General features: G+C 45.3%; 2 protein-coding genes across 2 annotated transcripts; one reads left to right on the top strand and one right to left on the bottom strand.

Annotated features, from left to right (window-relative positions):
• Positions 1-55,248: 55,248 nt before the first annotated feature.
• Positions 55,249-66,229, bottom strand: FKBP14 (FKBP prolyl isomerase 14). Its single transcript, XM_040433566.1, has 4 exons — positions 65,957-66,229; positions 59,687-59,838; positions 55,885-56,012; positions 55,249-55,797 (listed from the first exon to the last, which is right to left on the bottom strand). The coding sequence occupies exons 1-4, from the start codon at positions 66,148-66,150 to the stop codon at positions 55,639-55,641; spliced, it is 633 nt and encodes a 210-aa protein (XP_040289500.1). The 5' UTR covers positions 66,151-66,229; the 3' UTR covers positions 55,249-55,638.
• Positions 66,230-66,380: 151 nt separating this feature from the next.
• On the top strand, positions 66,381-127,927 carry PLEKHA8 (pleckstrin homology domain containing A8). The gene is made up of 14 exons (XM_040433565.1): positions 66,381-66,672; positions 87,704-87,820; positions 91,997-92,152; positions 96,668-96,792; positions 98,315-98,473; positions 102,405-102,445; positions 103,353-103,513; positions 108,220-108,418; positions 109,214-109,299; positions 111,102-111,160; positions 111,847-111,977; positions 120,442-120,512; positions 125,122-125,183; positions 127,102-127,927. The coding sequence occupies exons 1-14, from the start codon at positions 66,522-66,524 to the stop codon at positions 127,297-127,299; spliced, it is 1,716 nt and encodes a 571-aa protein (XP_040289499.1). The 5' UTR covers positions 66,381-66,521; the 3' UTR covers positions 127,300-127,927.
• The last annotated feature ends 16,252 nt before the right edge of the window (positions 127,928-144,179 follow it).

Below are 144,179 nucleotides of genomic sequence, written 5' to 3'. Positions count from 1 at the left end.
TCCTATTTTTTTCACGGACAACGGTTCATGGACCCATTCAAGTCAATGGGTCTGTGAAAAATCACGGATGCACACAAGATTGTCATCCGCGTCAGTGATCCGTGTCCGTTTTTTTCTATCATTTCAAAGGCAAACTTCACTTAGATTTTTTTTCATTTTTCATGTCCGTGGATCCTCCAAAAATCAAGGAAGACCCACGGAAGAAAAAACGCACACGGATCACGGAACAACGGAAACCGTTTTTGCGGACCGCTAAAAAAAACGTCCGTGTGCATGAGGCCTAAGGGAAAGATCCGCACCTGGTTTTGGCTCAAAATCACTGATAGAAAAAACTGACCAACATTTTTAAAGGGAATCTGTCACTAGCAATTTACCTTTTTTTTTTTTTTTTCATGAATCCATGTTTAACAGAGTACCTTTTTTCCATCTGTCTTGTTCTTTTGATTGTCTGTCTTGTCATTTCTTCAAAAAATCGATTCTTATGATATGTAAAGGACGCTGTAAGGAGCCCAGGCGCAGTGCCTGCGTGGGATTTGGGATGCCGGCGAGAGGAAGATCGGGGTGTTTGCCGCAGAGCGCGGCGCTGAGGAGGGGGGGTGTTGAGCACTTAGCCGCGCCTCTGGGAGGCGATTTAGATGAACTTGGAGGCGTTATTAGTTTTCAAATTTAGCCGGGCACGGCACTTCAGAGGGGCGTTCCTGGGCACCGTGGAGAAAGAAGAACGCCCCTCTGGGCTCCTTACAGCGTCATTTACATATCATAAGAATCGATTTTTTGAAGAAATGACAAGACTGACAATGAAAAGAATAAGACAGATGGAAAAAAGGTACTCTGTTAAACATGGATTCATGAAAAAAAAAATTGGGTAAATTGCTAGTGACAGATTCCCTTTAAAGTGGCAAATGCAATGTGACGCGATGTAAGGAAAATTTACTCTCTTCCCTAACGGTGTGTCCCTTAACACATGATTTCAGTGGCCAGCTTGAATTAAGCCTTACCGGTACCGGGAGAATGAAGAAGATAGACCACATGAACACATGTCTATTTCCAATCCATTCTGGTTTATTCACTGCATGCCAACACTTAATATAGGGGAGGATTGACCTCCCATTACATCCAATCATATGTTAGCATTAGTCTTATCGTATGGCCTGAATACACATGAGCTCTGCACTTACAGAAATAGATGTTTCATAGTAGCGACAGTTAATCATTCAGGTATAAACATGAGAATGACCTTGTGAAGTAAGGCTGGTTAAACAAATGTATGTATGCATTTTCTAATCTGGTCTCAATACTACAGAGGGAGAAAGGCACAAATGGAAATCTTAGAATAGTGCACTGGCCTGATGCAATCGTAATACACGTTGCTGTGTAAAACAAAATGGAGTTACTTATACGCCATCAATCCCCTCTTTAGAACCTTATATTTATCTTAAACTATATGGTTCTTTCTCTGCTCTTCCTTTGTTTGCTTGTAAGCCTTTAGGTATTCCATATACCCTTCAGGAGTATAATCCTCAGGCTTTGTTGGGGTTGTGTTTGCCTCTTCTACCTCTACCGGAGTATAGAGGAATGTTGAGTGTACCCCTCTTTCGGACACATTTTTACATACGGCCAGAAGGGAGGGCACACACTGTAGACAACAGCAGAGACCCACTATTGCAGCGATCACGGCAAATGCCACTCCTACAACATATCTTATTTGACCAAAGTCAGGTATCCAGCCAAAAAGCCAGTCCCACCAACCTTGGTCAACATCTTGTTTTATATGTTTAATCATGTCTTCTAATTGGCCTATTTTATCTTTTATACCACGGGAGTGATCTGATAAATTGAAACAACACATCCCTGCGAACGTTGAGCATCCTACACCATGTTGGAGCAATAAATAGTCAATAGTTGCCCTATTCTGCAAGATAGCCTTTCTATATGATTGTATATCCAGAAGCATATCTTGCAGAATTGCACTAGTGACATTTATCTGTTTTACCATAAAACAGGCAAGTTTTGATATTGTCCTGTGGTTATATATGGCCAACCCTGGTACTCCTATCAAAGATACCCCTAAACTCATATATTCTGATCTAGAGAGGAGATTCACATTATAATCACAATTTTCCGGTAACTGTAGGGAAGTGTCTCTCGTGTGTCGTGTCTGCATTGCTGGGAATAGTGGTATCATTGCTAATGTCAGCCTGGCTATTGTACAGGGTCCCTCTGTAATATTGGCCGGTATGTATGTGTGACTAGTATTTCCACAGGCCAATACCCATCCTGCTGGTAGAGGTACATCTTTGTCTAGGGATGGTACTGTTTTAGTAATATTACATTGCATATTTTTTCCTGATACTATCTTTTTACAACTATCTATATCTCTATCACAAATATTTGGCTTAGTCTTATTCTGCATTTTTGCTTGTATGCAGGGAGGCAATAGTGTCTCATCACAGGTGAAGTTATAACATATTTCTGCTGCTGTGACAAGACCTGTAATTATTTCTATCATATTACTCTGCAGAGTCTCATATGTAGGACAGTCATAACAAGCATGATAAGGATTTACATATCCATATTTAACATCATGATCCTCCAAATCAGTGTCATTCCATTGGGAACGTAGGAGCCCCGTCCATACAGCTACTGGGGTGGGGACTGCTACCAGACATGTCTCCAAAATGTTAGATGCCGATAAAGTGGTTCGGAGACAAAAGTCAGTTAAGTTCAGAGTTTTGGCCAGGTACAGCCATAAGTTCTCCTTTGTCTTCCACAGATTGTCTTCCCCTCTGCATTCTGTTTTCAGGTATATCTGTCTGTCCCACAGCCATGGGACAGTAAGTAGGAGACACAAAATTGCAATTATTAAGGCACTGCATCTCAGCCATCTCGAGGAATTTCCCAACTGCGTCATCTCGTTGAGGGTCAAGGCTGTCTGCCTCCGTTAGTACCTCTGGGCCTCGTTGGAGGTCAGGGCTGTCTGCCCCCGTTAGTACCTCTCTTTTCTTCACCAACTTAATCCTTGTGGCTTGGATCCACGTGGGCGATTGTTCAGTGAGGACCGCTGTTCTGGTGATCACGACTACCTCGGTGGGTTGTCCGTAGGTGAAACTTCCTGGTTCCTTTCCCTTCTTTAAGATCTTGATCATCACCTGGTTGCCTATCCGGAATGGACGGGTTGATTCCTGTGAAAGAGAAGGAGACTTACAAGCCACTTTTTCTTCAGTTTTACTGAGGACTTTGATCAGATTAGTACTTCTCTCTGATCAGGTCCAAGTCCCCTTCCTGCACCACCAGGGGGCGTCTTGCCCATGGTGTGGGGAAAGGCCTACCCATGAGTATCTCAATGCTGTTTATGTCCTACTCTGTGGAATGTCCTACTCTGTGGAAATGTGCTACTTAAGATGGAAGCACTGTGTTGGGGAATGCATAACTTCCCCTCTTCGCAGACTAATCCTATCTCAGGATTTTTCTGCAATACTGGATAACACCAGTCCTGCTGTTCCTGTTCAGTGACATACCACTGAAGATCAGTAAGTATTTGTAGCATCTCAGGGGTTGGAGATGCCAAACATGGCATCTCCCAATGGTTATACAAACCTGTGAGGTTGCTTTTGGCAACTCATTTCGCCATCTTAACTGCCAGCGCATTGCCCTGTGAGACATGTTCCTTACCATCTGCTGCCGTAAATCCTCTCCTCTGCCAGATCATACCATGGTCCCACACTACCCCATGTGTGTACCTACTCTCAGTATGAATGGTGACAGGTCTATCAGCATGTAGAATACATGTCCTAGTGAGTGCAATAAGCTCAGCTGCCTGCTGTGTTGAGTGCGGATGTCCTTGAGTAGGCCTACAACATCATGAGTGGTGTGCAAAATGGTGTAATGTCGCATTGTGAAAGAATTTGCCGACTCTACCATCATAGCACAGGCTGCAAGAGAACGCAGACATGCCGGCATCCCCTGGACAGAGGTGGGCATTACCTTTGAGAAAAACACACAAGGACGCAACTTGCCTCCGTTTTCTTGTGTCAGTACACCCGCCATGGTTTTACAATTTTGGCGTGCAAACATGTGGAAGGGCATATTATAGTCAGGGAGGCCCAGCCCTGGACTCGACATGAGCGAACATTTCAGATAATCAAATGCATTGTACATTTCAGAAGACCATTTAATCAAATCTGGATTTCCATCCAGAGTGGCTTGCCTCAAAACATTGTCAATAGTGGGAGCAACCAGTAATCCATTGTCTACCGTTTATCATACCAAGGAAAGATAACATTTCTTTCTTGGTGTGCGGGGCGACCAAACCCGCAATAGACTGGACTCTTTCTGCGCTGATTCTCCGTTCACCTTTTGTGAGGACAAAGCCCAAGTATTCAACCTGCATTTTACACCATTGCATTTGCTTAAGTGTCACTTTGTGACCACATCCTGACAACCATTATAACAGTGATAAACCATCCTGAATGCTGGCCTCCGCTGACATGCTACACAGTAATAAATCATCAACATATTGCAGCAGCACAGAACCTTGGGGGGATGTACCATGACTCTAACATCGCTCGGAGGACTATGCTGTACACTACAGGTGAATCAGCATATCCCTGGGGCATCTCTGCACCAGGTCAGTTGGCGTCTGTCAAAGGAAAAAGCAAAAAGTAGTCTGGTTATCTTATCAACTGGGATAGAAAAGAAAGCATTTTTCAGATCTATCACACTGAACCAAACAGCGTCTGCTGGAATGGCAGATAATAATTAAGTGACATCAGGTACAACAGGGGCTATAGGCACAATGATGTTGTTGATGGCCCTTAAATCCTGTACAAAGCGGGCAGCACCATCTGCCTTTGTCACTGGATTCACGGGCGTGCTGTAGGGTGAAATCACCTCTTCCAGGATTCCCTTTTGTAGGAATTCTTCTATCATTGGCCTAAGCCCATCAAGTTTCTCTTTTAACAGCAGGTATTGTTTCTGGAACACTGAGATGACACCTGGTTTCACAGTAGCTGTGTAAAGTGTGCAATCTATGAATCCTGTGTCATATTCATTTGAGGACCATAATGCAGGGTTAATGTTATTCTGGGTGGTCCTGTATGTTCGCAAGAATCAGTGGCACTGGTGTAGAGACTGGAATGAGACCTGAGTGTACTCTTATGTCCTGATTCTTTGATACCTGCAAGTTAAGCCTAATGAACAAATCTCTCCCTAATAGGCTGACTGGGCAATCTAGTATAATGCTAAATACATGACATGATGTATTCCCTGTCCATGGTTTCTACTGGTAAGGAATCTGTTCTGTATGTCCTTGTCAGTACCCCATTTATTCCCATAGAGGGCTCACATTTCCTTCCTGACACTCTGAGTCACCTAAGTCCACCCCTTTTGGTGGACGCTTTGGTCTGTCTTCTGTTCTGCCATTAGTATCTTAGCTGTCCATACGAGCAGAGCTCTGATGTTAAGCACAACACTGAACATGTAACTGCAAACATTGAAACAAACAGATCTGACAATACAGACATGAACACACAAAGGGCCCATAAAAACTTTTCATTGAAATAAAAATGTACAGCTTGATCAATGCTGTTGGTACCAATAAAAAACCCAAAAACTTCCAATAAAATAAAATAAAATTCTTAATGCGCATATTTAAAAACAAATACCGTATTCAATACGCATTCATATACATTTTTGTGTACTCATCTTCACAAACCAGCTCATAACCACGCCCTTATACATAAAATATGAATTACACACACAGCTCTGCTACGTACATATAACTCAGAGCCACACCCATTCACATTCCACTGAATCATGTATCTTTCACCCAATCACACAATCTCTTTGTTACATCCCAAAACTTGCAGCACAGACAAACACAGCAATTGCTGATGGTCTGTCGCTGTAAAACAATATACATGTTAATCATACAGTCATTTTGTTAAAATTAACAAATCATCTTATATGCCATGTCGTTTTTTTTTTTTTTTTTTTTTTTTTTTAGTGTTACACACATCGCCACTTATTGTATATAACTAACACTTCCCCCATTTCCTCTGCCTTGCGTCTCCTATTTCAGGAGTGTTGAAACAGGGGAAGTAAAGCAATACATCAAGACGTTCAGCTGTACCACATGTTCCTCAAACTTTTACTCACATCTGAATAAGAACTTATTGGGTGCAACCTTAGATTGTTACGAGTGGACACTTCCAATTAGCATCATCACTGCAGGCACATTTTAAACCATCGGAACATACAATTGGGAAAGATACAATCAATACTGGAGCCCTGTCTGGAATATGTTATAGATAACACAGGTTAGTATCTTCACATTGCTGCTTATGCAATACCAATTAGCAGCCCCCCTCCCCCCTCAACCCCCATATGAAATTCCTGAGCAGAGGAGGGGGGTGAGATGGGAGGGGGCTCTCTCTGAAAACACATCTCAAACAGGACAGGAAGAAGTTTTTTTTTTTTTTTTGTAGTACTACAAGTGACATTTTGGAATGTGGTGGGGGGGAGGGATGCCTCATGGCAACCTTTGTTCTCTATAGGATTCAAAATCCTCCATCTTGAAATAAGAAATGCTGCTCATTTCATTTCTCTAACTTCAAGTTCTCTCAGTCACTTCCATATACACTTTTTCACCATAACTCAGCTTGCACCAGGCTATTATTATCCTTTAACAACTTCTCTCTTCAACTATCAATACACTTATGCATTAACTGTCCATCTTTTAGTGCTGTAATCTCTAATTCCAGGGACTATAAATCGTCACTATTTAAACACACACAGATCATTAGGGCAACAAAACTTAACCAGTTCATTTCTGAACGTTTAACACAAGCCCTTTCTAATTGCAAACACTGAGACACTTTTTCCCTTGCCATGAATTAACTTCCTGACTCTGCTGTGTCTTCTCACTCACAATAGCCCCCCTTCACAATCACGGGAGTTCTGATGTAACTGATTTTCATCCCTGTTGCCAGCCGGGCATAACATTCTGTTTCACATTTTATTCTACTTGTACTGCGTGTAGTATAACTAGTATGCGGTGTGCCAATATTTAGACCGCGCTCCATTATGTTTCCAAATGTTGGCATGGGGGGTCGGTATTTTTCTTCTAGTTTTAATGGTATAACCACTGTTACAGCATCTTCCTCAATCTGAGTCAGAACTGGATACAGAGGTGCCGTGGGGGTGGATTTATTATAGGGTGGAGGGGGTTTCTGACTTCTCTTCTTTGTACCTACCTCCTGTTCTATTTCATGTAGAGACCTATCATTTTTGGGACTTTTTAGATTCTTATTCTTCTTGCTATTACCTGCATCATACCAGTGGGGGGCTATTTCCAGCCATTGTTCTGCACTCCTGGACATGTAATCCATGTCCCAGGAAGGATCCGCATCGAAATGCGGCCAGGCTGTTTTATCACCTAGACATAGTCCTTTGACCATATCCATATGATAAATACTATTATCACCGTCCCTGCGGAATGGATCTGCAGCATCCATTACCTCAGTCCAGCCTGCTAGATTATCTACCCACGGGTTGATCAGGTAATAGTTTGTTGGACTAACACGGGCTACATAGATTTTGCAAGTCTCTCCTGGTTCTGGTTTAGGGAATTTAGTTTTAGACCCTTGTCCTCCCATGTTAGTATTTATAGTTCAAAGAATAAGTGAGACAATCACTGTCAGGACTGGCTGTACTGCACTGAAATAGCGCCGACAAGACCTGTCAACTGATCAGCTGATTCGTATCTTAATGTCTCTCTATACTCTTTGGACCCCTATCGACTATTGTTGTTTCGGACCGCCACTTGCGTTCAAATTTTCCGGGTCAACAGATCGCTCTTAGCTGAAAAACTGGGGCGTCTTGCAGTCCTCCACAACACAAACAATTTTACACATTAACAGTAGTTAACCCAAAATACATCAATTTGATAATAACAGTGGGATATGACCGTACACTTACCAACCGATCAGCATCTCACACAGACAGATAATCTTATTACTTCTAAAATACTTATACTATATATACATAAGAGTTAATTCAAGCTTGTATCCTTCTGTTCCCTGAACAGATATCCTTATATAGTGCACTATCTCTTAACGATACGGACTCAAATGAGCCTCTTACAATCAACATTTTATAACGATATGGACTCAATGATATGAGCCGCTTACAATCAACATTTGCGTGTCTCCCAGACATCGCAGTCCACTGAAATCATAAATAGATGGTTCGACTTACTTGAATGGGATTTTGGTCATTGCTCCCAGGTCCAAGGCGGACAAGATGTCTTTCACGGTAGACCTGAAGAGTTGACCCTCCCAATCCCGGACTGAGTCCCCAGATCTGTAAGGAAAATTTACTCTCTTCCCTAACGGTGTGTCCCTTAACACATGATTTCAGTGGCCAGCTTGAATTAAGCCTTACCGGTACCGGGAGAATGAAGAAGATAGACCACATGAACACATGTCTATTTCCAATCCATTCTGGTTTATTCACTGCGTGCCAACACTTAATATAGGGGAGGATTGACCTCCCATTACATCCAATCATATGTTAGCATTAGTCTTATCGTATGGCCTGAATACACATGAGCTCTGCACTTACAGAAATAGATGTTTCATAGTAGCGACAGTTAATCATTCAGGTATAAACATGAGAATGACCTTGTGAAGTAAGGCTGGTTAAACAAATGTATGTATGCATTTTCTAATCTGGTCTCAATACTACAGAGGGAGAAAGGCACAAATGGAAATCTTAGAATAGTGCACTGGCCTGATGCAATCGTAATACACGTTGCTGTGTAAAACAAAATGGAGTTACTTATACGCCATCACGCGAGGTCTACCTGATCTTGCGTGTCCATGCTGTGCTCTCACTGCACTCTCTCTCACTGAGTTCATTTCATTGGTGCAGAAAATCTGGCTGAATCTGCGCTGAAATCGCCTCACATTGTATTCAATGGGAGGCCAAGCGGCAGTTCATGCAGCCGAGGGTTATTGCCCCCACAAAGCCGTACCCGGAGCCTGCTAGTGGTTTAGCTCCATTCAGTGGCAGAAAACACAGCGCAGCGGTTCCTGACGTGGGATACACAGAGGATTTTGGAGCTGACAAAACCTACCTTTAAAGGGATTGTGTCATTTTAGCAAGTGACATTTGTCATGTAGAGAACGTTAATACAAGGCACTTACTAATGTATTGTGATTGTCCATATTGCCTTCTTTGCTGGCTGGATTCATTTTTTTATCACATTATACACTGCTAGTTTCTATGGTTACGAGCACCCTGCAATCCATCAGTGGTGGCCGTGCTTGCACACTGTAGAAAAAAACACCGGCATCTCTGGTGGCTGGTACAGTGGGAGCTTATATAGGCTGGTGCTTTTTTCTATAGAGTGCAAGCACAGCCAACGCTGATGGATTGCAGGGTGGTCGTAGCCATGGAAACGAGCAGTGTATAATGTGATCCAGTCAAAGGAAGCAATATGGATAATACCAATACACTAGTAAGTGCCTCGTATTAACGTTCTCTACATAATAAATGCTATTTCCTGAACTGAGACAAACCCTTTAAGTCCCTATTACACCTGAAGATAATTGTTCAGATCATCGCTAACAAGTGTTCATATGAATGCTCATTAGCGATGATCTGGCAGTGTAATACTGCCGCCAATTACCCGATGAGCGAGCAAATGCTTGTTCATCGGGGAATCAGAATCTTTTAGGAGGTTTAAAAATCCTTGTTTGTGGGCAGCAGATTGTGCCGTGTAATCACGATCTGCTGCCGACAAACAGTGATTCAGTATGGAGTCGAGCGATAGCATTAGCGAGATTGCTGCATGAAATAGCCACTGTCTCCTCTTCCTTAGGACCCTTAGCCTGTCAGCAAAGCTACTTTAAGGGTTCATGCACACAAACGTATTTTCTTTCCGTGTCCATTCCACACTCTCAGGAACTCCTCCCCATTCCCCATTCGGCCCATGTGCTTTTAATTAGCAGGAGTCTGCATAAGGTTTAAATTCCTTCCTCTTCCTGAGAGTGTGTGATAGGGTGAGTTCAACACCTGTTCACATGGCACGGCGGCCATTTTTGCTTTGGTGCTGTCCTGATGGGTTGGTGGGGCCCAGTGCCAAGGTGGCTTTGCCAGACAGCGGGGGCGCTGTTTGGCTACTGGGTCCTGCTGCCTGCTGGGGCGGTGCTGTGGCGTTGGTGGTCGCCGTGCAGTGCTGCGCCAAATTTAGGTTAGGGTCCCATTCAAAAAGGCAACCTTGTCGTGGTGAGTGGGCCTATGCTTTTTGATCAAATTGTATGCTAATGCCTCATGTACAGTATTTAGCATAGAGGTAGGTATACGATATATTGCGCTGAGAAGCGATGTTAATTATGCTGAGAAGCAGTTAGATAAAAGCATAGTATTGAGGATGTGCGATCCAGTTCTTTTTCTTATATTTTACATGAAGTATATATATATATATATATATATATATATATATATATATATATATATATATATGCAGGAAAAATGGATCTTTCACACAATGAACCGAAAGTGTTGCTCTTTCACCGTCCAAAAAGTTGAGAGGTATGCTGACATGTGAATTAGGCTTAAAGGGGTTGTCTCACTTCAGCAAGTGGCATTTCTTATGTAGAGAAAGTTAATACAAGGCACTTACTAATGTAGTGTGATTCACCATATTACCTCCTTTGCTGGCTAGATTAATTTTTTCATTACATTATACACTGCTAGTTTCCATGGTTACGACCACCCTACAATCCATCAGTGGTGGTGGTCGTGCTTGCACACTATAGGAAAAAGCACTAGGCTATGTTAGGTCTCACGGTCCCAACCACCAAATAGGTCAGCACTTTTTCCTATAGTGTGCAAGCACGGCCACCACTGATGGATTTCAGGGTGGTCATAACCATGGAAAAGAGCAGTGTATAATGTGAAATGTGGAAATATGATTCCAGCCAAACAAAGCAATATGGATAATAACAATAAATTAGTAAGCGGTTTGTACTAACTTCCTCTACATAATAAATGCAATTTGCTGAAGTGAGACAACCCCTTTAAGATGACTGTGATCAGCCCGGGAGATACAGAGAAAAAAGTATACTATTAGACTCTGCCATAGGTGCTATTACACTTCTGCACATGGCTGACCTTTGTTAGGCCTCCTACTCCTATAGCAACCCAGTGGCACCACACAATTTTGTTGCAACGTGCTGACATAGGAAGCCCCTTTCCTCTCTTAAACTCCTTAGATGCTACGGTTGCTATTGGTTGCAGCATCCAAGGCATTAAACAGCCAGGCCTGGAGCCTGGTTTTCAGTCAAAACTGGCCTCCCACAGCGACCACACAGGAACAACTTCTGCTATTATGTCAATTGGCTAGAACTCCATATTTCCCATGACGTAATAGAATGTCACAGGGTGAGAAGGGGTTAACCAAGTTATGGTAAGGTCTAGTTCACACCTGTGTTGTGTTTTTTGTCATATGAGAAGGTAACCAGTACATTGCTGCCACCTAGTGGAGGTGTGAAATACATTTTAGTTACAAAGGAAAAACTGCCCCATTTCCACACTGGAGAAATGCATCTACTGAAGCTACTAATTAGTGGAAGCTACACAAGGCTATTGAGCCTTTCAGTGCAATCTTTTCAGGGAATTAGGATGCCACCCGCTCTTTTAAACCTCCGCAAAGCTCATCTCCCTCACTGTTGAATTTAGCCATTCACTTTAATGACAGCCATGTGATAATACATTTCCTTTGAAACGGCTGCTGACCATGAAATTATCAATCAGGTTTTAGCAGATGGAGCATAAAACAGTCAGCTGATCCCTAACATGCTGACCCGTACAATCCGAAACGCTCTAAGCTCTATTAAGCCTCATTCACACGTCAGTGTTCCACGTATGTGCACTGTACATGTTCTCCACGGACAGCTCACGTCCCCATTCATTTTAATGTGTGTATTCAGACATCAGAGTTTTAGCACGGTTCGTGGGTCTGTGTTTTTTGCACGGATGCATGCTCTATTTTGTCCGTGTTCATGGAGCTATCATGCCCATTATAGTCTATGTATCCGTAAAAACCACGAATGCAACACAGATCCATCAGTGTTTCACGGATCATTAGGAAGAGATGCTTTGAAGATTATTTTTCAGCTGTGCAGTGTCAGTGAAACACGGATGACACACGGACAGCAAAATATGCACACACGGACCACACATGGATCCTTCACAGATATCTTCATGGAGGCATCACTGACCTGCTTTTCACAGATTTAATCTAGTGGGGTACCTCAGGGGGTCAGTATTGGGCCCTATTCTCTTCAATATATTTATTAATGATCTTGTAGAAGGCTTGCATAGTAAAGTATCAATTTTCGCAGATGACACTAAACTGTGTAAAGTAATTTACACTGAAGAGGACAGTATACTGCTACAGAGGGATCTGGATAGATTGGAGGCTTGAGCAGATAAGTGGCAGATAACACTGACAAATGTAAAGTTATGCACATGGGAAGGAATAATGCAAGTCACCCGTACATACTAAATGGTAAAACACTCGGTAACACTGACATGGAAAAGGATCTAGGAATTTTAATAAACAGCAAACTAAGCTGCAAAAACCAGTGTCAGGCAGCTGCTGCCAAGGCCAATAAGATAATGGGTTGCATCAGAAGGGGCATATATGCCCGTGATAAGAACATAGTCCTACCACTTTACAAATCGCTAGTCAGACCACACATGGAGTACTGTGTACAGTTCTGGGCTCCTGTAAACAAGGCAGACATAGCAGAGCTGGAGAAGGTTCAGAGGAGGGCAACTAAAGTAATAACTGGAATGGGGCAACTACAGTACCCTGAAAGATTATCAACATTAGGGTTATTCACTTTAGAAAAAAAGATGACTGAGAGAAGATCTAATAACTATGTATAAATATATTAGGGGTCAGTACAGAGATCTCTTCCATCATCTATTTATCCCCAGGACTGTGACTGTGACAAGGGGACATCCTCTGCCTCTGGAGGAAAGAAGGTTTGTACACAAACATAGAAGAGGATTCTTTACGGTAAGAGCAGTGAGACTATGGAACTCTCTGCCTGAGGAGGTGGTGATGGTGAGTACAATAAAAGAGTTCTAGAGGGGCCTGGATGTATTTCTGGAGTGTAATAATATTACAGGCTATAGCTACTAGAGAGGGGTCGTTGATCCAGGGAGTTATTCTGATTGCCTGATTGGAGTCGGGAAGGAATTTTTTATTCCCCTAAAGTGGGGAAAATTGGCTTCTACCTCACAGTTTTTTTTTTTTGCCTTCCTCTGGATCAACTTGCAGGATAACAGGCCGAACTGGATGGACAAATGTCTTTTTTCGGCCTTATGTACTATGTTACTATGTTACTATGTAAGCACGGATGTGTAAATGAGGCTTAAGGCACACTGTCAGTTTTTCATGGCCTTTTATCAACCATTTGTGCATCCATTTTTTGTCTGTCTGTCCGTTTTTAATGCCTGTTTTGCATCAGTTATTCACGGCCATTAAAAAATGGCTTTAAAAAATAAATAAAGATCCCAACCCCTGCAGTGCCCTCAGTGTACATAATACCCCCCAGCAGTAATAATGTCCTCCATAGTGGCCCCCGGCAGTAATAATGTCTCCCATAGTGGCCACCAGCAGTAATAATGTCCCCCATAGTGGCCCCCAGCAGTAATAATATCCCCCATAGTGCCCCCCCGGCAGTAATAATGTCTCCTATAGTGGCCATAAGCAGTACTAATGTTCCCCATGGTGGCCCATAATGTTCGCCATAGTGACCCCTGCAGTAATAATGCCCCATAGTGGCTCCCTGCTGTAATGTTTCATTTCAGCAAAAAAAATATATATACTCACCTCATCCTCTTGCTCCTCTATTGAATAGAAAGGACCTGCCGTGATGACATCACTGCACGCTCCCAGCGCGACAGATCCTCTTCAATCAAAGGAGGAGCGACTGTCTCTTTGTGTGCAAGTGGATGAGGTATCACAATATATGCAACGGGCGGCCGCTCCCCTGGTCCCTCTATGTCATGTCCCAGGTGTAGGAACGGGTGGTATAGGGTGGCCTAAAATGTCCCTTTATATGAGGTGTGAGTGTCACGGTGCTCCTAACTGGATACGGCTGGAGCCCAGGCGTTGGCTCTGAAGCAAACAAATAGGGGGAATAGTTGAGGGATAAAAGAATAACTTGAGTCCAGATCTTTAAATGCAGTTGAAAACTTTCATCAGACACAACCTTCCAACTTTGTCTTGGTCCCAGCAGGCTTTAACATTAAGACTCTGGCAGGCAAACTCATCACTGCTACATTTGTTACTCTCTGGCTTTACTGTACTGTCAGGCTGGCTGTATAACTTTTCTTCTTCTTTATGCTGCACAACACTTGGTAGTCTGACTCTACGTTTTGCCAGGAAACACTCCTCCTGGCTCCTGAAGCTTCAAGCTTTGGCCTCCATTTCCAGCAGAGCTGAGGGTGCTCTGGCTGACTTGGCTTGGGCACGTCCAGCAGAGATGTGCCCAGCACACCCTCCCTTGGCAGGGGGTAAGATGGAACTGACTCTCACTAATCCCCATCCTTCCTGCAGGAAGTAGGACTCATCCACTCCTCCTCAGCTCTGCCGTATTTGCTGCCACCTGCTGGTAAACCAGGCAAATTACAATTAAACACAACAATTGCAAACATTAGAAATGCACAGTGTAGTGGATCTGAAATAAATACACAAGATGACATGATATTAACACATTAGCGATAGTAGCGGGGTAAAGAAGTGGTAATGCCACTCTGGGGCGTTACATTCCCCCTTACTTAAAACCAAACCGCCCTCGGCTTGTTCTTAGGGTATGCTCTAAGGGTATCCAAGGAAAAGTTAAAGTGCTGCATGAAAATATAGACTATTACATACATATATAGACTGACATAGCAACAGCTACCACTAGGTTCCTGCCCTTATGAGTCGGGTGTCTATTCACAGTTTGGCCTCTCGGTAATAACCAGTGAACCAAAAAGACTGCACAAAGCGCTCAAATACGCCACGACCTGGCCTTAGTTGCATATAGCGTGTGGGGGTGTCATGTACTGTAATCCCTCCACAATGCTATTAGATGCCCGCAAATAGAAGGGTGGCTTCATCCTGTATTCCCTTCCAAGCACCAAGGTCTATAAAAAACTTTTTGCACGGTCACCTTGATGACTAAACAGGTAGCTAAACATTTTTCCTTAAGGCTGCGCACAATACCTTAAGACATCTAGACATACATATTCATCAGCAGCGGGGTTACCCTTGATGTTGTTAGACCTGCTTGTGACTTACCACTTGGTCCCCCTTGTGTAGCAATAATACAGTACCATGCCTAGGCTTTCTAAGCTAATGCAAGGTGACATAAGACCATTAGTATTAACGTCCTCAGAAGTCCATATGAGCAAAGAAGCAAGAATGCTAACTATCTAGCTAACGGTATAAAGTTCAAAGTCCATTCAAAAAGTGAATAGATCACATTGTTGTACCCATAAAAGAGTCCATACAATGGGCATAAGTGCTTGAACGTTGCAGAACCTGTAAAACGTTAATGCAAAAATAGAGCAAAAATATGACAGTAGAAACCACAAAGAGCTTAGGTAGACGTTTGAGTCCTTTCTTTGGGTGCTGGCTTCTAGCATTGCAAAGCTGGAACATACAGTATAGTGAAAAAAGTCATTTGTAATCCACATAAGGTAGTAGGTAATTCCCACAGTGGGTAGTTTTTCTCACAGCATGAGGTCTCCTACAGAGGAGCTAGGAATCTTCCTCCTGGGTCCCATGTTTGAGCAAGTCCTTCTTTAAGCTGAGTGACATCCTCATTGCTGTCACTGCTAGCTCTGGTGCTCTCTGCAGCTGTAACTCCAGCAGAAGCTTCATCTGCGATCTCCTGGTGGACTTATGTGGCAGAACTTAGAACTGCAGGATCATCCTCCTCTGGATGATCTTCTGTAAGCCTTGGCTTTTTCCTGGTAGGTGACATATTCTCTGGACAGCAGTAAAGGATAGACACTTGGTCTTTCATAGCCAGGAGCTTAATATTGGTGGTGGTTCCGAAGTGCATAAAGCAGTATCAGTGGACTCCTCCTTTTTCCCGGGCACATCAGGGCGGTGGTCACGTTTGGCGAGCTACGTTGGTGCTTTGACTATATTTGGAGGCTCAGGGGCAACAGGAGTAGCTACTGTGGCACTGATCACCTGTAGACTTTGCTGAGGCACTAGTGGTGCAGGGTTATCATCCTTATCGAGTTGAGTATTCATGGGGGTAGGAGTACAAATGACCGGCACCAGGACTTGATTCGGTGGCTGGGGCAGCCACTGTGGTGGATTTAATACAGGAGACGGTACTGCTGTCTCCCATCCTCCAAGGTATCCACACTGGATTAAATCTTCAGCAGGGTACACATTAGGTTGACAAAGTAACACGCCACTCAGACTTCCACCCATCTTAACCAGTGGTAGAGTGCAGAATTCTAGATGAATCAGTTTCTTCCCTCTCTAAGGCCGGACTTCGCAGTCAGACATAGCTCTTGGTACCCTGTACCAGACTAAAGGGGTCAGTGTCAGCTAAAATGCAATTTAAGTGCGCGTTGCTATGGGTAACGGTAGCAGAATTGGTGCGTGGCTCCTTTAAGAGTCGCTGCAACTGCTCAATTTTGGGGAGTATGATGCTCTGGCAGGCAAATTTTATCCCCTAACAGTTTTTACCCAGCAGTACTCACTCAGACCTCTGGACAATGCTTCTCAAGATCCAGGGAAGAAAAAACGGCATTTTCCCTTTTCCAAAATGGCCACCGCGTCTACTTCCTGTAGGGGGTACAGTTGGTTTCTCTCTCCTCCTGGGAACTTGTACTAAGCACTTTAGTTCCTTCTGCTGTAAATAGTTCCTCTGTGGAGGTGGGCTGTTTGGTTCCCTCCCCTTTGCTGGGTGGATGTCTTCCTCTCAACACAGGATGCCCAAATTCAAGATGGCCGATTAACCCCTGTTTTGTTAAAGTGCTGCAACTGATGCAGACCCACACTCTTCAGCAGTAAGTAGATGCTATAAAGTCTCTTGAGGGGGTTTTACAGATGGAGGAGGCCTTCCAGGCGCAAAAGTAGATCCTGTTTTGTGACGCCAAAATTGCAACGGGCAGCCGCGCCCCAGGGCCTTCTATGTCGCGTCCCAGGTGTAGGAATGGCCGAGCGGTATAGGGTGGCCTAAAATGTCCCTTTATATGAGGTGTGAGTGTCACGTTGCTCCTACCTGGATACGGCTGGACCCCAGGCGTTGGCTCCGAAGCAAACAAATAGGGGGAATAGTTGAGGGATCTTCCAACTTTGTCTTGGTCCCAGCAGGCTTTAGCATTAAGACTCTGGCAGGCAAACTCATCACTGCTACATTTGTTGCTCTCTGGCTCTGCTGTACTGACAGGCTGGCTGTATAAGTTTGCTTCTTCTTTATGCTGCACAACACTTGGTAGTCTGACTCTAAGTTTAGCCAGGAAACACTCCTTCTGTCTCCTGAGGCTTCAAGCTTTGGGCACCATGTCCAGCAGAGCTGAGGGGGTTTAGAATGGAATGAAAAGCTCCATTCTACCTAACTATAGCTCTGCCGTATTTGCTGCCACCTGCTGGTAAACCAGGTAAATTACATTTAAACACAACAGTTGCAAACATTAGAAATGCATGGTGTAGTGGACCTGAAATAAATACACAATCCAAAGCTGCAGTGTGGAACGGAGGCACGAAACCCCACGGAAGCACTAAGGAGTGCTTCCGTGGTGTTTCTGTCTGTGCATCCGCACTGCAAAAAAATAGAACGTTCTATTTTTTTGCGGTGCGGACTGATCACTGACCCATTCAAGTTGAATGGGTCTTGATCCATCATGGTCGCACAACGGCCATGTGCATGAGGCCTAAGGCTGAGTTCACATGTATTTTAAGCATCTGTTATGCACACGTTGCCTTCGTTTTAGCCATTTCTGTCTACGATACGTTATTTTAGACTGAAAAAAACTTTATGTGAACTTTTTTCCCTCGGATCTCAGACGGAAATGGCTAAAAAGGATGCAACATGTGCATAACTGAGCATAACGGATGATTAAAATACAGAAGAACGGAAAGCTAAACGGTGATGTGAACCTGGCCTGATAGGCACTCCAGCACTAAGATCCCGTTGGAGATTGCCACTACTTAAAAAAAAAAAAAAAGTGCCCTATGTTTAATTCAGGATTTCTGTCACCTTTATATACTGCCCTCATAAGGCAGCACAAATAGGTGACAAACCCCCTTTAATTTCTACCTCTCCATGACATAAAATGTAAAGATTATTTGGATTTCATTCACACTTGACATAAGTGCAGGAATTCATCAAGATTAGTATTTGAAAAGAAAAAGTGATCAGGAAGGTAATGTCCCCTTTAACTCTGATGTTGACATCACCATGGCAACTGCAGTAAACAGCTGTTGGTCGGCTTGAATCTAAAAATCATCAGTTGGCTCCTTGAGAGATGAAACAGATTTTATGGTTAGTGATGAATTTCGGAGACACCCGGAGGAGCTGCTTTTACGCCCACTGCTCACGGTGGGATTTCTGGGGTAAGATACTGAGATATATCTAACTGTTATATTCAGGTGCGGGATATCTCCGTATAAAACTAGTGTTTTTATTAAGCTACAATAAATACAATAAAACAAGAAAATATGTTAAGCGTTTTCCCTAAATTTGAATGGTTTATTATGTGTCTAGGGAAAATAGGACTTTTGGTCAGGTCTACAACACTTGTGGTGAAGTTACCTAAAGAAAGGAGAAGTATAAAGAATGGCAGACACTGCAGATGATTGCATTAGGTCCTTATTCACACAGTCAGTGTTTGGTCAGTGATTTCCATCAGTGATTTTGAGCCAAAACCAAGTGCGGGTCCAAAACACAGAACAGGTGCAGATCTTTCCCTTCTACCTTATGTCTGTGTAGGATCCACTGCTGGTTTTGTCTCACAATCACTGATGGAAATCAGTGACCAAACACTGACTGTGTGAATGAAGCCTTAAAATGTGAAAATTCTGGTATGAGTTAATTTGCATACTCCCCTCCAAGCCTTAGGGTGCCTGTACACAGGTGTAGGGTAAGGTGCCGAAAATCAGCACAAATTTCTGTACGGATTTCTGTACGCTTCTGCAACACAAACCGCGTGAGCAGAGCGGGCGCGATATCCGCCAGGTGCCTTCTGTTATAAACTGCAGTCACCTGGGACTAATGTAATCGTAATGACCAAGAATAAAAATCTGTTTTAATGCATAGGAAACGGTGTGAAAAAACAAACATTAAACTGTTGCAGAATTTTTTTTTTTTTATAATTCCACCCCATTTGAAATTTGTTTCCGCTTCCCATTCACATTGTATGCAACTATAAATGGCGCCATTAGAAAGTACATCTTGTCCCGCAAAAGACAAGCCCTGATATGGCTATGGGAATAAAAAAAATATATATGCTTGATTCTTTTATTACCCAAATTGCTGTTGCAGAGATATCTTAATGAAGATACTAATTAGGGTCTCAGTGCACGATTTGGGAATACTTTTTATACTTCTTTTTGAAACCCTGTAAGAATCTCCATTGGGCTGAGACTACATGTACATTTTTTATGTGACGACATCAACAAAATCACTGAAAATGACAGAATGTTGGAAATTAGTGAGTATCAGAAGTTGCAGTTGTCCAGTTCACTTAGCAAATGAAAGGTGAGGTGTGACAAGTTACGATGGACGTTGGGGTCACTCGTTGTTTGATACAATATTGAGACACGGGGTCCATCCTGATAGACAGTATGTGTTAAAGAGTCCGACAACTGCTGGAATATTTAGGTCATGTTTTCTTTTTAATTCAGACACAATCTTCAGTCTCTGCAGTCTTCTCAGAGAACCTTCTCACGGACCACAGGAGAAAACATCAACAGGCAGTACATATAATCTCAGTGTATAGTATATTTTTAAAGAGCATCTGTCAGCATGATCAACCCTATTAAACCAGGCATGTTGCCTGGTAGGGTTGATCATGCCATTAAAACGATACCTTAGTATCTTTGTATGTAGCAGCATTCCTTAAATATATTTTTTTTTTTTATTATGCAAGTTCGCTCTTTCAAGCAGAAGGGGATGGCCAGAAGCCTTGGAGCTCTGCTTTTGAAATGTCCATCTCCTCTCTGATTGACAGGGCCTGACATCTTACCCAGGATTTCCGTGTCTGTGCTGTGACTCAATTCTGGACACGTCAGTCCACCCTGAAGTGAAGGCGCCAGGTTCGGTGCCTTCACTTCCAGGTGTAGTCTTGCATCATTGGAGCATGCACTTTCTGGATCTGCACTGTTTGAGAAGTGGCAGCAGATCGATGTGCACAAGTGCCGAGTCACCGAGTCACAGTCCACGTCCCTGCCACAGCTCTGTTTACTCTGTTTTTATTGCAACATGTCCTAAACACATGGAATATTGGAAAATAGCTGCTGCCGTAAGTAATGTCACTGTCATGTGATATAGGGCTCATGTGTGCCGGCCTTGCCTCTGTTGCGGACCGCAAATTGCGGTCCACAATGCACGTACACCGTTCGTGTGGCCGCCGTCTGTGGACTCAGACCCATTCCGACAGTCCGCATGCACTGCTTTTTTGCTGTGTGGAGTCATGGACAGAAAACCCACAGAAGCACTCTGTAGTGCTTTCAGGAGATTCCAATCTGTGCCTCTGTTCCGCACCATATTTTCCGGGGTGGTGCCCGTATATTGCAGACCTGTTGTTTGCAGGCCACAATATGGGCATGCATGGCTGAGCAACGGCCGTGTGCATGAGCCCTTAATGTTACATTATGATGTAAAGTCATGATGCACCAGTGTGAAAACATTAGTGGCAGTGAACCTAGACAGAAATAGAGGTGAAATGATAAGTCTGTTACTTTTAAAGGCACCCAGAATTAGGAAAAAGGTATTCTTTTACCCCAGAAACAGCACTACTCTTGTGCATCGAGTCCTGTCTGGTATGGCAGCTTCATGTGACTAGGGCTAATTACCAGTACCAAAGACATTCCATGGGCAACATTGGCACGGTATCAAGAAAAAGGATCCTTTTTCCTAATACTATGCAGCCACTTTAAAGGGGTTTTCCGGGATTTAACTACTGATCACCTATACTCAAGATAGGTCATCAGTATATGATCCGTGGGGGTCCGACATCTAAGACCCCGCCAATCAGCATTGGTGCTCCTGTGAGTGCCATGTCCTTCTCTGTGCTTACCAAGTACAGCGCCATACATTGTATAGCAGCTGTACTTGGTATCGCGCTCAGCCCCATAGATGTGAATGTATATGTGTGTACATAGAGTAAGTGTAATCTATATTGTCTATATATAGGGTAAGTGTAGTCTATATAGTGGATGTATAGGTTAAGTGTAGTCTATATAGTATGTATATAGGTTAAGTGTAGTCTACATACTGTTAGTGTATTCTATATAGTGTGTATATAGTTATCACAGGTCTATAGTGTGTGTATATAATGTGTGTGTGTATAGGATAAGTATAATTTATATAGTGTCTGTATATAGGTAAGTATAGTGCAGGGGTCAGCAATCTTTGTCACTCCAGCTGTTGTGAAAGTACAATTCCCAGCATTCTCCATTCATTTCTTTGAGAGGTTTATGAAGAACAAAGCAAGTATGCATGCTGGGAGTTGTAGTTTCACAACAGCTGGAGTGCCGGAGATTGCCTACACCTGGTAAAATGTACAGTGGGGGAAATAATTATTTGACCCCTCACTGATTTTGTAAGTTTGTCCAATGACAAAGAAATGAAAAGTCTCAGAACAGTATCATTTCAATGGTAGGTTTATTGTAACAGTGGCAGATAGCACATCAAAAGGAAAATCGAAAAAATAACTTTAAATAAAAGATAGCAACTGATTTGCATTTCATTGAGTGAAATAAGTATTTGAACCCCTACCAACCATTAAGAGTTCTGGCTCCCACAGAGTGGTTAGACACTTCTACTCAATTAGTCACCCTCATTAAGGACACCTGTCTTAACTAGTCACCTGTATAAAAGACACCTGTCCACAGAATAAATCAATCAAGCAGACTCCAAACTCTCCAACATGGGAAAGACCAAAGAGCTGTCCAAGGATGTCAGAGACAAAATTGTAGACCTGCACAAGGCTGGAATGGGCTACAAAACCATTAGCAAGAAGCTGGGAGAGAAGGTGACAACTGTTGGTGCGATTGTTCGAAAATGGAAGGAGCACAAAATGACCATCAATCGACCTCGCTCTGGGGCTCCACGCAAGATCTCACCTCGTGGGGTGTCAATGGTTCTGAGAAAGGTGAAAAAGCATCCTAGAACTACACGGGAGGAGTTAGTTAATGACCTCAAATTAGCAGGGACCACAGTCACCAAGAAAACCATTGGAAACACATTACACCGCAATGGATTAAAATCCTGCAGGGCTCGCAAGGTCCCCCTGCTCAGGAAGGCACATGTGCAGGCCCGTCTGAAGTTTGCCAATGAACACCTGAATGATTCAGAGAGTGACTGGGAGAAGGTGCTGTGGTCTGATGAGACCAAAATAGAGCTCTTTGGCATTAACTCAACTCGCTGTGTTTGGAGGAAGAAAAATGCTGCCTATGACCCCCAAAACACCGTCCCCACCGTCAAGCATGGGGGTGGAAACATTTTGCTTTGGGGGTGTTTTTCTGCTAAGGGCACAGGACAACTTATTCGCATAAATGGGAAAATGGACGGAGCCATGTATCGTGAAATCCTGAGCGACAACCTCCTTCCCTCTGCCAGGAAACTGAAAATGGGTCGTGGATGGGTGTTCCAGCACGACAATGACCCAAAACATACAGCAAAGGCAACAAAGGAGTGGCTCAAGAAGAAGCACATTAAGGTCATGGAGTGGCCTAGTCAGTCTCCGGACCTTAATCCAATCGAAAACCTATGGAGGGAGCTCAAGCTCAGAGTTGCACAGAGACAGCCTCGAAACCTTAGGGATTTAGAGATGATCTGCAAAGAGGAGTGGACCAACATTCCTCCTAAAATGTGCGCAAACTTGGTCATCAATTACAAGAAACGTTTGACCTCTGTGCTTGCAAACAAGGGTTTTTCCACCAAGTATTAAGTCTTTTTTTGTTAGAGGGTTCAAATACTTATTTCACTCAATGAAATGCAAATCAGTTGCTATCTTTTATTTAAAGTTATTTTTTCGATTTTCCTTTTGATGTGCTATCTGCCACTGTTACAATAAACCTACCATTGAAATGATACTGTTCTGAGACTTTTCATTTCTTTGTCATTGGACAAACTTACAAAATCAGTGAGGGGTCAAATAATTATTTCCCCCACTGTATATATCATGTATATATAGGGTACTTGTAGTTTATGTAGTATGCATATACAGTAAGTGTACTCTATGTGTTGTGTTTATAGAATGTGTCATCTTTATAGTTAGTCTGTATATAGGGGAAGTGTAGTGTATATAGTGCATGTATAGGGCAAGTGTAATGTGTACAGTGTGTCTATAAGGTAAACACGCTGTATATAATGTGTGTATAGGATAAGTGTAATCTATAAAGTGTCTGTATATAGAGTAAGTGTAGTGTATATAGTGTATGTATAGGGTAAGTGTAGTCTATGTAGTGTGTATATATAGGGTAGTGTAGTAAATATAGTGTGTACATAGTATAAGTGTAATCTTCATAGCATCTGTATAAAGGGTAAGTGTAGTGTATATAGCAAGGATGCCAACCAGCGGCCCCCCCTGCTGTTGCATAACTACAAATCCCAGCATGCCTGGACAGCCTACAGCTGGACTTGGTCGAAGATGTAGTTATACAACAGCTGAAGGGACGCAGATTGGGCATTCCTGGTATACAGTGTATGTATAGGGTAAGTGTAGACTATGCAATGTGCATATAAGAAAAGTATTGTTTATATAGTGTGTATATATAGGGTAAGTACCTGTATAGTCTATAGAGTGTGTATATGCAGTAATTATCGTGTATATAGTATGTATATAGGGTAAGTGTTGTCTATATAGTATGTATATACCTATGGTAAAAGTAATCTACACAGTATGTATATAGGATAAGTGTAGTATATATAATGTCTGTATATAGGGTAAAGGGAAAATCTGTACCTGGGATTTTACTTTCCTTGAGTCCAGCACAGCATGGGTTAAGCTTGTCTTCATACCCTTGGCTAGGACCGCCCACCTAGATTAAAATAATTAATTAAATCATTAGTTAGACACTATAAAGCAGGTTTCCCATAATGCTCCACTGTGTTAAAAAAAAAAAATAGACTTTCATTCAATGCAAAATACCAAAATTTATTTAAGGGAGGGTATATTTGTGCTGCCTTCGGACTCAAGGAAAGTAAAATCCCAGGTACAGATTTTCCCTTTCCCATTTCGTCCTACGGCAGCACAGCATGGGATTTGTATAGATCATGAAGGGGGGGATTTTTCATCAAGAACTGCACTTAATACCCCAGTACCAAAGGCTGAGCTTCTAGCATTGATGTCCAACCGATAATGCTTCATGAAGGTTTGAGATGAGGACCAGGAGGCTGCATTGCAGATTTCTTCTATAGATACGTGCGCCTGTTCCGCCCAGGAGGTTGCGGCAAATCTTGTTGAATGTGCTTTAATTGGGAAAGGAGAAGGCACTTCTTCTAAGGAATAGGATTCTTTGATAGTGTCTTTTAGCCATCTAGCTAATGTATCTCTGGAAGGTTGTTGTCCTTTTCTTGGACCTCCGAACACAATTTTTTTTTCAGCTGTACGAAACTCTTTTATTCTCTGGAGATAGATCTCGATTGTCCTCGTTAGATCCAGAGTATGTAATAGACTCTGTTCTTCACCAACCGGGTCAGGAAAAAACACCAGGAGAAAAGCTTCTCTATTTCTGTTAGCAGCAGAAGGTACCTTAGGAGTAAAAGAAGGCATGGTGGATTTTTAAATAGGGGTATTTAGATAACAGGGCTTGAAGTTCCCCTACTCTTTTTGCGGAAGTGATGGCAACCAGAAACAATACTTTGTATGACAGCCATTTTAAATCAGCTTGCTGCAAAGGTTCAAATGGAGCAACTGTTAGTCTCTTCAAAACCTGAGAGAGGTCCCAAACTGGTGTAGGTTCTCTATGTGTAGGTTTCAACCTTCTTATTGCTTTGAAGAATCTGAAAATAAGCGGGTGATGGAGAAATTTGTTCTCAGTCATAACATTGATAGCAGTCATGTATGCTCTTAATGTGTTAGGTTTAAAACCCTTCTGAAAACCTTCCTGAAGAAATTGAAGAATGTATCCAACATCAATCTTCACATGATTTGCTTCAGCCATCCAAGCTGCAAACTTCTTACATATTCTAGAATACTTCTTATTAGTTGAAACCTTGCGAGAACACAACAAGGTATTAACGACAGGTTCGGAGAGGCCCATCTCCACTAACTTAGATCTCTCAACCTCCAGGCTGTCAGATGTAAATGGTTCAAGTTCTGGTGATAGAGACCATCTTGCAACAGTAGATATGGAACTAGGGGAAGCTTCCAGAATTCCCCCTTGGATAGCTGGAGTAACAGAGGGAACCACGACCTCCTTGGCCAGAATGGGGCTATTATTATTGTCTGAGGCTTCTCCATTACTATCTTCCTCAGGACTCTTAGGATGAGAGGTACTGGAGGAAAAATGTAGACAAATAGGCGTTTCCAGCTGAAGGAAAAAGCATCCACTATTGTGGGGTTATCCAGTCTGTTCAGAGAGCAGAATTTGGGGATTTTCTTGTTCCTTGCTGATGCCATCAAGTCCCAATCTGGACATCCCCATCTGGTCACAATCTGTTGAAATATGGTCTGGTTCAGTTCCCAATTTGCTGGATCGATTTTTCTCCAGCTTAAATGATCCGCTTGAATATTCAAGCAGCCTCTTATATGCATGGCTTTTAGCTCTAAGATATTCGCTTCTGCCCAACTGAAGATCTCTTTGCACAATTTCAGGAGAGAACTGTTCCTCGTTCCACCCTGTTTGTTGAGATAGAATACAGTTAGTTGCAAGATTGTCCGAACGAATCAGCACTGGTTTTTCTATTATATGTTTCTTGAACTGGAGAAGTGCAAGTTGTACTACTTTTAGCTCCTTGAAATTTGAAGACTTCTTTCTTTCTTCGGAGTTCACAGCCCCTGGATCCACTTGTCTTGAAGATGGGCTCTCCAGCCTCGACCAGACGCATCCGTAGTAATTACTACTGGGGGTAGATACTTGAAGGTCTTCCCCTTGGACAGATTTTTGGACTGTAACCACCACCTGAGGCTTTGAACTGTTGAAGGTCTTAGTCTTAATCTTGCTTCTAGATTGTGAAAACTGTGAAGCCAGACTTAGGTATGGATTCTTCCCCATGGAACTGCATCCGTTACTGCTGTTAGGTGTCCCAGGGTCTTCATCACTCTGCAGACTGTGGGAAAGCACAAAGATATCAGAATCTTTCTTTTTTTCTTCAGGGCTCTGATCTTTGGTGGGGGAAGAAACAGAGCCATAGATACTGTATTTATCTGCAGGCCCAGAAAAATCTTTGAGGTAGTAGGGATCACATCAGATTTTTCCCAGTTTATCAAAAACCCCAGTCTTTGAAGCGTTTCGATAGTTTCTCTGAGATGTAACTGTAGCAGGTCTTCTGATTGAGCTACCAGCAACCAGTTTTCGAGATATGGGAAGACTTGTATTCTCTGCAGACGGAGATGCACTGCAACCAGAACTGCTAAACTGCTACTTTGGTAAAAATTCTGGGAGCGGAACATAGGCCAAATGGTAGTGCTTTGAACTGGAAGTGTGATATCTTCCTGTTTCTTATGACTGCTATTCTTAGGAATTTTCTGGATTCTTCTCTTATAGGGATGAGCAGGTAGGCGTCTCTTAGATCCAGAGAGACCATGAACTGGTTTTCTCTGAGTACAGCTGTGATAGATCTTATTGTTTCCATCTTGAAATGGATTTTCTTCATGAATTGGTTTGGGTATCGAAGGTCTATGATAAGTCGATACTTTCCCCCTGGCTTGGGGACCTGAAATATCCTGGAATATACTCCGGTACTTCTTTGGTGCATAGGTACTGGTTCTAGTGCTCCTTTTTCTATGAATTCTTCTAGAAGATGAAAAATTTTGGGATCTTCTCTTTTGTTCAGAAGGAATCTGTCCCTTGGATATTGATCTAACTCCAATGTGTATCCTTCTTTTATGATATTTAGAGCCCAAGTGTCTGAAGTAATCCTTTGCCATTCTGAGTAGTGATGTGTCAGCCGACCTCCTACTTCTTGGCTTCTGGCGTCAGAATTCCTTTTTAGATGGTTTTCCATCCTCTGATTTCTTCTTTGATCTTTCTGAAGCCGTCCAGCATCTTCTATCAGCTCTGCTTCTGCTGAAGCGTCCTCTAGATACATATCCTCTGTAATTTTGTCCTCTGTAGGGACGGAAAAATTGTATCTTATCTCTTCACTTTAATTGAGGAAAGTTCAACGATTTTTCTTCATTACTGGATTCCAGGAGTTTATCTAGATGGGATCCAAATAATTTCCCAGGCTCAAAGGGAAGTGAGCATAGGTTATTCTTTGACGCTGAGTCTCCAGACCATAATTTGAGCCAGACAGATCTTCTGACGGAGTTGGAAAGCGCCATATTCTTGGCTACTAATCTTAAAGAATCCACAGAAAAATCACAGAGGAACTCTGCTGCCAGTTTCAATGTAGGCAACTGTTGGAGCAGTTCTTCTCTACACACACCATCTTCTATGTCTCTGCCCAGGTGACTAAGCCAGACCCTCAGAGCTCGGGCTACCGGAACTGAAGCCATTGCAGCTTTATTCATAAGGGACGGGTATGAATGTAACCTTTTTAGGAGACCATCCGCCTTCTTTTCCATTGGATCCTTGAGTAGTGAAGAATCATCACTTGGAAACATGGAACTTTTGGCTAGTCTGGCGACAGCAGGATCAACCCGAGCAGGATTTTCCCAACTTGTAGACTCAGAGGGATCTATTTTATATATAGACTTAAATCTGGATCCTAAGTTTATTTTCTCTACTGGCTGCTGCCATTCTTTACGCATAATAGTGTTGAGCACTGGATGGCTTGGAAATACAGATGCCCTTTTCTTGGGGAAGTAGAAAAGATTATCTTCCTCTTTATCAGCCGTCTCCTCTTTTTTTGATTCCATGATGTTTTTTACTTCTTTAATCAAGTGATTAGCATCACTCTTGTTGAACAAAAAATTATCTTCCAGGATAGGCAGATCGAACTCTGAATCTGAAGACACTTCCCCCTCAGATCTAGAAGACTCTTCAGAAGAGGATGGAGAGACATAATGTTTCTTTTTTGTTAAATGTTTTTTTCTTTTTGGCTTGTGACAGAAAAGCTTTAAACATTGTCATACATTTTTTGGTTTCTGCATCCGATATTTCTTCTGGATGCGAACAGCTTTCACATATATTAGATGACCAATTCAGTGGTAAGGGCTGAATACATGAAATACATAGAGCCTGCTTAGTCTTCTGTCTCTTATTAGATCTGGGTGGTGAGGACCTTAGAGAGTCCACATGTACAAAGATCCTCTACACATTCATCAGGTAATGGCTGTTCACAGGACTGACATAGCCTATGCCTGCCTTTGCGGGATCTTTTTCCCCCTTTTTCAGAGGAGAAGGACATCTGGGGTGAGCGAAAGGGAGCATATGAGAAAACACATATATAATAATATACATACAGAGGCTTTGCCTGACAAAGACAGGCTTATCTACCTTATTTTTGCTAGAGCTCGGCTGCCAGGCACAACAGGCACCGAGCTCTGCACTGAGCCGCTTTATATACTTAACTTAACACTGCATTAGGGCGTTCCACAGAACGACCGGAAGTTCGGGACCTTCACTTCCGGTCCTAGACGCGCGCCTCCTCTGCGATTAAACTCCGTCCAGGAGAGTGAATCACTCTCCGATTCAGCGCCACAGCGACTAAGAATGGCTGCCAGGGAACCACACATGGCAAACGTCGACTCTTTTGGACCATTAAACCTGGAAAAACCACGGTATATGTGGCCATATAGTTGGTGGGCTTCATCCTCAAGGAATGAGGACAATAAAAAAACACAGTGAAGCATTATGGGAAACCTGCTTTATAGTGTCTAACTAATCATTTAATTAATTATTTTTATCTAGGTGGGCGGTCCTAGCCAAGGGTATGAAGACAAGCTTAACCCATGCTGTGCTGCCGTAAGACGAAATGGGAAAGGTAGAGTATATAGTGTATGTATAGGGTAACTATAGTCTATGTAGTATGTGTATAGGGTAAGTGTAGTCTATATAGTGTGTGTGTATATGATAAGCAATGTATACAGTGTGTTTATAGGGTACGTGTAGTTTATATAGTGTATATGTAGTGTATATAGTGGTTGTATAGGGTGAGTGTATGTATAAGATAAGTGTAGTGTATGTATAGAGTAAGTGTAGTCTATTTAGTGTGTGTATAAAGGATACGTGTAATCTATATAGTGTCTGTATCTAGAGTAAGTGTAGTGTATATAGTGTATTTTTATGGTAAGTGCAGCGTATATAAGTGTAGTTTATGTAGTATGTTTCTAGGATTGTTTTGTCTATATAGTGTGTATATAAGATCAGTGTAGTCTTTATGTTGTGTATGTTCGAAAAGTGTAATTCTTATAGTTAATCTGTATGTGGGGTAAGTGTAGTGTATATAGTATGTATATACAGTGTAGCCTGTATAGTGTGTATATCGAAAAAATGTAATCAATATAGTGTTTATATATAATTTATGTGTAGTGTATATAGTGCGTGTATAGGGTATGTGTAGTGTACATAGTGAATGTATAAGGTACATATGTGTAACTATAGTGTATGTATAGGAAAAGTGTAGTCTATGCCGTTTGTGTATAGGATAAGTGTTGTCTTTATGTTGTGTATATAGGACAAGTATAATCTTTATAGTTAGTCTGTATATAGGGTAAGTGTATATAGTGTATGAATAAGGTGTAGTGTAATAGTGTGCATATAGGATAACCGTAGTGTATATAGCGTATGTGTGTATGATAAGTGTAATCTATATAGTGTCTGTATATAGGGTAAGTGTAGTGTATGCATATGGTATCTATAGTCTATGTAGTGTATATATAGGGTAAGTATTGTCTATAAAGTGTCTATATATGGTAAATCTAGTCTATACAGTATGTACATAGGGGAAGTGTAGTCAACATAGTGTGTGTATATAAGGTAAGTGTAGGCTACATAGTGTGTATGCAGGATAAGTGTAATCTTTATAGTGTCTGTACATAGGGTAAGTGTAGTGTATATATTGTATGTATATGGTAAGTGCAATGATTTCAGTGTATGTGTAGGGTACGTGTAGTCTATGTAGTGTGTATATAGGATTGGTGTAATCTATAATGTGTCTGTATACTGGATAAGGGTAGTGTATATAGTGTATGTATAGGGTATGTGTAGTTAATATAATGTGTACACAGGGTAAGTGTAGTGAATAAAGTCAATTCGCAATGTCTGCATATAAGGTAAGTGTAGTATATATAGCATTTATCTAGAATAAGCAATCTATATACATGCAGTGTCTGCATATAGGATAAATGTAGTGTATATAGTTTATATATAGGGTAAGTGTACTGTATATAGTATATGTATAGTGTAGTCTATGTAGTGTATATATAGAATAACTGTAGTCTTTAAGTTTTATATATAGGATAAGTGTAATCTTTATAGTAAGTCTGTATATTGGATATGTGTAGAGTATATAGTGTATGTATAGTATATATAGTGTTTTATAGGGTAAGTGTTGTGTCATTTATACAGTGCCTGTATATAGGCTAAGTGTAATGTATATATTGTATGTATATGGTATATGTAATCAATATAGTGTGTACATACGGTAAGTGTAGTAAATATAGTGTACATATATGATAATTATTCTACATAGTGTCTGTATATAGGGTAAGTATAGTGTATATATGCTGTATATGTAGGGTAAGTGTAATGTATATATTGTATGTATAGAATAAGTGTAATTTATATAGTTTCTGTGTATGGGGTAAGTTTAGTGTATATAGTGTATGCATATGATATGTCTCATGAATGCAGTGTGTATATACGGTAAGTGTAGTGTATTTAGTGTTTATATATAGGATAATTAATTTATATAGTGCCTGTATATAGGGTAAGTGTAGTATATATACTGTATGTATAGTGTGTATAGGGTAAGTGTAGTGTATATAGTGTATGTGTAAGGTAAGTGTAGTCTACATAGTGGGTACATAGGATAAGTATAATCTATATAGTGTGCTTATAGGATAAGTGTAATCTATTTAATGTCTGTCTATAAGGTAAGTGTAGTATATATAGTGTGTATAAAGGATAATCAATTTATATAGTGTCTGCATATAGGATAAACATAGTGTATATAGTTTATGTATAGGGTAGGTGTATTGTATATAGTATATTTATAGTGTAGTCTATGTAGTGTGTATATAGGATAAGTGTAGTCTTTATGTTTTGTATACAGGATAAGTGTAATCTTTATAATTAGGCTGTATGTAGTGTATGCATAGTGCTTTCATAGGGTAAGTGTTGCGTCATTTATATAGTGTCTGTATATAGGGTAAGTGTAGAGTATAATTTGTATGTATAGGATAAGTGTAATTTTTATAGTGTCTGTATATCTGGTAAGTGTAGTGTATATAGTGTATGTGTATGATATGTGTAGTTAATATAATGTTAGCATACGGTAAGTGTGGTGCATATAGTGTGTATATATGATAATTAAACTACATAGTGTCTGTATATATGGTAAGTGTATTGTATTTAGTGTATATATAGTGTATATAGTATGTGTATGGGGTAAGTGTAGTGTATATAGTGTATGTGTAGGTAAGTGTAGTCTACATAGTGTGTACATAGGTTAGGTGTACTCTATATAGTGTGCTTATAGGATACATCTAATCTATTTAATGTCTATATATAAGGTAAGTGTAGTATATATAGTGTGTATATAGGGGTAAGCAATTTATATAGAGTCTGCATATAGGATACATTTAGTGTATATAGTTTATGTATAGGGTAAGTGTATTGTATATAGTATATCTGCATAGTGTAGTCTATGTAGTATGTATATAGCATAAATGTAGTATTTATGTTTTTAATATATGATAAGTGTAATCTTTATAACTAGTCTGTATATTAGGTATGTGTAGAGTATATAGTGAATGTATAGTGTATATAGTGAATGTATAGTGTTTATAGTGTTTGTATAGAGTAAGTGTTGTTTAATTTATATATTATCTGTATATAGGGTATTTGTAGTGTGTGTGTATATATATATATATATATATATATATATATATATATATAATATGTGGGGTAAGTGTAATGTATATATTGTATGTATAGGATAAGTGTCATTTATATAGTTTCTGTATATGGCGTAAGTTTAGTGTATAAAGTGTATGTATATGATATGTGTAGTCATTATAGTGTTACATACGGTAAGTGTAGTGTATATAGTGTGTATATAGGATAATTAATCTATAAAGTGCCTGTATATAGGGTAAGTGTAGTATATATAGTGTATGTATAGTGTATATAGTGTGTGTATAGGGTAAGTGTAGTGTATATAGTTTATGTGTAAGGTAAGTGTAGGCCACATAGTGTGTACATAGGATAGGTGTAATCTATATAGTGTGCTTATAGGATAAGTGTAATCTATTTAATGTCTGTAAAAAAGGTAAGTATAGTGTATATAGTGTGTATATAGGATAAGCAATCTATATAGTGTCAGCATATAGGATAAATGTGGTGTATATAGTATATTTATAGTGTAGTCTATGTAGTGTATATATAGGTGTAATATTTATAGTTAGTCTGTATATTGAGTATGTGTAGAGTATATAGTGTAAATATAGTGTATGTAGTGTTTGTATAGGGAAAGTGTTGTCAATATTGTGTGTAAAGGGTATGTGTAAAGTATATAGTGTATGTATACGGCAAGTATAATGTATATAGTGTATATTCAGGGTACATGTACTCTTTGTAATGTGTATGTATAGAGTAAGAATAGTCTAGTGCATATTTACGGTAAGTGGAGTCTATATAGTACCGTATGTATATCAGGTAAGTGTAGTGTACATATACTGTGCATACACAGGGTAAGTGTAGTCTATATAGTGTATGTGAAAGGTAAGTGTAGTCTATGTATAGGGTAAATGTATGCAGTGTGTATATAGGATCAGTGTAATTTATATAGTTTCTGTATATAGGTTAAGTGTAGTGTATATAGTGTATGCTATCACTTTCTGTGTGATATCCATAAAATGTTACACAGTGATAGGAAAAAGTTCTGTTCTAAATTTTACATTTTAGAAAAATCAAAGCTTGGCTTCCGCCACATAATGCACCAAAAACAAAAAAGCTTTTCCTCTGCAGTGACTGACTATACAGACATTGCATGGTGTACCAGTTGCACTCAATATTGTTATAACATTACATGGGTTGAATTCTATTTCATATATTAAAATCACATCTGTTTTGTTAGCCCTTTTGCAGTGCTTAATTCCTCCTTGTTTAGGTGGGTCCCTACACTAACACGTTATACATATAACAGGACATATTGAATGTAACTGGTGTTCTCACTTGCAGTGTGCTTTTACATTATTTTATATACAGTAGTCAGCTGTTATAGAGAAACACCAATATACTGCTTATCAGTTTGGCTTTTCAAAATAATAGTGCAAATCAGTGTAAATGAATCATGTTATTAAAAAAATAAAAGAGTCTTAGTGTAGGGACCCATCTGAATGAGGTCGCCTTGACGTGGCAGATGGGCTCACACAATGTCATCAGATTGAGTGCTAAGAACCTCATAGTTTTAAAAGTATAGGTGACAAGATTCTTCTGAGAGTTTTTGAGCTTCCATATGTTAAGGAATGAATCAGTTGTCCCTCTTGAAGCATAGATACGTTCATAGAGATAGATGGCATCATTTATTTTATTAAGGCTACACCATGATTGTGAGCCCCATTAAGTAGATTGTGAGCCCCATTAAGTACAGTTGGATGCTAATGTCTGTAAAGAGCTGCGGTATATAGCAGCGCTATATAAGTGCATAAAATAAATAAATAAATTAGGTCTGGACACCTTGGGAGACTTTTTGAAGAGTATGGCCTCTTTCACACGAGCGTGACGGATTAGGTCCGGATGCGTTCAGGGTGTGTTGGGTGAAACTCGCACTATTTTGCAAGCAAGTTCAGTCAGTTTTGTCTGCGATTGCGTTCAGTTTTTTCCGCGCAGGTGCAATGCGTTTTGATGCGTTTTTCACGCGCGTCATAAAAAACTGAAGGTTTACAAACAACATCTCTTAGCAATCATCAGTGAAAAACGCATCGCACCCGCACTTGCTTGTGGATGCAATGCGTTTTTCACGCAGCCCCATTCGCGAAAAATGCAGAATATAGAACATGCTGCGATTTTCACGCAACTCAGAACTAATGCGTGAAAAACAACGCTCATGTACACAGACCCATTGAAATGAATGGGTCAGGATTCAGTGCGGGTGCTATGCGTTCACGTCACGCATTGCACCCGCGTGGAAAACTCGCTCGTGTGAAAGGGGCCTATGGGTTTCTACTGTAAAATACCAGAAATGCATTTTCATTCAGACATAAGGTGCAGCAATTAATGACTGTTGGGCTCCACGTTTACCCCTATCTTATATACAGGGTGGCCCATGAAAAAGTAGCCCACCTCCAGCGATAGTATGAGAAGATGAATCAGCAAGTGGATTGTTATTTTTTTAATTACCCACAAGTCACAAAAGTGTCACGACCATGGTTGTGGTCGTGACTCTTTGGTTCGCATGCTGTTGTCAGCGGTTTGTCTTATGTTGTCTTCCACAGGTGTGGGCTCTGTATCTTGCCTCACGTGTGGTTGCCGCTGGCAACATAAGGTTGTTGGCAGTGGAGCGACCTGAGCGGTTGCTAGGCGCTCGCTGTCACGGCATGCGGTTGCCTCTGGCAACGTGTTGTTTTAGTGTTCACTTTGTATGTTTGGGGAAAGGGAGTTTGATGTCTGTACACTTCCCCTTTAAGTGACACGTACCTGGTTTGGTGATGGAAGCAGGGGCTTACATAGAAATCATAAGGAAAAAAAAGGAATGGACACAGAAACAAAATGCATTCGTGTGCATGAGCCCTAATTGAGAAAAATGTATTTAGTGGATATTTTTGCTTTTTTTAAAAATATTTTTTTAAATTTTGTGTATTATTTATTATGTTTGCAATTTTCAAACAGAGCATCGTCAGGGTTAAAATGGTGTAATTGGCTCTAGCTCCAGTCCTGACAGTTAAAGCAGTGGTTTATACCAACAGCTGATGGTGCAGGTTGTTTGAGCCTTTGCCAACACAATGCTGTTCATGTAGATAGCAGAGCAGGAAGGAAAAAATAAAAGGTCTCAGGGGGGATCCAGACCATTTTTAAAATAGGATATTTCTAATAGGGCAATGAGAGGCAGGGAATGGATTGTCCCTCAGAACTTTTAAGCATAACAGGATGGTGGGTTGTATATCTATAGGGGGTGCTGGGTCTATGAGGGAAGGGTTGTATGTCTATGGCAGAGATGCTGTGTGTCTTGCACTTATAGTAAGCTATTACTACTAGTGCAAGCCACACAGACCTCCCCATATTCCTCCCTTCACATTGCAGGGCAGTCACTCACACAGATGCCGACTGCTGCACTTCCGTCTGCTGTTTGAATCCGTCCATACTCTCCAGTCTCTCCTGCAGGTCACTAGGATTTAGGACCTCGGCCAGGGGCTGCACGGAAGATGGATGGGCTAAGTGCTCTCTCTCACATTGCTCTCATTCCAAAGGCGCTGGATTGTAACACCTCACGCCGGCAGAGCACAGAGCAGAGGTCAGGTGTCAGCTGGCCAATAAGCAGCGCAGGCAGCACAGCATCTCCCTGATTATTGGCCAGCTGTACTTGACTTGTTCTGACAGACATGGGCCAATTCCATTCATCAGCAGAGGCAAGGAGTAGGGGAGGAATCAGGAGGGAAACACAGGACTGGGGCCGGTATTTATTTCTCTACTTACTGTTATGCAGCGTGTATGCATGTCAGAAAGGGGGCGGAGCCATACAGCCTGGCCGGGCCCCCTAACCTCACGGGCCCCATAGCCAGTGCGTGGTCTGCCTATATTGACGGTACGCCACTGGATGGAAGGGTTAAGCTCCTTTCCTAGTGTGTGTGTGGGTGTGGCCGCTTGGGTTATTTAGCTTCCTGCTGGATGGCAGAAGCTTGAGGGGTACTCCAGGCATGTTGCTGGAGTCATCCTCCTGGTATCCTGTTACCATCCTTCCAGTAAGGCCACCCTTCCGGTCATAAATCCTAATCCCTGATGTTAAGTTGATGTTGTTTTCCTTTCATGTTTAATGCAGCTAATGATCTGGGTTCCTGTGTGTGTATGTGTGTTTGCTGTGTCCATTTATGTATAGTGTGGACATCAGCTGTGAGCACGGGATCCAGTCAGCAAGGCTGTGGCAGGTAGGTGTGAACTAGTGTAGTTCTCCTGCCATATCCATAGGCTGTTCTTGTTCCTATCCCCTTGCAGCTTGGCCCCTTTAGACTCCTGTTTCTCCGCATCCAGGAGGAACGAGGTGTCTACCCAGTTCCTAGCTCAGGGATCTGCGGAGGGTTAGTAGGGATCCGAGGTTCCGGAGCATGAGCCCTCCTACCATCAAGGTCGGCTCATGCAGCTAGGAGTCAGGGTCAGATTAGGGATGCGATAGGAGGTGACCTGCTCCCTAATTCTGTCGTCCTGGCCGAGTAGCGACCGGACATCTTCAGAATATCGCACGGCTGAGGGTTTCCCCCATCCTCAGTCGTGACAAAAAGATGCTGAAAATGGTCCCTGTTCAGTGTCAGACTGGCGTGCCTAGGGCCCTTATTTCTTCTTTCGCCGAGATCCCGCGCCTGCGCAATGAGTCCGTCGGCCAGCGCATGCACACTGTGATGTCCATTCCTGGTACGGCATCACAGTAATTAATGCATTAATTACTGTGATGCCATACCAGGAATGGAGATCTCAGTACGCAGGCGTGGGATCTCGGCGAAAGAAGAAGTAAGAAGATGGGCGGGCAGAGGGAAAGGATGGGCGGGCAGAGGGAAAGACTGGGCGGGGGGAAGCAACGATAAGGCAGAGCTGCCTGGGCACCTACGAGGGTAACGCCGCCCATGGGCACTTGCAAGCCCTCATTTGCATATCCTACTAAGATGATTTTCGCCAGTTTTATAAGTCCACGATTGCTTATAAAGGTAACGTTTTTATCAACTGTAATGCTGCTAGAACGCTATGGAAAGGGTTAAAAAGGTGAAACTGTGATGACAGACTCCCTTTAAGCAACTCATTTAGTTGATAACTGTATCTGTTATTTACAGTCAGTAGTTTAGACAGCAGTCACACATGGACATTCCAAGTCCTAGATGAACCACCAAGTCCCCCAGCCAGCCTAAACAATATCCAAAGTGAAGGAAATGTTTCCTGCATATTCAAAAGGATAAGTTTATTGAAGTGATCGCAGTAGTGCCCCGGCCTCCTCACAGGTATCGCGCTCAGCCTCTTTCACTTCTATGGGGCTGAGCTGCTCCTAGGCCACTTGATCAATGAACGTGACGTCACATGGTCCAGAAAAATCACAGAGAAGGGCACAGGGCTCACAGGAGCCCCGGTGCCTTCTCAAACAGCTGGTCTCAGGTAGGGATCGACCGATTATCGGATTTACTGATATTATCGACCGATATTCAGGATTTTCAAAGTTATCGGTATCAGCATCTAACCTTGCCGATATGCCGATAACGAATCGCGAACATGGATCGCGCTGCTATCAACGCGATCAATGTTCCCTCAGCAGCACAGGGGAGAAGGAAGCAGTCCCTCCCCCCTGTGCTGCTGCAGCAACCAGTGAAAGGCAAGAGGGGAAGAGGAGGGGAGGGGCTGTGGCCAATGCGCCACCAATGATGTTATTAATTCAAATATAGGAGGCGGGTGAATCATATAGCTGCACCTGAGGGGTTAACTACTGTGGATCGCAGCTACCTCTCATAGAGAGAATTAATGGGCAAGTTATCTTCATTGGTGGCAGTGGCAGTTTCTGATCGGAGCCCCAGCAGTGTAATCCTGGGGCTCCGATCAGTTACCATGGCAGCCAGGACGCTACTGAAGCCCTGGCTGCCATAGTCAGCTCCCTGCTGCTGTGTGTATTATGCACAGGGCAGCAGGGAGAGTGTGAAGTCCTATTTACCCTAATAGAGCTCTATTAGGGTGAATAGGACAAGGGATCCAGGTTCTAGCTCCTAAGGGGGAAATTGTTATTAAATAAAAAAAAAAACACCAAAATATTACGTATAAATATTTAATCTTAGATATATAATGGCATCTCTTCATTTAACAACAGATTTGTGTAGGAATTTTTTTTTTTTTCAAGAATGAAAATGCACAGAATATTGGTATAAATTATCTGCTATCAGCCTGAAAGTTCACAGGTTATCGGCTCTAAAAAAATCTATATCGGTCGATCCCAGGTGTCAGACCCCCACCAATCAGATACTGATGACCTATCCACAGTCATATGATGTGACTGATATAAGCCGCTCCTCTTATAATGCTCCAGTACTGATATAACCCCCAGAGACATTACATCATATGTGACTGATAGCCGCTCCTTTGATAACGCTCCAGTACTGATATAACCTCCAGAGACATTACATCATATGTGACTGATATCAGCCGCTCCTCTTATAACGCTCCAACGCTGATACAACCTTCAGAGACATTTATATCATATGTGACTGATATCAGCTGCTTCTCTTATAACGCTCCAGCACTGATATAACCTCCAGAGACATTACATCACATGTGACCAATATCAGCCGCTTCTCTTATAACGCTCCAGTACTGATATAACCTCCAGAAACATTACATCACATGTGACTGATATCAGACACTCCTCTTATAACGCTCTAGTACTGATATAACCTCTAGAGACATTACATCCTATGTGACTTGTGACTTATATCGGCCAGTCCTCTTATAATGCTCCAGCACTGATATAACCTCCAGAGACATTACATCACATGTGACTGATATCAGCCGCTCCTCTTATAATGCTCCAGTACTGATATAACCTCCAGAGACATTACATCACATGTGACTGATATCAGCCGCTCCTCTTATAACGCTCTAGTACTGATATAACGTATTTTTCACCCTATAAGATGCACCGGCCCATAAGACGCACCTAGGTTTTTGAGGAGGAAAATAAGTTTAAAAAAATTATTTACCAAAAGGTGTGCTTTTGGTGGGTTTTGAACTAATGGTGGTCTGTGCATGACACTATTATGGGGGATCTGTGGATGACGCACTGTTATGGAGGGGATCTGTGGATGGCACTGTTATGGGGGATCTGTGGATGGCACTGTTATGGGGGGATCTGTGGATGGCACTGTTATGGGGGGGTGATCTGTGGATGGCACTGTTATGGAGGGGGATCTGTGGCGGGGCCGGTGCGGTCACTGTACTCCGGCCCCACCGCTCACTCACTTCCTTATTACTTAAATATTTTAGAATAATAGCTTTAATTGACGTTCTGATCCCCAGCCCCATCTGTACTACCGTACTGTCATGGATGGTGTTGCAGAAAACTGGAAGTTATAAATAAACATCCGACTGACTTGATCCCAAACTAAGGAACATATGGGTGAGCCCTATAAAACCCCTAGAGCTCTCCCTGACTGCTCTGCCCATGCAAAGATCTTTATGATAGAAAATTGAATGCCCTCTTACCTAGACTGTGTGACACCTGAAAACCCTATAATAGTGAGGGGACACGACCACCGGCTCCCTGCACTTAATACGGAGGGAGTCAGGGTCACCTAGAATCAAGCCAGAACGGAAACACAAATAAAGGAAAAGACTTATCTGAGGAACCAGCAGTTGCAGCATCTAGCAGTGAGCACAATCCAGGAAGTAGTATAAACCGCAAAGTGAGGCAGTATGGGAGGGGATATAAAGGGAGGCAATCAGTGTAAATAGATGACAGCTGGGAGAAGGAAAAGGGATGACAAAGTGAAACCAAAACAAAGAACCTCATGCAAGAGGTACAGAAGAACATCTGCTAGAGCTTCTCAGAGAGCTGGCGGTGACACGTACTTACTAAATGTCCTGTAGCAGGCAGAGCAGGGCGGGCGGCCGGAACTCACTGATGTCACATTATGTGCCTGCACCGCCTACTTTATGAATGAAGTAGGCCGCGCAGGCGTCAGTGAGTTACGGCCGGCCGCCCGCCCTGCCTGCTACAGGACATTTAGTAAGTACGGTAGTACAGATGGGGCTGGGGATCGGATCGTCAATTAAAGCTTTTATTATAAAATGTTTAAGCAATAAGGAAGTGAGTGAGCGGCGGGGCCGGAGTACAGTGACCGCACCGCCCCATTTGCATGACACCGGACCCTCCTCCCTCCCCCAGCTGATACATCGCAGTCTGCGGTACTTAGTTGTATAACCAGTGTTTCTGAGAACTGCTGTACATCTGTGTTGCAACCAACTTCTGGCACCTGTGAACAGGTATTCCAGCCCAGGACGATTGGACTACATTTCACAGTTCTTCTCTATTTCTTGGTTTTGCTTTAGAAACTGCATTTGTGATGTCACCCCACAAGTTTTCTATTGGATTAAGATCCGGGGATTGGGCTGACCACTCCATAACGTCAATCTCGTTGGTCTGGAACTAAGATATTGCACGTTTACTGGTGTGTTTGGGGTCGTTGTCTTGTTGGCACACCCATTTCAAGGGCATTTCCTCTTCAGCATAAGGCAGCATGACCTCTGCAAGTATTCTGATGCATTCAAACTGATCCTTGATCCCTGGTATGCGATAAATAGGACCAACACCGTAGTATGAGAAACATCCCCATATCATGATGCTTGCGCCACCATGCTTTACTGTCTTCACAGTGTACTGTGGCTTGAATTCAGTGTTTGGGGGTCGTCTGACAAACTGTCTCCGGCCGCTAGACTCAAAAAGAACAATCTTACTTTCATCAGTCCACAAAATTTTGCGCCATTTCTCTTTAGGCCAGTCAATGTGCTCTTTGGCAAATTGTAACGTCTTCAGCACGTCTTTTTTTCAACAGTGGGACTTTGCGGGGGCTTCTTGCAGATAGCTTGGCTTCACATAGGCGTCTTCTAATTGTTACAGTACTCACAGGTAACTTTAGACCTTCTTTGATCTTCCTGGAGCTGATTGTTGGCTAAGTCCTTGCCATTTTGGCTATTCTATTATCCATTCGAATGGTAGTTTTTCACTTTCTTCCACGTCTTTCAGGTTTTGGTTGCCATTTTAAAGCATTTGCAATCATTTTAGCTGAGCAGGCTATCATTCTCTGCATTTCTTTATAAGTTTTCCCCTCTCCAATCAACTTTTTAATCAAGGTACGCTGTTCTTCTGAACAATGTCTGGAACGATCCATTTTCCTCAGAATTTCAGAGAGAAATGCACTGTAACCAGCATGTACAACATTTGCTATTATTTTGAACATGCCCTTTTCAATAAGTGATTGAATTACAGAGAATCAGCAGCATGCATGTCATGACTGTTGGATTTCTATTACTCTACACTGCTAGTAAATTATTTGCCATGTAGAAATAACATTTCTTCCAAAAACTGTGATTGATCAGGTTAGTGATGTCTGACTGCTATTATTTTGCTATTATTTTGAACTCACAGTTGTGTGCAAGAGGCCTTAGGGAGAAACTATTGATAATGGATGTGATTTCTTCAAATGTCACGGGTTTCAACAAATCCAAAGTAGTCGAATGATCAATTGTAGGCAAGGCCAAGGAAGAGAGAAAGGCCTCAATAGCCCGCTCCATATTCTCATGCAGAAACTGGGGTCCTGAGTGATGTAGATTATACAAATCAGAATAAAAGGCCTGAAAAGCCTTAGCTATGTCAGGAGTTTTAGTCAGCTCATGGCTCTGAGCATTCCTGATAGAAGCAATATGGGTCAAAGAAAGCATAATATAGGTAGCATTTAGAGGATCTAAGGTTCAACTGGTCCTTGAGCAGCTCTCTAAGCAGTCTCAACCCCTTTGGACATCCTCTGCTCTGGACCTTTCATGGATGCGTTCCAAGGAAGCTATCGTGTTTAGTGTATCATCTATTCTTGCATCTGGAACCAAATCGCAATAAAGACCCCTCTGACATAGGCTTTATGAGCCTCCTATATGGTGGGAAAGCTAGTGTCTGTGGGTTTATGGACAGCAAAGAAAGTGTTCAGATGTGAGTTAACCTCTTGATGGTAGGCTTCTTTATCTAATAGAGATTCATGAAGTCTCCAATTCCAAGTTTTAGGCATAAGTGCATTTAGCTTGACAAGAACCCAGCAATGGGTGTGATCAGCTATGGTATTAGATCCTATATCAGACTTCTGCGTGGCTATCAATAAAAGCCTGAGAAAGCAAGAGGTAGTCCAGTCTCTGACAACTGTCACACAGGGGGGAATAAAATGTGTATTCTTTGGTTGATGGATAGGGAGATCTCCAAACATCTACCAGGCCCAAGTCCTGTAACTTAGTTTGCAAATTGCCAAGGGCTCTGTGCACATGTGATCCTCAAGTTGAAGAGTCCATACCAAGGATTTAGTAGTTTTGCACTGAATGGGACTGAGCAGTATGCAATGTAAGAGAATACATGTAGGGTGCAGAAGACAGAGCAAAAACATACTTCTTTTTTCCCATGTGATAACTGACTTCACATGCAGATTTAGAAATCCACAGCATGTCAATTATGTTGCAATTTTTGGTGTGGATTATACCCCTTTCAATGGAAGGGTGAGATCTCCACCAAAAACCGCCAACTTATAAGACAAGCGCCTGTTTGTGTCTGACCACTGGGGCCCCTAGATTACAATAACGAGTGCCCATGCTACCTAGTCTGACTGTAGCAGCGGGCATACTTGTTCTGCTGCTCCCTTTAGCTCCTTGGGGCTGCTGGAGATAGTGGAGTGCTTGTACTCTGCTATGAAAGGCAGACCCAGAGTTTAACCCTTAGGATACCAGAGATTTTTGCATTTTCATGTCTCTTCCCCATCTTCCTTGAGCTATAACTTTTTATTTTTCCATTCACACAGCTGTATGAGGACTTATTTTTTGCGGGACAAGTTGTACTTTCTAATACCACGTTGTAATATGGCATTCAATGTAGTGGGAAGCGGGAAAAATTTGATTTTTTGTACTCACCGTAAAATCCTTTTCTCGTAGTAGGCATTGGGGGACACAGCACCATGGTATATGTCCAACTACCACTAGGAGGCGACACTAGACATAAAAAGTGTTGGCTCCTCCCCGTTGGGCTATACCCTCTCCACAGACACTAGGCAGCTCAGGATGTACCAAAAGCAGTAGGAGAGAGAAGAAAGGCAAGGAACCAACAACTCCCGTACCGGGAAAGATCAAGAGACCAGCCCGGAGAAGCGGAAGTAAAACAACATAGGGTGGGATCTGTGTCCCCCAATGCCTACTACAAGAAAAGGATTTTACGGTGAGTACAAAAAATCTAATTTTGTCGTGCATGGCATTGGGGGACACAGCACCATGGGACGTCCCAAAGCAGTCCCCGAGGGTGGGAAGAACAACCATGCCACCTGTTGGGCATACAGGTGCGGGGAGAACCATGTGACCCAACAGGAGAAAAGCACGGAATAGGCGGGAAGCCTCATAACAAGGGAGAAACCCCAAGGAGGCCACAGTGAAGACTGCCAGCACCCCAGGACAAATGCCTGGGAGAAGGTCCCAAATGCAAGAAGAAGGCAAAGGGGAACACCCAGCTCAGCCGGAGGCTGGAGAGAAAGCAGGACAGCATCGCGTATTGGATCTACCTAACATCCCAATTGTCTCAGGCGAAAGCACAAATCACCCTGAGGTCAACCCCTGAAGGGCCAGGGGAGCAAGGGAACATGGAATCACTGAAGGCCAAACGAGAGAGGGAAGCCATAGCAAGGCTCACATGTGAGTGGAGCGGGTCTCCCCTCACCGCAAAGCAGGTGAAAAAGTTAAGCGCCCTATTGAAAGGAAATGATCCCAAAGGCGCTAAGGGAAACCGCCAACCCCTGGAAGGGGAGGGGGTTGTAAGTAAAAAACAGGAAAAGAGAAAAGATAAGACCTGCATCCCCAAACCAGGAGACGAGGAACGAGCCTCTGAAAACAAAATATCGCTGAGAAGCGCAAGACCGGAGAAACTCCGGCGAAACGAATTATCAGGGAAGAAGGGAACCAGATGCAAGCCCAGGAAATCTCAACAGGGGCACACTGGAGTGAGGGAAGCCATAGCAAGGCTCACATATGAAGGGAGCAGGACTCCCCCCACCGCGAAGCAGGTGATGAAGTTAAGCGTCCTATTGAAAAGTGAAAACCCCAAAGGCGCTAAGGGAAACTGCCAACCCTTGGAAAGGGAGGGGGTTGTAAGTAAAGGCCAGGAAAAAAGAAAAAAATAAGAGAAGACCTGCGTCCCAAAACCAGGAGACGAGGAACGAGCCCCTGAAAACAAAATATCGCTGAGAAGCGCTAGACCGGAGAAACTCCGGCCAAATGAAGTATCAGGGAAATGCAGGCCCAGGAAATCTCAGCAGGGACACACTGGACTGAGAGACATGGGAGGAGAAGGAGAGTACTCCCAACAGTCTAAGGAGGAAGGTTCTACAAACAGGAGGAAGTCCCTCCCGAAGGAGACCATAAAGGTGGAAATGCAAACCGTAGCACTAAACCACTTAACACCAGGTACCTAACGTGGGAGGATGGGAAGATAGACACGAATCCCAAGAGGTCCACAAGGCTATTGGAACCCGCAAGGGGAACAATCAAACCAGGCCCCTCCCAAACAACGATAATCCTACAGAATCTGTGTGGTCAAATGAACGGGGATAGGGACTCCAGAAAGGAGTACCCGCAATGGGCTCACAAGGAACCATGAACTGAACCACCAGAGGACAACAAAAACCAGAATATAAAAAAAAAAATGAAAATAACCACCATATGGGAAGGAATTGGCCATGGACAACTAGCCATTCAAAGAATAGTGGCTAGCAATCTGCATACATTGTCCCGGGGAGGGCAAATACAGCGGCTTGGGTTGTACCACTAAAACAACAGACACCCATATGCATAAGGAATGGCGAAGTCGCTATAAAATGACTACACGAAATATGGAAACCAGCTGCGACCGACATACAGAAGGCTCCCAGGGAGAGAGAGTACCAGACAGGCGCAGACAATAGCCTGGTCCTAGCGGACTGCCCTCTGTTAGATAGTACAACTAAGCAGAGAATATAAGGGAACACCTGGACCCAGAAGGAACTACGGAACCCTGTCCTATGTCAGAGCAATCAGCAGAAATTCACCTACCAGGCAGGTGTGTGGCGCTCAGTGGTTCTGTCCCTGACTCATCAGGGAGAACGTCCAGCGAGGATAATGTCGCTGACCCCAGAAGGATTCCGTGTGGCGGAGGACATCCAGTGATGACCAAAAACTGCTGCAGCGGCCGGTGCTCACCAAGCTACGTACCCCAACACAGAGAAGATCCAGTGGAGATCACTGTACTCCACCAGGAACGGTCCGCCCTGTAATAGAAAACAACGCGGGTACTCCTTTATAATATGGGGAACACGGAGTGCAGCCGAAAGTAGTATTTGATAGAGCTGGCAATAGCAACCCTAGCACAAAAACCAACAACCACCTGGCCATGGTGGAGCGTGGTTGTATGTGGACCACCCACCAGACCAGAACAGATCAGCCATATACTGGGTACCCAGAAGTAGCAATAGACCGACAAGGTGGAGGTGGGGGTTGGGCTGGCCCACCCCTGCCAGATATGGCTACCATGTTCATGCTGAACCAGGATGGCCGAAAAGGGAAGTAACCAACATCCGCAGCACAGATTAGAGCCCGGGGAAGCAAGCACCCAGTAGTACAGAAACTGTATGGGCCACAGATTGCACCATAGGGCCCAGCACGTGGGTACTAAAAATACACGCCTAAAACCGAGGTAAAGTGGCCGCATGTTGCACTCTAAGGAGGGTGGAAAAAAAGCCACAGCATCCAGGAATGCGACCGCATTTGGAGGGTACAGGTCCTCAACCTGCAAGGTAGAAATACGGCTGTGTAGTGCAGAGATACGACCAGAGAGGTGCAATAGGTACTACATCTGGAGATGGTAGAGGTACTAGGTCTAAGATTAGAGCGATGTGGCCGCATTGAGCACCCTAGGACCAGAGAAGTGCAACGGCTGCCACGTTAGCTATGGCACCTATATTTCGCTCAGGAAGGGAAAAATAGGGCTGCACGGTACCACAAGGAACGACAGGTGCACACCACAATTAAGTAAATGCAATGGCAACTGAAGGATGCCCACTATTTCACCTAAAAAGAGGGAAACAGGGCCGCATAGTACACTATAGAGCCTGACAGGTATAACGGCTGCAGCATCAGAGACGGTGCAGGAACTCTACCTAAGAAGGGAGTAAGATGGCTGTTTGGTGCACACTATGATGAGGTTGCAGTGGCAACGGCACTACAAAGTGGCCTCAATATCTCGTCCGGTAAATGAGAAATAGTGCCGCAAGGTACACCATAAGGCCAGACAGGCGCAACGGCAACAGCCCCTGGAGATAGAGAAGGTAAATAAAAATGAAGGGAACAAGGTGGCAGCCTGGTGCCCACTAGAACCAAACAGAGGCAATTGCACAGCAATTGAGAGTGGCCTCTATATCTCGCCGAGAAGGGAGAAATAGTGCCGCACGGAACACAATAGAGCCCGCCAGGGATATTGGATACAGCATCAGGAGATAGTGTAGGGACTCTACCCATGAAAAGAGCAAGGTGGCTGGAGACAGACAGGTGCAATTGCTACGGCAATTGAAGGCGGCCTGTATATCTCGCCCGATAGGGGGAAATAGTGCCGCATGGAACACCATAGCCAGTCAGCAGGAACTCTACCTATGAAAGTAACAAGGCAGCTGGAAACAGGCAGATGTAATCGCCACGGCATACAAGCCGGCCTGTATTCTCTGGTACAGGCACTACAAAAGAACCTTTAGAGGCCGAGAAGGGTTGCCAACCCTACAAGTGGCGTTTGCCTGAATTATCAGCTTGCCTAGAACATAGCCCCTGGATAGGGGAACCGGGAAGGTCTGTCGTGTACAGCCTACGAGGGCTACGTACCAGAGACACCGTGTAGGTGTCCCAGTTGCTAAGCACGGTGACGGCTGCCTTACCTCTGTGCAGGCAGGAGAGCGCCATCCGAAAGTCCACTAGAGGGGCACCAAACCTGGTAGGGTAGATACCACCATGCACGTTTGACTTGACCATGCAGAGGGATTCTGCATGGTGGAAGACCGCCTGATGCTCTGTTCCGAGGGAATCAGTGCAGAGGTGTCCCCAGATAGAAGGCTTCGTCACCAGCCTCAGGCCTGTCCTGGGGGACCCGAGGATGCCGAGGAGGGGTGGAAGCTAGTTGAGACCACCCGAGGTTGGTCCGTGGGCTACTCCTTGCGTGACCCTGTATCTGAGCGTGAGCGTGGCTCAGGAGACCGCAATTTGTAGGTAGCGCTCCAGCGACTCCGCCAGGGATTGGGCGAGTCAGGCAAGGTTCCCATGGTTCGACATGGAGGGAGCCCATTCAGGGGGGACCTACACACAAAAGAGTGGGAAGGGGGACAAGGCGACTACGTGGAAACCTCCGTAGACGACGGACGCACGTAAAATACGTGGCGATCCGATAGGGAGGCTGGGAGAGGAGGCCCCATAGAGCAGCAGGGCTGACCTATCTGACCCCGGATGCCACAGTTCCCAAGAGGTGCTGCAGCAGCTATATAGCAGGTGGCAGGGCTGCAGGAGAATGCAGCAATCGAGAGGGGAGAGAGGGAAAGGAGCCTGCCGAGCAATTCAGCCAGAGGCTGCCTACCGGACCCCAGGAGCTGTGCAGCGCACCCCAAGCAGGAGAACAGAAGATGGCGACCGGAGAGAACAGGAGCCGACAGCCGGAGGAAGAACCTCCCCTCTGAGAGAGAGCAGTGAACCTGGGGCTGGCTTGGCAGGCAGAAGAGGCCGCTCTCAGGCTTCCCCTACGGAGGGGAGGAGACGGAGTAAGCCCGGGAAGGGAGAAAGTGGGCGGGGAGTTGCGGCCTAGTAGGCCCGAAAAGCCGGGGACTAAATTAGTGGAGCGCGGCCGGGAGCGAACGGCCGCGATTGCGATAGTGCCCCAGAACTACCGCGACGAACGGGGGCCAGGTGGGGGGAGAGAACTGAAGAAGAGACCCCCGGGGAGAGAACTGAAGAAGAGACCCCCAGGGAGAGAGAAACTGAAGGCCAGGGGGCTTCTGGGGCCAGGATACAGCTGAGAGATAAAAGATTCTGCTGGGGCCTGAATCCACAACCTACTGTATCTCAGAGGCAAGGCACTATCAGAGGCAAGGAATTTACCCACACAGCAATGAGAGCTATATTAGGTATCCGGGAAGGGAGGAGAGGGGGGAACGCGCCCAGGCCTGGGAAGGAGGGTGGGATCCCTAATCTAACATACTCACCCTCAGACGTCTTCAGGCGCAGCAGTAACCAGCCCCTCGGCGGACTCAACACGGGAACCGTGGGACTGCCGGAATTCCACTGCGGAAGCAGATTTGGGGACTGGGTGGCTGCCAGGTACCTGAGTACACGCCCGCAGGGGGGGGGGGGGGGGGGGGGGCAACAACTAAAGTGGAACACGATGGAGCCACCCCTGCCGCAGGCCGGAACCTGCAGAGAAAAGAAAAAGTTATTGAAGAAAAAAATAAAAAAGTAGCAGGATGACCTGCACAAAAAGCAGGTCAGGTCTTCCTCCTACGGACACTAGAACAAGACTGAGCTGCCTAGTGTCTGTGGAGAGGGTATAGCCCAATGGGGAGGAGCCAACACTTTTTATGTCGCCTCCTAGTGGTAGTTGGACATAAACCATGGTGCGGTGTCCCCCAATGTCATGCACGAGAAAAAAAAAAATTCCAAATGGGGTAGAATTGAAAAAAAATTCAAAAAATTTATTGTATTCCTCCACCGTTTCATGGGTTTTGTTCTCATGGCGTTTCCTTCGTCAAAAAACTGACCTGTGCCTTCATTTTCTGGGTCAGTACGATTACAACGATAACACATCCGTTTTTATGTCTAGTGTAAAAATTAATCTAAACTCTGAAAAAATTCATTTTTTTACTTCACCATATTCTGACCCCCATAACTTTTTTTTATAGTTATATGTACTGAGCTGTGTGGGGGGGGGGGGCTCTTTTTTTGAGGGACAATCTGTAGTTTTTATTGACACCATTTTGTGTGTGACACTTTCTATTACATTTTTTTGGGGCAATTTTGCCATTTTGACCCTTTTTCCCCCCAGTAACACCATTTGCCGTATTGGAAAAATATTTTTATAGTACAAGCGTTTTCAGATGCAGGGATGCCCATATTTTCTGTTACTTATACATTTATTTATTTTATTCTACTGAAAGGGGGGGGGGGGTGATTTAAACTTTTATATTTCTGAGCCAACAAAACCCTTTTTTTTTTTTTTTTATATTCTGAACCCTCATGGGTAGGGATGAGCGAACCCGAACTGTATAGTTCGAACTGTAAAAATCGCGCGCCTCTGGTCATTCGGCACAGGCGCTGTGAGATGAGGAGGCTCGTCTCCTCAGCACTTCCTCAGTGCGCCTGCGCCGATGACATCACCGAAAGAGAAGACGTCATCGGCGCAGGCGCACTGAGGGAGTGCTGAGGAGACGAGCCTCCTCATCTCACAGCGCCTGCGCCGAATGACCAGAAGCGCGCGATTTTTGAAATACTGACAGGGCTGGCCGGAGGAGGAGATCACGGCTGGCCCTGTCAATCAACACAGCGAGGGGGCGGTTTTCTGCTGCGGCTACCAGCAAGTAGACGCCCTACTTGCTGGTAGAGCCCTTATTTACATATTATAAAACTTTGTTTTCTAAAGAATCGGCCGCATGAAAGTAAGTAAGACTATTATATTCTCCTATATCGCGCTATAAGGAATATAACTATCCAAAAAAAAAAAAAAGAGTTTTGTGGGGTGACAGAAACCCTTTAACACACACGCTACAGTGCAGATACAAGTCTAATTCTGTGATTAAAGGTATATCTGTCACACAGCGCGTAAAAAATAGGCCTCACATTTATATTCAACCAAATCTGTCATTACTTGTGTGCCTGTATTAGTGTAACACGGTACCTAAATAGATAGCCAGACAGTGTTAGGTGTCTGTAAAAAAAGGCCTGAATTTTAATTCAATACATTGGCCCGAATAATATTTTTCTTATTGTGGTGAACGGTAACAATGAGGAAAACAACTAGTAAGGGACGTGGACGTGGATATGGTGGTGTTAGTGGACCCTCTGGTGCTGGGAGAGGACGTGGCCGTTCTGCCACAGCCACACGTCCTAGTGTACCAACTACCTCAGGTCCCAGTAGCCGCCAGAATTTACAGGGATATTTGGTGGGGCCCAATGCCGTTCTAAGGATGGTAAGGCCTGAGCAGGTACAGGCATTAGTCAATTGGGTGGCCGACAGTGCATCCAGCACGTTCACATTATCTCCCACCCAGTCTTCTGCAGAAAGCGCACAGATGGCGCATGAAAACCAAGCCCATCAGTCTGTCACATCACCCCCATGCATATCAGGGAAACTGTCTGAGCCTCAAGTTATGCAGCAGTCTCTTATGCTGTTTGAAGACTCTGCTGCCAGGGTTTCCCAAGGGCATCCACCTAGCCCTTCCCCAGGGGTGGAAGAGATAGAATGCACTAACGCACAACCACTTATGTTTCCTGATGATGAGGACATGGGAATACCACCTCAGCACGTCTCTTATGATGACAAAACACAGGTGCCAACTACTGCGTCTTTCTGCAGTGTGCAGACTGAACAGGAGGTCAGGGATCAAGACTGGGTGGAAGACGATGCAGGGGACGATGAGGTCCTAGACCCCACATGGAATGAAGGTCGTGCCACTGACTTTCACAGTTCGGAGGAAGAGGCAGTGGTGAGACTGAGCCAACAGCGTAGCAAAAGACAAAGAGGGAGCAGTGGGCAAAATCAGAACACCCGCCGCCAAGAGACTCCGCCTGCTACTGACCGCCGCCATCTGGGACCGAGCACCCCAAAGGCAGCTTCAACGAGTTCCCTGGCATAGCACTTCTTTAAACAATGTGTTGACGACAAGACCCGAGTGGTTTGCACGCTGTGCCATCAGAGCCTGAAGCGAGGCATTAATGTTCTGAACCTTAGCACAACCTGCATGACCAGGCACCTGCATGCAAAGCATGAACTGCAGTGGAGTAAACACCTTAAAAACAAAGAAGTCACTCAGGCTCCCCCTGCTACCTCTTCTGCTGCTGCTGACTCGGCCTCTTCTGCTGCTGCCGCCGCCTCGGCCTCTTCCTCCGCCTCTGGACGAACGTTGGCACCTGCCGCCCAGCAAACATGGGATGTACCACCAACACCACCACCTGCGTCACCAAGCATCTCAACCATGTCACACGGCAGCGTTCAGCTCTCCATCTCACAAACATTTGAGAGAAAGCGTAAATTCCCACCTAGCCACCCTCGATCCCTGGCCCTGAATGCCAGCATTTCTAAACTATTGGCCTATGAAATGCTGTCATTTAGGCTGGTGGACACAGACAGCTTCAAACAGCTCATGTCGCTTGCTGTCCCACAGTATGTTGTTCCCAGCCGGCACTACTTCTCCAAGAGAGCCGTGCCTTCCCTGCACAACCAAGTGTCCGATAAAATCAAGTGTGCACTGCGCAACGCCATCTGTGGCAAGGTCCACCTAACCACAGATACGTGGACCAGTAAGCACCGCCAGGGACGCTATATCTCCCTAACTGCACACTGGGTAAATGTAGTGGCGGCTGGGCCCCAGGCGGAGAGCTGTTTGGCGCACGTCCTTCCGCCGCCAAGGATCGCAGGGCAACATTCTTTGCCTCCTGTCTCCTCCTACTCAGCTTCCACCTGCTCATCCAGTCAGCCACACACCTTCACCACCAACTTCAGCACAGCCCGGGGTAAACGTCAGCAGGCCGTTCTGAAACTCATATGTTTGGGGGACAGGCCCCACACCGCACAGGAGTTGTGGCGGGGTATAGAACAACAGACCGACGAGTGGTTGCTGCCGGTGAGCCTCAAGCCCGGCCTGGTGGTGTGCGATAATGGGCGAAATCTCGTTGCAGCTCTGGGACTAGCCGGTTTGACACACATCCCTTGCCTGGAGCATGTGCTGAATTTGGTGGTGCAGAAGTTCATTCGCAACTACCCCGACATGTCAGAGCTGCTGCATAAAGTGCGGGCCGTCTGTTCGCTCTTCCGGCGTTCACACCCTGCTGCTGCACTCCTGTCTGCGCTACAGCGTAACTTCGGCCTTCCCGCTCACCGCCTCATATGCGATGTGCCCACCAGGTGGAACTCCACCTTGCACATGCTGGACAGACTGTGCGAGCAGCAGCAGGCCATAGTGGAGTTTCAGCTGCAGCACGCACGGGTCAGTCGCACTGCGGAACAGCACCACTTCACCACCAATGACTGGGCCTCCATGCGAGACCTGTGTGCCCTGTTTCGAGTGCTCCACCAACATGGCCAGTGGCGATGACGCCGTTATCAGCGTTACAATACCACTTCTATGTCTCCTTGAGAAAACACTTAGGGCGATGATGGAAGAGGAGGTGGCCCAGGAGGAAGAGGGGTCATTTTTAGCACTTTCAGGCCAGTCTCTTCGAAGTGACTCAGAGGGAGGTTTTTTGCAACACCAGAGGCCAGGTACAAATGTGGCCAGACAGGGCCCACTACTGGAGGACGAGGATGAAGCATGTTCACAGCGGGGTGGCACCCAAAGCAGCTCGGGCCCATCACTGGTGCGTGGCTGGGGAGAAACACAGGATGATGACGATACGCCTCCCACAGAGGACAGCTTGTCCTTACCTCTGGGCAGCCTGGCACACATGAGCGACTACATGCTGCAGTGCCTGCGCAACGACAGCAGAGTTGCCCACATTTTAACGTGTGCGGACTACTGGGTTGCCACCCTGCTGGATCCCCGGTACAAAGACAATGTGCCCACCTTACTTCCTACACTGGAGCGTGATAGGAAGATGCGCGAGTACAAGCGCACGTTGGTAGACGCGCTACTGAGAGCATTCCCAAATGTCACAGGGGAACCAGTGGAAGCCCAAGGCGAAGGCAGAGGAGGAGCAAGAGGTCGCCAACGCAGCTGTGTCACGGCCAGCTCCTCTGAGGGCAGGGTTAGCATGGCAGAGATGTGGAAAAGTTTTGTCACCACGCCACAGCTAACTGCACCACCACCTGATACGGAACGTGTTAGCAGGAGGCAACATTTCACTAACATGGTGGAACAGTACCTGTGCACACCCTTCCACGTACTGACTGATGGTTCGGCCCCATTCAACTTCTGGGTCTCCAAATTGTCCACGTGGCCAGAGCTAGCCTTTTATGCCTTGGAGGTGCTGGCCTGCCCGGCGGCCAGCGTTTTGTCTGAACGTGTATTCAGCACGGCAGGGGGCGTCATTACAGACAAACGCAGCCGCCTGTCTACAGCCAATGTGGACAAGCTGACGTTCATAAAAATGAACCAGGCATGGATCCCACAGGACCTGTCCATCCCTTGTGCAGATTAGATATTAACTACCTCCCCTTAACAATATATTATTGTACTCCAGGGCACTTCTTATTCAATCCTATTTTTATTTTCATTTTACCATTATATTGCGGGGCAACCCAAAGTTGAATGAACCTCTCCTCTGTCTGGGTGCCGGGGCCTAAATGTGTGACAGTGGCCTGTTCCAGTGGTGGGTGACGTGAAGCCTGATTCTCTGCTATGACATGAAGACTGATTCTCTGCTGACATGAAGACTGAATCTCTGTTATGGGACCTCTCTCCTCTGCCTGGGTGCCGGGGCCTAAATATATGACAATGGACTGTTCCAGTGGTGGGTGACGTGAAGCCAGATTCTCTGCTATGGGACCTCTCTCCAATTGATATTGGTTTATTTTTATATATTTTATTTTTATTCATTTCCCTATCCACATTTGTTTGCAGGGGATTTACCTACATGTTGCTGCCTTTTGCAGCCCTCTAGCTCTTTCCTGGGCTATTTTACAGCCTTTTTAGTGCCGAAAAGTTTGGGTCCCCATTCACTTCAATGGGGTGCGGGTTCGGATCCCGAACCCGAACATTTCCCGGAATTTCGGCCGAACTTCTCGAACCCGAACATCCAGGTGGTCGCTCAACTCTACTCATGGGTCTTTTAGACCCACAATTTGTACAGATTTGCTAATTTCTTATTCTGGGCAAAATAAGAACTGCAGCTTGAACACCCTGGGTCTCTTCAGAGAGACACAGCGTATTGAATTTAATTACTGGCATCCTCAATGACTGCAGAGGATGCTGGTAACACCTCCGGGTTTTTCACCCTTTAGATGCCATGCCCTCAGCATCTAAAGGCTTTAATAATGCCAATCATGGTCATTAGCCACGGGTCTCTGCTGTTTGAACCAGTGGCGACCCGCCAACCATGTCATCCGCTGCACGCACCAGGTTTGCACTTTGCTTCAGTGCCGTACATGTATGGTGGTGATAGCAAACTGGTTTTCCAGTTGGTAAAAGTTATCCACAGTACTGGTGTGGATCCTACCACTGGAGCCCCACTGATCATGAGAACAGGGCCCCCATAGCCCCTGCAGCTCCCCTAAAACGACTGGAGTGTGGCTACTTCATTTCCATGGGCGTTCTGGAGATAGCCAAGTACAGCAGCTTAAAGCTACCCCCTATCCTGTGAATAGGAGATAACTTGTACCAACCGGCATTCCCCTTTATTGAAGCAACGAACATATGTGCCCTGCAGTCAGACACTTATCCCTTATCTACAGAATGGGGACTATGTTGTCCTAATGTAACAACCCCTTTAAACCAAATTACACATTTTATTTTAAAACCACTCCTTTTTGGTTGATTAGTACAGACAAGATGGTTTTATATCTTTATTTTGATGCAAAGTTAAAAAGTTTTCATGCCTCCCAGAAACTTATTCTTAAGTGCCCAATGTGGGCTATGCAGTATAGGGAAGAGATGTGCCACTTCAGAGGACTGGAGAGATTTGTGGGTTTAAACCATGTTTCTTACATGAAGCAAATGTGGTTTTCAAACCAGGAGGGAAAATGTATTTGGTCTCAGACAATTTAGAGCTGGTTTTGGGGACATAAGAATCCACTGGTTGTTAGTGTAGTATTGGAAAGTATGCCAAATCCAACAGCTTCAACCCCAAAATACATGATATTTAGAAATGTATTTTAACATCCTAAAACCATTGGACATTCTTTTGTAGCAAATCATTACATTTCAAAGCTCATCATGTACATAAGTAAACTCTCTGGCAGATATATATCCATCAGTGTCTTCATCTTCTTTTTCAAATATGCTCTCAACGAGGACTTCATGGTCACTTTCATTCACGGCGCTTCCATGCTTCTCAAACTCAGCCTTAAGGTAAGCTCTAACCTGGACACACAAGAGTAAAAACCATAAGTACATACACACTCATTGACGCATACCACACAGGTCAAGAAGATAGATCTTTCCTATTACCTCTTCCTTAGAAAGTTTCCAGTCATCATTCAGATCCATTTCTTGGAATGACTCATGGGACCTTGGCCCATTTCGGATTTCCATAAGGTCAATATCAAAGATTAAAGTGCTCTCTGGTGGTATTTTTCCTAGAACAAAACCAGTGTTAAGAATAGACATGGAAAGGGACTATTTATTGAACAGATCAGTAAAAATAGCAAGATCACCTCTCTTGTCCAGAACAATGGCACATAATCATCCACCCAAAGTTTAACATACCCATTCCTCCTCAATCTGTTGGCCTTCTTGCTTCCCCCCTCCCCCCAGCTGATGTCGTGGACAATAGTTATCACAAGCTCAGAAAGTTATTTCTTATAAAAAGGTAACCTGAAGGGTCACAACAACTGCTGCAGAAACTAGTGAACACCAGCAAGAAGTCCACAGGGATCAGCAGCAGAGGGGAACATCTAAGGAAACTTTGGGGGGTGGAATGTGCAGCTCCAACCTTCGACAAAGGCTGGATTTTTTTCAGTCCTACCTCTCCCCCTCAAGTGTTAGTTTTAAAGGGTTTTTACAAAGCCAGCAACAAAAGCAATATAATCTTTTTTGGATGTAGGTCATCTGTAGGACAATTATTGAAATGCTAGACTAGGAGACAAGTGTTTGTGTCAAGTTTTAAACATATCCATAAGATAGGACATTAGAGTCTGGCAGGATCTGACTACTGGGAACCCCACGATGACAGGAATGGGAGCCCTGCGTCTCCTTGTATGAACGGACAGACGTGAGCATTCTTGCTGCAGCTCCATTCATCACTATGCCTCCACCATACAGAAGCAGAGAACAGCTCTCAGCCATCTCCAGCAGTCCTACAGAGATTAATGGAGTGAGTGTGCATGCTCGAATGTTCTCGTGATCAACGTTGTTCCAGTGGTCGGACCCCCACCAATATAAAAACTTTAAAACTTGCCACAAACCCTTTCGTTTACAGAGATAAATCCTGCACACAACTGTGGGTAACCGAATTTAGGGCTACATCTGCCAAAACCCAGAAGTATGGAGACACAGAAAGGCAGTGGTTGAGTAAGCTGGTAAGGTTATGACACACATCCCCAATATTGCTATCCATGTTATATTTAGATATTAGCTATAACCTAAGGCATGTTGCTGTAAGGTCTAGTTCACACAGCAAAATTAGCTTTTCTGTGGCAAAAAGCCTCAGGCTGTGGTTTTTCAAATTGGATGTGGTGGATCTGCTCAGTTTAGCTGCACTGAATGGCGTTAAAAGGGTTGTGTCAAAGATTAAAGTTCTCCCCTATCCACATTGAGTAGTGGTCCAACCTCTGGGAACACCATCAATCCCAAGAACGGGAGTCCCATGTTCTCCGCTATCTCCAGCAGTCCTACAGGAATGAAAGGCACAACAGGGCGCAAGTTCAGCAGGTCGCTCCATCAGTATGGGGACATGGGACTCCTGTGGGGATCCTAGCAGTTAGAACCCCAGCAATCATTTCGTTATTCCCTAACCCGAGGATAAGAGATAACCAATACTTGGCACAACCCCTTTAAACTACAATTGAACACCTGTAGAAGTTTCCAGTGTGACAAGTCCATTCTTGGCAAGCTCACAGAAGAAACCATGGCTACATGGATGGCACCACGGCAGTTACAGCATGGTCTCTAGGCAGCTTTTGGTGTAGAATCTGCAGCAAATTCCATGAACAAGAGCTGCGGTGGGAAGTAGCCCCAACAGGGTTAGCATGCAATTATAATGGGATGGAACTCCAACCTTCCAAAACTCTCAAGATTAGGGAAAAGTCTGTGAAATATTTTAAAAGGGGTTACCACAGATTTTATTTTTTTTTTTAAATCCGCAGGTTCAGACACAGTGACGATTCATACAGTGCAACAAGCTTACCAGTTATAATAAATGCATTGAGAAAGAAGTGGGGATCCACATGCATTAGTTCTGTGAGGACGCAGAGGGTTTTCCAAAGGAGAATATTCATACAAGACCAGACCACACTTTGGATCAAGTACAACAAACAGAAGAGGTTAGTACAAATGAAGGAGCAGTGTACGAATGGTAGGTACAATGACCCACAGACATCTGAGTTTTAGGCTGGGTTCACACGGGCGAGATTTCCACGCGGGTGCAATGCGTGAGGTGAACGCATTGCACCCGCATTGAATCCGGACCCATTCACTTCTATGGGGCTGTGCACATGAGCAGTGATTTTCAACATGGTTATAAGGGAAAATAGCATTCTTTAATACAGAATGCTCAGGTCAATTGAGGGTTAAAAAAAATAAAAAATAAAATAAATTAAACTCCCCTCCTCTTGATTGGCGTAGTTGCCGATCTCTTCTTACTTCTTTAATCATGAGCTGCCTGCTAAAGGACCTGTGGTGACGTCCCATCACCGTGGTGATGGACCATGTGATGAGCTCAGTGATGTCATCACAGGTCCTGAAGAAAGAACAGGAGATCGGCAGCTACATGATCAATTGGAGGAGGCGAGTTAATTTTATTTTTTAACCCTCAATTGACCTTCTACTAAGCATTCTGTATTAAAGAATGCTATTGTTTTCCCTTATAACCATGTTATAAGGGAAAATAATTACATCTACACAGCACCGAACCCAAACCTGAACTTCAGGTCTGGGTACCACATTCAGGTTTTTTTTATCACGCGCGTGCAAAACGCATTGCACCCGCGCGATAAAAACTGAATGGAACGCAATCAAAACGGACTGCAATTGGGTACCTACCCGCGCGGGTTTGCCGCAATGCACCCGGGACGCATCCTGAGCCAAAACTTGACACCCATGTGAACCCAGCCTTAGATATTTTTCACTTTATCTGAACTACAGTGAATATTTTCTACATTGTGCTATAGAGCAGCGAGCATGCAAACTAAAGTAGTGACATGTGAGTGCAGAACAGACACGAGTGGCTATCTATTTGTAGCTACAAAACACGTGTGCCCATGCAGGATGCCAAATAACTTCAGTGTGGCACTGGTTAAATATTTCACATGCAGAATTAAATGTACAAAGAGTGGCTTTCTAAATACACTGAATTACACCTATTGCAGTTTGAGTTACAGCCTATATTACACTCAAGAGCTGCATTCACTATTCAGCCTGACTCTGAGTTAAACCCTTTCACCATTCCTTGCTGACTTCAGTGTCTGCAATTTCCTCTGGGAATATGCATTTTTGGGAATTTTTATGTTAAAGGGGTTTTTCCCATGATGTTAATATTGATGGCCTAATCTCAGGATAGGTCATCAATATGTTATTGGTGGGGTTCTGACACCTGGCAACCCCGCCGTTTGAGGAGGCCACAGCGCTCTGGTCAACACTGCTGCCACCTTGCCAAGCTCAGCACCGTCCATTAGATAGCAGGAGTGCTTGGTATTGCAGTTGCTAGGCCATGTGCCCGATGTACATGATGTCACAGGCCTAGAGCACTGCGGCCTCTTCAAATAGCGGCCCCCACTGATCACATAGCTATGCCTCGGGATAGGCCATCAATATGAAGGTTTTGGAAAACTACTGAAGGAAAATATAAGTCTAGGAGTTTACATAAAGCAGTGCAGCCAGACAACCCACCAGAATCCCACCCCCAACTAGAAGTGTAGGAATGTTGCAGATGCAATATTTGAAGAATCATGCCCACCCAGTACTGATCTTGTAGTCTAGTCAGATGCCTCCTTAACCAGTCTCCATCTGGAGCAAGGCATTTTGAAATACTGCAGTTTCCAGGTCAGTACAATCAGTAGGTTTCTAATATGTCAGACCTGGCAGTACCAGTTACCTTTTCCTTCTTTCCCATATGCCAGAGCAGAAGGGACAGTTATCTTCCGTTTCTCTCCAACACACATCTCTTTGAGGCCTTTGTCCCAGCCTTTAATCCCTTCCCGGATGCCAAGTGTAAACCATACAGGCTGACCATTGTTATCCACATACCTGCAACAGAAGCATGACCAAACCTTTAGATCACATTACACTTCTTCCCTCCATTTTTATTGAGTATTTCACCCTTTCCAATGCAAAAAGTGAAGAGTGAAATCTGCAGCAAAATCCAGATATGGTGCGTTTTTCACGGTTGTGGATTTCCAGCAGATTCTCTGTAACTGAACCTTCACGGTATTTGTCATGTGCAGAAATACTCTTATGGATTCTTCCATTTACTAACGACTCCCTTGAATTAGAAATAATGTTTATTGATTTTTTTCAAATACAAATGGTACAAAGAACCCAGAAGGTCATAATAACGTCATGAAACAAACAGATAAATCAGATGCTGTAGCGTTGAGCTGGCGCATGTCAAGCGTCTGTCTGTTGGTATTCACAATGGTAGAAAAGGTTGCATACATCTTAAATGAAGATGACCACCACCAAAAACAAAGGAAAATTTTGATGAGGGGAGGGGCACTCAGGCAAGACAACAAGTTGAGTAGTGCAGGTTTTATTAATCATGGAAAGTAGTCTGTATGTAACATCCAAGGAGCCCATGTACCATCTCTGACAGCTGGGTTAATCATGGTGGCAGGTAACAGTTTCTCATGTCTACAAGGAGGTGTTTAGATCCCTAACAGAGACCATCCAAGCACTACAGATTTCCAATGTTTAGCGATTATTAGCTTGGCACACAACAGGATGTGGCCAATAATGCGTTTCTACCCGTAAGTTCAAGAATGAGGGAGTAAGGCTTCGTTCACATCACTTCGTTCAGGAGCAGGAGAACGGAAAGGACAGAGAAGGCAACTGAGCCAAACGGAGCCCTTAGGACCCCATAGACTATAATGGGGTCCGTTAGGTTTCCTCTCAGAAGATGATTTTGGAGCGGAGACAAAAGTTGTGCATGCAGGACTTTTGTCTCTGCTTCAAAATCATCTTCTGAGCGGAAACATAACGGACCCCATTATAGTCTATGAGGTCCTTAGGCTCCGTTTGGCTCAGTTGCCTTCTCCGTCATTTCCATTTTCCTGCTCACAGAAAGGCTGAACGGTGATGTGAGCGAAGCCTAATCTGTAACCCAGAGACCTGTAAAACTAAGGCAAAAGTTTGTTGCCAGTAGTTAGCAAGTTTTGGGCACGAGCATAGAATATGGTTTAATGATCCAGTTTTCCCGCAATTTCGCCAGCAGCAAGCAGATATACCTGGATATATAAGGCTTAATCTCTGGAGGGTAAAGTACCACCTGAGCAAGGTTTTCATCCCAGCTTCGTACTGGGTAGTGCATTTGAAAGTGGACGCCATGAAGCCCACCGAATTGGCCCACTCCTCCTCCAAAAAGGTGGTTTGCAGGTCTTGTTCCCATTTAAACATTGGAGATTTAACAAACCTAGATTGTCTCCTATTAAGTCATATACGGTATATATCGTGTGGTGCGTTGTTTAAATAGGAATGGATTTTGGTATAATCTGATGATGTCAGAGCAAATATTGGGAGGTGGATGGAGGGAAGCAAGGCAGTGGCGAACCCTCAGATACAAGAAAAATTCGGAATAAGGCAAATGCCTGACCCTTTGAAGGAGTTTTGAAGGAGACCAATGCTGTGTCTTCAATCAGTTGGACAGGTCAATGTTACCAATGAAACTTTTCCAGGACATATATGGTTACATGAGGGAGCAGAAGAAGGCTCGGTCCTCCCCGAGAGCGGTGGAACTGTAACCACAGGGATCCAGCATGCACCATTGTCAGGAAAGGGGTTGAGTAAGGCTGGTTTCCATGCAGCTAGGCAAAGGTAGTCCTTCAAAGGGCCTCCAGTTAGGGAGTGAGCTTCAATTTGGACCCAGGACCTGCCTGATGTGGGGTTCCACCATTACCCAAGAAGGGAAAGGCCTATGGAATAAAAATAATCTTTAATTGAGGGGAGGCCAATGCCACCTGCCCTTTTTTTCCTGAACATTAAGGAGTGAGCTACTCTAGGACAGCCTGTGTTCCATAAGTAGGAGTTAAAGGGAACACGTCACCGGGATTTTGGATATAGAGCTGAGGACATGGGTTGCTAGATCACCGCTAGCACATCCCCAATACCCAGTCCCCATAGCTCTGTGTGCTTTTATTGTGTTAAAAAAAAAAAAAAAACATTTGATACATATGCAAATTAACATAAAAGAGTCATATCTTACTTGTGTGACCAGAGAAGTCATATTTTCAAGCTCTGACTCATCTCAGGTTCATTTGCATATCAAATCGTTTTTTTTACACAATAAAAGCACACAGAGCTATGGGGACTGGGTATTGCGGATGTGCTAGCGGCCATCTAGCAACCCATGTCCTCAGCTCTATACCCAAAATCCCAGTGACAGGTTCCCTTTAAGGAGTTTCTGCGCTGCCTTGAGAAATGAATTGGGTACAGGAATTGGCAGTGCATGGAAAACATATCAGCTTAGGCAAAGTCATAATTTGGAATGACGCCACTCTGCCAACCCATGAGACGTCTTTCATGCTGAAGCTCGTGAAATCTTTTGACATGGTGGAGAGAAGGTGTTCGTATTTGTTCTGGTATGCAAGCGAACAAGGATATGAAAGTTTAATTTCAAGGTAAGAGTCGATAACTGCAAGTCTAAGGCCTCTTTCACTCGAGCAAGTTCAGTCAGTTCAGTTTTCAATGTGTTTTAATGCCATTTTCACGCGCATGCTAAAAAACAAACAAAAAAAACCTGAAGGTTTACAAACATCTCTTAGCAACCTTCAGTGAAAAATGCATTGCATCCGCACTTGCTTCCAGATGCAATGTGTTTTTTTACTGAAGCCCCATTCACTTCTATGGGACCAGGGCTGCGTGAAAGATGCAGAATATAGAACATGCTGTGTTTTTCACGCAACGCAGAACTGATGCTTGAGAAAAAAAAAAAAAAAAAAAATCATGTACACAGACCCATTGAAATGAATAGGTCAGGAGTCAGTGCGGGTGCCGTGCGTTCACGTCAAAGACTCGCTCGTGTGAAAGGGGCCTAAAGGGAACGTGCATTTTAGGTATCAATTCTGATAATGGAAAGGGCTTGTGATTTCAAGCTGTTAATCTTATAGTAAGATAATGAGCCAAAATGGGAGATGAGAGAGAATGTGTTTTTCAACGATTGTCTGAGGTTTGTGACGCGAGACTAATGTCGTCAGCATATAGGGAGATGGTATGTGGCGAAGCGCCAACCCTCAATCCCTCCATTTCCATTGAAAGACGAATGTTGTGCTAAGGGTTCTAGGGCCACAATAATTATTAGGGGGGGAACAAAGGGTAGCCTTAGCAGGAGCCATTGGTGATGTGAAAACTGTCAGATAAAACCCCATTGACAAAGATGCTAGTTATAGGGTCAGAGTACAAGCCTTGCACTGCATTAACAATGGAGCCAGTGAAACCCATTTCCCCAAGGACAGAAAAGACGAATGACCAGTAAAAGGCGGTCAAGCGTCTTTTCAGCGTCTAGTGTGACTTCCACAAGGGGAAGGTTCTTGATTTCCGCCACATTGAAAAGATTTAGCAGCCGCCTCATGTTATCTGAAGCCTGTCTACCCTTGACAATCCCGGATTGGTCGTCTTTCACTAAATGTGGAAGTATTAGGGATAATCTATTAGCAATCAATTTAGCAAATATTTTGATTTCCGAATTAAGTTGGGAAATGGGTCTTAAATTTTGAGGAGAGTCCGTGGGTTTACCTGGTTTGGGGAGGGTGACCATCAATGCCATCAGCATGTCTAGCGGGAAGGCAACACCTGACATGACATTTTGAAACAGTTAATAAAATATGGGGCCAGGGGGGTGCAGAATTGCTTATAATATTCGTTTGACAGCCCATCGGGGCCCGGGGACTTACCTGCAGGGAGGGAAAGAATCAATTTCTTCAGTTCCAGCTCCGAAATGGGAGCGTTCAAAGACTCTAGCTGGGAGGGGGGAGAGCAGTGGCAGCTGGGAATCCTGACCAAGGCCTCAGTTTTCTGGCAATGCAGTGTTATCGTTGAGATTGAGCGGGTTGGATACTGATCCTACGTTGAACTGGAAGTACCGTATTCCTGTATGGCTACGGCTAGTAGCCATACTGACCCCCTTTTTCTTTACGGCTAGTAATCTCAGGTTTGTATTTCGGATGCAAGAACAGGTAGGCGTTTCACCATATAGGGGGTGGGCTTGCAACTTTTCTGCCAGAGTTAGTGATATGGGGGGCGTGGGTGGACCATTGGATCAGGCTGATGGAGGAATCTGTAGTATGGAACAAGGCTGTATGGTCCACAAGGAACATGTCGATGCGGGAATAGGAAGAGTGTACAGGGGAGAAAAAGGTGTAGTCCCTCGGACTGTGCTGCGCCCGCCAGACGTCGACCAGGTCTTTAGAGTGAATAAAGGAGGCCTGTGGGAGATCTGGAGGGATTAGTAGAGTCGAGAGAAGGGTCTAAAATAAAATTGAAGTCCCCCCACATAGTATCAGCTTGTCCTGCTTTACCATATGAACGTGTCTCATCACCTTATGCAGGAAGGATAGTTGGCGTTCATTGGGAGCATATACATTCACTAGCGTGTAGATAGCATTGCTCACTGTGCATACCAGAATTACCCATCTACCCCTCTGGTCTGTGATCTGAGAGATTGGAGAAAAGGAAGCCGTTTTTAACAGCCATGAAAACCCCTTTAGACTTTTTGACATTATGTGAATGAATAATAACGGGGAAGAGACGGTGTTTAACCCCTTCCCGACATATGACGTAATAGTATGTCATGGCGACAAGTGACTTGCCACATTTTGACGTACTATTGTGTCACGGTGATCAATCACTGCAGGGGCCTGGCAGTCCCCGATAGCCGGGCCCCTGCCGGCATTGAAGTAAAAGCCGATGGCGGATTAACCCTTTCTATGCCGCAGACAGGAGCATAGAAGGTTCATGCGGCGGGTGAGGGAGCCCATTGGGTCCCCACGCTGCTGTGGCGAGGACCCGATGGGTGACAAGGCAGCCCGATGCCATGCACAGGCTGCCCAATGCCTAACACGGCATTGGGACCTGCCTTCTATAGGGGCAGAGGTGATCCAGCCCCAGGCTCGGTCTCCTAGTGACCCGATTTTTTTCACAGTTATAGTGCTACATCTATGGGCCCTGCTGTGATTACCATACACTGTGTATGGTAATGACAGTCCAGACCTGTGATGTGTGCTACAGTCTGTAACACACATCAGGTTCCATGATGTCCTGGACAGACTGAAGGGTGGTCAATGTTCGCTCCATGAATACCAGAAGGGACAGCCATTGAAGCTAATGGCAAGCAACATCAGGACACCTACTGCCATCAGGCATGGTTTCTCCGCACTATGGATGATGACAGTAGGTGCTCTTCAGCCCTCAGGTGTCATGGTGTGGGGTATCATTAGCTAGCATGGCCATTCCCACCTGGTATTCATGGAGGGAACATTGACCTGCCTTCAGCATGTCCAGGACATTGTGGGACCACCTTGGTTGTGTGTTCCTAGAACAAGCACCAGTAGTAGTTTATACTTTGTCAATCTCAGCTCAATCGCATCTGTCAACAGATTTGTACCTATGAAACTGATTGACCTGTTCTGTGTGCGCTTGGCAGCTGAAGGCATCTATGTTGGTCTCATATGTGCCCGGATTGCTGAGAAATAAGAAGTTTTAATATATGCAAATGAGCCTCTAAGAGCAATGAGGGTGTTGCCATTACACCTAGAGGCTCTGCTCTCTCTGCAACTGCCACATACTGACCACTTTGACAGGGCCAAGGAAGTGAAATCATAATCACACCTGGGCCTGACCTCCTAAAGTCAAAGTGCAGAGGGCACTGCAGTTCAAAAGAGCTTCTAGGAGTAATGGTAACGCCCCCATTGCTCCTAGAGGCTCATTTGCATATATTAAAACATCATTTGTCTCAGCAATGCGGGCACATATGAACAGGATAGCTTGTGCACTTAGCAGCTAAAGGCATATGATGCTACCATGTTCATGTCTGAACCTGGTCAACTCCCCCCCCCCCCGGAAATTCTTTTGCCAGGAGCACCCCAGTGCTTAAATAAAAAAACAAGCTAGGGGATCACAGGCCCAATAGGAGGAGCTGACAGTGCCGAGGACTCACGTGGAATGGAATCTGGTCCCATTACTCTGCAGGAATCCCTCAAAGTGCACGAGCAGCAGATCCCCGTTCTTGGTCTTCCTCTTGCACAGGAAAGGCTTCTGCAGGACTTGGATCTGCACTTCAGGCTCCGGGATCAGCGCGGCCCCGGCACAGGCCAGCAGAGCAGCGGCCGCCAGCAGCGCCACCATCCTCATTGTACTCCGCCTGCCACCAGCGCCAGCAGACGTGGCACGGCAAGTCTAGAACTGTCCGCGGCTGGAGGGGCATTTAACTGTACAGAAGCTCACCCTATTGGCTGATGTGGTAGGCGTGGTTATAGTGCGAGTACCTCACTGGTCAAAGTGTAAGTCAGCTGGTCAGGTGGTGAACGGTGATTGGTTAAGAGCTCTTCCGGGAAGCAGACGATGGGCGGGGACAAGGGAAATGTTTGCGCTCTGCTGATGGAGACGTAGAAGGGGCGTTCCGTGACGTCAGAGCTGTGTAGTAGGCGCCGCAACTGCCCCTGCTTGTTGCTATTCACAACGGAAATGCGCTGCTGGCGAAGCCGCTTGTCACTGTCTTCCCTATGACCAGCGCTGGGGTCGTGCCAAGCAGTGCCGGGAAGCAGGCACACAATCCCAGGGGAGAGATGCCAGGGGCCTGGCCATGTGAAGCTGATTTTGTGCCACCCAGCAGCATGGAAGGGATCCTGTACAAGTGGACTAATTATCTGAGCGGTAAGTTGTGTGCCAGTCATGGCGCTGGATGGCAGGCGCTGGACCTTCCAGTACAACGTGAATAGGAGTAGCTCTTGTATGGAGAGGGGGTCCTGGAGGCTGATGGGGCCCCTGTGCCTCATGAGGGCAGTGCTGCCGGGAATGGCACAGGACACCTGCACACTACTTTGACATACTTAGCTATGGTTTCCATAGAACTGGTTGACCACAGCTGACTGGCACAGCCCCATTGCCCGGCTGCCACCTTCTAGTGCAGAGATCAGCAACCTTCAGCACTCTGGCTGTTCTGAAACTACAACTCCCAGAATCCCCCCTTCACTTATATAGGAGTTACAAGAACAGCAGTGTATGTTGGGAGCTGTAGTTGCACAGCAGCTGGAGTGCCAAAGTGATCCCTGTTGTAGTATATTCTTCATCCTAAGAGCTCATGCAGAAGTTGTTGTGGGTCACGACTCACGGGTGCCATCGGTAGGCACTCTGCAAGGCAATACTTCTGTAATTCTATAGGATCCTTATCAGACAGACTTCTTCAGTTGGAGTAGACCTGATGGCGGAATTCCAGCGCCCAACAGCAGTGGCACGCCCCCGACCTATGCCTCATGCATGAGTCCTAAAAGGGGTTGTCTCAAGACAATGGTGGCATATCGCTAGGACAGGGATCCGCAACCTTTGGCACTCCAGCTGTTCAGCAACTACAACTCCCAGAATGCTTCATTTACTTTTGTGGGAGTTAGGCTACTTTCACACTTGCAGCAGAGGATTCCGGCAGGCAGTTCCATCTCCGGAACTGCCTGCCGGATCCGACAAAACGTATGCAAACTGATGGCATTTGTCAGACGGATCAGGATCCTGATCCGTGTGACAAGTGCATTGAAATGCCGGATCCGTCTCTCCGGTGTCATACGGAAAAACGGATCCGGCATCTATTTTTTTGACATTTTTGCCCCTAGGACGGAACTCAATGCTGGAAAAGAATAACGCTAGTGTGAAAGTACCCATAGAAGAACAGCTGAGCATGTTTACATGCAGGGAGTTGTAGTTTCACAGCAGATGGAGTGCCGAAGGTTGCGCTAGGATATGCTCCCAATGCCTTATAGGGACCCGCACCTATATCGAGAACGGAACCCCGAAAGTGTTGGAGGGGGCACTGCGCATGCGCAGCCGCCCTCTATTCATTTTCTATAGGGCCGCCGAAAATAGCTGGCTCGGCTATTTCTGTCAGGCCCATAGAAGTGAATGGGATTGGTGGCCAGGCATGTGCGGTGCGCTCCCTTTCACTTCTATGGGGAGCCGGCTTGGTAGTGGCCAGACCAGAGTCCTCCAGCCACCACCTTGCGGGGCTCCGTTCCCGATATAGGTGCGGGTCCCCGCGGTGGGACCTGCACCTATAAGACAATGGGGGCATATCGCTAGGATATGCCCCCATTGTCCATGATGAGACAACCTCTTTAAGACCAGGGCCTTGCTAGGGTCTCAAAAGATCCAGGGCCCAAGCCCCAATGCATATGGCCCCATTCTCTAAGTCGACATACCCGTCCCCCCTCCCCGCACACTCTAGCACTAAAGACATTTTCCTGTACTTGCTATACAGCGGCACATACCGCTCACATCCAGGGCCTCCCAGGTGACGTCTCCTCGGATGTGGATCTTCTCTGGTCCGGACAACTTCTCTCAGCCGCGCCTCGTCTGACACACAGACATCTTAGCTTCCTGACTTTTCTATCATCATCCCCCAACCTAGAGTCCCAACAGTGTTATCCTGCTGCTCGCTGTGCTCCCCAATACCCCCAAACACTATCCTGAAGAAAACCGAGTGCCCCTCCTCAAAGTCCCCACCAATAGTAATCCCCTTCTTGAATGCCCTCAAGAGTAATACTGCCCCCTACAGTGATAAATATTTACAATTAGTCATGTAGACTACTATTTGCCTTGTTTTAACATATGTCTTTGATAATACTTGTAAAATGTAGCTTTTAATATCAATTGTTGTAAGATCCCTAACTGACCATTAAATATCCTATAGAAGAAAAAGAAAGTTCAGCAGCTCTCACCTGCCCCACCTTCACCTGTGAGCACGGAGGACCAGTGCCAGGCCCGGGTAACGTAGTGCAATGTGGTTCAAGAAAATCCAGCTCCACTTCGGTAAAGGAAAATGTATTTTGCTTGCGGTAAAATCACATCCAGTTTACAGTTACAAAGTCGTCTACGCGTTTCGGGCTACTGAAGACAATTCACTCCCTTACTCATGACACAATACAACATTAAAAAGTGGCAATGTTTATAGAGGGACTGGACCTGTTTTCACTGATTGTGGTCACATGACTGCAGACACCCTCTAGAACAGTGATGGTGAACCTTTTAGAGACCGAGTGCCCAAACTGCAACCCAAAACCCACTTATTTATCGCAAAGTGCCGCCACGGTAATTCACCCTGAATACTACAGTCCAGTATAGTGTATCTTCCATGTACTTTATCATTTAGCTATTAAAGCCTGCCTACATTCAGTGGACTGCCTGTGCTGTCCATAGTGCGCCCTGCGCTGATGAATGGCAGGAAAAGTCTAAGGCATATTGGTACACCATAGACTTTCTCCAGGGTGCGGGTGCCCACAGAGAGGGCTCTGAGTGCCGCCTCTGGCACCCGTGCCATAGGTTCGCCACCACTGCTCTAGAACATGCCACGCCTATGAACAAGACTTCTCATGAGAGAAAAAAGAGACAAAAAAAAGAAAATAAAACACACAATGAACAAAAAAGCCTATACAAAAAGTGCACAATATATGGAGCACCCACTATAGCTAACTATGTCAGTCCGAGCCTGTATCAGGACAGGGAAAGTCGCAGCCTGTCTGGCTCACGACCAAAGGGAGCTATAGATGCGGACATTATAGGTGTATATGCTGCACCCACATGTCGATTTCTAATACCTTTGTTTCAGCTTCAACTGGCAGGATTTTTCTAATGAAAACATACCTTGTAACACAACCTTTGCAGTTTACTTAATCACATGCAGAAAATGCAAACTGCAATATGTGGGTTGCACCACCAATGCCATAAAAACCAGAATACACATAGGCATATTTCCGATGTGCCCCACCATGGCAGCCGCAATGTATCTGCAGCTAGTCTGCATTTTGCACATCGAATCTAGTGGTACAGGGTATAGAAAGGGTTTTTTTTTTGACAAAAAGAGGAGGGGATTACAAAAGCACTTCACAGCCGTCCCTCAAAAAAGCTAAAAAACTTTAAAAAACTATCTCCTTTAATTTTGTTTCCCACAGCCAGTACATATATTGTGCACTTTTTGTATAGGCTTTTTTGTTCATTGTGTGTTTTTTTTTCTTTTTTTGTCTCTTTTTTTTTCTCATGAGAAGTCTTGTTCATAGGCGTGGCATGTTCTAGAGGGTGTCTGCAGTCATGTGACCACAATCAGTGAAAACAGGTCCAGTCCCTCTATAAACATTGCCACTTTTTAATGTTGTATTGTGTCATGAGTAAGGGCGCGAATTGTCTTCAGTAGCCTGAAACGCGTAGACAACGACTTTGTAACTGTAAACTGGATGTGATTTTACCGCAAGCAAAATACATTTTCCTTTACCGAAGTGGAGCTGGGGCCAAATTACCCGTTCCTCCTCCCCTAGCTGACGCGTTAGTCTCTCCAGTACTGCCCCGCCCCCGTTGCCTGCACACATTCTCGCGCATGTCAATGAACTTAGGTTTCTTCTCATTCCAGCACCTTACCTGCGCATGCTCAGGAACTTAAAACCACGGCTTGTTTTTATTATCACTGCGCATGAGCTGGGACTTAGTGATGCAGTTAACCATATTACTTTGATGCCACTTCTTGTTATTTAATGGTCAGTTAGGGATTTTACAACAATTGATATTAAAAGCTAAGTTTTACAAGTATTATTAAAGACATATGTTAAAACAAGGCAAATAGTAGTCTACATGACTAATTGTAAATATTTACCCTAAAGTGCATTAACATATGCCTGGGTCTATGTTATGTACCCTACAGTGATAATGCTCCCCAAGAGCGCCTCCAGAAGAGCCCTCCAGTATTAATAATGCCCTCCCAGAGCCCCCAGTAGAAATCAGGTCCCCTATTGTTCCCCAGTGGTAATAAAGCTCTTTACAGACCCCTCAGTAGTATAAAGCCCCCCCTCCCCCACAGTGCTGTTAGTAGAAATAAGGCAGATCTATAAGTCACTCCTAGTAGTAATAAGAACGCTTATACTGTCCCCTGGATTTAAAATGCACAGACAGTGCCCCCAGTATTTATATTGCCCCCTAATATTATAATGTACGCCCTGCAGTACCCCCAGTATTTATATTGCCCCCTAATATTATAATGTACGCCCTGCAGTACCCCCAGTATTTATAATGGCCCCTGTAGTTATATTCCTCCCTTTAGTGTCCCCTAGAAATGTATAATTCCTCAGCCCCTCCACCATAGAGTCCCATGTAAATAACATTATTTCCCTCCCTCTGCCGTAGAGTTCCATGTAAATAACATCACACCATCTCTCCTGCCACCTCCAATATACAGTCCCATGTAAATAACATCACTCCTTCAGCCCTAAAATACAGTTAAACAACTGCCAGCATTACTCTGCCCCTTCATTTACCTCTCCTCATGTAGCAGACCTTACCACAGCTTCTTCCCCAGAACTTCTCTTCACTGCTGAGCACCGTCCTAGTCACATGATGGTGACATCATCGCAGGTCCTTCTCAGCCACTTTATTTAGAACTGATCATTTGACTGTGATGTCATCACAGGTCCTTCAGCTCTTGTAGTGCATTTGATTCAGTTATATTGCCGTCCTGTAGTGAAGCTTTCTCAGAGATAAGGTATAATGGAAAGATCTGCACCTGTCCTGCGGATCTGATATTGATTACTTATCCTAGGAATACGCCATTGATATAAAAATGATAAAGAACACCCTTTTAGTCTGGTATATTTAGGACATCTGTATTTGTCTATGCTGGCAGAGTGTACTCAAGATTGACATAAATGTCAATAAATGTTCATTCAAAGCATATCTGAGTTTTCATAAAGAGTTTGCATAATGTCTGTATTTCTTTGTACAATCATAACTGTGTAGGAACAGGTGTTTTTTGGGCTTGCCTAAAGACTTTCAGCCTAATTATTCCCTATTTCAGCTGCACAGCTAGATGCATTTCACTCAGAAGCAGAAGTTTCCCTTCTGTGGAATCTGCCTGCTGTGATGTCCTTTCTCTTGTTTCCCACTGTTTGTTTTCGGCTCTAGAGCTCACAGAACAGATGGGGGAAATCACACTTACAGAAAGGCAGGAGACGCCTATAATATTTAAAAGCTGTATAGAAGCAGTTGTTTTATCCGGCTCAGGAGCTCAGCTAGCTCTGACACGCCCCCACTTCCTCTCTGCCATCTTCTGTGTCTGTTATTAGGGACGGATCTCGCTGACAACAGGCAGTGGACTGCAAATTGGGTTAGAAGTGAGACCCCTACTGGCCAGGGCAGCTTTTTTTCAGATGGACGAAGGAAATTGTTTAAATGAAGTGATTTAGAAATTTGCTATTTACGCCATTCTTTATGAAATGAAAGTGTGTGAAAGTACAGTGAGGTTTTATTTATTTATTTTAAAAAAAAGAAAGAATTGCCATTTCTACAAGCATCCATTTTTCCACCCTAGTTGTCCCATAGGAGTATGGTACATGTCAGGGTGCCCGTCACTTGGGCATGCAATGCTCAGTGTAAAGCTTTTCGCAAACATTGCTCGAGACGGAATCACTTGGCCTATAAATACTTGGAATAACCTGTCTTCTGACTTCTTACAATTACAGGCGGGGCAGCGCTGTAAGTCGTGTCCCTGCTTCTATGGCAGCTTTGTTTCTTCAGGTAGTTATTATGAAGATTTATACAACTATTTTAGTTCTGTTTTTTTTACCATTTTTAGGCCTCTTTTACACTAGTGCTATGGAATGATTCAGTGTCTGGTCAGTGAAAAACAGATGCTTCAACCAGTTTCTTCAGCGGGTGCATTCAGTGTAAAGTTGCACAATGCATAGAAATATCAATAGTATTTCAACACTTCAATGTGCTTTTCAGTTCATTATGGACATTGGTAGTATTTCTGTACAAAGCTGCGCCATAGTGCAAATTAGTAGCAGTTCCAGCTGAAAGAACCCGCCGCACAACATGTTCTGATCAGCGGCTGCTTGGCCCTCGTTGCTTTCTGGTATATTGGCAGCTGCACGTCTGTGGCAGTGGAGAAGGAAGGAGAGGGTTCCTGCCTTCCCGCTGGGATGTGTGCGGCACACACTGGTTCTGTCTGCCGGTGGCATCACAGTGGGACGGGAGGGACGCTCTCCCTACTTCTCCACAGCCACCAATGATAATGTGACGTAGGCTGAGGGGGGAATGTCAGGAACGAAGGGAGGAGAATAGTTGTTTAGTACAGTGCCCAGGAACATTGGAGTTAGGCCTCATGCACTTGACCACACAATACGGATACCATCCATGTTCCATCTGCATTCTTCTGCAGATCAGTTGACTCAGTGGGTCAGCGAACCACATTTTGCAGACCAGAATAATTTGTTACATAGTAGGTAGGGATCGACCGATTATCGGAAATACCAATATTATTTGGCCGATATTCAGGATTCTGTACATTATCGGCATCTAACCTTGCCGATATACCGATAATGCGTATAAAGCGAATACTAGTGAGCGCTTCCATTATGGAAGCGCACACTAGTATGCATCGGGTGACGGGAGCGGGGATCAAGCGCAGCAAGCGCTTCCGATACTCGCCCTCCCTGGTCTTCTTTGATGGGGCCCGCGCTGCACTGTTTTGACCCCGTACAGCGTCAGGACGTAGTGTGAACACTATGACCTGACGCTGTCAGGTGACAGTGCAGCGTAGGCCGGAGAACACGGGAGCGAGACGCCGGACCCGGAGATGAAGAGGAGCCGCGGCGCAGGAGAGGTGAGAAGTTTTTTATTTTATTCATCTGAGGTCTGATAGGGGTTAATAAAGGGCTGATCTGAGGTCTGATAGGGGTTAATAAAGTCAGTGAGGAGGGGGGATGGTGTGGAAATTGGCATTTGGCACTAGTATATTATAAATGTAAATTATAAATTGACTACCAACTAAGGGCTTTATTAATTTATAATTTACATTTATAATATACTAGTGCAAAATGCAAATTTCCACCACCTCAGTGACAACCAACTAATATAATATATATTATGAGATATAAAATATCGGTATAAATTATCAGCCGGAAAGTTCACAGATTATCAGTATCGGCTCTAAAAAATCAATATCAGTCGATCCCTAATAGTAGGGTACATTATTCCTTTTAATACACACCTCGGCACCTGCCCTCTTTGAAGGGTCCCAGGACACGTTAATAAGTTCAGGATTTAGGCCTAAATCCTGACTTGGAGCATATGGAAACTGGGGGACATTTACGGTATCATTCGTGGTTGTTTTTGTGACATTTTAAAGTCTGTCTTTGCTTTGTGTGTCTGCGCCAAATTTATGAAATAGCGCACCCTAATAATATATTTGTGTGAGTGCAATGTTGTTTACACCTATATGTGTAAAAGTCCCCTGGGAAGCCTGGCGTAGTTTGCAACTTTTTGCGACATTTGGAAATAACAATAAATATAGTATATATAACAAAATAACAGTTAATATAGTATATATAACAAAATAACAAATATAATACAAAACAAAATAACAATAAATAACGAAAATTTACTCACTAAAATGTTTGTTTCCTGGAGTCTGTAGGCAGCACACACCAAAGGGTTAAGTTCCCTGGGTACAATTAGAAATAGAACGATAGATTGTTTAATTAGCATAGGACCTCCCAGTATAAAGCCTCACAGAACACACAGAGCCATGTATTGTATGCAGCAATCATTTATAAGGGTGGGTATATTGTGCTGCCTACGGACTCCAGGAAACAAAAATTTCGGTGAGTAAATTTTTGTTTTCCTGATCGTCCTTGGCAGCACACACCTAAGGGACTTTAAAGCAATACTCAAAGGGAAGGAGCATTGGCCTCCAACTGTAGAACTCGCTTGCCAAAAGAAGCCTTTATGCTGCCCGGATGTCTAGCCTGTAATGTCTCACGAAGGTTGATGCAGTAGACCAGGTTGCAGCGCTGCAGATTTGTTCCAATGGGACTTGTGCCATTTCAGCCCATGACAAAGCTGTAGATCAGGGATGCTCAACCTGCGGCCCTCCAGCTGTTGCAAAACTACAACTCCATAATTTATTAAAGCCAGAACCTAACTTGACCCAGGTTTGGAGTGAAATTAAAATATCCCTTTTATTAATACAGCTTAAAACGGCTGTGAGCCTGGACATAGATTTAAAAACCTTGTTTGCTACTCCTGTGTATATCTGGACCGTCTGCCTTAAGAGTGGTGGAGATGTGCACCCTCTCCTACCACTCTACAGAAACCTACACAGTATTGCCTAGTAAGCCAGTTAAGTCACTGACCTCTAAACAGGTGGTGACCGATAATAGCTGACACTATGTCAATAGCTGTCAGAACTGAGACTATGAGTCAGTTAATGCACTGACATAGCTTAAATCAGCAGCACGTCGAGTCTAGCACTATACTGCAAGCTTTCTGTTATACAATTGCATGATTTTCCTATTTTATGACGTAAAGTCATGATTTTATGAAAGACACGGAGGCGAGTATTGCTTACCCCTTTTTTTACTGTCCACCAATAGCAGCAAAGAACAAAACATAAGGAAAAAAGGTAACCATAGTAACGGGCCCCTCCCCACCCTAATCCAGTATAATAACCCCAACGTCCTTAGGCTCATCCTCTTTCTTTGGCGCGATGCCAGCAGCTCAATGCTAGGAACTCCAGACATTCTTCATTATCCACCGAACTTTCAACTTCATGGAACTGGAAAACACCGCCTCAAACTGGCGAACTCGGCAACTGTAGCCATCCAACTCAGCAACCTGTGGATGAAGATAATTAATTAAATGAATTAATCAACACAAGGGACAAACATTATCTCTGAAACAAAGAGTCTAACGGGTAAATATCTCTGACACAAAGAACATAACAGGAAAATAACACTGAGACAAAAAATAAACGGGTGGGTAAGGGCGGGGCAATACTCGCCTCTGTGTCTTTCATAAAATCATGACTTTACGTCATAAAATAGGAAAATCATGCAATTTTATTTCAAGACACGGAGGCTCCTATTGCGAGTTCAAAGCTGTCCCATCACAGACGAGAAGGCGTGTTGAGGCGGACGAAAGTAGAATTCCCTGAAGGTAAGATACTCTGGACCAGTCCGCCAACCTCATGACATCTTCAAGTTTCGCTCCCGCTACCACCATGGAGGTAACGGCCGCCCCTCTAGTGGAGTGAGCCGTGAATACCGCGGGTCCACTCCTGCCAAGGAGAGGACCCACTTAACCCAACGAGCCAGCGTGGTGCTGGTGACTGGCATGAATGGACGACCGAAATAAAGAAAAAGTTGGGGAGAAGCTGGGGAGCGATGAGTCAAAGTACGAGCCTCGTACTCTTTGAGGCAAGCCACCGGAGCGTCTGGGCTGAAGGGAAAGCGGGATAATGCACCATCCTGATATGCGTCTTGGTACGACGAGTGATGTTGAAAGTGACGCCCTCTGGCGTGAAAGAACGGGCGTCGTAATCCAGAGCTCTGACATCAGATACTCTCTTGCAAGAAATGAGGCATAGAAGAGTAACAAGTTTGGCAGATAACTGACACAGGGAGAGGTCCGAATTAGATGGCCAGGTGGCGAAAAGGGACAGAACACAAGACATGTCCCAGGTAGTGGAGAACCGAGGCCTTAGAGGCCGAGTAAGGCGGGACCCCCGAAGAAGACGGCATACCAGGGGGTGTCGGCCAGCCGGACAGCCATCAAAACCCTGGTGAGCTGAAGAAATAGCCGACCTGAACAGATTAATCGTGCGGTATGCCTTGCCCGCTTCAAATAAAGACGACAGGAACTGTAGAATCTCCACTACAGGAGCCGTAAAGGGATCCAAGTCCCGTGCCAAGCACCAGCTAGACCAAGCTCTCCAGGCTGCTCTATAAGATCTTCTGGTGCCGGGAGCCCATGAGTCCTCCAAAAGGCGTCGAGTCGTCTCCGAAATTCCCTGGATTGTCCAAGGATCCCCGAGATCTTGCAAGCTAGGAGCCGTAGAGAGCCGTCCAGAATGAGGGGGTGTTCCAATCCAGCAGGAGACCTCTGAAGTATGGCAGAATGAATGGCGTGTCCACTGCCAGCTCTAGCAATTGGGGGAACCACGATTGGGTGCCCCAGAAGGGGACCACCACGACCAGGTTGGCCAATGGTTGGCGCACTTGGTTCAGGACCCGCGGGATCATGGCAAACGGTGGAAAGGCGTACATCTGTGAACCCGACCAATCCTGTAGAAAGGCGTCGACCGCTGCCGCGTCCCGGTCCGGGTGCCAGCTGAAGAAGTGAGGCAGTTGAGTGTTGAGGCGGAAAGCAAAGAGGTCGGTAGAGAAGGGACCCCAGTGAGATGAAATAGAAGCGAACACCTGTTCATCCAACTTCCAATCGCTGCCGTCCCTGAGGTAGCGAGAGTTCCAATCAGCGTAAGTGTTGTGGAGTCCCGGAAGGTATTCCGCCAATACCACGATGTCTCTGGACAGACAAAATGACCAGAAATCTTTCGCCAGCTGAGACAACATAGCGGAGTGGGTGCCGCCCATAGAGTTGACGTACCGGACTGCTGAGACGTTGTCCATGCGCAACCTGATGCATGCCTTGGCTAGTCCGTTTGCAAAGCTGCGAATCGCGGAGGATCCCGCCAGAAGTTCCAGAACGTTGATATGTAGTCTGGTCTCGTCTTCTGACCAACGTCCTCAGGTGGTCACGCTGTCGCAGTGAGCGCCCCAACCTCTGAGGCTGGCCGAAGATTGCCTTGCCATTCCAGACCGAAAGATTGTGGATCCACCACAACATCTCGTCCCTAGTCTCTACATCCAAAGAGATGAGGTCTGCGTATGAAGCTCCCGCGTGTAGGTGAGCGATCTTCAAGCGATGTAGGGCTCGGTAATGCAGCGGAGCTGGGAAGACTGCTTGAATAGAGGAGGCCGATAAGCCGGGCCAGGTGGCGCAGTGAAATCTGTGGTACTGTTAAAGTGTGGTGTAACTCCCTGCGGATGGAGAGGACTTTCTCTCGAGGGAGACGAAGAGTTGCCGTGGACGAATCCACGGTGAAACCCAGGAAGACCATGGTACGAGAGGGAACCAGCACTGATTTTTCCCGGTTGAGGAGAAACCCCAGATGTGACAAGAGTTCCATAGCCCAGTTCAGATGTTTGAGGAGTATGGATCGTTCCTGGGCCATGATGAGGATGTCGTCCAAGTAGATTATGAGACGTACCCCTCGACTGCGTAGCCAAGCCATAGCTGGACGCATCAACTTGGTGAAGCACCAAGGAGCGGACGATAGGCCGAAGCGGAGACATGTGAACCGCCAAATATTCCCGTTCCAAATGAAGCGTAGGAGGTCCCTGGAAGGCTCCGACACCGGGACTGTCAAATACGCATCTTTTGAGGTCAAGCTTCACCATCCAATCTTGTTGGAGAAGGAGGTCCCTGAGGAGATGAATCCCTTCCATCTTGAAATGGCGGTATCGTACGAACTTGTTTAAGGCTCGGAGGTTGATTACTGGGCGCATTTGACCTCCTTTCTTCCCCACCAGGAAGATGTTGCTGATAACCCCCGAGTGAAGGTCTGGAGCAGGTTCCACCGCTCCTTTCCGGTAGAGGTCTGACAGTTCCTGGTCTATCAGAGTCTGTGCCTGATGGGAGGTAACCATGGGATGAGGGGGAGGAAGAGAGACAGGGGGATTTACCAATTCCATGTGGAATCCCTGAACTGTGGAGAGTACCCACGGGTCCGAAGTGATGCTGGACCAGACGTGAGAAAAAAGACGGAGCCTCCACCCTACACAAACCTCCGAAGATTAAAGAGGAAGAAGTGGAGGACTTACCGTAAGGTCTTCTCGAAACTGAGGATCCTCTGTAGCCCCTGAAGCGGCCTGGACCTCCACGAGAGGGGAAAAATGTAGTGGGTTGTCTCGCCTCCTGGTAGTCGGTCCGTTGTGCAAAGGACCTCTGTGTGAAGGAGCCTTCATGGAGGACTGGGATTTATCTAAAGCCGTGAAGGTGCCAACAAAACGGCCCATATCTTTAATGAAAGAGTCCCCAAAGAGTAAACCTTGGACATCCTTACCTGCCTCTGTAAGGGCGAGGTTGGCCAATTTAGGCTCTATCCTAAAAAGAATTGCCTTGCGCCTCTCTATAGAGAGCGAGGCGTTGACATTACCTGCCATGTGTTAAAGGGGATATTAATTATTGGTATTTATGCAAATCTCAATAATTAATATTCATAAATAGGCGTGAGTCATCTAATGATGACTCCGTCTATTTATGCCTAAATCATAATATAAATAAACCTAGCTAGGTTAACCTATTTAGCTATGTTAACTAGCTAACTACTTCTGTTACCTATACACTCCACTGAACTACCTGCGGCTATTGCTGCGGCGCCTTATACTACAAAAGACTACACACTGTGTGCTTAAATAAAAGGTATTTATTAACACACTATACGTCACAGTATAAAATATTTGCTTATAACTATATATATCTATATCAAGGGAATAGATATATTGCTGTGTGCTGCTATAAATATATATATAAGTACACACACTATAACAACACACTAATACGGTTCTAACTACGCTAACACAGTCCCAAGTCCTCCCCAGAATCTAACTACAATTACAATAATACACATGCATACACTTTACCAGCAGCCCACCCAATCCTGTCAATATACTATCCCTACGGGGAATAACGAGGGGTTATTACTGACACTGCTGCTGCTGGGGTAAGCAGGGCAGCCATGAAGGGGTATCAGGGGTAGAAGCACAGGGGTAATACCAGGGTAACAGCCTGGGGGAACACAGGGGATATTAGGAGTATAGGGGAACTCAGGGCAGGGGAAGGTAAGGGTTCAGGGGGTAAGGGTAAATGAGCTGCAGGGGAAGGGGTAACCCAGGAAAGGGTTAACACCTGGTAGCTCATCAGGGATTAATGCTGCAAGAGTTCAGCAGCCGGGATTAGGGGATGGTCAGTGGAACAGGGGTAAATCAGGGCAGGAGTATTAGGGGTCTGGAGGGAAAGGGTTACTCAGCCATCTCCAAGGGCATGTGGCCTCTCTTCCTTCAGGGAGCTGTTCCCATGTGTCTCTGATTGTAGTCCAGATTCCAAGAGACCCTTGTTCCTGGCTTCGGGCTCATATATCAGCCTCAGAAACAGCCCACCTCCCCCCTCCTCAGGGATGTGACATCATAGTGTGACTGTGACGTATGCCTGCACTCAGGATTGCCAGTTGGCCCCCTGAGGCTAGCAGCACCACACGCCCAGCCATGTCACAAACATAAGGTGGGGCAGAGCATAGTAACTAGGCTGATAAACTCAACAAAAGGTCTCAGATCTATTGATCCCTTAGCCTTTGAAGTCACCAGCCACCTGGAGACATATCCACCCCACTGCAGGAACTGGCTAAAACGCTGTCCCTATGGGGGACATTTAAGTATATATATGTATATAGATACTTGGGGCGCATCTATATACACATATATACTCATTATAAACCTGGGGCATACATGGGCAGTTATAGGCCTATATATATATATATATATATATATATATATATATATATACACTGCTCAAAAAAATAAAGGGAACACTTAAACAACACAATGTAACTCCAAGTCAATCACACTTCTGTGAAATCAAACTGTCCACTTAGGAAGCAACACTGAGTGACAATCAATTTCACATGCTGTTGTGAAAATGGGATAGACAACAGGTGGAAATTATAGGCAATTAGTAAGACACCCCCAATAAAGAAGTGGTTCTGCAGGTGGTGATCACAGACCACTTCTCAGTTCCTATGCTTCCTGGCTGATGTTTTGGTCACTTTTGAATGCTGGCGGTGCTTTCACTCTAGTGGTAGCATGAGACGGAGTCTACAACCCACACAAGTGGCTCAGGTAGTGCAGCTTATCCAGGATGGCACATCAATGCGAGCTGTGGCAAGAAGGTTTGCTGTGTCTGTCAGCGTAGTGTCCAGAGCATGAAGGCGCTACCAGGAGACAGGCCAGTACATCAGAAGACATGGAGGAGGCCGTAGGAGGGCAACAACCCAGCAGCAGGACCGCTACCTCCGCCTTTGTGCAAGGAGGAACAGGAGGAGCACTGCCAGAGCCCTGCAAAATGACCTCCAGCAGGCTACAAATGTGCATGTGTCTGCTCAAACGGTCAAACAGACTCCATGAGGGTGATATGAGGGCCCGACGTCCACAGGTGAGGGTTGTGCTTACAGCCCAACACCGTGCAGGACGTTTGGCATTTGACAGAGAACACCAAGATTGGCAAATTCGCTACTGGCGCCCTGTGCTCTTCACAGATGAAAGCAGGTTCACACTGAGCACATGTGACAGACGTGACAGAGTCTGGAGACACCGTGGAGAACGTTCTGCTGCCTGCAACATCCTCCAGCATGACCGGTTTGGCATTGGGTCAGTAATGGTGTGGGGTGGCATTTCTTTGGAGGGCCGCACAGCCCTCCATGTGCTCGCCAGAGGTAGCCTGACTGCCATTAGGTACCGAGATGAGATCCTCAGACCCCTTGTGAGACCATATGCTGGTGCGGTTGGCCCTGGGTTCCTCCTAATGCAAGACATGCTAGACCTCATGGGGCTGAAGTGTGTCAGCAGTTCCTGCAAGACGAAGGCATTGATGCTATGGACTGGCCCGCCTGTTCCCCAGACCTGAATCCAATTGAGCACATCTGGGACATCATGTCTCGCTCTATCCACCAACGTCACGTTGCACCACAGACTGTCCAGGAGTTGGCAGATGCTTTAGTCCAGGTCTGGGAGGAGATCCTTCAGGAGACTGTCCGCCACCTCATCAGAAGCATGCACAGGCGTTGTAGGGAGGTCATACAGGCAAGTGGAGGCCACACACACTACTGAGACTCATTTTGACTTGTTTTAAGGACATTACATCAAAGTTGGATCAGCCTGTAGTGTGTTTTTCCACTTTAATTTTGAGTGTGACTCCAAATCCAGACCTCCATGGGTTGAAAAATTTGATTTCCATTTTTTATTTTTGTGTGATTTTGTTGTCAGCACATTCAACTATGTAAAGAACAAAGTATTTCAGAAGAATATTTAATTAATTCAGATCTAGGATGTGTTATTTTTGTGTTCCCTTTATTTTTTTGAGCAGTGTGTATATATATATATATATATACCTGGGGGAGAGCCATGGCAGATACACATATATAGATGTATGCACTGCTTACACACATCCCTATATATATATATATATATATATATATATATATATATATATATATATATATATATATATTATATATATGAGAGGGAATATATGCACAGCCATACAGGAAATATATACTAACTATAAGGGGACACATATAAGGTATATACATCCATATAGATGTTTGGGGCACATCTACCTGCATGTATATATACACAATATAATTCTGGGGCATAAATGGGCAGTAATAAGCCCACCTGCCTATGGATATATTATACAGATTATTATAGAGATGTATGCTGACAAGGGGGCATACATACATCTCCATGTATACACCCATACCACCTGGACTGGCCCATGCAAAAGGGCCAATATACATGCATATATGTAAGGGCATGTATACATATATATTTAAATCCAACACTTCCCTCAACACCATGCAAATGGCTCTTTGTACCCAGCTCCGGAGTTCCTCTGGGTCAACATGGCCATTTTCTGCTGTAGCGGCTTCCGCCAGTTCAAAAATTCTGGCCAAGGGGCCAAAAATGTCCAGGAGCTTGTCCTGACATGCTTTTAAGGCTGATTCTAGACCCTTGTGGGGGTTCCAGCCGGATTAGGCCAGGAATTGCACCATTGGGGTTTCACAGACCTTATTGGGTATAATAGGTCTTGGGCATTCCGCCCTTAGTTTGTTGCGGGCCTCTTTACTAAGGGGGTACCACATCCTGGCTTCCAAGTATCTAGCCACATGATCTACAGGGAGCCACTCCGCAGATCTGGGGTGGTGGAGGGCGTCTGGGTCAAACATGGGTTCCCCTATTGGGTCAATCAGAGTGGCCGAGGAACCAGTGGCGACCTCCGCTAAGGAGTCAGTGGCCGACGTGGTAGAAGGGTATCGGCCCACTGGTATATCCCCCAGGTCTTTGTCCGTATCGCCTAAAGCGTCAGTCAAAGCCTCCTCATCTGAGCCGAATTCAGAATCAGACTTTGTATCTAGTTGTGCTCTGGCACATTTCCAGTGGCACGCTTTTTCTGCCTGGCGCGTACAGGCTGTTTTGCGCGACATAGGCGCGCCATCTAGGGTGGCAAAAGACACACCGCTCAAGGTTTTTCTGGAGGCAGGTGGATCAGGTGCTGGTGGCCGGGTCTCAGACCTAGGGGAATCTGAACCCCAGCCGAAGGTGTGTGGGCCATAAGGGCTTCAAAGATTGACCTGGTGAGTGTGGAGGAAACAGAGCCCATAGCTGCAATAATAGCGTCAGTTACTGAGCACTGGAGATAAGGGCCCAGGATTGTCAGAGACCTCCCCCAGGTCAGGATTTATGGGGGACGGGGTGGGGGTTAGAGGCACTCTCTGCCTGGACATTGTGCCGACTGACGGGCTGCTTTTACTTGTAAAATCGCAGGCTATAAAAATCGCAAGGTGGTGTGACCGGATGAGAGAAAATAGAGGGGAAAGTCAGGAGGGTAAATAGTACCAGGGCTGGAGCTAGAGGCAAACCGAAGGAGGCTCCCACGCTACTGCCGGCCGTAATAAGGAACAATGGCGTCCGAAGTATCGCGAGACTTCGGACGCGCCGGTCTGGGGGCGTGGCCACCTCCTACCCTATAACCCTAAAATACTGTCACTGAGATGCGATGCTCTGTTTCACTACACATAGACTGACTACACTGGAGTGGACAGACAAACATTAAAAGCTGTATCTGCCCCCCCCCCCCCTTCCCCGACATGTTTCGCCAGTGACCTGGCTTCTTCAGGGGTTTGGGCAGAATTGAGCACACCTGCCATTTACGGAGTTTAAATCCCCTTGTTTAATGATTGAGCATTGAATCAACCACTCGCCAATCAATAGGAGGCTGGTAGGTTCCTTCTTGAGAGCCGATCATCTGCTGAACAATGGCCCTCCCTTCTCACACTGCTAAGCCAATCATAGCGAGGCAGTGGAGGAGGTGCCTAGGTCACATGGTGCGCAACCTAGTTCTGCACACCAGCTTGTAAACAAATGCTGTCATCAAGCACCTGGTGCGCATGATCCGCGCAACGGACAGATGCGCACACTCTTAGTGTAATTGGCTGCTTAAAAATTGTTTACTGCGCATGACATGTGCTCCGCTCCGATGCGCAAGGACTTAGACCCAGGCTGTTAGGGCTAGGAAGAGATGATGCCTAAAGTGCTGATGTCAGTGATAAGGGTGATCTGTTAATTGGATGAGCTGGATTTTCTCAGCATCCTTCACCATAGAGTTAGGCCTAATTCGCACGGCCGTGTTCCGCGGCCGAGAGCGGTCCGTGGTAACACGGCCGTGTGCATGAGGCCTTATACAGTAGGCAGACAGCGTGATGTTTTATATGTACACCACACTGCTGCTATACTTCATACTTGTATATGTATGTTACAGTCACCAGTCACCACAACAGCTGATAGATATGTTGAAGGGTCTACACATACACCCTCTGCAAGTGGGGTCCAAATTACTTTGACAGTGGCAGGCTGACCCATAGAAAGGCTCACTACTGACTGTCTACTAAAGATTACTACCATACTGGCCTATAAAAAAGACGAAAAAGTAAAGCCTTTATTAAAGAGGTTGTCCGGTCCCAAAATCAAACTTCTTTTTCTAGGCTCCTAACACCCCTCACCTTCCATACATATGCCCCCAATACCTTCTTTTCATGTCTGAGCTTTCTCCCCCCCTCCCGGAAGACATTATCCTGGCAGATCTGTTTACTTTCTCCCCTTCTTGTTTTGTTGAATACATAACTTTATCGATACACAAGCCTGGCTGCACTGCACAGTGATGAGTCACAGGCTGGCCACGCCCCCCACTCTGCTCTGTCTGCAGCAGCCACCCAGACAGGAATCTACTTCTCACGGTACAGTCCATAATCAACCTGTAACGTCTCCACGACCACTAGAGCCAATGTCATGGTCATGAGGAGCATTTTTTCATGGCTCAGCGCTTTGTCTCATAGGACCGTTTCGGTTCCGGTACGTGGCTCTTCATGAGCCATATTGTAAATATACTAATGAGGGCATAGCATGATTTGTCTAGTATAGCAGTTCTGTATGATACTAGGCCGTGCATTAGGACCTTTCCATTCAAAGAAGATCAAGCAACTTCAGGGTATAATTGTAGAATAAGGCCTCTTGCACATGACCATATGTATTTTGCGGTCCGCAAAAAATACGGATGACGTCTGTGTGCATTCTGTATTTTGCGGAACAGCTGGCCCCTAATAGAACAGTCCTATCCTTGTCCGTTATGCGGACAATAATAGGACATGTTCTATCTGTTAGTGGAACGGAAATACAGAAACGGAATGCACACGGAGTACCTTCTGTTTTTTTTGTGGACCCATTGAAAAGAATGGTTCCGCATACGGTCCGCAAAAAAACCCCGGAATGGACGCGGAAAGAAAATACGTTCGTGTGCAAGAGGCCTAAAATGTGCAGGAACAAGAAAGTACATTGCTTGAGTAATCTGTTTGACATGTTTGCAACAGATTTGTCAAAAGGAAAGCTGTCCATTGTCCATAGCAACGATCACTGCGCAGCTCAGCCCTCATTTCTGAAACCCGACTGGAGGTGTTGCCAATAGCAACCTTTGATCACGGCTGATTCACTAATTCTCATTAGATACATGGACTCTGACAGTCGTCGGCCTGATTGCCTAATCTAATATACGGAGTTAATATTTTCGGTGCAGTCTGTTCAGCGGCAGTGCACTCCCAGTTATAAGGATCTATCGGGTGTGGCATCTAGATAACATACCATGGGCGGTGTATCATCCAGTCAGTGCAGATTATCTCATCGGCTTATCTAGCCCTAACATGGAGTTTAGGTGAAGCAATCCGGTAACCGTTGGCACCTGCTCTATTCAGCCCTGTGCCTTTCACCCACATTGTGGCTTGGAAATGATATTTATTTTAGGTGTGTCTTTATCTCCTACACCTAGTGATCGCAGTGACACCTGCTCATGATAAGCTGGGTAACTTTGTGCATTTATAAAGGGTTCCATGTGACTTAAAGGGAACCTGTCACCAGTTTTATGGTGTCCTAACTAAGGGCAACATAAATAAGTGACTGATTCTCTTAGCACAATGCTGGGTCACTTTCATTAATTGAGCCAGTCAATCTGCCAACATCTTGTATTGAAAAGCTCCACCTGATAATGATGAGTCCTGAATATTTATGAGCTCCTGACTCTCCCCGCCCACCTGCTGCTGATTGACAGTTATTTTCCATATGAATCAGCAGCAGGTGGGCAGGGGAGTGGCTATAGCTCTGAATTAAATATACGCTGGACTCAATGACATCACGCTGGACTCAAATCAGCTCATTAGCATGCGGCATGTGGCATCTTTGTGTGTATATTATGAGGTAACCATCTGTCACACCAGTAAGTGAATACATCTAAGGTACTTTTTAGTAGTTAATGATTGTATATAATTAGTTAGATTATAATCAAATATCCACATGACAGGTTCCCTTTAAGCTTTATCATTGTATTATGAAAAGTCCCGATACTGGTAATATGCTTTGATTTTCAGGTCTTCAGCATATTTAAGATCTCTGCTTGCTTTTGATTGATGACATCTAGAGGCTGAAAACAGTTAAAGGGGTAGTCCGGTTAGATTAAGTTATCCCCTATACTAACTGTTAAATCGGTGGGGGTCCTACTGCTGGGACTCCCACCGATCACAAGAATGGGGGCTCCATACCCTCTGCAGCTCCCCCCCCCCCCCTCCCTGGAATGAACAGAGCGGTCGGTCACACGTGCACTTGGCCGCTCCATTCATTTTTATGACCGTTCTGGAGATAGCAGAACGCTGTACTCAGCTATCTCCCGAAAACTTGTTCATTTCTAGGGGGGCTGCAGGGGGTATGGAGCCCCTATTCTTGTGATCGGTGGGAGTCCCAGCGGTAGGACCCCCACCGATCTAATAATTAGGATAGGGGATAATGTAATCTAACCGGAATACCTATAGAATTGAATGGAGCAGGCGCACGCATGCCCTGTGGATAGGGGATAATTTAAAGGGGTTGTCCGGCCATGTATATTGATGACCTATGGTCAGGGTAGGTCATCAATATCAGATTGGCGGGGTCTGACACCCGGCACCCCTACCAATGAGCTGTTTGAAGAGGAAGTGGCGCTTCATTGCACTGCTCTTCATCTCAGAAATGTTGGCGGTGCAGTGTAATGACGAGTACCTGCTCCTTTGTAATTACACTACACCGAATACTGTAAGAGGACAGCAGCACCCACTGAATTGTCCCCCATCTCAGAATTTTTTAATGCGTCTGTGCAGCTGGAAGGGAGAACCGCCTTTAGATAAAATATTGCATATTATAGGTGACATATACTTTTTTTAAAGTTGTCTGTCAGCAGTTTTGCCCATGCTAAACTGCTGGCCGCGTGAGTTGGAGGCTGGGGAGAGCAGTCTGACAGCACGTCTCATCAGTAGCAGTCTACCAAGGTCCCACCTAGTTATGTTCTAGCATGGGTTACCGGTATGCTACCTGAGCGCTGTAGAGAACCTGTGTAATACCAGAATATTGTGAGATAGTTTGCTGTGGTTACTTTTGTATTAATGGCATGTCTTTCTCATCATTCCTTCTAGGATGGCAGCCAAGATGGTTTCTTCTTTGTGGAGGAATTCTTTCTTATTATGACTCGAGGGAAGATGCATGGAAGGGGTGTAAGGGAAGCATCAAGATGGCTGTCTGTGAAATTCAAGGTAATTCTTGGAAATGCATGATTCTGTAGAATTGCTGATTTTTCTGGAGGAAGCCACAGCCAGTCCAGGGAAGTGAAGAATGACATGGTGGCCATCCATGTAATATATGAGTGACGTGTGCCCTCCAGAGCCCCCGTTCTCTCTTAGGTCTCATAGGGTTCCTGAGTAGGGTTTTGCCGCCTCCATGAGACAACCCCATTAATGAAAATGTGGCTACAAAAACAAGCATATTGTCAATATGGGATTGTGTATATTCTGTAGTCATGGTGGGTGCCCCCTGAGAGTAGTGTCTGGCTGCTGTGGGTGGGCGGCCCACCTTCTGAGAGGGGTTATGTCTGATGGTAGAACTCCTTTATTGCTGGTGGGCAGGTAGCAGAGGTCAGTGACTGCTTATGTGTATTTCCATGACTTTCTTGTATATCTTTGAGCTTGATCTTGTTTATATACAAACCTCTTGCTGATAAAAACACATCTTTCCCAAGAGACACAGTTTAATTGGAGTTTGTGGCTAATGTTTCCCAGGAGCCAATATAAAGGTTTTGTTTCTGTTCAAAATCCTAATATGCAGACAAATGGGGTTACACTTATTAGAGACGAATTAAGTCATTAAAGGGATTATCCAAAAAAGCCCTCCAATATGCCGCCCCCCTTCCTGAATATACTTGCCTGGGTCCCTGGTCCCCACACCACCACCGCTGCTGCTTCTCTCCGTGCACAGATGAAAACATCCGGTGTCGGGGGTGGGGGTGGGTGGGTAGTGGAGCAGCCATTGAGAGGCGGGTACGGGAATGAGCCTTCCTAGCATCGCGGGTGACGCTAGGAAGGCTCGTCCCCGCCTGCCATTGGCTGCTCCCCCTCGACACTGGATGTTTTCATCGGTGCGGGGACCAGGAGCGGCGCAGGAAGCGGGTACCCAGGTAAGTATATTCAGTGTGGGGGGCCCGGCATATTCGGGGGCTTTTTATAGGATTGGATAACCCCTTTAAGTGAAGCTCTACTTTACAGACATAGGATTGAATGTGATGATGTCAGAATGCTTATCTTTAGAAGGTTGTCTGTTGGATAACCCGCATTACTGGCCATAACATAACCCATAGAGGAGATCTGTAAGGCCTCTTTCACACTTGCGTTGTCCGGATCCGGCGTGTACTCCACTTGCCGGAATTACACTCCGGATCCGGAAAAACGCAAGTGTACTGAAAGCATTTGAAGACGGAACCGTCTTCCAAATGCGTTCAGTGTTACTATGGCACCCAGGACGCTATTAAAGTCCTGGTTGCCATAGTAGTAGTGGGGAGCGGTATACTTACAGTCCGTGCGGCTCCCCGGGCGCTCCAGAATGACGTCAGAGCGCCCCATGCGCATGGATGACGTGATCCATGTGATCACATGATCCATGCGCTTGGGGCGCCCTGACGTCACTCTGGAGCGCCCGGGGAGCCGCACAGACGGTAAGTATACTGCTCCCCCGCTCCCCACTACACTTTACCATGGCTGCCAGGACTTTAGCGTCCCGGCAGCCATGGTAACCACTCTGAAAAAGCTAAATGTCGGATGCGGCAATGCGCCGAAACGACGTTTAGCTTAAGGCCGGATCCGGATCAATGCCTTCCAATGGGCATTAATTCCGGATCCGGCCTTGCGGCAAGTGTTCCGGATTTTTGGCCGGAGCAAAAAGCGCAGCATGCTGCAGTATTTTCTCCGGCCAACAAACGTTCCGTTCCGGAACTGAAGACACCCTGATGCATCCTGAACGGATTTCTCTCCATTCAGAATGCATTAGGATAATCCTGATCAGGATTCTTCCGGCATAGAGCCCCGACGACGGAACTCTATGCCGGAAGACAACAACGCAGGTGTGAAAGAGCCCTTAAGCTTCTACAACAGTTTTCTGGTGTACAAAAGTCACAGATTTTTTCGCCAGTCCTGATTTGCAACTTTAGCGTTTTTCTGACACCTTCACCACTTTTCCAAGAAGGACCTCTGCAGCCCGACTCGTTTTTGGTGTAACAGCTGAAAATGTGGCACTCGTTTTCAGTAGTGTTTACAGTAGTTTTCTATTATTTCGACCATATATGATTTATATTCATAAAGGGTAGCCCCACAAACTACATTTATCACCTACCCACGTGATCACAGGTCTTTGAATCCCCTGGGTGAATGGAGCGATAGTGCTGAAGTGTGCCCTCCACTCCATTACAGAGGTTCTCCAGGCCTATACCTAAAATGACTCTTTGCTAACCTGTGGTGAGAAGACACTTTGTACAGTACTTACCCGACCAGTTCCGCAATCCCAGTCGGGATGACTTGACCACCCGATTGACTGAGAGTTCTTCCTCTGACATCATGACTGGATGTGCTCCGAATGGAAAAAAAAAGGCGCGGTCCTGAAATGAGAGGAAGAACCATGAGTCAGTCAGGCGTTCACACGATGTCAGATGGAATTGTGTCAGATGCTCAAAGTGTCTTCTCTCCACAGTTTGGCTGAAAGAAACATTTTAGGTACAGGCCCGAAGAATCCCTAGTGGAGATAGCAGAGCGCTGCATCCGGCAGTCGGATAGACAGTCAATGGTGGTCATGCATTCACACAGGGGACTCGGACACAGTGGTTGGGTTCCCAGCATTCAAACCCCTAGTGATCATACACTTATCTATCCTGTGAGTACACAAAGAACAGATGAAGCAGCACTCCAAAAAATGAGTGAAAAGAGTGCTGGAACTGCTTTATTCACCCCTAACCTCAACCTTTCAGCCCAGCGCAATGAGGCCTTTCTCAAGCTATCACTGTCCTGCGGGTAGTTGTAAAATGTTGTTCCTGGGCCAACCTTTACCTATTTTAGCTTGTCTGGCCACAATTTGTTTTTAAAGGAATTGTTTCCCAAAGATGAAGCCATCTCAGCCATTGGTCATCACCACTTGGGTTCTCTGACTTGAAACCACTTCTGACCAGACATGCAGCAGCCACCACTGGGAAAATGGACGTGTCCTAATGAATCTACCAGAATGAAAGCTGTTCTCACAAAAGATACAACCACTTAGAGAGCATTACTCCCTAAAATATAACAAAAACGCCATATACACCGACCATAGAGTTGCTTTTCTTCTGATTCTGGATTTCTAACAAACATGGCTGTCCTTACAGCTTCCACAGAGATAGATGTCTTCTAGTTTTTATAGACTATTGAAAGGCAAATCTGTTTGGTTATCTGGTAATACTCCAACCATTTGCAGTTCAGGTCCCCAGACGAGTGCCAGTCCCAACAGGGCTTGTATTGTCATCAAGATTTTACAGAAATGCACATCAGTTACAAATGGCTGAATGGAGCATGTAGCAAGTCAACAGAAGTGGACAATTCCAGGACCTAGTCAAATGTATTTTTCTTTTTATTCTATATTTTTTTATTTCGTAAAAGTTCTTTAAAGGGGTTGTCTCACTTCAGCAAATAGCATTTATTATGTAGAAAAAGTTTAATACAAGGCACTTACTAATGCATTGTGATTGTCCATATTGCCTCCTTTTCTGGCTAGACTGATTTTTTCCATCACATTATACTCTTCTCATTTCCAGGGTTATGACCACCTTTCAGTCCAGCATCGGTGGCCGTGCTTGTACACTATAGGAAAAAGCGCTGGCCTATGTGCACTCCTATTGTCCCGGCCACCGGAGAGGCCAGTGCTTTTTCCTATAGTGTGCAGGCACAGCCACCGATGCTGGATTGAAAGGTGGTCGTAACCATGGAGACGAGAGGTGTATCATGTGATGGAAAAATTTGTCTAGCCTGCAAAGGAAGCAATATGGATAATAACAATACATTAGTAAGTGCCTTGTATTAACTTTCTCTACATAATAAATGCCACTTGCTGAAGTGAGACAACCCCTTTAAGGGTAACGAAACTTATGATGAAAACGTGAAGGGACAGCAGTGCTGCTCCGATCACTGACTTTCAGATCATGCAGAGAACGGATCCCATATGCTCTCTGTGGATCCATACTCCATGAAAGTAAACGGGGCTGGGAGGGAGCACTCTTAGCAGCACTGCTGCCCCTTCACGTTTTCATCAAAGTTTTAGTTACCCTTTAAATATTTGGCATTTTTTTTACTCGTCCACAAGATCATGTAAATGCACACAATGCCCTGTATATTGTATGAATGTATACATTTCTGCTCCGACAGTGCATTCCACGGATAATACTCGGATGGATCTAGCGATTCCAGGGGAGCAGTACTTCTATCTGAAAGCCAGGACGGCAGCAGAACGACAACAGTGGCTTGTCGCATTGGGTTCTGCAAAAGCCTGTATAACAGACATCAGAACAAAGAAGGAGAAAGGTAAGTGTTTCATATCACATCATAATCCCCTCACTCACCCCCACTGCTCATGTTCCTGTGCTTCCCAGGTCCCAGTCGGTCTCTATTTCCTGGTCCCTCTCAACCCACAGGAGATAACCACTTAGCCAGTTCCGCTAGGCACAGCGGCTACCCAGGAAGCACTGACACAGGAGCGATAAGGAAATGACCTACTGGAGAACCTCTTTAATCCCTTTTAGTGGTGCTTTACTGCAGATGTATCCATTGAATGACACAGGAGCTGCAGGTGCCACCCAATGGTGCTCCAGTCCCAGCCATTGAACTCCTTAGATGCTGCAGTCAATAACAACTGCATCATCTAAGTGGTTTGTCAAAGGGAGGGTGCACCTTCTGCCCCCATCGGTCGCTCGGGAGCACTTTATCTCCACATTGATAGTTGCCATGGCACCTGGGAGTCTAGCTATGGACATGTGCGTGTTTCTGCATGTTATACTGCACGTTCTAAAGCTATATAGAAGCAATCAAATGATTGCATTGTGGAGTCCTCTAGTGGGACTAAAAATAAGTTAATAAAGTTTAATAAGGTTTTTTGTGTGTCCTCATTTAAAAAAAAAATATATTTTTTATTTTTTTTCTTTAAAAAGTGAAACACAAAATGAATAATACACATATATGGTATCGCAGGAATCATAACAACCCATAGAATAAAGTGAACATTATTTAAATTGCATGGTGAATGTTATTAAAAAAAACAATGGCAGAATTGCTATTTCTTTCATCCGCCCCTCAAAAAAAAATTAAATAAATCAATAATCCCTGGGCCATTTGTTCGCTTGGGACCCCATCTGTGAGTGTGAGTGGCTGCTGCTGGGCCACACGTGGCTTCCCCTGGCAACATCAGATTTTTGGGCTAGATTTCTATTTAAAAAGGGGTTTTAAAGAAAATGACTGATTGTAAAATCTGTTGCAGTTTATTATTTGGTTGCCCATCTAGGGGAAATGATCTTTCTTGTTTGTACATAGAAAAAATTATGAATTTTCTATACATAGAAGAGATGGCAACCATTTTGCTCCTAAACTTTTAGACGTGGCTACCAGAGGCGCCCACGTTATTTTTTCTGAGCCTGGAGCCCTGGCGTAAATGGAATAGTGGTCACATCTTGACATTCCTTCCATGTAGATGGAGCCCACAGGGGTGTGGAAATTTTAAAAAAACAAATTGTCGAAGGACTAAAGCGGGGGCTCGATCTACTTGTCCCTCATGACAATCTACTTGTCCTGATACAAAAAAATTTTTAAAATCAAAACCATATTTCAATGCACCGCCACGCCTCCTTATGCAGGGAGGTGGCTGGCTTGCGTTCCAGTCTTTGTGGTGTGAAATGACTCTAAGTTTAGTCCTCGTTCACACCAGATGATTCTGTCCAGAATGCACTACATCGCGGCCGGCTCACTATATTGTGGGGCAGTAGGGGGCGTGACGATCCATTGAAGTGAATGGCACCGTAGCCGCAGGCGATCAGATGCACGGGATCGCAAGGCACAATTATGCCTGATGTCCGGTCAAAATGGCATTTTGTTTGGACTGGACTGCAGGCATAATGTACCTTGCGATCCTGTGCAGCCGATCGCATTGCAGCCGTTGGGCATGGTTATGGTGCCAATCACTTCAACAGACCACTACGCCCCCTCTTGCCCCACAATATGGTTAGCTGGTGCGGTGCAGTGCATTTTGGACAGCACTGCCTGGTGTGAACGAGGCCTTAATGTGATCACAGCTCCCTGTCAGAGGTCGGGTGCCGGGAATGTTTCTACCCCCCACCGTATTAAAATCATTGGTGGGCAGTGCGCCATTCCCCCCTAATAATTGGTGGCAGCGGCAGTTCCGATCTGAGTCCCAGTGGAGTCCGATCGCTTACCATGGCAGCCAGGACGCTACTGAAGTCCTGTTGCCATGGTCAGTTACTCAGCAGCATTATACTTACATGTGCTGTGGCCACCCGGCGCTCCTTCTTCTTGTAACTCAAGGTCTGTGCAGCGCATTGCTTATGCTTATAGCCCCTCCCATAACCATGGGAACACCTCGGGTTTAGAATATACAATCGGATCGGAGTTTTCTCCAATCTGATGGTATATTTTAACTTCAAGCGTCCCCATCACCATGGGAACACCTCTCCACGCCCAGCTTGTCGCCGATCCACTGCTCTGGTAAACAAAGCCATCTCAGCCCTGCTACTTGCCCGCAGCAGGGCTAAGCTATTGAACAAACTACCTGCCCGGCGCCCGGAACTGCATGTCCCAGGCGTCGGTCGATACGATTTCCACACCCCTGATGCCCAGTATACTTTAGTCCTTGATGTAATTAATTCCCAATCACCATTATAATGGTATATATTTCACGTGGCGCAGTGGAGACGCTTAGGATTCCTCCTCGCTGCATATGTCTGATGCCACATCTGTTAAACTGCAGATTACACGTTTTAATCAGAAGATGAAATCTCCGAATTGGTGACCTGCCACCTCCTCAAATCCCGTGCTTCAGACAGGATATTATTCCGTAGTAAGCAAACTTTCTGCAGCCGGTTATGACCTATATTATTTAAATTCCACTTTTCCTTAGATGAGTGATGTATTTTGACTGTATTACGTCAGCTCATGATTTAATGTCTACATGGGAAAGATTTAGTAATAGCTCAGAAAATAGGATGCATGAAGTTTGCCCCAATAAATTTTTTATTTATTTTTTGTTCCAGTAAAATGATGTATAAGTGGTAAGACGTCCTCATTGTGTCCCAGATATAATGTTTCAGACATCGCAAGGACAGTGATTATTCCTGCTGACATTTGTATGGAGCGGGAAAAAAAAAGAAAGGAGAATCTGTACAGAATAATGAAGAAGCTTAAAGGACATCTGTCAGCAGATTTGTACCTAAGAACCGGACTGACCAGTTGTATGTGCACTTGGCAGCTGAAGGTGTCTGTTTTGGTCCCATGTTCATATGTGTCCTCATTGCTGAGAATAATTATGTTTTAATATATGCAAATGAGCCTCTAGAAGCAGCGGGGGCGTTGCCGTTCCACTTAGAAGCTCTGCTCTCTCTGCAGCTGCTGTGCCCTCTGCACTTTGATTGACAGGACCAGGTAGGCGTGATTAAGTTTTTACTGCCTGTCAATCAAAGTGGTCAGGATGTGGCAGTTGCAGAGAAAGCAGAGCCTCTAGGTGTAACGACAACGCCCCTGTTGCTCCTAGAGACTCATTTGCATGTATTAAAACATAATTTTCTCAGCAATCTGGCTACTTATGAACATGGGACCAACACAGATGCCTTCAGCTGCCAAGCGCACATACAGCAGGTCAGCCAGTTTCATAGTTTCAAATCTGCTGACAGGTACCCCTTAAAGGGGTTGTCTGAGTTATTTTTTTTGTTCTTTGTATGTTTCTAACTAGGCAAATGTAAGGACTTTACAATTCACTTACTTTATCTCCAGTGGCTGGTTTCTCAGATTTCACTGAGGGTCACATGACCTGTGATGTCAGCCTCTCTCCCTGCTCTGATGATGTTTCCGGCACAAGAGAGCAGATATGTGCCTGTACACCCCCCTGCACTGCCAGCTGCTGCTTATTGCTCTCTCCCTGGATTCTTACGGAAAAACATTAACCCCTTCAGCTGCACAGACTCAGGGCTGAAGGCTTTACTGAGTAGCTGCAGGCAGTGCGGAGACAAATGCTGGGCACCGTTGCTGACAGATGAGTTCTGCAGAGCATTGCACAAGAACAGGTAGGGGGTTAGATCCTCTGTGTATCAGCAGTGTTATTGTACAGCTGGGACTTGTAGTCCTACACATACAACATGCTGCTGAGTGTCCCAGCAGGCAGACATGTCACTTCGGGGCAACACTTGTATCCACTCCCTTAGCAGAGCAGGAGGAGGGGCAGAGATTGTTGTTATTGCAGGTAAACAAAGGGCCAGAAGAGAACCAGGGAAATGAGGAAATAGATATTTTTTTGCCTAAAACTTGCTTAGCTTAGTTCTATATTGCTGCCCATCAGATTTACAGTGCTAGATTTTTCTCGGACAACCCCTTTAAGCTTTTAAATTTCACAGCATATTCATTATTTGCACGGAAAAGTCACAGATTAGCCCCATTAAATGGCTGATGCGCCAGGCCCGCAGGCACATCCATGGCAAAAATCCAAGTCCGACTCAGATTTCTGCTGTAGATTCTTTAAAAGAAAATCCACACCAAGTTTGCCATAGGCAGATCTGACACGTCTGAGCATTCCCTCGAATCAAAGGAACCCCCAGGGGTGCCATAACACGTATGTAATGCCAATGTCTAGACACGTAAGAATATTTTTAAAACTGATTCCAGTACTAACCTAGTAAATGAATATGTCCTGGTGGGACAGCCCCTCTTCATGGTGACGCAAGGGATATTTTCACTAGCATTCTGCTATGACCTCATTAGTGGTTTTATATTATTAATATTCTTTTATTACTGTATGTATTTATGCAGTTTTTTTTTCTTCCACAGACTTTAGTGACAGCACAGAATCTCTTAAAAAAAAGATGTCCGAACTAAGGCTGTACTGCGATATCTTGGTCCAGCAAGTGAATAAGACGAAAGACGGCTCTGTTCTAGGCACATCTGAATCTCTGGTATGTACCCCTGAGCCGGCCGTGTTTCCTGTGCTTGCAATCTGTCTTCAGAGCTAGACACGTGGTAGTGGTGAATGAGGCTGGGTTTCCACGTTCAGGTTTTCTGATGCAGTTTTTTTTTTTTTGCCAAAACCAGGAGTGAATTCAGAAAAGAGGCGAGGTAGTATCTGTCTTTTATACTTGCGCTCCTTTTATGATCCGCTCCTGGTTTTGGCTTCAAAAACTGCATCACAACAATAAGTCTAATAGCCAAATGGCACCTGCTGTTATTGTTCACTTGTGATCTGTTTCTAGATTTCGTCTACTTGGCGACCAATGCATTGTAATAGCACAAAGGTTTACCAGTTCTGTAAAGGCTGATTGTCATTAGTATACATCCCATTGCACTTTCCACTACTACTTCTATATTTGTAACCCGTATCGCCTACGTTGCTGTTATATATTCAAAATGATAATAAAAAGAAAAAAAAAAGAAAGATTTTGAAAAAGAAAACCTGAACATGGAAACCCAGCCTAAGGATGCAGCCACATAGTCGGGCTTTTTAATGCAGATTTTGAAGCCATAATCAGGTTGGGATCATAGCAGGAGATAAAGTATTAAATGGGTTGTGCAAGAATGTGGGGGTTTTGGCAAACCCTCCACTTGGCCGAACCTGTAGAGGAAAGATGACCTACCTACTTCCCAGTACTGGTTCCCTGCTCCTTTTCTTCCAGGCCTGCAATGCTACACTGGGCTCCCTCGATGTCGGCATCCAGTTTGACATTTTCGCAGGCAATCACTGGCCGCAGCGGAAACCAGATCCACTCGCATCATGTGGACTTTATGATGTAACTGCCGTGGCCAGTGATTGGCTGCGGCAATGTCAAACCAGATGTTGACATCGAGGGAGCCCAGCAGAGCATTGCAGGCTGGAGGAGAAGAAGCAGGGAACCGGCGCTGGGAAGCAGGTAAGTCATCTTTCCTTTACAGGTCTGGCTAAGTGGGGTGTTCCTTCCCCCCATTCCTTTAAGAACAGATGCAACTTCTCCACAATTTTATTTTTTTTCAATCCACTCCCGGTTTTGGCTTTAAAAACTGCATCAAAAAACCTGAACACGTGGCTGTACCCTTAGTGTTGGCCGTAAATTTCTACTCCTGTAAGCAAAATCTCATAAACCTGTGTCTCATAGATAAGCCCTTCTCTGAATGTAGTGATTTCATTAGTGTATCCAACCTTTCTCAGTTTCTCCACTGGGATGTACGTATAACGTACATCCCAGCTGAATCTCTTTTTGAATCAGGCAATGGACTTTGCCATTGTAGGATTGACATGAAACTTCTCATTCCTCTTCTAAGAGAGGTTCTACAGGACCTTGAGTGAATTAATCTTAATATGTGCTTGGGGAAGCCATTCCTCGACAAGTCAGTTAGGGTTTAGCGGCGTGAGGGGCGACCTATTAGGCAGTTAATTTTAAGGTTATTGGTGATTGGTATAAAGAGAACCACTTTGTAACAGGAAATGTGTTTTTGCCGTTGTAATAGGAGGACCTTAATATGGGAGCTCTTTTGAAGTCAACATGCAATACCTTCCTGAAAACCCTGGAGGAGTGCATGAAGATTGCAAATAACACCTTCACCTCTCGCCTCATGTACACCAGTCCCCCCGAATCTCCTCATCTCTCTGCCCTTAGACCGAACAAGGTAGTGTTTGACAGCCCGCATTAGTCATAAGCTGCATGGATAGCCTCCTAAAAGCGTCCGCTGGGAAGTCAAGGTCATAAACTTGGCAATGTGTGTTTTTATGGTTAGTGATTGCAAGTCATGTGTCTGTGCCTGAAAAGAAAGAAAAAGACCAGAAAAATTTAGGTTGAGTTCCCCTATGGGCTTACATATGCGCTTTGAACTCTGGCAGTCTGTTCCAGCGGAGGAAAAGACTGCTGGAGTTCCCTTTATCTAGCATAGCCGGATACCATTGTGCACTGCCGGATCCCCATTCACTGTAATGGGATCTGCCCGCTTTCCGGTATATATGCCGACTTTCAACCAGACAAAAAATGCTGCGTGTAGTATTTTTTTGTCCGGCTGAAAGCCGGCCTGTATGCCAGATGCAGCGAATTCCGTCAGTCTGTTCCTCCGCCGGAAGAGACGGATGTGCGCATGTGAACCCAGCCTTAAAGGGGTCATCCTGAGGATAGGTCATCAATATGAAAAGAGAATTTCTCATTAGGATAAAATATCTTCAAACTAAGGCTACGTTCACATGTGTTTTTGGTGTCCGCATCCGTTTGAATAATGCAACTGGCTGCATCCGCATCATTGAAAATGAATGGGGACAAAACTGGGGACAAACCTCCGGTTTTGAGATCCTCTGCTGGATCTCCATACCGGAAAGGAAAATGCAGATGTGAAAGCAGCCTAAGTCTCATCCTCTTAGGAGCAGGGGATATTCTTCCCTTCTTGAGTGATGTCCATAAGCCTTAACATGGCATATCTATATAACGTGTCTTTCAGGGTATAATTCCATGGTGCGGACGGTCCATGCCCACCGTGGTAAGATCATGCGATCATAGTTTGTAGGTGGGTGTGGCTCGCACACATGGGGCCAGCCGCATCATGGAGTTGAACCTTTAATATTAGGGCATCTACAGTTGCAAGAAAAAGTATGTGAACCCTTTGGAAGGATATGGATTTCTGCACAAATTGGTCATAAAATGTGATCTGATCTTCATCTAAGTCACAACAATAGACAATCACAGTCTGCTTAAACTAATAACACACAAAGAATTAAATGTTACCATGTTTTTATTGAACACACCATGTAAACATTCACAGTGCAGGTGGAAAAAGTATGTGAACCCTTAGATTTAATAACTGGTTGAACCTCCTTTGGCAGCTATAACTTCAACCAAACATTTCCTGTAGTTGCAGATCAGACGTGCACAACGGTCAGACGTAATTCTTGACCATTCCTCTTTACAGAACTGTTTCAGTTCAGCAATATTCTTGGGATGTCTGGTGTGAATCGCTTTCTTGAGGTCATGCCACAGTATCTCAATCGGGTTGAGGTCAGGACTCTGACTGGGCCACTCCAGAAGGTGTTTTTTCTTCTGTTTAAGCCATTCTGTTGTTGATTTACTTCTATGCTTTGGGTCGTTGTCCCGTTGCAACACCCATCTTCTGTTGAGCTTCAGCTGGTGGACAGATGGCCTTAAGTTCTCCTGCAAAATGTCTTGATGAACTTGGGAATTCATTTTTCCTTCGATGATAGCAATCCGTCCAGGCCCTGACGCAGCAATCCGTCCAGGCCCCCACCACCATACTTCACAGTTGGGATGAAGTTTTGATGTTGGTGTGCTGTGCCTCTTTTTCTCCACACAGTGTTGTGTGTTTTTTCCAAACAACTCAACTTTGGTTTCATCTGTCCACAGAATATTTTGCCAGTACTGCTGTGGAACATCCAGGTGCTCTTACGCAAAGTGTAAACGTGCAGCAATGTATTTTTTGGACAGCAGTGGCTTCCTCTGTGGTATCCTCCCATGAAATACATTCTTGTTTAGTGTTTTACGTATCGTAGATTCGCTAACAGGGATGTTAGCATATGCCAGAGACTTTTGTAAGTCTTTAGCTGACACTCTAGGATTCTTCTTCACCTCATTGAACAGTCTGCGCTGTGCTCTTGCAGTCATCTTTACAGGACGGCCACTCCTAGGGAGAGTAGCAGCAGTGCTGAACTTTCTCCATTTATAGACAATTTGTCTTACTGTGGACTGATGAACAGCAAGGCTTTTGGAGATAATTTTTTAAACCTTTCCAGCTTTATGCAAGTCAACAATTCTTAATCGTAGGTCTTCTGAGAGCTCTTTTGTGCGAGGCATCATTCACATCAGGCAATGCTTCTTGTGAAAAGCAAACCCAGAACTGGTGTGTGTTTTTTATAGGGCAGGGCAACTGTAACCAACACCTCCAATCTCATCTCATTGATTGGACTCCAGTTGGCTGACACCTCACTCCAATTAGCTCTTGGAGATGTCATTAGTCTAGGGGTTCACATACTTTTTCCACCTGCACTGTGAACGTTTACATGGTGTGTTCAATAAAAACATGGTAACATTTACAGGGAGTGCAGAATTATTAGGCAAGTTGTATTTTTGAGGATTCATTTTATTATTGAACAACAACCATGTTCTCAATGAACCCCAAAAACTCATTAATATCAAAGCTGAATATTTTTGGAAGTAGTTTTTAGTTTGTTTTTAGTTTTAGCTATTTTAGGGGGATATCTGTGTGTGCAGGTGACTATTACTGTGCATAATTATTAGGCAACTTAACAAAAAACAAATATATACCCATTTCAATTATTTATTTTTACCAGTGAAACCAATATAACATCTCAACATTCACAAATATACATTTCTGACATTCAAAAACAAAACAAAAACAAATCAGTGACCAATATAGCCACCTTTCTTTGCAAGGACACTCAAAAGCCTGCCATCCATGGATTCTGTCAGTGTTTTGATCTGTTCACCATCAACATTGCGTGCAGCAGCAACCACAGCCTCCCAGACACTGTTCAGAGAGGTGTACTGTTTTCCCTCCTTGTAAATCTCACATTTGATGATGGACCACAGGTTCTCAATATTTTGCATCCCTCTGCAAAATATCTCACTATTTTTGACTTTTCTGAGCCTGTCAAGTCCTTCTTTTGACCCATTTTGCCAAAGGAAAGGAAGTTGCCTAATAATTATGCACACCTAATATAGGGTGTTGATGTCATTAGACCACACCCCTTCTCATTACAGAGATGCACATCACCTAATATGCTTAATTGGTAGTAGGCTTTCGAGCCTATACAGCTTGGAGTAAGACAACATGCATAAAGAGGATGATGTGGTCAAAATACTCATTTGCCTAATAATTCTGCACGCAGTGTAATTCTTTGTGTGTTATTAGTTTAAACAGACTGTGATTGTCTATTGTTGTGACTTAGATGAAGATCAGATCACATTTTATGACCAATTTGTGCAGAAATCCATAGCATTTCAAAGGGTTCACATACTTTTTCTTGCAACTGTATAAGAATACTTCCACACCCTAATCAGGCAGCTGAGAATTTAGAGGGGAGGATGCAAATAATTTTTCGAAGCCTTGTTGGTGCACCAGATTCACTCCCTAAAAGGTCTGTTGCTGACCTACTCTCTTAAAGGGATCTGTTACTCTTGATTTAGGAGTAGGACTGAAGACTAGGAGTCCACATCGCTACTTTTTTTTAGTTCAGCTTTCCCCCCGTTCCCCCCACTGTGTACCCTTAAATCTCTTTTGTAATACGTTTTTAGATCTGCTAAGCTCGCACTCGGGTCCTCCCTTTTATGTCTGTCACTCCCAACAGGGTGAGAGGGGTGCAGTATAAAAATAAGGGTGCAGTATAAAAATAAACAGTAGTGATCTGGACTCCCTACCTGCAGTTATGGACACTAAATCCAGATGACAGATTCCCTGTAATTTTCATGGAACCACACGTTTGAAAGCGGTCTTTATAAAAACATAAAAGACGTACATGAGTGGTTAACAAAAAGAGCAAAAAATTAAAAGTAATTTCACATTTATAATCTACTTTTTTAAATAATTTTAGGTACGTCGATCTACCTTGTCCAGTCAGATTTCAGCACAAAGGTGTGTATAAAATAATACATTTACTAGGATTTGTAAAAAATGAAAATCAGATATCATATAGTACACGACAATCTATTTCTCACAAAGCTAGAACCAGCCCTGTACTTCACATGGTCCAGAGATCTCCCCATTCATTGCTCTGCTAGATTCTCTTCAGGCTGGCAGCTCATAGGGCATGTCCTTTCTGCTGCAGCTTTCTCCCTATGTCAGTTCAGAGGGCATGCCCTTTCTGCTGCAGCTTTCTCCCTATCTCCGTTCAGAGGGCGTGTCCTTTCTGTTGCAGCTTTCTCCCTATCTCAGTTCAGAGGGCATATCCTTTCTGCTGCAGCTTTCTCCCTATCTCCGTTCAGAGGGCATGTCCTTTCTGCTGCAGCTTTCTCCCTATCTCAGTTCAGAGGGCATGTCCTTTCTGCTGCTGTAATTGTCACTGCTACTGACAGTAGCTATGGCTGGTGGCAAGGATGGAACTTAGTGTGTGCGACCACCTCAGTAGGAGGATGTGCGCATTATTAAACAGATTAAACACCAGGGGGCACCATTGTAATGAATTATAGAGAATATCTCAAAACTGGAGCATTTTGCAAAAATAATTACGGTAGTGTTTCATGCTGATATATATTAAAGGCATTTAATGGTGTCACAACCCCTTTAATTTATTTTTGGAATTCTGTTTCAGAAGATCCAGATGTAAGATGAGGATAGTTGTAGTTTCTCCATTCTGAACCCCAATATTCCCCAGTAGTCATGCACACCCCTTGTTAGCTGAGGCATCATTCCTCAGTACTTGTTCTTCGGGCATGAACTGTCACTTTTCTGAGTATTTTATTGTATCACGAGATGATGTGTATGAGCTCCTGTTTTGTGTCTGTCTTTTCTCTAACAAATGTCCCATCATTTAATCCTTTAGGAAGATGGAGCGGAATAATAACATTGAAAATGGCTCTTTTACCGAGGAGACCAACCACTCTGACCATTCCGTAACTGAAAACATTCGTGTCCTTGGTATGGAAATTTCTGAGACTGTTCCTGCGTCTTCCACAGAGAAAGAAAAAGCTAAAGATTTACGAGGTAAAGACACAGATCTGTTGAACGGTGCTTATAATAAATAAATGTGCTTGTTAACCCCTTGGCACAAAGTGCTTTAAGTGCACACCAACAGGAGATTGCACGGCCAGTCCAGAGAAATCTACAGCCCCCTTTGTGATGCTGGGATGAGCGAGTTTCATATTTAGAAATTTGTTCACACTCCGTTTGGTGGTAAAAGGTGAATTTTTGTTAAGGATTCCATTACCACGGACTATAACACAATTCTATGCCTTTAGAGGCATTCCGTTATTCATTCCGTCATAATAGAAGTCTATGGCCTGCAAAACGGATCCTTTCCGTTTCCGTTATGCAGGGGAGTCCTCTGTTGCATAACGGAAACGGGACTGATCCGTTATGCAGCCCATAGATTTCTATTATGGCGGAATGAATAACGGAATGCCTCTAAAGGCATAGAATTGCTTTATGGTCCGTGGTAACGGAATCCATAACGCAATTCACCTCCAAACGAAGCGTGAACGAATTTCATAAGTGGAAATTCGCTCATCTCTAGCTGGGAATAATAGTCACGTAAATAGTAAACATGTAAAAAAAACTGTAAAAAAATATGGATGGGCACTCATATATGAAGATATAGGACGCAATTTATTCAAACATATAATGAATAACAATTTAATAAAATACACTAAATTAAAAATATAAATAAAAAATTGCAGATAAAAAATTGATGTTTTTTGGATAGAGGTGAAATAGCACAAAAAATCCTCACTGAATTTTCCCCATAGAATTCTGTGATTTTAGAGAAGGGGGGAGGACAGTTGTGCAATTGGTCTCAATCCAAACAGATGATAGTTCTCCTCCAAAACTGATAAATCAATTTGATACAAATTGCATAAATATCCAATTCATAAGAACACACTAAATATTGCATATATATCCTATATCCAAATATAAAATGCACGCATGTTCTATATTGCCACTGACTAATCTTATTTGTTAAAAGTGTGTCAAAAATTGAATACACAGATAGCGCTCCACATATGTAACTTTTATTTTGTACTTGATAGTCTTTTGCAAAGTGTATGCGGTCTTTGTTATATCAACAAAATGATGTTGCGATTCAACCGAATGGAGAATGTTAGCATAGAAAGTCCTTAGTGTGTTACTAAGTGCAATTCATTATTTCTCCTTTAAATAACTTAGTATTTTGCCTCATAAATTTTCTACCCAGTATCTGGGCTTACCTTTGCCTGGTTCTTTGTTTGCGGGGGCTTGCGAATAAGTTGCTACTCCGTATTGGGTGCCGGCGTCCCGACTATGGAGTTTGTCGCGTCCCACGTGTGCTTCCCAGCTGGTTTCAAGGGCTGGCTCGATATGAGAGTTACGCACTTGCAGCTTTAGGCGCAGGTCAGTGACGTATTGAGGTCTTTCTAAGGTAGCAGGAAACTTTTTATCTTCTTCTTTTGTAGTGCACTTGTGTCCATAGGAAACGGGGTATCTATCCAAGATTTCACACCAGACGCGTTTCATGGAGACGCTTTCCCCTTCCTCAGCGTCTGAAGGGCCAATTGACTTGAACATCATTGATCAGCGCTCATTACTGGCCTGGCATCACCCCATACAAGAGATCTCTAAGGCCTCTTTCAGACGGGCGTTGCGGGAAAATGTGCGGGTGCGTTACGGGAACACCCACGATTTTTCCGCGCGAGTGCTAAACATTGTAATGCGTTTTGCACTCGCGTGAGAAAAATCGCGCTTGTTTGGTACCCGAACTTCTTCACAGAAGTTCAGGCTTGGGATCAGCGTTCTGTAGATTGTATTATTTTCCCTTACAACATGGTTATAAGGGAAAATAATAGCATTCTGAATACAGAATGCATAGTAAAATAGCGCTGGAGGGGTTAAAAAATAAATGAATAATAATTTAACTCACCTTAGTCCACTTGATCGCGTAGCCCGGTATCTCCTTCTGTCTTCATCTGATCTCTGTGCAGCAATAGGACCTGTGGTGACGTCACTCCGGGCATCACATGATCCATCACATGATCTTTTACCATGGTGATGGATCATTGGATGAACAGAATGACGTCACCACAGGTCCTGTTGCTGCACAGAGCTAAGATGAAGACAGAAGGAGATGCCGGGCTACGCGATCAAGTGGACTAAGGTGAGTTAAATATTTTTTTATTTTTTTTAAAGGGAACCTGTCACCGGGATTTTGTGTATAGAGCTGAGGACATGGGTTGCTAGATGGCCACTAGCACATCCGCAATACCCAGTCCCCATAGCTCTGTGTGCTTTTATTGTGTAAAAAAAACGATTTGATACATATGCAAATTAGCATAAAAGAGTCATATCTTACTTGTGTGACCAGAGAAGAGTCATATTTTCAAGCTCTGACTCATCTCAGGTTAATTTGCATATGTATCAAATCGGGTTTTTTTACACAATAAAAGCACACAGAGCTATGGGGACTGGGTATTGCGGATGTGCTAGTGGCCATCTAGCAACCCATGTCCTCAGCTCTATACACAAAATCCCGGTGACAGGTTCCCTTTAAAAAAAAAATTATTTTTTTTTTAACTCACCTTAGTCCACTTGATCGCGTAGCCCGGCATCTCCTTCTGTCTTCATCTTAGCTCTGTGGAGCAACAGGACCTGTGGTGACGTCATTCTGTTCATCACATGATCCATCACCATGGTAAAAGATCATGTGATGCCCGGAGTGACGTCACCACAGGTCCTATTGCTGCACAGAGATCAGATGAAGACAGAAGGAGATGCCGGGCTACGCGATCAAGTGGACTAAGGTGAGTTAAATTATTATTTATTTATTTTTAACCCCTCCAGCGATGTTTTACTGTGCATTCTGTATTCAGAATGCTATTATTTTCCCTTATAACCATGTTATAAGGGAAAATAATAATGATCGGGTCCCCATCTCGATCGTCTCCTAGCAACCGTGCGTGAAAATCGCACTGCATCCGCACTTGCTTGCGGATGCTTGCGATTTTCACGCAACCCCATTCATTTCTATGGGGCCTGCGTTACGTGAAAAACGCACAAAGAGGAGCATGCTGCGATTTTCACGCAACGCACAAGTGATGCGTGAAAATCACCGCTCATGTGAACAGCCCCATAGAAATGAATGGGTCGGTATTCAGTGCGGGTGCAATGCGTTCACTTCCCGCATCGCATCCGCGCGGAATACTCGCCCGTGTGAAAGGGGCCTAAGGGTGTTTTTTGTTTTTTTTTGGAGGTTTTGAGCCAGATTTTCCCTTTTAGGTTTTTAAGTTAAAGCCAGAAGTGGATTTGAAAGGAATCTGAACTATAAATATGATGGACTTATATTTCTCCCTGCTGGATCGATTTCTGGTTTAGGCTGAAAAACTTGCCTCCTCCAAAAAAACTATGTGTGAGAACCTTCCCTAAGGCCTATTGCACACGACCGTATGTCTTTTTCAGTGTTTTGCGGTCCGTTTTAAACGGATCCGTTGTTCCGTTTTTTGTTTCCGTTGTGTTTCCGTTCCGTTTTTCCGTATGGCAAATACAGTATACAGTAATTTCATAGAAAAAATTGGGCTGGGCATAACATTTTCAATAGATGGATCCGCAAAAAACGGAACGGATACGGAAGACATACGGATGCACTTCCGTATGCATTCCGTTTTTTTGCGGACCCATAGACTTTAATGGAGCCACGGAACGTGATTTGCGGCCAAATATAGGACATGTTCTATGTTAAAACGGAACGGAAAAACGGAAACGGAATGCATACGGAGTACATTCCGTTTTTTTTGCGGGCCCATTGAAATCAATGGTTCCGTATACGGACCGTATACGGACCGCAAAAAACGGCCAGTAAACGGGAAAAAAAAACGGCCGTGTGAAAGAGGCCTAAGTGTGAAAAGAATCATACCCTAATTACTTTGGATGAAAAAGACTGATAATGCGTCCTGCATCATTTCTTGCCTTCAGTCGGCGGGCTCAACATTCCCTGAAGATAAAGCATAACATCCAATACAGCAGATTATCCAATCCAGGGATGCTCAATCTGCAACCATCCAGCTGTTGCAAAACTACAACTCCCAGCATGCCTGGACAGCCTACAACTATTAGGGCATGCTGGGAGTTGTAATTTTGCAACGGCTAGAGGGCCGCATGTTGAGCATCCCTGATCCAATCCATGGCTAAACTGAGCTCCGTCCTTTCCATTGACTGGTATAGTGCGGTAAAAAGCGAAGAGCTGCATTCAAACAAAATCTCAACATGAAGTGAATATCTAGCTTTGGACACCATTTTATCCTTAGGCCCATTGCCCGGGTCAATGGAGCTCCAGTTTTTACTGATTTCCAATTTTCTGGATTTCTTGTGCAACTAGCCTTACTTTACATCTGTGCACACCAGTGTTAGTGAGATCCGGCAGGCTGCGCATCGGTTTTAGGCCACCGATTCTCTGCATATTTGCCAGATTGCCGCCTGATCTCCGCTGGTCCCCATTATAGTTAATTGGGCCAGATGGCAATCATGTCGTTTCTGGCAATGCCGGATCCAAAGATCTCACTAAGGCTTGTGTGAAACTAGCCGAAGCTACCGTGCTTCCCCCGAGTGGTGGCTGCAGGCAAGCCAATGGTTTCCAAGGGGGGACTTTCAGGATGTTGACTAGGGTTATCTGGAACTGGGAAACCTTTTTAACATTTAGATATTCACTGGTCCGTATTTTCCCGCAGAGACTGAAGGTGATCTAGAGATTATTCCACCAACTACAGAGAAGCAAGGTGACTGTCACCTACCGGATGACGTGAAAGACACGCATGCAGATTTACATACAAAGTCTGGCACGTTGCAGCAAGATGAAGGAGGAGGAAATGAGGATGAAGGAGGCGGCAGAGAGCTGCCCCAAACATTCTTCAGCACAATGAGTCACAGGTAGGAATGTAGAATTTACATTAAACCACTTACCTGTAGATGACATAAAAATTGATTAGTAATGTTTTAAGATAAGAAAACGTGGGGGCGGGTGGAGCAGTATCTAATCTGGCCTCTGCTGCCTCCTCAGAAAGAAACAGATTAGCACAAGTACTTGCTAGATTGGTTATTACCTAGCCATCATTTAAAGGGTCCATGTATGGCCGGGTTCAGATCTGCGTTGTGAACTCCGACACTGTAATCCGTTCACTCTATCCGGCGTACTTGATGGCTTTCAGACGGAAAAGAAATGCTACACGCAACATTTTTTTTGTCCAGACGAAAGTCGGCATGTATGCCGGAAAGCGGCCGGATTACCGCCAGATCCCATTACATTGAATAGGGATCCTGCGGTGCACGGAGGTATCCGGCTATGTCAGATATGGTGAACTCCGGCAGTCTGTTCCTCTGGCAGAACAGACTGCCGGAGTTCACAGTGCAGATTTGAACCCAGCCTATATAGAAAGAATACACTGCGCATCAGACGCATGCGCAGTGAAGCAAGGTATGCCGCCCTCTTCTTCATCGCCTCATGTGCCTGAAGCCGCTGGAAAAAAGTTCCAGACTCTTCTGCTAGGTTTGAATTTCATTTGTGGGGACAGACTGGTTTGTGATGGGCAGCCGTATAATGGAATGTAGGTGGTTTAGGATCCCCATACCAGGTGGCAGGTACCCTTTAAGCAGCAGGATATAAATCAAAGTACTGTTCATCTGGCCCATGTGTGATGGTGGAACACTTGTCTTGTTTCTTTTCAGATTCAGTGACCTTGTGTATGAAGATGAGGACGGTTTACCCACGGAATATTTCTTGGACTCCTGCTATGCAATAGTCCCAGTTTTGGGTATGTGTCTATTATGTATCTTCAACTTGCAGGATAACAGGCCGAACTGGATGGACAAATGTCTTTTTTCAGCCTTATATACTATGTATTGACTGTATTGTTTGCTACATAAGCAGATTACATTTTAGGCTGGGTTCACACTTGAGCGTTTTACAGCGCGTTCAAACGCGCTGTAAAACGCTCAACACATGAAAACCAATGCTTCCCTATGGCCCTGGTTCTCACTTGAGCGTTTTACAGCGCGTTTGAACGCGCTGAAAAACGCCCTACGCTCAAACAAGTTCTTGAGCTTCTTTGGGGCGTTTTGACGCGCGTTTGTGGCCATAGGACACTGCAGTCAATCACACAAACGCGCGTCAAACGCGCGTTTACTATTGCAAAAAACGCGCGACAAAAACGCGCGTTAAACGCGCATATAAAATGCGCTCAAGTGTGAACCCAGCCTTAGGGCTTGTTCACACGACCATCCTCGTGGTTCCTTTGCTATTGCATTTTTTGTCTAAAACCAGGACAGAAAAATGTAGGAAAACCTATAACCGTTACTCCTTGTCAATACAAAAGCGGGAAAGTATGACACCCTCCACTAATTACATCTTTTTACGTATCTCAGTGACATCAGAGGACATTTATTATCAGCAAAGGTACAAGGGCAGATTAACTCATTGAGTTCTATTGGAGGGTTTTCTAGGCATGCTCTGTGACCTGTGCAAAAGTCAGGAGGGAGCAGATAAGCTGTGATATCACCTATTCTGAATGGCGGATTCTGTGTTATCTATCTCAAAAGATGATGGATAGATAGATATGAGATAGATAGATGGATAGATATGAGATAGATATGAGTAGGGCTGCAGCTAACGATTATTTGAATAATCGATTAGTTGTCGATAATTCCATCGATTAATCGGCTTGTGTAAAAGGGGGGTGGGGAGGGGCCTTTTAAACTCTCTTGCTTCCTGTCCCTACAGAGGCCTAAAAGGACATCCTCCCATGTGCTGTCATGTTGGATTCCTGGAAAAACAATTACCATTAAGACTAATTACCGATTATTATTTTTTGCAGTCTTTGGGAGTGGTCCAGTCTGACAGCCATTTCCAGCTTTGCAGCACTGGCCCTTCCTGTCAGGATTTGTTTACTTGACTGCATCAATGTCATGCCATATACACCGTGCCTCCACTGCTGCCAGTCACTGGTCTCTGCTGTATACGGCATGAGACTGCTGATGCAAGTGATTGGCTGCAGGGATCACATGGTATTTACAGCTGTGTCAAGCTATATAAGCCCAGACTGGAGATGTGGACTGGAGAGGCAGCCCTGGAAATGACAGAGGATTAACTAGTTAGTGTAGGATGTTTTTTGTTGTGGTAGTGCCACACTGGTCTGCAAAACACTGGCACCAGCTGTGTTAACTCTGTATCCATTGACTTGGCAGGATCCGGCGAAAGATGGGGCATGGCGCGGAGGCAAGGACCCGGAAGCCCACGGAATGTCATCTGTATGTGTGTTCTCGGGTTTCTGGGTCCGAGTCTCTGTGCTGTAAACGACATGTCCTAACTTTCAACGCATCTTGCGGATCGTGGCCCCATTGAAGTCGATGGGTCCGCACCGTGATGCGGAGTTCACGAGGCTGGTATCCGTGTTTTGCAGACTCGCGGTTTGCAGTCCGCAACAACAGCACGTGAATGTACCCTTAGTTAAATAGGGTAGCCCTTTCAGAGTTGCAGTTGCTAAACAACTTTTATGAGGGTAAAACAGCTGTAAGCATTCGGATAACAGGGTTAATAATATTCTTTGTCTCTCCGCAGACAAGCTTGGACCAACTGTATTTGCACCTGTAAAAATGGATTTTGTTGGGAATATTAAGGTGAGTTAGGAATGATTCTTGCATGGACCCACCTGTATTTAATGCAGTGTGACTCACATCTAGTGCGTTCATGAATTATTGGTACAGCTGTGTTGTCCATAGCATATAGTTTGTAGCACTGCCAACATTAGTCTAAGAATTTTCCATTTGCAAATGTTTAATGAGAAATAATTTTACTACACTGGATGGATATTGTGGGAGGAGAGATGCTACCTACAGTAGACTAGAAGAAAATGTGAACAGACCCATAACACTTACACAATCCAGGAGACATTTTGGCGTTTGAGTATCTTCTGTAGCCTTTATTATAATTTATTGGATTCCCGTTCTCATCTCATACTTTGCTGGCGTATCTCTAGGATATGCCATCAATGCCAGATAGATGCAGGTCCCACGACTGGGACACGCACCTATCTCCAGAACAGGTCCCACCAAGTGGAGAGCGCACCTCGAAAGCTCAGTCACCCTCCATCCCTTTGGGAGCCCAGTTATGGAGATAAGAACTGGTCCCCGAGAAGGGACCCACACCTATCTGACTTTAATGGCATGTCCTAGCGATATGATATCAAATCTGAGGTGGACCAACCCGCTTTCTGTTTAACACTCATGAATGGACATTGGGTATGCCAATGCTGACCAACATTATTGTTCCTCAGGTCTGATCAGTTTTTATTTTAACTTCTCAGAAAATAAATCAGAAATACATAACCAATAAAGAAGAATTGACAACCCTTCAGAAGATCGTTCTCCATGAAGTGAACAATAACCTGTCCCAAGTGCGCAATTCAGCAACTGATGCCCTTCTGTGGCTTAAAAGGTGATAAACATGTGTGGAGCTGGTGAGATCTACCAGTGACTGTGCTGAGCTGGTAATACGTGCACATAAATAGAGCGGACTCTATGGGCTATTACCTTGCCAATTTTGTCAGGGCTGGCCAACCAACTTATGTGTATTGAGGTGTGCCAGCAGATGTGGGGGGGGATAGAAGGGTTGGGCATGTTGGGTTTCAACATGCTCGATCTTACTGTTATCAAGTGAGATAAGTCAACGCCAGAGTTGTCAACAGCGATCTCAAGTGTATTGCTTGACCCTGCAGCTGTTAACCGTTGGAGTAACAACCCTGTTACACTGCCCAATGTCCGGGCTCTGTGAGCGCCAATGGATTATAACACATCCATCGTTGCTTATTTGCACCGGCCTCATTACACACGCCAGTGCAAACTGAATGTGGGAGGCAGGGGCGTACATAGAAATCATGGGGCCCCATAGCCTCCCCGCACAAATATAAAGTACAATTTAAGTTTTATATATATATCTCCAGAAAATCACAGGGCAGCGTTATCCCCTTGGTCCTGGGGTCCAAACACAATCCAAATAAATATAACGCAGCACTCCTTGGATAAAAAAGTGAAAAAATGTGATATTTATTCAACACTTGTTGATACAGGCAGCGTTTCAGCTCTCAAAGAGCCATTATCAAGCCAAGTGAAACATACAAGTGACGGTGCATATATAGAGACATTGCAGGAAGTAATCAGTGCTAATTCCCTGATTAGTTACACACTGGTGCATATAAAAACTCAGTAAAAAGACAATTCATTCTCATGTGACAATTCATGGTGTAGCAGCCTTCTGACGCTCATATCCGTGATTATCTACAATTTTTTAGTGCTTCATGTAAAGTGCAATCGTGCTTCACCCAATAGTGATAGTAGTTAAAACATCCATGGCTTGCTCAATCACAATTCACACCTGTAAGAAAAGCGCATATCACAGGAATCCATAAGCTTCAGTTACCTTGTGCTCTCGCCGCGCTATATGAAAGATGGAGCATCGCTCCATCTCGGCGTGTCACTCTGCTTACTGCGCCTGCGTTACCCTCGTGGCGTAGTGCATCATGAACCCGGCGCTCGGGGCGGGTCAGTATCGCAACATGCGAATGTTTGACTCCGCCTCCCACCCTGTGTTTCTGTATATCACAGGACGAATCATTAGAGAGGCATTATAGTCGCCGCATGTGGACATCTGGCCAGTTGCCAGTGTCCCATCATGTAGCGACTCCATGCCATCCATCACTATAGCCATTAGATCTACGCAGCCAGGCGCTACCTGCACTGAAGACAACTGTAACTACTTTGCAAAGACACAAGCCTAGGGTATGTAATCATTGTAATCGTTACCTATATTTTATTGAGGACTAAAAATAATCTTAATCACTATCTATATCACCCACCCGGATTATTTCCCAGTGTATTTAGCAAATAGGCCCTTGCATCCATATACTCACACATTAAAGTCTCTCTGTAATAATGGTAACGATTAATATTATAAGGTAACTGAAAAGGATAAAACCTGGATAAGCGATCTCTCCTGTAGGTGTCCACAACTCACAATGAGTAACTGCGGAATATAAAAAATACCAAAATTAAGTAACACAATCCTTAATTTATCATTCCAGAGGTCACCCTAAATTCTATATTTAACCCTTTGGAGTTAAGCGTTTCCAAACGATGGATCCACCTAAGTTCGCATTTCTTTAGGAGGGACACTCTATCTCCCCCCCCCCCCCCCCCCCCCTCCTCAGCATGGCAACATGATCAAGTATCATAGACCTCAGTTCTTGTTCTTTATGTTTATACTCACTAACATGTTTGGATACCGGAATGTCTTTCCTCTCATTTCTAATACTGAATCTGCGGTTGTTCAAACGCGTCTTCACGTCTGTGGTTGTCTCCCCCACATACAGCAGCTTGCAGGGGCACCACAAGACGTAGATCACCCATGAAGAATCACAGGTGAGGTAAGGTCTAATTGTACATTTTTCTCCTGTAACTGGATGTACAAATTCCTTCCCTTTTTGCATCAGTTTACAATTGACACAATTGAGGCTGGGATAACTGCTGTTAAAGAAAGTCTGTCGTGTGCGTGCTTGTTCTGGAACACTAGTCCTCACCACTCTATCTTCAATGTTACGCGTCCTTCTATACTACATCAATGGGGCCTCTTTAAAAGCTGCCATGTTAGGGTAACCACTCTGTAATATACCCCAATGTCTCCAGATGATTTGTTCCACCTTAGAGCTATCTTCATTGTATGTGGATACAAAAGGTATCCGGTTGGAGCTTTGCTTAGGGCGTGATTTTTTCACCTCCTCATGAGGGATTGATTTTACTTTATTAATGTGTCCCTTTACTAATGCTGTGGGATATCCCCTTTCCAGGAAGGAGTCCCCCATTTTTTCCAAGGCTCTATTTAAATGTTCTTCCTCATCCACAATCCTTTTAACTCGTAGCATCTGACTATATGGGAGCGAATTAATCATCCTAGTTGGGTGACAACTTGCAAATTGTAGCAAAGTATTTTTAGCGGTTTCCTTGACATGCAAATCTGTATGTAGCTGCCCATCCTTCATGTATACCTGTGTGTCCAGAAATTGTACTCTTTCACTGGATGCCACCAATGTGGACTTGATATGCTCATCCATACCATTAAGGAACGAATGGAACTCCACCAGAGGATCCTGGGCTCCTGTCCAGATGAGGAACACGTCGTCTATGTACCTCCACCACATAAGAACATGTCTATAGTGGGGAGATACATAGACAGCTCTAAGGTGGAACAAATCATCAGGAGACATTGGGGTATATTACAGAGTGGTTACCCTAACATGGCAGCTTTTAAAGAGGCGCCATTGATGTAGTATAGAAGGACGCGTAACATTGAAGATAGAGTGGTGAGGACTAGTGTTCCAGAACAAGCACGCACACGACAGACCTTCTTTAACAGCAGTTATCCCAGCCTCAATTGTGTCAATTGTAAACTGATGCAAAAAGGGAAGGAATTTGTACATCCAGCAACAGGAGAAAAATGTACAATTAGACCTTACCTCACCTGTGATTCTTCATGGGTGATCTACGTCTTGTGGTGCCCCTGCAAGCTGCTGTATGTGGGGGAGACAACCACAGACGTGAAGACGCGTTTGAACAACCGCAGATTCAGTATTAGAAATGAGAGGAAAGACCTTCCGGTATCAGAACCTTTTAGTGAGTATAAACATAAAGAACAAGAACTGAGGTCTATGATACTTGATCATGTTGCCATGCCGAGGAGGGGGGGGAGATAGAGTGTCCCTCCTAAAGAAATGCGAACTTAGGTGGATCCATCGTTTGGAAACGCTGAACTCCAAAGGGTTAAATATAGAATTTAGGGTGACCTCTGGAATGATAAATTGAGGGATGCAGGAGGTGGCCCGCAATATGCCGCGACCCAGGCTTCTGGCGACATTAGGGTTAGTGTATATGATACTTATGATATAAGGATTGTGTTACTTAATTTTGGTATTTTTTATATTCCGCAGTTACTCATTGTGAGTTGTGGACACCTACAGGAGAGATCGCTTATCCAGGTTTTATCCTTTTCAGTTACCTTATAATATTAATCGTTACCATTATTACAGAGAGACTTTAATGTGTGAGTATATGGATGCAAGGGCCTATTTGCTAAATACACTGGGAAATAATCCGGGTGGGTGATATAGATAGTGATTAAGATTATTTTTAGTCCTCAATAAAATATAGGTAACGATTACAATGATTTCATACCCTAGGCTTGTGTCTTTGCAAAGTAGTTACAGTTGTCTTCAGTGCAGGTAGCGCCTGGCTGCGTACATTTAATGGATATAGTGATGGATGGCATGGAGTCGCTACAGGATGGGACACTGGCAACTGGCCAGATGTCCACATGCGGCGACTATAATGCCTCTCTAATGATTCGTCCTGTGATATACAGAAACACAGGGTGGGAGGCGGAGTCAAACATTCGCATGTTGCGATACTGACCCGCCCCGAGCGCCGGGTTCATGATGCACTACACCACGAGGGTAACGCAGGCGCAGTAAGCAGAGTAACACGCCGAGATGGAGCGATGCTCCATCTTTGATATAGCGCGGCGAGGGCACAAGGTAACTGAAGCTTATGGGTTCCTGTGATCTGAGGTTTTCTTACAGGTGTGAATTGTGATTGAGCAAGCCATGGATGTTTTAACTACTATCACTATTGGGTGAAGCACGATTGCACTTTACATGAAGCACTAAGAAATTGAAGATAATCACGGATATGAGCGTCAGAAGGCTGCTACACCATGGATTGTCACATGAGAATGAATTGTCTTTTTACTGAGTTTTTATATGCACCAGTGTGTAACTAATCAGGGAATTAGCACTGATTACTTCCTGCAATGTCTCTATATGTGCACAGTCACTTGTATGTTTCACTTGGCTTGATAATGGCTCTGTGAGAGCTGAAACGTTGCCTGTATCAACATTGTTGAATAAATATCACATTTTTTCACTTTTCTTTCCAACGAGTGCTGCTTTATATTTATTTGGATTGTGTTTGGACCCCAGGACCAAGGGATAACGCTGGCACCTGATAGCTTGAAGCTAGGAGTGCTGCGTTATATTTATTTGGACCATTTTCTACGCCCACCCCGTTCCCCGCCCACGCCACACGCACAAATTTTAGACCTGGCGTGAGCAGGGAAAAGTCGCACATAGCAGAGCAAATAAAAGCTGTGCCACCATCTGCGCCTGAAATACTCTTAATTAAGGCGTATTTCAGTATAATAAATGACCCCCTATATGCATAACTTTGGTTACATCAGCATGCTGCATCTAAAGATGGCAGAATTGGCGCTTGCTCTAGCCCTGCCAGCTTAACCTATGTGTCAGTTGTAGGTTATAGCTAACAGTTTATGGCACAGGCTCAACTCCTGAGCCTGCACCATCACTGTGTTACACATGTAGGTAGCATTCCCTGCCTCTCAGTATCCTATTAGAAATAGGATATATATTTTATATGCCCTATATATATATGTGTGTGTGTGTATATATGTATATATATATATGTGTGTGTGTGTGTGTGTGTGTGTGTGTGTGTGTGTGTGTGTGTGTATATATATATATATATATATATATATATATATATATATATATATATATATATTAGTCCAAAAAATGACAACACTGACAAAAAAGCAACAAAAGCGGGAGCCAAGCCCAACGGGAATAAGCAATTACCCCAAATACAAATGGAATAAAGGGCAGCCCTCCAAAATAAAAATAAAATAACTTCTATTCACCCATGTGGTACAGCCTTGGGAAAGGCTCTATTGTTGAGATGAAACATTACTGTACCACATGGGTAAATAAAAGTTATTTTATTTTTATTTTTGGAGTGCTGCGTTTTTATATATATATATATATATATATATATATAGTACAGACCAAAAGTTTGGACACACCTCATTCAAAGAGTTTTCTTTATTTTCATAACTATGAAGGCATCAAAACTATGAATTAACACATGTGGAATTATATACATAACAAACAAGTGTGAAACAACTGAAAATATGTCATATTCTAGGTTCTTCAAAGTAGCCACCTTTTGCTTTGATTACTGCTTTGCACACTCTTGGCATTCTCTTGATGAGCTTAAAGAGGTAGTCCCCTGAAATGGTCTTCCAACAGTCTTGAAGGAGTTCCCAGAGATGCTTAGCACTTGTTGGCCCTTTTGCCGTCACTCTGCGGTCCAGCTCACCCCAAACCATCTCGATTGGGTTCAGGTCCGGTGACTGTGGAGGCCAGGTCATCTGGCGCAGCACCCCATCACTCTCCTTCATGGTCAAATAGCCCTTACTTTCAAAGTTTTCCCAATTTTTCGGCTGACTGACTGACCTTCATTTCTTAAAGTAATGATGGCCACTCATTTTTCTTTACTTAGCTGCTTTTTTCTTGCCATCATACAAATTCTAACAGTCTATTCAGTAGGACTATCAGCTGTGTATCCACCTGACTTCTCCTCAACGCAACTGATGGTCCCAACCCCATTTATAAGGCAAGAAATCCCAATTAAACCTGACAGGGCACACCTGTGAAGTGAAAACCATTTCAGGGGACTACCTCTTGAAGCTCATCAAGAGAATGCCAAGAGTGTGCAAAGCAGTAATCAAAGTAAAAGGTGGCTACTTTGAAGAACCTAGAATATGACATATTTTCAGTTGTTTCACACGTGTTTGTTATGTATATAATTCAACATGTGTTAATTCATAGTTTTGATGCCTTCAGTGTGAATCTACAATTTTCATAGTCATGAAAATAAAGAAAACACTTTGAATGAGAAGGTGTGTCCAAACTTTTAGTCTGTACTATATATATAAAATATATATATATATATATATAATTATTTACAGCACAGTGTGTGACCACACTAACGGTCAGAATTAATGGCTGTCTACCCCGTCTGTGCTGGCTGAGGATGGGCTCCAGGAGTAGGACCTGTGCTTCTGATGGCTTCTTTCTGCGCTGTCTCCAGTCCAGATTCTAGACTACAGGTCACAGAGGTCAGGAGTCAGGAGGAGGTCAGAGCAGAGGAGCGCTGCTGGTTGTGACCTGGGCCCTCTATTTCTTTCTCTCACAGGGCTCTGCTGCATTCTCTGTAATGATGACAGATACGGCAGGCACGTGAGGCGCAGAGTCCAGAGTGAGATCAGGAGGCGGTGTTTAAAAATCAGCTGGCCAATAAGCAGTGCAGAGAGCCAACCATCTTCCTGTGTATTGGCCAGCTATGTATCCCACACACGCCATGGAAGAACCAATAAAATTATAGATTAGGCAGTTGGCGGGCAGCAGCAGAGGCAAGGAGGAAGGGAGACAGTAGTCAGAAGAGAGGCGGAGCTATTTAGCCTCATCGGGCCCCGCAGACGCACGGGCCCCATAGCAAGTGTGTGCTCTGCCTCTATGGGCGGTACGCCAGTGGTGGGAGGAAAGATTACTAACCTAGTTGACAGGGGCAGACTGGGAACTTGAAGTGGCCCTGGATAAAAATTCTAAAAGTGTCCCTGTTTTGTACGCAGGTCCAAATTAACAGAAGGGGGGCAACACAAGTAGGGAGGGTCAACAGTACCATGGTGAAAAATACCATCCCAGCAGAACCAAATAAAACTGTGTAGCACAATATACTGCCCCAAAAGCCGTCCCTGTGTGGTGGCCATCAATAGCTACCCTCTTCTGTCCTCCTCCAGTGCTCTTTTATTAAAATATGGAGCAGGAGGGGTTAGGAGCAGAGGTGCGGGTCACAGCAGTTGAATTCAGGAAGGCCTGTGCGGTCGATGGCCGGGTACATGAGTACCTGATTCTCACAGCTCATTATGTCCTGGGCCAGCAGCAGGAGAGGAGGGCTTGGGTGGCACCCTGGGGGCATCAGCTCACCGGGAAATTTCACTGTAGGGTCTATGACCAATCCGCCCCTGCTAGTTGATCCTCCCTCTTTCAGTTCTGTTGACTATCGGCAACGCACCCCTAATTACACAGGCAAATGTCCTGCAGACGAGTGATTGCTCGTTGATCGTCTGCCCGATTATACGGGCCAATTGTCGAGAACAAGTGTTGCTATGAACGCTTGTTCCTGATAATTGGATTGAAAATCATGCAGGTAATAAGGCCCTAAGACTACTGTATTATGCTGGCAATGGCAGATAATTCTATCACTGAATCCCAATGATCGAGGCACAGTTCCATTCATCATGTGGAAGGAAGGTGCTAAACGGTTTGTATCCTCATATGCTTCTTGGCTCCCTTTTAAGTATCCCGGGAGTACAGGTGTCGCTTGCGGCAGCAGTGCCATATAGAAGGCAATCAAGTGCTGCCGGCATCAACAGTTCAAATGTTGTTTAAGTTGCACCCCTGAAGATGCTCCTTGAAGAAAAGGGGTGAAGAAATAATACTACAGTACAGACAGGAAAACGTATTAGCCCTCAGTCTGTTACCTGAACTCTATCATCTCGCTCTCTTATTATGGCCTGTTTGGGCCAATTTTACATGTTACAACACCATGAAAGAGGTTTTCTGGAGTTGGATATCGATGACCTATATTCGGCATAGGTCATCAGTATCAGACCGGCAGTGGTCGGCCTCCCGACACCCCCACCGATCAGCCATTTACGGAAGCCTGTGCCTAGATCATGTGACCGATGAACGTGACATCACCAGAGCGCTGGGTGGCGGGGGTTGCCATGAGTCGGACCCCCGCCAATCTGATATTAATGATCGATCCTTAGGATAGGCCTTCAATATCAAAATCCCAGAAAACCACTGCTTTGTCACTATTACTATATTAATAAATGCTAGAATTGTTTTTGGTGAAGTGTCAGATAGTGAATGGACCACAAGCACTAAATGCACCTGACGAGGCTCAGAATCCTAACTTTCCTTTTCTTGCCGCAGAGGACTGAAGTTCCTATTTCAATTTCTCACGGAAGTGAAAAGTGGTGAAAATAACATTCAGACAGCATTAAGTAAGTAGGAGACCTGCATAGTGTGTTATGTGGCCCTCAGCCTGCACCTCCCCCATCTTCATTACTTGCAAGACTTTCCCTAATCCTAGGCTAGGTCTACACAACGACATTTGTCGCGCGACATTTTGTCACACCAATGTCGCGCGACAATTTTCATAATGGTGGATTTTTCTGCGACTGCAGTGCGACACCATAGAATACCATTATAAAAATTGTCGCGCGACAAATGTTGCAGTGTAGTTGTTAAGTCGCGCGTCAAATCTCGCCGTGTAGACCTAGCCTTAAACCAGCCATATGCATGAGATATTTGTCAGCTGAAGGCTCATATAGCCAACAGCTGTCTCTCCCCATCTCCATACATGCATGCTCGGCTGAGTGTGCATGTGTTGTGAATGGGAAGAGAGGAAGAAGAAGCCTCTGGCAACAGCTTTTCTCCCTGAGAATAAAATGGTTGGGCAGGTCATATCCAACTGCCTGATCTCCATCAACGCTGTGTATCAACAGCTTTAGGCCTCCTGCACACAAACGTTTTTGTTTTTTGTTTACAGTCCGTTTTTTTGCGTTCCGTATACGGAACCATTCATTTTTGAATGGTTCCGCAAAAAAAACGGAATGTACTCCGTATGCATTCCGTCTCCGTTTTTCCGTTCCGTTGAAAGATAGAACATGTCCTATTATTGCCCGCAAATCAAATTCCGTGGCTCCATTCAAGTCAATGGGTCCGCAAAAAAAACGGAACACATACGGAATGTACTCCATATGTCTTCCGTATTCGTTCTGTTTTTGCGGAACCATCTATTGAAAATGTTATGCACAGCCCAATTTCTTCTATGTAATTACTGTATACTGTATATGCCATACGGAAAAATAGAACGGAAACAAAAAACGGAACAATGGATCCGTAAAAAAAGGACTGCAAAACACTGAAAAAGCCATACGGTCGTGTGCAGGAGGCCTTATACTGATGTCAGTTAAAGGGGTACTCTCACTTCAGCAAGTGGCATTTATCACATAGACGGATAATACAAGGCACTTACTAATGTATTGTGATTGTCCATATTGCTGCTTTTGCTGGAGCGGGAGCACCGACAAGTGCTTTTTCGTACTGTGTGTAGGCACGGCCACCCCTGCTGGATTGCAAGGTGGTCGTAACCATGGAAATGAGTGGTGTATAATGCAATGGAAAAATGAATAAAGCCAACAAGTGCCTTGTATTAACTTTCTCTACATGATAAATGGCACTTGCTGAAGTGAGACAAGTCCTAATCAACAATTGGGGTTTCTCCTGCCTGATGATAAAACGGTCTGCCAGATCCTGCTACTGTTTAAAGGGGTATTCTGATCATAAAGTAACCTCCAGACCGTATACGCTTATACAAGATGTAATACACACAGTGCGTTAAATAAACAATTGCAGCAGGCCTTCTATCTAGTGCATTAAATATTAAAGGGGTTCTCCGGGGCGTTGCCTAAATTCTCTGTTTCGGCTAACCTGTGGAAGGAAGAGTTTCAGCAGTACTTATCGCACCAGCGATCCCTGCAATCTCGGCTATGGTCACGTGACTGGCTGCGGGCTCTTCCGCTGAAATGTCGGGCGGTAATGTGATGACAGCCGAGAGAAGGAAGAAGTACTGCTGACACTCTCTTCCTCCACAGGTTAGCGGGAACTGCGAATTTAGATGAAGCCCCCAGGATATAACCCATTTAGGTTAAAGAATGCTCCATCCATACCCAGGAAATACCACAAACGTCTAATAGGTTGGGATCCCTCATGCTCTAGGGCTGAATCTGTGCCGCTGTATAGAAGTCTGTAATGAGAATACCCCACTGTCCGTTTTTTCCTTTTGCACTTCGTATGATAAATGTGTGTCTAGCTGATTCTATGTTACGTCTGCCTTGTTTTATGTTTCTCGTTCACTGCAGCACAGAAAGTGATAATCAAGGTAGATCGGATACATGTGATGGGTAGATAGATTAGATAGGTACTGTAGATGGATAGATAAGATACATATGATGGGTAGATAGATAGGATACATATGATGGGTAGATAGATTAGATAGGTACTGTAGATGGATAGATAGGATACATGTGATGGGTAGATAGATAATGTAGATGGATAGATAGGATACATGTGATGGGTAGATAGATGATGTAGATAGATAGGATACATGTGATGGGTAGATAAGATAGATACTGTAGATGGATAGATAGGATACATATGATGGGTAGATAGATACTGTAGATGGATAGATAGGATACATGTGATGGGTAGATAGATAATGTAGATGGATAGATAGGATACATATGATGGGTAGATAGATGATGTAGATAGATAGGATACATATGATGGGTAGATAGATGATGTAGATAGATAGGATACATATGATGGGTAGATAGATATAGATTAGATAGATACTGTAGATGGATAGATAGGATACATGTGATGGGTAGATAGATAATGTAGATGGATAGATAGGATACATATGATGGGTAGATAGATAATGTAGATGGATAGATAGGATACATGTGATGGGTAGAGAAGATAGATACTGTAGATGGATAGATAGGATACATGTGATGGGTAGAGAAGATAGGTACTGTAGATGGATAGATAGGATACATGTGATGGGTAGAGAAGATAGATAATGTAGATGGATAGATAGGATACATGTGATGGGTAGATAGATTAGATAGGTACTGTAGATGGATAGATAAGATACATATGATGGGTAGATAGATACTGTAGATGGATAGATAGGATACATATGATGGGTAGATAGATTAGATAGGTACTGTAGATGGATAGATAAGATACATATGATGGGTAGATAGATACTGTAGATGGATAGATAGGATACATGTGATGGGTAGATAGATTAGATAGGTACTGTAGATGGATAGATAAGATACATATGATGGGTAGATAGATAGGATACATATGATGGGTAGATAGATTAGATAGGTACTGTAGATGGATAGATAAGATACATATGATGGGTAGATAGATAGGATACATATGATGGGTAGATAGATTAGATAGGTACTGTAGATGGATAGATAGGATACATGTGATGGGTAGATAGATAATGTAGATGGATAGATAGGATACATGTGATGGGTAGATAGATAATGTAGATGGATAGATAGGATACATGTGATGGGTAGATAGATAATGTAGATGGATAGATAGGATACATATGATGGGTAGATAGATGATGTAGATAGATAGGATACATATGATGGGTAGATAGATGATGTAGATAGATAGGATACATATGATGGGTAGATAGATATAGATTAGATAGATACTGTAGATGGATAGATAGGATACATATGATGGGTAGATAGATGATGTAGATAGATAGGATACAAATGATGGGTAGATAAGATAGATTATGTAGATGGATAGATACCAGGGGCGTAGCTACAGGGGTGCAGAGGCAGCAGTCGCTACCGGGTTCAGAAGCCTGAGGGGCCCCAAAGACCCTTGTACCACATGAGAAGACACCTGTTTTATAGAAGGTGCATGCTGGTCCAGTTACACCTCTGGCTGGAGGGAAGGGGTTAGGTCAAGAATTTGGCATGGTGGGGGTTCTGTTTCAATTTTTGCCTTAGGCAGCAGGAAGGCAATGTGCTTCCCTGGCCACAATGCAATGATGGAAGGGGGGCCCAAGCTGAACTCTTGCACCAGGGCCCATGAACCTTTAGCTATGCCCCTGATAGATACGATACATGTCATGGGTAGATAGATGATGTAGATAGATTAGATAGATACTGTAGATACCATAGAGTAGGTAGATTAGATTTTGTAGGGCCTGTTATAGGGTAGGAGCACATGTGGGATATTTGTCTTCTGCAGATTCCACCGGATGTAACCTGCAGATTTCTGTAGTAGATTTCACCCCTTTTCACTGAACAAAATGTAATTTTCCACTTCATGTGGGTGAGAATTTCTTCCAATCGTATCCACTTGTGTTGTGCTGTTATCCCTTGCGGATCGCACTGCAGTTTCGTCTCATGTGCATTAACCCTTAGTATTAGGATGCACTGAACCTAAGGGATGCAGTATACAAAAATTCAACCAAAGGTACTACAGTGTTCTAAAGGGTTCCCCTGGTTTTTCATATTGATGGCCTGTCCTCGGGATAGGTTATCAGGATCTGATCGGTGGGGGTCCGACACCCGGGACCTCGAGCAATCAGCTGTACGAAGACACCGTTGCGCTCCATGAGCACTTAAGCCTCTTCCTAGGCATCACGATCATTGGTCAAGTGAATGAGCTGAGCTGCAATACCCAGCACAATTGACGGCGCTGTGTTTGCTACTGGGGGGAGCTGCAGCCTCCTCAAACAGCTGGTCAGTGGAGGTGCCAGGTGTTAGACCCTCGCCGATCTGATATTGATGACCTGTCCTGAGGTTAGGCCATTAATACCGAAATCCCAGAGAACCCCTTTAAAGATAATTTATCTCATGTGAGATGACTAAACATAATGGCTCACATATTCACCTCATTATGGGTCCTGTCACTTGGCAAAGGGCTGCGGACTGCTTACTGGTCCGTGGCACAGTGCGTAAATCATACATAACTATAGGACTGTTTTCTTTTCAGGTACTGCCTATGGTAAAACATTACGTCAGTATCATGGCTGGGTGGTTAGAGGGGTGTTTGCGGTAAGTATGTTTAGCTTTAGGTTATTACTAATTGTGTGTTATAATGTCGACTTTATCATGACTCTGTGCTATGAACACAAAGTAGCATTGTCCAAGAGGATGAAATACAGTTTTTGTCCAGTAGATGGCGGCATAAAACTGTTTTTTCCCTGTAGTCATTCTCCCAAAGCTTTCCATTGTTAAAGGGGTTGTCCGAGTTATGAAAAAAAATAATATAGCACAGAAAATCTGATGGGCAGCAATATATAACTGAGCTAAGCAAGTTTTATGCAAAACAAATATATCTAGTTCCTCATTTCCCTGGTTCTCTTCTGGCCCTTTGTTTACTTGCAATAACAACAATCTCTGCCCCTCCCCCTGCACTGCTAAGGGAGTGGATACATAAGCTGTCCTGAGTGACATGTCTGCCTGCTGGGAGACTCTGCAGCATGTTTGTGTAGGACTACAAGTCCCAGCTGTATAATGACACTGCTAAGGGAGTGGATGCAAGAGCTGCCCTGGGTGCTGGGAGACTCTGCAGCATGTTGTATGTGTAGAACTACAAGTCCCAGCTGTATAATGACACTGCTGATACACACAGGATCTTCCCCCTACCTTCTTGTGCAATGCTCTCTCTAGTCTGTCAGCTCCAGTGCCCAGCATTGTCTCCTCACTGCCTGCTGCAGCTAGCCAGTATGTGCAGCTGAAGGGGTTAAGAATCTTAGGAGAGAGCAGACGGCAGTGAAGGGGGGCGTGGCCAGCACAGTGACGTCTCGTTTACAGGCTTGTAAACGACCTTTATCAGAGCAGGGAGAGAAGCTGACATCACAGGTCATGTGACCCTCAGTGAAATCTGAGAAACCAGCCACTGGAGATAAAGTGAGTTAATTGGAAAGCTGTTACATTTGCTTAGTTAGGAACATAGAACAAAAAAATAACTCTCATAACCCCTTTAAAGGGGTTTTCCAAGTGTATTTTACGGATGACCTGTCGTCTGGATAGGTCACCAGTATCTGATCAGTGGGTTCCCAACACCAGGGACCCCCCGCCGGTCAGGCTACTTTCACACTAGCGTTTTTTGTGGTATTTGTCATGGATCTGCAAAAACGCTTCCGTTACAATAATACGACCGCATGCATCCGTCATGAACGGATCCGGTTGTATTATGTCTTCTATAGCCATGACGGATCCGTCTTGAACACAATTAAAAGTCAATGGAGGACGGATCCGTTTTCTATTATGACAGATTGTGTCAGAGAAAACGGATCCGTCCCCATTGACTTACCTTGTGTGCCAGGACGGATTTGTTTGGCTCAGTTTCGTCAAGCGGACAGCAAAACGCTTTGGTGTCCGCCTCCAGAGCGGAATGGAGACTGAACGGAGGCAAACTGATGCCTTCTGAGTGGATCCTTTTCCATTCAGAATGCATTAGGGCAAAACTGATCCGTTTTGGACCTCTTGTGAGAGCCCATGACGGATCTCGCAAACGGAAAGCCAAAACGCGAGTGTGAAAGTAGCCTTGGCTGTTTGCAGAGCACAACTCCTTACATTGTACAGCAGCTGTGCTTGGTATCGCAGCTCAGCCCTATTCACTTCTATGGGGCTGAGCTGCGCCTATGCCATGTGTCTGATTAATGTGCCGTCACTGGCCTAGGAAAAGCTGGAGAAGGCCACGGTGCTACTGCACCTGGGCGTCGGACCCCCACCAATCATGTCCTTATGAACTATCCAGAGGATAGGTCATCAGTAGGAAACATTTGGAAAACCCCTTTAACCTGTACAAGACCACTTCACTTCCCTCCTGGTAAACATCAGCTAACAATAAGAATGGTTGCCCCTTCGCTCTGCTGGCATTCATTCCTGATTTGCCTTGAAAAAAAAAAGTTTTTTGAACAAACGACTAATTCCTACGCCCTTATGTTCTGCATGTTTTTTACAGCTGGCCTTAAGAGCAGCCCCAACGTATGATGGATTCGTGGCCGCACTGACTGTGAAGGAAGGAGATGAGAAAGATGAATATTTCTTTGACGCTATAATGAGGGACCTCAACATTTACCTGTCGGCTATGGAGAAACAGCTGAATATTTTGGACACTTTGTATGAAGAGCATGGTCTAGAATCGGACGAAGTTGTATGAGCAGTCACATCTGAGTGCAGTTCAGGGATTTCGATGTAACGTTTTACCCCACTAGGTGGGGAGGGTGAATGGACGGTCTCCTGGATAGAAGTCGCCTCCAGCATTCATTCCTATGTCATTCTAAGAATCGGCTCATCTTGGAGGTGCCTGAAACGCAGCCACGATGGACCATAGTGCGTTAGGATCTCTTCATTGTAATCATGAAGGGTTTTTATTTATGGATTTAAATATATTTGAAAAGTTGCAGCTTTTTATAATGTCACTTTTAAGTACATAACGGATCACAAAATGACTTGTCCCTGTTGACCCTCTAGCAACAGAATGCAAATTTTAGCTCATCTGAAGAGACGCCTCCTCCTGTGCTCCTCTGCCACCTACCTCTGGTGGATACTCGCCTCCACATCATGGTCTTCTGTGTAATCACGACTCTCAGGACGCTGTGTCTCCAGCTTTGTGGGCTATAGCATGTGCTATAGGTTTTTGCTTTATTTAATACATGGGAAAATATAATTTTAAATTGCTACCACGTCTGCTGCTATTTTCTGTAAATGAAGCCTTTTTTATTTTTGCTGAACTTTCTTAGTCATTTAAAGGACATCTGTCAGCAGATTTGTATCTATGACACCAGCTGACCTGTTTCATGTGCACTTGGCAGCTGAAGACATCTGTGTTGGTCCCATGTTCATATATGCCGGCATCGCTGAGAAAAATGTTGTTTTAATATACGGTATGCAAATGAGCCTCTAGGAGCAACGGGGGCGTTATCATTACACATAGAGGCTCTGCTCTCTCTGCAACTGAACAACCTACATAAGGAAATAACCCAATAATGTACCCATAAATTATAAAAATATGAATCTTTATTATAACACGTGATTAAAAATGAATAAAATTACATGACACAAAGCTAGGTGACAGAAGAGATGCCACAAAATGTCCAGTGGGATTTATACTAAGATACAAGAAATGTCCGGACTGCCGCTTCAAAATAAGCAAAGTGCATAAACAAAGGAAAAACCCAGATTATAAATCTAATAACTGTGCCGCGCCCCCTGCACTTTGATTGATAGGACCAGGCAGCGTAAATGGGATGACTAAAGCCTCGTGCTGCTCCATGTACTTCAGTATCCGGAACAGTACAGGACAGAGGCTTGCCGCCAGTTCTCTGTGGTGAGCCCTTTTCTCGCACATTCCATTGGGGGACACAGACCATGGGTATAGCCTCTAGGTCATTACTAGGAGGAGACACTATGCAAATAAAAAAAGAAAGCTCCTCCTCCCTGGGCTATACCCCCATGTTCCACCGGGAGGACCCCAGTTCTTGCTTAGTGTCGGATAAGGAGGATGACATTCTTTCTACTCCTGTTTATTTTTTTGCTGTGGACGCAGGGTTGCAATTCTGCTTCCCTGGTCTCTTGGTGGAGCAAGCGCCGGGGTCGAATTGACGTCCCCGGCTATCTCCCACCCTCCCCCAGAAGTTAAGTGGAACCGGGCTCGATCTGCAGCTCCAGCGGCCTACCAGATTCGGGGTCCCCTTCCTCCCCTCCTCCAGATCACTGCCACTCCTTGTGCCAGCTGACTGAGAGGTGACCTCCGCTGGTGTGGATTTGAGGGCAAAGACTACAGGATGCAGATAAGTACACTGCCTCCCCTGTCTCCCGGTGTGACGCTAGGACCCCTTGGTGGGGGGGTTTGAGGGGGGAGAGGATACCTGTCTAAGGCATCGCTACATGAGCGGCTACTTCCCGGCTTCCCTCAGAGGTGTCTAGGGGGCAATCTCTCCTACCCTTCTGGCAGCCGCGTCTTATTATTTTCATATTTCCAGCGCGGGTTTCGCGCCTCCTAACGCGATTTGTGGGCGGCCCTCTGTCTTCTGCTACTTCCGGCTCATCGCTCTCGGCTGCTCCGGCTCCACTCTTCCCGGTTGCGTGCTGCAGGAACGGTAGGAGACCCTGGCCCCTTCCATTGCTGGATTACCGCCATCATGTCAAAACCTGGGGCCTCACAAAAATCCAAGTCGGCCCCTCTTGGGCTATGTAAGGTTTGCTGCTTACCACTTTCGGTCTCTGGATCCTGTGACTCTTGCCTTGCCTCTGGACAGGATCATCCTCTCGTCCCTCCTCCCCCTCTCACTCAGTCCAGTCCTCCCTCCGCCCTGTCGGAGCCTGCGGAACCCGCCTGGGCCTCTGCCATTTCTAGGGCGGCCGCTGACTTAGCCCAAGTCCCTCGGGCCGCCATGGCCTTCATGGAGCGCATGGCGTCTATGGATCCTGCGGCTAACACCATACCGCTTCCCAGTGGTTCCCACAGAGGACGCTCAACCACTAAGAGGCAGCGTACACAGCAGCATCCTTCCTCGGATGATTCTGCTTCCCCTCCTCGAATAGAGGCCCGTTCAGACACTTCCCCTCCTCGCAGGGAACATAGATCGGAAGGGGAAAGATCCAGTTCTGACGAGGACACAGAGCTGGAGCCCTCGCCCAAACTGTCCACTATGGTGGCAGACTTGGTGGCGGCGGTCCGGGATACGTTTGATATCCAGGGGGAATCTCTGCCATGAAACGTATGGATACTCTTTATCCTTTTCCTGCAGAAAATGTGCAGCAGTGGTCTTCTCCTCCTAAGGTTGACCCGCCGGTGGCCAGATTGGCTAAGAATACAGCCATTCCTGTCTTGGACGGTTCGTCCCTACAGGATGCAGTTGACAGGCGTTTGGATTCTCTGTCAAAAGCCATCTTCACTCTGGCAGGCACTGGCCTGCGGCCTGCTTTTGCCTCGGCCTGGGTATCCAGAGCGCTTTCCGTATGGTTGCAACGCCACCATCAGGACCTGGCGGAGCAGGATGCCTCTGCGGACACCTTAAATTTTGTCCTCCAGATGTCTCTGGCGACGAAGTTTCTCTGCGAAGCTTCCTTTGATGTTAGCATTCTTTTTGCGCGTATCTCGGCCCTTTCGGTCACACAGCGTAGAGAAGTCTGGTTGAAGGTTTGGGACGCTGACGCTTCCTCTAAGCGTTCCCTCACTAACCTCCCCTTTTCGGGTTCCAGGCTTTTTGGTGCTAAGCTGGACGAGATCATCTCGGACGCGACGGGGGGCAAGAGTACCAACCTGCCCCAATCTAGATCCAAGCGCACCTTTTGGAGGTCGGTCCTCCGGTTCTAGGAACCAGTCCTTTCGTCGCTTCTCCTCTTCCAGATCTGCGGCTGCCCCCTTCCAGGGTGGCTCTCAAGACTCCCGTAAGAAACCTGCCTTTAAGCCCCAGCCTTCCTGGCGCCCGCGGCCACAATCAGCCCGCCTTGCTGCTCCCAAGCAGTCTTCCGCCTGAAGGGGCGCCCCCACCTCTTACGGTGGGGGGCCGATTGCTCTCCTTTCAAAAGGTCTGGAGAGATCATATCCAGGACGCCTGGGCCCTGGAAATTGTAACATCTGGTTACAAAATAGAATTTGCTTCCAGGCCTCCGGAGCGTTTCTTCTCTTCTCGGGTTCCGGGGGATCCGGTCCGGGCCTCAGCTCTTTTGCAGGCGGTCTCTTGCCTTTTGGACAGGGGAGTGATTGTTCCAGTCCCTTTGGAGGAGCAAGGCGCAAGTTTCTACTCCAACCTGTTTGTGGTGCCAAAGAAGGGGGGATCGGTGCGTCCTGTTCTAGATCTGAAGCAGTTGAACAGGTCTCTGCGGGTCCGGAGGTTCCGAATGGAGTCCCTCCGATCCGTTATTGCTTCTCTTCTTCCAGGGGAATTCCTCGCGTCGGTGGACATACAAGACGCCTATTTGCATGTCCCTATAGCAGAATCTCACCACAGGTTTCTGTGCTTCGCTGTTGGTGGGCAGCATTACCAGTTTGTCACCCTGCCCTTTGGACTGGCTACGGCCCCTCTGGTATTTACGAAGATCTTGGCGCCGCTCTTGGCGCTTCTCCGTACCAGGGGCATATCTCTGTTGCCCTATCTGGACGACATGCTGATAAAGGCTTCCTCCCTTCCCCAGGCCAGGGACAGCGTCCGGATCACGGTTCAGACTCTGGAGCAGTTCGGCTGGCTGATCAATGCCCAGAAGTCATCTCGAGGTTGACCTTCCTAGAGATGGGTCTGGACACCACGGCAGCTCGGGTATTCCTTCCGAGTTCCAAGTCCTCTCGAATTCAGGAATCGGTATCTCTCCAACTGCGCTCCCGACGACTCTCCATCCGGGAGTACATGAGGGTTTTGGGGCTGATGGTGGCCTCCTTCAAGGCCGTCCCCTTTGCCCAGTTTCACACTCGGCCTCTACAGCGGGCGATTCTGTCCTTTTGGGACAGAACATCGCGCGGTCTGGCATCTCGAGTCCGTCTGCCTCCTCGGGTTCAGGCGGACCTCTTGTGGTGGCTGTCCCCCCAAAACTTGATCTCAGGGAGGTTCTTTCTTCCGATCTCCTGGACAGTCGTCACCACCGATGCCAGCATCCTAGGTTGGGGTGGTGTTCTACAGACCCGGACGGTGCAGGGGCTTTGGTCGGCGGAGGAGGCTCGCCTTCCGATCAACGTGCTGGAGCTCAGAGCAATTTTCCTCTCCCTTTCTCACTGGACTCATCTTCTGGCAGGTCTCCCAGTAAGGGTCCAGTCGGACAATGCCACCGCCGTGGCTTACGTCAACCACCAGGGCGGGACCCGCAGCCGGACGGTGATGCAGGAGGCGGAGAGGATCTTCAAGTGGGTGGAGACCCATGTTCCAGTACTGTCGGCAGTGTACATCCCGGGGATCGACAATTGGAAGGCGGACTTTCTCAGCCGCAATACGGTGGATCCAGGAGAGTGGTCCTTAAATCCAGAAGTTTTCCAGGACATCTGTCGCAGGTGGGGGAGCCCGGGTGTCGACCTGATGGCGTCCAGGCTCAACAACAAGGTTCCCACGTTTCTGGCCCGTGCTCGCGACCCGGAGGCGTACGGAGTGGACGCGCTGGTGTCTCCGTGGCAAGGCTTCCCTCTCCTTTATGTCTTTGCACCTCTGCCTCTGCTACCGAAGGTCCTTCACAAGATCACGTTGGAAGGGATTCCGACCAATCTCATCGCCCCCGATTTGCCGCGCCGCGCCTGGTTCTCGGAAGTCACTCGGATGCTGGCAGACGTGCCGTGGCCTCTTCCTCTCAGGGAGGATCTACTGTCTCAAGGGCCGCTCTTCCACCAGAATTTACGGTCGCTGCGTTTGACGGCGTGGCTGTCGAGACCGCCATCCTGAAGAAGAGGGGCTTCTCGCACTCTGTGGTGAAGACCATGATCAAGGCCAGAAAACCAGTTTCATCCCGTATATACTATCGTACCTGGAAGGCCTTTCTTGTCTTTTGTGAGAAACTGGGCGTTTTTCCCCTTCGTTTCTCGGTTCCGGTGGTCCTCTCTTTTCTCCAGTCGGGTCTTGAGATGGGGATGTCGTTGAGCTCTCTGAAGGGTCAGGTCTCTGCTCTGGCCATTTTCTTTCAGAGATCCCTGGCTCTGAACGGTCCAGTGAGGACCTTCCTAAAAGGGGTGGCGCATTCGGTCCCTCCGTATGTTCCTCCCCTGCCCCCCTGGGACTTGAACTTGGTTCTGTCTTTCCTCCAGGCGACTCCCTTTGAACCCTTGAGGGAGGTTTCTTTGAATTTTCTCACCTGAGAGGTGATCTTTTTGGTGGCGATCACCTCGATCAGGAGGGTATCGGAGCTGGTCACGCTTTCCTTTAGGGAACCCTTTTTGGTCTTCCATCAGGATAAGGCGGTGCTGCGTCCGGTCCCTTCATTTTTGCCCAAGGTGATCTCCGCCTTCCACCTTAATGAGGATATAGTCCTGCCCTCTTTTTGTCCATCTCCGGCGAACTGCAAGGAGCACGCTCTCCATTCCCTGGACGTTGTCCAGGCCCTGCGTGTGTACCTGTCGGTTACTGCCTCTTTCCGCCGTACGGATTCCCTTTTCGTGATTCCGGAAGGGCCTCGTAAAGGTCTGGCGGCTTCCAAGGTCTCGGTAGCCCGATGGATTCGGTCGGCTATTGCCACGGCTTATCGTGCCCGTGGCAGGGTTCCCCCAGCTGGGGTTACCGCGCACTCCACCAGGGCGGTGGGGGGCCTCTTGGGCTAGGCGTAATCGCGCCTCGGCATCTCAACTTTGTAAGGCGGCCACCTGGTCTTCCTTGCATACCTTTACAAAGTTTTACCAGTTGCACTCTTTGGCATCGGCTGATGCTGTCCTTGGGCGCAAGGTATTGCAGGCGGTGGTTCCTGTTTGACCACTGGGTGTTTTCTCCTGGAGGTGCTGTTTTTTTTCCCACCCCATGGACTGCTCTGGGACGTCCCATGGTCTGTGTCCCCCATGGAATGTGCGAGAAAAGGAGATTTTTTGTGAAACTCACCTGTAAAATCTTTTTCTCGTCTTTTCTATTGGGGGACACAGCTCCCTCCCATTCTTACCTGTTGTAGGAAGGGTTGGTTTAGTTCTTCGGGTCCTGAAGGTTTTTGGTCCGATGGCGGTATTCCGTTGTTCTGGTCTCTATGGCTTTGGTCTCCTACTGCTTTTGCACGCACTGGGGTCCTCCCGGTGGAACATGGGGGTATAGCCCAGGGAGGAGGAGCTTTCTTTTTTTATTTGCATAGTGTCTCCTCCTAGTAATGACCTAGGCTATACTCATGGTCTGTGTCCCCCAATGGAAAAGACGAGAAAAAGATTTTACAGGTGAGTTTCACAAAAAATCTCCTTTTCCTGTACAGCGCCTGCGCTGGATACTGAAGCACACGGCACAGCACAAGATTGTAGGAGAAGTCGGGGCCAGATGTGATCACGTTTTCACTGACTGGCCCTGTTAATCACAGTGCAGAGGGTGCGGTAGTTGCAGAGAGAGCAGAGCCTCTAGGTGTAATGGCAACACCCCCATTCCTCCTAGAGGCTCATTTGCATATATTAAAACATAATATTTCTCAGCAATGCGGGCACATATGAACATGGGACCAACACAGATGTCTTCAGCTGCCAAGTGCACATGTAACAGGTCAGCCAGTTTCATAGATAGAAGTCTGCTGACAGATGCCTTTTAAATGGATTGTCTCAGCTTTACAACCCCATTGAACATGGAAGCTGTCCCAACGGGTCAGGCTTCATGAACCCCCGGTGATCCGCTGTTGGCCAAGTATTTTCTCTGCAATGGATGCTGCACGCGAAATGCTGTATTACTTGGCAACCAGTGAAATGGACAGGCGGATTCTGGCAGAACAAGAGCTGCTGTTTGTTTGCAGTGGCTCCCCTCTCTGTATGATGCAGAGATTCCCCTACGGACAGGGGGTCCCCTCTCTGTATGATGCAGAGATGCCCCTACGGACAGGGGGTCCCCACTCTGTATGATGCAGAGATGCCCCTACGGACAGGGGGTCCCCACTCTGTATGATGCAGAGATGCCCCTACGGACAGGGGGTCCCCACTCTGTATGATGCAGAGATGCCCCTACGGACAGGGGGTCCCCACTCTGTATGATGCAGAGATGCCCCTACGGACAGGGGGTCCCCCACTCTGTATGATGCAGAGATGCCCCTACGCACAGGGGGTCCCCACTCTGTATGATGCAGAGATGCCCCTACAGACAGGGGTTGCTATGAGGAGGATGGGTGTTATCTAAAAGCTGTAATGTTGAGGGCTGCACTATATCACACCCAGGGTGAATTCACACACAGCAGATTTGTTGCAAAACATTTGATAGCTGGAAATCTGTTACGTTTGAATGGAGTTGTATATGCAGCATGTGATGTCTGCAGGCTGCCTTCAGGTGTACAGGACAATTTCTGTAACAAATCTGGCGATTGTGAATTCACCCTAAATGCAGAATGCAGTTTCGGGGAGAGAAAAAAACCATAAAATCTATAGACTTCCTATGGTGCCCATCACCGGTGCCATTGAGCAGTGTGTTGCACTGAATATATACCGTATTTTTACCTCTTCTCAAACAACATGCTCTTTCAAGAAATTCAGCTGCCACATGATGTCGGGGAGAGTCTGTATCTCAAGTTTAGCAGGGTGTTGTATACTTATACTGGCAGGGCCACTATCGGGTTACTGCAGAGGGATTGGAAGCGCGCTGCTGAGAAGACGGTGCAGGCCTCAGCCAGACGATGAACCACTTCTCAGTTGCAGGAAGGAGTCCGGGTACCAGCTGTTGAGCAAAACCAAGTGGAAAACTATGACCTATAGGAAACTATGTACGGTATGCCTACTCTAGGAAGACCGCAGACGAGCTGATAACATTAACACCAGGGGAACAGATGCTAAATTAGTTGAAATAATTTTAAGGTGAAATTTGTACCCGTCACCATTTCCTCATGAAGAGCAAAGATCAATGACTCCTTTTTTTTTTACTTTTTGTTATTTTATAGTTATTATGACGCAATTAACATCATATTTCTAATTTCCCAAAAAATCTTTTTTATATTGTTATCTGCTATACCGGACGTGGCTTTTCTGCAGACCTCAGAAGATGTATATTAATCAGTGTATAGGAAGAAAAGAAAAATGCCCTAATACATCATACCATGTACTGCGATGTCAAGATCTTCGATCCGGAAATTCATCAAATATATTTCATCAATATATTCAACAGGACTAGACCACGGGGCCCTTGCGGTACGGTATGCTGGTTATTATGGTGGTTACAGAAAATCTTGATGCGGATAGTTAGAGGTTTTACGGTACTTTGATATTGATGGTCTATCCTGAGGATGGGTGGAGGTCCAGCAGCCCGCACTCCTGCCAATCAGTTGTTCAGCAGTAACTACCATAGCTCCAGCACCAGTACTACAGTATATAGCTCAGTCCATTTCTGTAGTAGACGGAGCTGGGTACTGCAGCACGGCTCCCATTCACTTCAGTAAGAGCACTGCAGTAACTGTTTCCCACATCTAAGCTACTGTAGCACAGTGGTGTTGCAAGGGGTGCGGACCAGTGGCGTTGCAAGGGGGGTGTGGACCGCACCGGGTGACACCATTGATGGGGTGACACCAGCAGGGCTGGCATTTACGAGTCATTTGTATTGCCGTCCTCAGGAGAGGGAAAGATATGTCTGGGATTCGAACCCACGACCTTCTGTCAGCGAGGTCGTGGGTTCGAATCCCAGCAGAAACCTTTCTGAAATACAGGCTAAATTAAAATACACAAGCACTGACTCCATATATGGACATACAGGGCGGGACACAGGAAGAGGCTGCATCGCATCGCTGACATGGAGGTAAGTAGAAGTGTTTTTTTTTTAAATACCCGACTGTTACTGCCATGGGGGATCGGGAGGCACTTGATACTGGCACATGGGAGGAGGGGGGTTGGCACCTGATACTGGCACATGGATGGTAGGCTGGAGATGGTACTATGATACTGGGACATGGGGAAGAGAGAGGCACTTGATACTGGCACATGGGGGGGGTTTGGCAGTATGATACTGGCACATGGGGGTGGGAAGGAGAGAGGCACTTGATACTGGCACATTGGAGGGGGTAGATGGCACTATGATACTGGGAAATGTGGGGGGGGGAGGAGAGAGGCACTTGATACTGGCACTTTTGGGGGGGGAGGAGAGAGGCACTTGATACTGGCACTTTTTTGGGGGGGGGAGGAGAGAGGCACTTGATACTGGCACTTTTGGGGGGGGAGATGGCATGGCACTATGATACTGGCACATGGGGGGGAGGAGAGAGGCACTTGATACTGGCACTTTTGGGGGGGGAGAGAGGCACTTGATACTGGCACTTTTTTGGGGAGAGATGGCATGGCACTATGATACTGGCACATGGGGGGGAGGAGAGAGGCACTTGATACTGGCACTTTTTTTGGGGGGAGGAGAGAGGCACTTGATACTGGCACTTTTGGGAGGGGGAGATGGCATGGCACTATGATACTGGCACATGGGGGGGAGGAGAGAGGCACTTGATACTGGCACTTTTGGGGGGGGAGATGGCACTATGATACTGGGACATGGGGGTGGAGGAGAGAGGCACTTGATACTGGCACTTTTGAGGGGGGAGGAGAGAGGCACTTGATACTGGCACTTTTTGGGGGGGGGAAGAGAGGCACTTGATACTGGCACTTTTGGGGGGAGATGGCATGGCACTTTGATACTGGCACATGGGGGGAGGAGAGAGTCACTTGATACTGGCACTTTTTGGGCGGAGGAGAAAGGCACTTGATACTGGCACTTTTTGGGGGGGAGATGGCATGGCACTATGATACTGGCACATGGGGGGAGGAGAGAGGCACTTGATACTGGCACTTTTGGGGGGGGAGGAGAGAGGCACTTGATACTGGCACTTTTTTTGGGGGGAGGAGAGAGGCACTTGATACTGGCACTTTTGGGGGGGAGTGTCACGAGGGTATCGAGAACCACACCTGACTCCGTTATACCCGGGGTCAGGAAGTCGCAGCGGTTGGCTGCACGCTCTATTTAAGATAGGGCTGTTTTCCTTATGGTAGCTTTCTGGGTTTGCTTTGCAAACCCTTTTGGCTCACTCAGGGATCCGTAGCTCCTTCTCCTCAGCTGTTCCTTGTCCAGCACTCCCAGACCTCCTTATATTCCTCTCTCACACTGTCTCTGGTTGCCAGAGATAGAGCTTCCTGCCTGGACATCTATTCTGACCTTCTGGAGCTGTGTTGCTGCGTTCGCTGGTAGTTGGTCCAGAACGCTACCCTCCGGATCCCTGTTGGACCTTTTTGGTTTATTGTGGTCGCCCACCTGGGTGTATGTGTTTGTCTGTTTTGTCTGTCCTCTCCCTGGTGTTTCCCTCTTAGTGATAGTGGTGTGGACTAGCGATCCCACCGGCCTGTTCACTATCTAGGGCTCATATTAGGGAAAGCCAGGGTTTAGGCACGTGATCGCCGCACGGGTGAGGAACCCGTCTAGGGACGTCAGGGCAGTCAGGTGCCAGCCGCAAGGTGAGTTAGGGGTCACCACCTTTCCCTCTCCCTTGGGCAGGGCTTTCCCTGTTTTCCTCCCTGTGCGTGATGTCGGTCATTACATTATCTCTGGCCCTTATTTTGTGTAGGTAAAAAAAAAAAATTTTTTTTTTTTTACCTACTTAGAATCCAGTATGGATCAAATTGCTGCTCTGTCCAAACAATTTCATGGCCTGTCTTTGGAGGTGGTAGGATTGAAGGCGTCGGTCCTCCAGCAACAGCAGCAATTACAACTGACTGCAAGCCCAGCGGTTGCTACTGGTAACCAGGTTGTTGCGGAACCCAAGGTCCCTCTCCCTGACAGATTTTCTGGGGGAAGGGACAAGTTTTTGACATTCCGTGAGGCCTGTAAGTTATATTTTAAACTGCGCCCTTACTCCTCTGGTAATGAAGATCAGCGGGTGGGGGTTGTTATTTCCCTGCTGCAGGGGGATCCGCAGTCCTGGGCGTTCTCTTTACCTACTGATTCCCAGGCTCTTCGGTCAGTGGATGAGTTTTTCGGGGCCTTGGGTCTCATATATGATGACCCTGACCGAGTCGCCCTGGCTGAATCAAGATTACGGAGACTCTTACAAGGAGAGCGGCCGGTAGAGGAGTATTGCTCTGAATTCCGTAGGTGGGCTACGGATACCCAATGGAACGACCCGGCTCTCAGGAGTCAGTTCTGCTCTGGGTTATCCGAAAGGGTTAAGGATGCGCTTGCATTATATGAGACCCCCTTTTCCCTTGATGCGGTTATGTCCCTTTCTATCCGAATAGATAGACGCCTTAGGGACAGGTTGAAAAAACCGGAGCAATTGGTAACCCCTCCCAAGCAGCAGTTAGTCTGTACGGACTTAGACGAGCCTATGCAGCTAGGAGGAACTACTCGTCAGGTCCGTCCTCCTGAGGCTCGCCGTAGGCGTGGGGTTTGTTTTTTTTGTGGGGAGAGGGGTCATTTCATTAATGTCTGTCCTTCTTTCCTCAGAAACAAAAGACCGTCGGAAAAACTACTAACCCCAGGCTGTGTGGAGGATGTCAGCCGGGGGGTATACGTTTCCTCCATACGTACATTGCAATTTGTGTTGCCAGCGGTTGTTGTTTTTGGTGATAAGACGGAGACTATTTCTTTCTTTCTAGACAGTGGAGCAGGGGTAAATTTGATAGATGCCCATTTTGCCCGCACTTTGGGTTTGTCTCTCTGTACTTTACAGAGACCCATTCCCATATTCGCTATTGATTCTGCTCCCCTGTCTCAGAGAAACCTCACGCACATTGTTCATAATTTACACCTTCGGGTAGGGGACCACCATAACGAGATGCTTTCAGGTTATGTTCTGGAGGGGCTTCCCACTCCGGTAGTGCTGGGTCTTCCCTGGTTGGTAGCGCACAATCCAGTGGTGGATTGGCAGGCCAGGGAGATATTGGAGTGGAGTGAGCAGTGCAGAGAAAATTGCTTAAATAGCAATTGCTTAGTCGCCTCCATAACTACCCTACCTACATTTATTTCGGACTTTGAGGATGTTTTTTCTGAAAAGGGTTGTCAGAAGTTACCACCTCATCGTCCTTATGATTGCCCGGTTAACCTTATTCCCGGCGCAAAATTACCCAAGACCAGGTTATATAATCTTTCGGGTCCGGAGAGACAAGCCATGAAAGATTATATCTCCGAGAGCTTGGCTAAGGGACACATCAGACCCTCTTCTTCACCCGTGGCTGCAGGGTTTTTCTTCGTTAAAAAGAAAGATGGGGGCCTGCGTCCTTGCTTAGATTTTCGCGAATTAAATCAGATAACCATCCGAGACCCATACCCTCTTCCTCTCATTCCTGACCTGTTTAATCAGATTGCGGGTGCTAGGTGGTTCTCCAAACTTGATCTTAGGGGTGCCTACAATCTGATTCGTATTAAGGAGGGGGATGAGTGGAAGACAGCGTTTAACACCCCTGAGGGGCATTATGAAAATCTAGTTATGCCTTTCGGTCTGACCAATGCTCCTGCCGTCTTTCAACATTTCGTTAATGACATTTTTAGTCATCTAATCGGCAGGTTTGTGGTAATATACCTAGATGATATTTTAATTTATTCGTCTGATCTGAAAACACATGAGGTGCATGTCAGACAAGTACTGCAGGTCCTACGGACGAATGAATTATATGCTAAAATTGAAAAATGTGTCTTCGCCCGTTCAGGAGATACAATTCCTAGGTTATTTTTTATCTGCGTCAGGTTTCCGTATGGATCCTAGGAAGGTCCAGGCAATTTTAGATTGGGATCTTCCTGAGAACCTCAAAGCACTACAACGGTTCTTGGGCTTCGTGAATTTCTATAGGAAATTCATTAAAAATTATTCACTTATTGTAAAACCGCTTACTGACATGACTAGGAAGGGGACTGATTTTTCTAAATGGTCTGACGCCGCTAAAGTTGCTTTTTCCTCTCTAAAAGAGAGGTTTACCTCAGCACCTGTACTAGTCCAACCTGATGTCTCTCAGCCTTTTATTGTTGAAGTCGATGCGTCAGAGGTGGGAGTGGGGGCGGTGCTGTCTCAGGGTCTGTCTCCTGGCAAATGGCGTCCTTGTGCTTTCTTTTCTAAAAAACTATCTGCAGCAGAAAAGAACTACGATATTGGCAATAGGGAACTATTAGCTATTAAACTTGTGTTTGAGGAGTGGCGTCATTTCTTAGAGGGGGCAGTCCACCCCGTCACTGTGATTACGGACCACAAAAATCTTCTGTACCTCGAATCAGCTAAGCGTCTCACCCCTAGACAGGCTAGGTGGTCGCTATTTTTTACCAGGTTTAACTTTGTGATTACCTATCGTCCTGGGGCAAAGAACACCAAGGCTGATGCACTATCTCGTTGTTTCCCTGGAGGGGGTAATGTGAGTGATCCGGTACCCATTCTTCAAAGAGGAGTGGTTGTTTCTGCGGTACACTCTGTTTTGGAGGGGAAGGTGTTAGAGGCCCAGGGGGACGCCCCGGTCTCTTGCCCCTCAGAGAAATTGTTTGTACCGTTGAACTTACGTTTCGAATTATTAAAGGAACATCATAATTCGGCACTTGCTGGGCACCCGGGTAGTAAAGCAACCTTGGAACTATTGTCTCGTCGTTTTTGGTGGCCAAGGTTGCGTCAGGATGTATTGGATTTTGTGTCTTCTTGTTCTACCTGTGCGCGCGCAAAAGTTTCACATACACGTCCTGCAGGGTCTCTATTACCACTCGTCATTCCCAATAGACCGTGGACACATCTGTCAATGGATTTTATCACTGACTTACCTTTGTCTGTGGGTAAAACAGTTATTTTGGTAGTAGTGGACAGGTTTAGCAAAATGGTACACTTCATTGCGTTACCCGCACTACCTAATGCTAAGACTCTTGCTCAGGTATTCGTCAGTGAAATCGTGAAGCTTCACGGGGTCCCCTCCGATGTTGTTTCGGATCGGGGTACCCAGTTTATTTCTAAATTTTGGAAAGATTTTTGTTCCCGTTTGGGGGTACACTTGTCCTTTTCCTCAGCTTTCCATCCTCAGTCGAATGGACAGACTGAGCGTACCAACCAAAACCTTGAGACATATCTAAGATGTTTTGTGTCTGAAAACCAAGAGTTGTGGTCATCATATTTACCGTTAGCTGAGTTTGCCATAAATAATCGTCGTCAGGAATCCACTGGCAAGTCACCATTTCTTGGTGCATATGGTTTTCATCCCCAATTCTGTACTTTCAAAGAGGGGGGGTCTTCTGGGGTTCCCGAAGAGGAACGGTTTTCGTCATCTCTTTCATCGGTATGGCAGAAGGTGCAAGCTAACTTGAAAAATATGGGAGGTAAATACAAATGCATGGCTGATAAGAGACGGTCGCCAGGTCCGGACCTAGGAGTGAATGACTATGTGTGGTTGTCTACTAGGAATATTAAATTGAAGGTTCCCTCTTGGAAACTGGGTCCTAGGTTTATTGGCCCTTACAAAATTGTAGCCATCATCAACCCCGTGGCTTTTCGCCTGGAGTTACCTCAGACTTTTAAAATTCATAATGTTTTTCATAAGTCGTTACTCAAAAAATATGTTCCACCTCTAGAACCATCACCGCTGCCACCCCCTCCTGTTGTCGTGGATGGTAATCTAGAATTTCAGATATCCAAAATTGTTAATTCTCGTCGGGTCCGCCGCTCTCTTCAATATCTGGTGCATTGGAGAGGTTACGGTCCCGAGGAAAGAATGTGGGTTCCTGCGTCTGAGGTAAACGCCGACAGGTTAGTTCGGGTTTTTCATGCCTCTCATCCTGAGAGACCTGGTCCTGAGTGTCCGGAGGCCCCTCGTAGAGAGGGGGGTACTGTCACGAGGGTATCGAGAACCACACCTGACTCCGTTATACCCGGGGTCAGGAAGTCGCAGCGGTTGGCTGCACGCTCTATTTAAGATAGGGCTGTTTTCCTTATGGTAGCTTTCTGGGTTTGCTTTGCAAACCCTTTTGGCTCACTCAGGGATCCGTAGCTCCTTCTCCTCAGCTGTTCCTTGTCCAGCACTCCCAGACCTCCTTATATTCCTCTCTCACACTTCTCTGGTTGCCAGAGATAGAGCTTCCTGCCTGGACATCTATTCTGACCTTCTGGAGCTGTGTTGCTGCGTTCGCTGGTAGTTGGTCCAGAACGCTACCCTCCGGATCCCTGTTGGACCTTTTTGGTTTATTGTGGTCGCCCACCTGGGTGTATGTGTTTGTCTGTTTTGTCTGTCCTCTCCCTGGTGTTTCCCTCTTAGTGATAGTGGTGTGGACTAGCGATCCCACCGGCCTGTTCACTATCTAGGGCTCATATTAGGGAAAGCCAGGGTTTAGGCACGTGATCGCCGCACGGGTGAGGAACCCGTCTAGGGACGTCAGGGCAGTCAGGTGCCAGCCGCAAGGTGAGTTAGGGGTCACCACCTTTCCCTCTCCCTTGGGCAGGGCTTTCCCTGTTTTCCTCCCTGTGCGTGACGTCGGTCATTACAGGGAGATGGCATGGCACTATGATACTGGCACTTTGGGGGGGGGGGGAAGAGAGGCACTTGATACTGGCACTTTTGGGGGGGAGATGCAACTATGATACTGGGACATGGGGGTGGAGGAGAGAGGCACTTGATACTGGCACTTTTCTTGGGGGGGGAGAGAGGCACTTGATACTGGCACTTTTGGGGGGGAGATGGCATGGCACTATGATACTGGCACATGGGGGGGGAGAGAGGCACTTGATACTGGCACTTTTTGGGGGGGAGGAGAGAGGCACTTTTTTGGGGGGGAGATGGCATGGCACTATGATACTGGCACATGGGGGGGAGGAGAGAGACACTTGATACTGGCACTTTGGGGGGGGGTTGGCATTTTGATACTGGCACATGGAGGGTGGGAAGGAGAGAGGCACTTGATACTGGCACTTTTTTTTTGGGGGGGGGGGGAGTTGGCACTATGATACTGGGACATGGGGGGGAAGAGAGAGGCACTTGATACTGGCACATGGGGGGGGGGTTGGCACTATGATACTGGCACATGGGGGGTGGGAAGGAGAGAGGCACTTGATACTGGCACATTGGGGGGGGGTAGATGGCACTATGATACTGGGACATGTGGGGGGGAGGAGAGTGGCACTTGATACTGGCACATGATGGGGGGGCATCTATGGGGACACTTACTAGCACATTATTGGGGGGCATTATGGGGGACACTAGGCTGGCAGCCTATCAGAGGCCGGACACTGAGGGCATCTACTGGGGCACTATATATGGGGCATTTTATACTGGTACATTATGGGGGGCACTAGCAGGAAGGGGGGAGAGGAGCACTATGGGGGAATTTACTGAGGGCACTATATAGGGGTATTTTATACTGACACATTATGGGGACATTAGCTCAACTGGGGGCATTACAAGGGGGTATTTTTGCACTGTCACATTATAAGGAGAATTATTTCTACTGGGGGGGCATTAGAAAAAACACATCAGCTCCACCGAGCCCC

This window comes from Bufo bufo, chromosome 5 (genome assembly GCF_905171765.1).
Source record: "Bufo bufo chromosome 5, aBufBuf1.1, whole genome shotgun sequence".
In the NCBI taxonomy this organism is placed as follows: domain Eukaryota; kingdom Metazoa; phylum Chordata; class Amphibia; order Anura; family Bufonidae; genus Bufo; species Bufo bufo.
This window is presented reverse-complemented; position numbering and strand designations above follow the sequence as displayed.

Bases quoted from the DNA above. Each gene is read 5' to 3' on its own strand.
- PLEKHA8 (XM_040433565.1), top strand. From the start codon at position 66,522: ATGACCAGCGCTGGGGTCGTGCCAAGCAGTGCCGGGAAGCAGGCACAC. The intron at 92,153-96,667 runs GTAAGTGTTTCA...TTTCTTCCACAG, and splicing joins CAGAACAAAGAAGGAGAAAG to ACTTTAGTGACAGCACAGAA. The intron at 96,793-98,314 runs GTATGTACCCCT...CCGTTGTAATAG, and splicing joins TAGGCACATCTGAATCTCTG to GAGGACCTTAATATGGGAGC.
- FKBP14 (XM_040433566.1), bottom strand. From the start codon at position 66,150: ATGAGGATGGTGGCGCTGCTGGCGGCCGCTGCTCTGCTGGCCTGTGCC. The intron at 59,839-65,956 runs GTGAGTCCTCGG...CTTCTGTTGCAG, and splicing joins GGGACCAGATTCCATTCCAC to GTATGTGGATAACAATGGTC. The intron at 55,798-55,884 runs GTAATAGGAAAG...TTGTGTGTCCAG, and splicing joins GGAAACTTTCTAAGGAAGAG to GTTAGAGCTTACCTTAAGGC.